Raw genomic sequence first — 144,179 nt, 5'->3', positions numbered from 1 at the left:
TTCGTCTTCTTCTTGGAGTCGGAGCACTTGCAGTGCTATCAGGTCCCCCAGGGCCAACATCGCGAGTCCTGCCGGTAGCATTTCGGTGTGGTTGTGGGAGGAGACTGGCTGTGCAATTTATGTGTTTTCAGGCTGTATGGCCTCCACCTGTGGTGATTGATTCCACCTGTGCAAACTGCTCTCCCCTTTGGCCGAGCACGTCCCGCGCACAACGCTGCAATTCGGGGAATTGTATCTTGCTATTGCAATCATGTATTTGTACCCGATGGCCGTGTAAGATTGGTTGATATGTTCATTCTGCTGTGGTCCCATTGTTTCACATACTATCTGTGCAGTCGCGAACAGACTTGTGAGGGGTCAGTGGAACGTAGTACTCGAGTAACGGTGGGCCCTCATGCATCACTGTACCGAGTTGCAACGACGGGCGGGGCGTCCCATTCGTGGGTGAAGGCAGTTGCCATTTTCACACACAGCCGCACTCGATGGAATAATTAGTGATTTCAAACGGCCACAGATGCCTTTTCGACGTGATGTTGCAAATGAGGAATTCGAAGGGCGGCGCTTTCGGTTTCCAGCTAGCGGCGAGGAGATGCCCACAGGTCTGACTGCAAATATAACGTTCTATTGTTCTATGTCCTTGAGACAGGGCCCATGGCGAGGGAGCAATGATTGATATGAATAGTTTGGGATGCGCAATAGCTACGTGGGCGATGAGGCCGTCCGTTCCCAAATACATGTTACTTCACAACACTGGAATTACGGGCTGGGGCACTGTGGATTTAGCAGGCTGCATAACGCACAGACTCAATGGATGTTTCTAATGTTATGTGAGTAATTATTCAGGCATTTTGATCCCGGGATGAGGGAATGATGGATGGATGCATGGGCAGGTGATTTGATACAGAGTTTGCCATGTACAGGGCTTCTTGGGATCTATCCGCCTCCCCTACGCTATGTGATGCAGGGCTGCCATAGTGGGACCATCGTCCATCTGGCCTTGTTGAGCCCTCCCTGTCTCGAGGCGCCCTCAGACACTTGTGTCCATGCACGTTAACATTCCCATCTGATGGAATCTGTTTTGACAGACGCATGCACAGGTACACTCGTTTGTGATGGTGTTTGCACCTCGATATAGATGGTTATGAGTCGCAAGTGGTTTTGGGGTGGTGATGATCCTTTTGAGTGGGCTAGCATGCATATGGCTGTGGATTTCGTGTGATCATTGAAGTGAGTTGTTGGAATGTAGTTCTGATGGCCATTCTGTTCTTTTTCTTTTCTTTTGGTTGACAGGTATCTCCTCCCCTTTTGCCACTGCCATCTGTATGCCACTCCTGCAGATGGATTTTACTCCCGACACCTGCTGCTTCTTGTTAATCAGTGGAGCAGCATTACGATCTTATGGGACGATCGCCAATGGCCCACATGCCCTTACGCAGTACTGGTGGCTCGGAGCAACATTTCGGCCTTTCAGCTGGACTAGTGCCTCCCCATTGGGACGGCCCTGCGGTTCTGTGCGCTTCCATGTTGCCTTTTCGTACGTGAATGTGGCTCTGTGTACCATGGGGGAACAGGGCGACACACAGGTAGTGGCTGGTCATTTCTTGCGGAAGCAGCCCACAATGGTGATTAGTGTTTTGGAGTTCATGGCCTGATGGCTGTATGGGCTTGGTGATTTTGATGTGCATAAAATTTCTATTCTGATTTGGCCCGTGTAGCGTTTTTCTTTGCAAGTGATGTGGCATATGCCTATTTGGGGGGCGATGTATTGTGAGGAGATCTGCATTGGGTTCCAGCTTCGGGGTTTAGTTGCGTGGTACTGTGCTGTGCGCGTTTGCCTACGAAGCCCAGTGAGGTCAGGGATGGGGGCTGCCAATATGACAGTTTGAATGTTGTCATGCTCAGGGGCGGGGGATTGGGTTTTGTGTAACAGATGCCGGTCAGCCAGGTGGACTGGTGGAATGATGTGATTTTCGGAATATTGCTGGTCACAGGTGCCTGTGTTTGCGTGCGTTTCTTGGTGGGGGACTGTGGTCATGTCCATTGGGATGGCTTCTGTATTCGTGCCATCTGTGCCCTGCAGCTCCCATTGGCCCCTCTTGTGTTTCTTTTGTTCGTTGGCATGCATGGGTGACTTGTACATTTCAATGGTTGCATTGTGGCTTCATTGCACCTACGGGGAGTTGTACTTTGTGGGCAGGGAGCGGTGTACAGGCACTCAGTGGGGCCGTTTACGGTTGATTCGCGATGCCGTACTTCTCGCCATGGCGGAATGGTACATTACGCCATGCCTGATGGCGTTAGGTACATGTCCGCTAGGGTCGGAATTGGCGTACCGTTGCACCATGGTGGTGTTTGCGGTTTGGCATGGCGCGCGCGCGCGTACTTGGTGCAGTTAGCGTTGGCGTTCACTACGGTGTCGCTAATGGCTTCGTACTTTGCGGTGACGGGTCATAGTCGCACCGAGCGCTATTCGATGGCGGTATTGCATTTCCGCCATCGTTTTTCGATTTCCGCCAGGGTCGTAATGAGGGCCACTGTCTTATCTGCCAAGGTTGGGAGTCCCTGGAAGTGATTATTTTCCTATCATATTTAATAATAAAGCCTCACTTGTGAGTTTTCATAGTGTTGTTCAAACCCTGCAAAATAATGACCATTCTTACATTGCCCAACATAAAGTTGTTTCCCTCTTAGGTTTTCATGAAAACTTCTCGTATCTCCCTTAATGAATTTACTTCTTCTGGAGGGTCGGGGAGGTACTGGCTAGAGCTGAGTAGGACCTCATGTAGTATGGTGTTGGTGCACAGAGGAGTGGACAGGTGGAAAGGACGGGTCTGGAGAATGGGTGGTAAGGCTGGGTCTATTTTGAAATGCCAATGCATTCCAATCCCCTCCTTCTGCCACCAGGGGGCATTTTCCCTTTCCTCACCTTCCCCCAGAAACTCAATGTCTCCTGAGCTCGGGTTCTCTCAAGGCATGATTACTGCAACAGCCTCTTCCTCAGTCTGCCTCTCTCCTTCCTTCGCCCTCTTCAACTAATCCAGAATAGTACTGCAAGACTTATCCCTCGCCTCAGGCCCAGGGTATGCATCTCTCCAGCCCTAAAATCTCTCCACTGGCTCCCGTTGGTTTCAAGGATTAAATTCAAGACCCTTTGCATCATCCACAAGGCTTTCTGAGGTCTGGGACCTAGCTACATCCAACTCTCTCTCCCTAAATACCTCCCTGCTAGAGTTATTTGGTCCTCTAGCTCCAACTCTCTGCAGATCAGACATTTCTCCAAGGAGAGAGTGGGGGGTAGATCTCTCTCTTTGGCAGGGGCCTCCCTCTTGAACAGCCTCCCTGCCCCTCTCTGACTTGAGCCGGATCTCCTTACGCTCTGGAAGCTTCTCAAGACCTTCCTTTTCTCCTCCTCCTTCCCTCGCACCCTACCCTGCTAGTCTCCCCTTGCCACTGCAACTGGTTGGCTGTGTACCCTTATGAGTCTTACTGGGGTCAGGCCCTCCTTCGACCAGTCTTCCCTTGCACCCCTTCCTACCATCATTTGCACTCGGGCACCCTTCTCTGACTAGCCTCTAGGCCAGTCCACCCCTTTCCTCACACTTGACCCCTACAACTCTGGTTCCCCCCTGGTACCTGCCCTCCTGGGCACCCTTTAGCACTTGCCCAGCCCTGCCACCCCCCCTCCAGCACTTCTCCCTCTCCACCCTCCCCCATCCCTTCACTCTGTTCTACCCCCTCCCCCTGCACTTCCTGATACTGCACTTGCACGATCCGAATGTCACATGGCCGAGTAGGACCGTTATTGTTGTTTTTATCCTCTGGCCCCCTCCCACCCCCACTTGTGTCTTGTGGTGCCTGGAAACACTTATGCTGTATAGACACCATACAAATGTTCAATAAATCAATCAAATAAAATAAACATTGGATGGTGATGTGCTGGCAAATTTCAGGTGGAGGGGTCAACAGTGTTCATATCTGATGGGGTTGGGTTGGATGGAAGGTGCAATGCTGTTCCAATTGAATAGTGGTGTGGTGGGGAATGGGCCGAGGGTGTTCAAAACGGATGATGGGTTGCGGCAAGATAGCTCAAGGACAATGTCTTTGTCTTAGAAGCAGGACAAGGCAGCGCAAAACAGGTTTGAATCCCGAAGTTGGTATTAAGTGCATTATAAAAGAAGATTAATAATTATAGGTGATGGCAGGGATGAGGGCAATGCTGGGTGTGGATAGGGCAGCACTTAACTTATAATGTTGGGGCCAGCGCTGTTTGCAACTGCGCTCTTCCTCTCCATGTCATGATGCCAAAGAAACTCTATTATCAAAACGGTTCAGGGTCACAGGTAGGGATAGACACTTTTTTTTATACAAAAAGAAATCCAGTATATCGAACGGTGTCACTAAACACTTACCCCATCAAAAGTGGAGTCAATTATCACAAACACTTTATTTAAATCTAATACATTTCATAAAAACAATCATAAAAATGATCATAATACATAAAACATATATAATATATTAAAACCACACAAGTAAGAACACCATAAGTGAATAATGCTGTAGTCATTTCTTTAGGATCATACACTCTGATTGCTATGCCACACTACTAATGGCCTATTTCTTATTGGTGTAATGTAAACAACCCGACTTGTACAAGTTTCTGTCCTTCAGATACAATAATGTGGGACATTCTTCAGGGGAAATTGTCTTGTGCCGGAATTAATAATTCTTCTTTAGGGGAGAATCCTGTTAATCAAAAACAATGGACACCCTATTAGTATCTAGTAATCCAGTATTAGTCTTACTTTACATAAATAAAACCCTCATCCCTAAGAGGGTGAACAGCAGGTATGAATCTGACTACATACCTCTCATCCCATTGATCAATCTTGGGCCTGTTCTGTAATTCGCTGCAGATTCCCAATTTCTTAAGGAATTCATGCGTTTCCTTATTCTCTCCTTTCTAGGGTAATGAGTGACACGGGCAAAATTAGTGTACGGGCAAAATTAGTCTGAGGGGACTTTACACATACCCATTTCTATTCACTAACAATCAACATTATTATAGTCAAATTTACCTATCTCAATGCTGGTCTATAATGCAGTAAGGTAAGTACTCTCAGTCCTGTGTTAAATATTCCACAAAGGACTCTCCCATATCAGTGGTAAGTGGAAACTTTCCACCACCCCTTATGGGTTAGTAATCTGTAAAGAGACAAAATCCCTATTTAGTGACCTCTCATCTCCCCATATGTCATGGCATAATCACTCCCCAACATCAAAATGATGGAGGCCCTTTTCCTTACTTACTTCCAAATGTACCTTATTCCTGCCTCACTATTCCTGTGTCATCATCCTCATCTGGTGATTCGCATATGGCTTCGCGGGTCAGAAAGACTCTCTTTAAATACACGCTAGCGATATTGAAATTGCGCGAAATTCGCGGGTCACAACGTGACGTTGTGACGTCATCGCGCACAACGTGATGTCGTGACGTCATCGCGCACACACAGCACGTGACGACGTCACGGCGCCGCGAGCGTGCACATCCCGGCATGGAAAACCATACACTAAGGCACCACGTGCGAATTCCCAAACACACCGCCAAAAAAAGTACTAATCATCACGGCGTGTCCATTGCTCTCAGAAAATAAAGGGCAAAACCTTCAGTGCGAGTTTTTCCTTTTGGTTGGTATACATCCATTCAAGGGCTGATGTCAGTAATACATATATTGGACTCACATATCTTCTTTCGAAAAGATACAATGGACACCACTTAACAATTGGTGTCCACCGTCTCCCCATAAAGATCTGTGACATTACTCCCATTGACATATTATAGATTTACAACAGCAGTGTTTTTGCACAATCTAAACACAGGACAAAGCATCGATAAAGACAAATGTTTGGACAAGGATAAATGAACATAATCTTAACAAATGTTTTATTACTCACATGGGCATTACATAATATTGCACACCCTTTAGTATTACATTATTCAGAACGCAAGGGGTAACGCCAGGAAACATAACTACCCCGCACCATACGGAATCATCGGAACCAAACATCCTAGTCTTTCTCTACAAGGTCTAGTTATTAAGAACGTCGGAGCGGGGGGAACAAACAGAGAGTGACCAATGAATATGTGTAATTAATCGCCACACACCTCCTAGGCATTATGCCACTCCACTCCTTCGTTCAAACCCTTGATATGACTTTTGGACAGAAAAATGAGTTTTTGTTCTAGATGCAATAATTTTTTGTTGATAATCACCTGTGACCGACCTTTGATGTGTTTCAAAATACACCATTCAAAGTCATTATGTGGATGTTTCAATTCTATAAAGTGCTTGACCATAGGGGCCTGTTCCACCTTGTTTCTAATGCAGCTTTTATGCTCAATCATTCTAATTCTGCATTTTCTGTTAGTTTTACCAATGTACATTCGTTTGCATGGACATACAATCAAATAAATCACATTATTTGTGTTACAATTCGTGTGTTCATTGATGTTCCACATTCTATCCAGGCCTAAATCTACATTCACTGTTTCCTTTGTTTGGGTGCACATACAACAGTTTCCACAAGGGAAATGCCCCACTACTGGGGGGAGACCCCATAAGTTTGTTTGTTGCAAAGGTTTCTTTTTAATGCTCACGTCATTTCTCATTATCAGATTTCTTACAGTGGTGCTTTTTTTAAAGCTACAATGGGCCTACCTAATTCCTTGGCCATGATCTTATTCCAATTCCTTGTTACAATGCCCTTAATTTTATATGACAAATTACTGAATGTATTAACAAATACAAGGGGCGTCTCCTTTATCTTTCTTTCTCTCTGAATTTGTTGATCAAGGAGAGATTCTCGATTATTGTTGAACGCTCTCTTGGCTGCTTTTTTAACCAAGGGGGTGGGATAGCCTCGATGTACCAATTTAGTAATCAAATTATTCGCTCCATCCTCATATGATTCATTGGTGCTACTATTCTTTTTCAGTCGCAAAAATTGCCCAAAAGGGAGATTGTTCTTAACATGTTGGGCGTGATGACTTCTGAAGTGCAGCAATGCATTTTTGTCAGTGGCTTTGGTATACGGCCGGACCAATAAAAACCCGTTCTGATGGTATATACAAATATCTAAGTAGTTCACTTCCTTATTACTTACATTACTAGTAAACTTAAGGTATCTATTTTGTTGATTAAGCCACTGTAAAAAATGGTCCGTTTCCTCTTCATTCCCTTTCCAGATAATGAAAACGTCGTCTATATAACGCAACCAACATACGATATTGTTCTGAAAAGGATTGCGTTCATTATAGACCACCGTTTCCTCAAACATGTTAACATACAAATTGGCAACATCGGGGCCATGGCAAATCCCATAGCTGCCCCTTCAATCTGCTTGTAAAACTGTCCCATAAATTGGAAGAAATTTTGTGTCAGGGCCATCTCTGTGCATCATTTGATAAAAGAGGAGGATACTGGATTCTCATCATCTCTTTTCAATAAAGTCTCCTCTACTACCTCCAAAGTCGCCAACTGAGGTATGTTAGTGTATAATGCTTGTATATCTAAGCAAATAAGTAAGTTGGCCTCGGATTCAAAAATATTGCCCTCTATTCTGTTGATAGCGTCCTTGGTGTCCTTAATATAACTTTTCATAGTCGGAATGAAAGGTCTCAAATAAAAATCTGCAAATTTGGAAAGTGGTTCCAAGAGAGAACTCACCCCTGAGACAATATGTCTACCTGGCGGGTTCTCTAAGTTTTTATGTATTTTAGGTAATGTATAAAAAATGGGGACGCGGCCGTCCTCTCTAATCAGATATTCACCCTCTTGTTTGCTAATCATATGTTCATCCACAGCCTTTTGTACTTTATCTCGGATAATATTCAAAAGATCATTGCTGGGATCTTTGTCTATTTTTTGGTAATGGTGTTCATCTGATAATAATCTTTCCCATTCTCTAATGTAATCACTCCTGTTCAAGATTACAATAGCGCCTCCTTTATCGGCTTGGCGGATAATTATCTTATCATTGGCGCCCAAACTTTTCAAAATTTTTTGTTCTGCTATACTCAAATTAGAATGGTGAGGAATACCCTTAGTTTCTAATTTGGTCACCTCCTCCAAAACCTTTTTTTCAAAAACCTTTGATTTTACTGAATGTGCATTTGTAGGTGCACAGAAAATAGATGGATTTCTCAGGCCACTACAATTGTCTCCCTTATCAAAGGCATTAGCCGTAAAAAACTCTTTCAGGTGAACTTTCCGCATAAACTGATTGAATTCAATCCTGAACTCAAAAGGATTGCACATGCACTATATAACCAGATGAAAAATAACAAACAACTAAAGGTGAAATGTCCCATTTCGGTACTGCAAGTTGTAGGGAGAACTTTTGTATTGGTTCTTGGAGTTTAAAACATGCACACCTTTTAACGTTTTAAAAAAAAAACACTATTAGAAGAAAATATGCTCTCTTGGTTTTGTGTGTGTGTTGATTTTACAAAAGGCAAATGCCATTCGTCCTGTGCAATTTGTGTGGTTATGCCAAGCCAATTTAATGAAATGTGTATATTTCACCTTGATATGCTAATTTCTGGTGACGTCACAACCCATTGCGTTTGTTGATGAGTCCCCCCACTTTTATTTTTAGGACTTGACCCCTGCTAATCACCCTAAATCAGAGTATGGTTGGTATATGGCTTCATATATTTTACGGATAACTAACAATTCAAAGAATGTTCCTTACCCCAATAAGCAACTTTTATATAAATCAGTTTAAGTGAGAAATAAAGAAATGTTTACTGAAGGAAGATTTTGAAAGGGATTTGTTGCTATGTAACGGTACATTTTCTGAGTATAAATATTTGAACTGCTTTATAAGACACCACCTTACTTCTATCTTCTATAGGATTATGAGGATGCAACTGATGTTCTGAACCTTAAATAAAATGAAGAATCAGGATGTGAAAGATCAGGTTATGATCCACCAGCAAAGGAAGACTTGGGGCGCTCTGGAGGACACAAGGTGCCACCTGCTTCTTGATGCAACCCCTCGAGGCAGTCAATGTTGAGTCCCCCACATCTCCCACGGTCCTCACGATGCTGGTAAGAAATTCCAAGAGCACCCATCCCTCCTACATATTTCATGTGGGGCATAGATTGCTGATTTAGAAATATCTCTCACACACACACACAATTGCAAGGCAAACACAAGGAGGTGGGGAAGCATGAGTGAGAGAGGAGGAGCGGTTGGATGCGGACGGGTCAGAGTAAGACCACGAGCAGCGAGAGGTGGAGGAACAAAATCAGGTGTAGGAGCAGGTAACATTATTATTCTGTTTAAACTTCTAGGAATAGGAAAGGTTAATAACGTATCCTGTGTGTTAATCGAACACAAATCTTACCCAATAATTTTTGCATTCATAGATCAGAAATGCTGTCATTCAAAGAGTGGTCCCACGTGTTTGGGTCCCAGTCTTGGTGGGGGGTCCTTCTTCAAGGGAACATAGCATGGAAGGGAGAAATAACATGGGTTCTCTAATTTGAGGTTGATTTCAAATGCTCATGTATGAATGCGTCGAGCCCTGCAACCCCAAATAAAAGAGGGCATATCTCCAGTGTTCATGTTAGTGCCAAGATGAAGGGGGAACATTTGGAGGCATATCAAGAAAGTCCTGCTCACTATCAGAGAGGGGATTCAGTGTAGAGGTTGGCATCCAATAGAAATAAAGGCGATTAGATAGGTTGGAGTCTACTTCAACATTAATGCTACTGCACGCCTGTTCTCAAAACTGGAACATCAGGTGTGATGACATAAATGCATCCCCTGTAGGATTCAGAGCTGGCTTGAAATTCTGTGGTGGCCATGCACGCAGTTGCTGTATGCTCAAGAGTTTATTGATTGTATCCGTGCAGTACTGGATGTGATTCCCTGTGATTCTTGTGTGAAGAAAAGACATACTCCTGTTCCTCCGATTAAGTAACAGGAATGCTTTGCTACCTGACCCATCAAAGATAACCTTTTATACCATTGCTGATTCTGTTCCAAACTGACCAAATGTTTAACTAGAATGTGCCCAATCCCACCCAGAGGGTATTTGCAGATGCTAACAATGACTTGTTCATCCTCTACGTTGATGGATCCCAATAAGTATTTTATTTATTGGAACGCTGGGCGAGGCACAAATAATGCATGCTAAAACAGGGAACAACTGGAGCATAGGGGTACAGGGTGGAATCAGGTTTGCAGTGCCACCATGTCCAGTACATAGGGGTGCAATGGTGTGGGAGACACTCACATCTGCAATGCTATCAAGGACACTGGTGCCATGGGGATTCAACAGTCAATGTGGATGAGAAAGCTGGCAATGGTAGGCGAGGGCACAGGGTAGATGGCTAAAGGTGTTCATGTCAAGACATTCTGAGGATCACTAGCACTCATATGTGAAGGTGCTGAGCTGGGGAGCTTGGGATACTGGGGTAGAGGTATTGAGTAGCAGTTATTCCTCCTCAAGCTCTTAATCAACAATAGAGTGTAAATGAAAAGAAGGGCCCTTGAAACTATTCCCTGTCATTTCACTTTTGTTGCCAGCTCCCGGTGTTCCTTGTGTACAGGCTCTCTTCACAGACATGCATTGTTGCTTAAGAAGCGCAAATGCAACTTCTGGCCTCACAACTGAGAATACATACTCTGCATCCAGGAGCCTAAGGGGCAGGGGGTGCTCTGCAGATGTGAGGCTCTCATGCTGGTACCCCATAATCTTTGTTTTTCATTTGAAGGACATTCCTGCACTTCCTGCTCCTCTGCTCCGGCACAAAGGGGCACGTTCAGAACTCTCTCGTTCTCACCCTACGGTGTTGTTCGCTGGCGTATTGGGCAGCGGGTCATCACTTTGCACTTCTTTAAGCATGCATTCCATCGCTGAGATAGTATGCAGGTTGCTTTTGCCCTGGTCTCTGCTAAAACTCCATGGTGCCATTCAGTGGAAGAGCCTAATCCAATAAGATCACCAATACTGGTAGAGGCAGCAGATACTAAAGAAAACAAACTTGAAAGCATGTTAATGTCATGGACACTTGGAAATAAGTAGAACAAAAACACATTACAGCACATAATAATGTACTTGGATGCCAGACTCCACCAGCATCAATAGAAACAATTGCAACCTTGCAAATGTGAACAACACAACGTGCAGTCCTGTACTGCATCACACCCTTTCAAAGCCAATGGACAATGTAATGGTTTAAAATAGGAAGAGACAGAAAAGAGACACAATGCATATCACAGTAACGTACCCACGACAGCATTGTGGGATTTGTGAAGCGTCCTGCCTAGGAGGATAGTATAGTAGGCAGCTCAGGAACCAGCACTATATGAAAGGGATCTTTATTCCAGCAGCAGTTAAGAGAGAAATCAGCTCTCGAATCTGTCCCAATTAACACTTACAACCCTCCAGAGGCGTTGCTAGTGGACGGGGGGTGGGGGGCTCAGGGTGCTTTAGCCCCAGGTCTTTTGGTTGTAGCCCTGGATAGAAACTCAGAGACTACAACCAAAAGGGTAGCTAGCCCCGAGTCCTGACAGCCCCCGACATTAGCATAGCCCGGATCTTTTCCAGGCCTAGCAACACCCCTGCAACTCTCTATTACACACACCGCTGACTTCCCACACAGCAATACAACTCAGCAGCCAAGATACGACACACCTCATTCCTATGATTATGAAACAAAGTGTAAGCAAAGCTCCCAACAACAGAACACCAAATAACACCATACACACGAATTCTGAAAACATATACCAAATTGAAACATCGTATGGAGTCTCGCTTCACCACAAGTACATGCTTGTTCAACGTAATGCAAATCTCCACACCAGATAGCCAGAAGTAACCCACATGGATGACTGAAACAAATGTCTAACACTTATCCAAGAACAATAACCATGGCCCAGGATATCGTCAACCAACGATCACCAGCGACACAATCATTCGACAACCAATACACCACACCCAATCAATGGGCAACAAGCAAACACACAAGCCACATCTCCTTCAACACAAAAACACAAGAAAGAAGAAAATGACCAGAAAGAAAGTAGCAGCATAAGATTTCTGATTTAACACACAGGTGAACTGCACATGAACAGTCTCAAGTAAGGCATGCAAACATGTGTTAATTACATCCATTATACGGAGGAATGACAAGCAGGCATTATTACAGAATACGAATAGAAAACAACAGGCACCTCGACCCTGTAAACATGTGTACACTAAACCAAGCTCTATATATACCTTCCTAACACAGGAAAGACCGCGATATTATTATACTATGCACAATAGAAATAGTACACACTCCAGTAGGAACACTGTATGTAAATGCACTGGTGCAGAGATGACAAACAGAAGAAGAATCAATTACACATTACACAAATAAACACAGGATACACCATGAACTTGGGAGCAGGGACCACTCGCTCAGTAAAATGTGGCTGTGGCCCCCATTTGCATAAATCAAGAGATTTGTGCACATTCACACACACATCATGGGATTAATTCCCAGTATAAATCAGCACTCATGGCATATGTAAATCAGTTAAGCATCAAGTGTACCAAAAATAGATACATCACTCCAAGGAAAGGAGAAGACCAATTGCGTAGTATAGAAATAAACACTTGGTAATGTTTTACAAAATGAATACTGGTGCTCCCCTCTGAATGGCTTTACCTGTCTGTGCCTGTCTGGGCCGCCCACCTCTGCTACCAACAAGGACCCCACCTTGGAGATCAGTAATTAATCCCTTCTTTGGGATACTGCAAGCCCTAGGAAACTCCACAGGGAGGTGCAAAGCCCTCAAAGGGGAGCCAGGCTCAGAGCCGCAGGGCCTTTAAACAGCAAGGTTTACCATCTGAGTCGGTCACCCGTAGCTTGCAGGGCTAGGAATCATGCCACAAGCTTGACTAACAAAGAGTTTGTTGATGAAGAATTGGAAGCAAGACAAAGTCAAAAACTACCGGTGCAGGCTATTGACACTAAAAGAAATGTCCTGAAGTTGAACCAAGTTAAATGGATGATGTGCCCACTTGGTACCGATGCCAGCAAAGCCAGCTGATGGCAATGTTGCCTGAAAACACCTGCTCCTGCAGAATCCCACATGTAGGGCCCATTTATCTGAAGAAAAGCACTCCACAACATTGAAATTCAGTTTTTTTCTGATTAAATCATGTTGATAAGACTGTGGGGGAAAGGGTGCAGCAGTAACCGTGCAAACTTCCAGATCGGTAAGCTCTTTCTTTGACCATGCCCCACTCCATTCTTCTGTCCTGTCCACCCCCCGCAGGGGAAAGGGCACCGGAAATGCCGTGTTTAGCATCCCGCAGGGAGTTCGGCGGACGCAGGAGGAGGGGGATTCTCTTCTGGGCCAATTTAGGACTGGACACCGGATTGGATCAGCGTTTTGGGAAAGGAACAAACAATGGGAGACCAGATGAGAAGCTGCAAATGTAATATGAGCTCTGGCCCAAATAATTATCAGCAACATGATCCCTTCCCTTCCTGTAATTACAACTGTACCACCAAGGGGGAGGAGCAAGTAAAAACAAAGCAAAACATCCTGATAGTCAAGCGGAGGATTATGGACGGCACAACATACCCAAATCCTGAAAGTAGCGCAGAAAAGTGACCAATTCTAATCCCGACAAGAATCACAGAGGGGGGGTCTATTGTCTGATTCAAGAAATCACTCAATTCCTGGGAACTAACCATGTGGCCAGTGGAGGAAACTTCACGGGTATAAAGGAATGGCAACACCATGATGTGGATAACAGTACATGCAGCAGAGTGGCAGCTTGGAATCCAGAGAAAATTGCCCATGAAACCAGAGATAATGTGGCCACACAAAAGACTGAAGGCCCATTTCAGAGTCTCCTGTGTAAGTCTAGAGGCTATAATCTTGGGGCAGGGGGGACAGAGAGGGGTAAATGTCATGTGGCCATCCTAACCCCTCTAACCTTTAAGGAACAAAGCATCATCAAGATAACTACAACTAGCTTCGAGATTTTGGATATCCCCAATGTGGGCAAGTGCAACGTTGGGGTGGAGGGCGGCAATGGAGAAGCTGTAACTCTATTGGAGAAGATGCATTGAACTCAAATGTCTATAACCAAATTTGCCCAGTCACCATCTTCAACAACACAGCTCCCACTATCTTTGCATGGATATAAGCTGTACAGTACCCGAGTCTGCTTTAGAGCCGGCACTCATGGCTTAGAACTGCCTCATTGGCGAACCCTTAAATCTGTCTCTGTGTTGAGGGATATCACTAAGGAAAATCTCAACAAGTGACCTAAATATCCCGACACCTCTACAGGCGAAGGATAGCATGACTCTAATCGCAAGGGTCCGCAATTCTAATTCGAACTTGCTGGAACGAATATCCAGAACTGAATGGGGCCCCGGCGCCAATGGATTTACTGGAATTTGAATGTGCGGAGCCCAAACAATGTCCCGTTAAAGCCATTGCTCCCGTCATTAGCCCCTTCCATACAGGACGCAATCTTAAGAGGAATTGCCTGGGAAATTGCCTTCTGCTGAGCTCTATCCACTTAGGCACCCCTACACAGCCTGATCGACCTACCCAGCATTCCGCTGTCCCTGTTGTTGAGGGGGCATCCGCATCCTACAGATGCGAATGTAGTGCTATCTTGCTGGAACTTAGGGATGTAAAGAGGTTACCCAGGGTCATCATTGAGGGCCAGAGTAAAGGGGGGTTACTGGGGGAACTCTCATTGACACTGGAGGGTGCCACTGGGCCCAATCAAATATCTGCAGAGCCAGTTCCCTGTAATTCAGATACCCCCATAAGTATCATAATTCCGAGCATAATGTGGACCGGGTCTACTTGTGCAAGGAGAGACATTAGTCGCTCTAACCGGAACACGAACCCTCAGGTGCACTTTGCCCCAGCTGACTGCCTAATCCTGACCCCAAACTCACTGAATCCAGATGTGCAGCTGCCTATATTGAGAAGAGTAGAACAGGGACCTGAAGTTAAAACATTAAAAGACAAGTCAGTTTGTGGGGCCAGGTATATAGCTCAAAATCATGGCATATATCCTGTTTGCCCTAGAGCTGGCAGCGCAGGGCCCAAAGAGAGGTGTGAAATATCTGCACCAAGTCCCCAAATTATCCTCAAACATACAAGAACTTAGGCCCTGTTTAAGAAAAGCTTAAAATGGCTTCATACTGTACGGGGTTGCTTTTTTGTATCCAGGGGGGCCACCTCAAAATGTACTAGATTGCACTATCAGGGGGAGAGCTTCACAATTCCTTTTGGGTAGAATGTTGAGACCACAGAACAGCTTAGTTTATCCCGGGCATTAGCAGGAGAAGCTCCCCATTACTTAATAGTACCATTTTAATTAGTCCCTACCTTCACCACAACATTGTCTACTCGGTTGCAAAAAGGTCTGACAATGTTGTGCCATCTGGGGCAAACGAAGTACTGCTGGGGAACCAGCCCATGGGGAATTGCAATAGGACAGGGACATTTAAATTGCATGAGACTGGTGGACAATAACCATTGGTGGGTCTTTGGGGTAACTGCTTGTCTTGGGAGGATAGCTCAGGGGCAATGTGCTCGCCTTGGAAACAAGACGTCACGTAGCAACACAGCTTCGATCCCCGGGTCTACAAACCTCTGGTTATTAAGCGCATTATAAATAACATATCATATAATAACAAAGAATGGAGAATGTTTTGATTCTAACTCTTTTTCCCTGTTATGTTTTATTTGTTTGTCTCTATTTTGGTCTTTGTTTATGTAGTATGTACTTTCATGTCTTATGTCCAAATAAAGTCGACTGACTCACTAAAAAAAAAATATAATACCAAATAGAAAATTGCAGTGCATGAAAATAAAAACATGTTAGAAACATATACAGTGATTATGAAATGTGCAAACTAGTACTCTTGCAGAGAATACAAAACACTGAATATGCAATTAAATTATACAACTATAATGATGTTCAAAAATTCAATAAAGTATCTGGCCGATTCTCCCATAAAACACATAAATAGGAATAGCTTTACAATAAAATAAAATGTAGACTTATAAAAGGAATGTTTCAGATCACCCGAAACAGAAAGTGCGCATGCGTGTGGCGCAACTGTGCAGTAGTACAGCTTTGCTTATACCCAGACATACAACTATCTGGAGAAGATGTAATGCCCCTATGGTGTTGGAAAGTATGTAAACATTTCAGGGAATTATAATTAAATTCAATGTACTGTGAAATAACTATGGGAAAAAATGTAATTAATATTCAACCCTGCAGTGATCAAGCAAAAAGCATTATTTGCTGCGATAGCCTACTACAATATTTCACATAAGATCATGCAGATCCACCTCGGGAGGAAGATCACCCTACACATAGAACCAGCAAAACGAGTTAAATGAGAGTGAACGTAAAATATACCCGGGTGGGCTCTTTGTCAGTTTGGAGCTGAAGATGGCCGACTCTGCCACCCACTGCCTTATTAAGGATACATTATGGCTGTGCATCTTATGCAGCTAATGGTGTATGTTCCAAGTACAAAGCCTGTGCATCACTCAGTTGAAGGAATACATCAAATGTAAGGTAGCTTTGCTATACCTCACAGACAGGCCCATCATTTAGTGACCCACTGAGAAAATGTACAATGTAGATCCATAGTTTAGAGATCTGTAGTAGAAACATTGGACGTGTCCTCTCACAGCAGTGCGTTACATTCCGTGGAACATGTAGTGTCTCGCGTTCCACAGTGGGCGGTTCCACTATCGGTGAATGCCAGAACTTGGTCACTGTCCACTACATTTTACCCACTGACATTCTAAAGCACATCGACCCATACATGAGGAGGACCAACATTTCTGTCAGGCCAATCCACAGTATACCACTTCTCCCAGCACAGCAGCAAGCAGCCTTCAGACTACCAAAACAGCAGCCCTTGTTTCGCAACTACAGGAAATTCAGAACAGCAAATTGAGGATACTTAAATTCTGAGACCTTTTATTGCAGTATTATTGACTTGCAGTGTTGGAAACAAAAGAAAACTGGACAATATGCTTCAAGAAGCATACCCAGCGCAGCTCCTCTCCCTCTACACTGAGGACTAAAATTTCATTTGTAATATTTACTATTAGCACTGATGGCCGGCTCGCCCCGCCCCGCCGTCATCTTCCCCTCAACATCCTCCCTCTTTTTTTTCTTTTTTTCAAACCCTTCCCGTACCCCATTCACCTATTTTCGGGTGCGGCGGCATTCGCCACCTCAGCTGCACCTACTTCCTGGCTCCAGCTGGCCGCCATGGAAAGGGAAGAGGGGCTTCGTACGGAGCCCCTCTTCCCATTCCCGAGGCGGCCATCTCAGAAAAAGGATTTTCCTTCATTCAACGGGACACATGTGTCCCGTTGAATGAAGGAAAATCCTTTTTTTTCTTGGCACCCCGGCTACGCTTTGGCAACCCGAGGTGCTAATAGCCTTAAGCCCCCGTTCCAAGGGCTGTTGGTGATGGTGCTGTTGACTTTGCTATGAGGAGAATATGGCGTTAAGCACCCCTTCCAATGGCTGGAACAGGGATTGACGGCCCAGAGCCCTCATTATCCACCCTTTCTTCGCACAGGCCGATATCTTGGGCTGACGGGCCATTAACCCGTGTTCCAGCCATTGGAAGGGGGGCTTAACGCCATATTCTCCTCACAGCAAAGTCAACAGCACCATCACCAACAGCAACATACTACAATGCAGCATTCCCACAGAGCAGCATCCCGAGCCGAGACATTGCCCATGTGAAAGGACCACAAGGTTTTGCATGCCTGCCCCACTAGACTCATCGCTGGAGCTGCTACATGTACTCTGCATCCAGGCTTGAATGCTGACATCAGCGTAGCAGCTCATCATAGTTGCAGCCACTCGGCACAGGCACTGAAACTACCTCCACGCCTGTCTCATGACTATTTCCTCAGAAGCGATAAGCTCGCAGCATCAATACCCGTCACAGGAGCTACTGGAAGATTAGATGGTTTACAATCTTTGGGAGGAGGTGGGTATTATCTTGTGGCTGCATCCTTTACGGCAAGTCCAGACTATGCAGTTGTCTGTCATTACAAACAAGTGTGAGGAAGCAGGCACTCTATATTGTACTAAAGGAGTCTTTATTAAAGCAGCAATTACAGCTAAGTAGAAATGAGCAGTATACTCCCGTTAAGGTGTCAGGTTATTTAATGGAACTCAAACGCGCATTCACTAAATATAATGCATTGTGCATAGACTTTTCACCTCAATAATGTATACCTCGCAAAGCCACATGTTTAAGCAAATGTGCAAATCAAATGGTGTTCAAGTGTGCGCCCATATTATACAAAAATCAAATGTATTTTAAATGTGAAAGAAAGCCAAAACGATATTTTAAAATGCGATATACAGTATGTATATTGAATAAAATTACATTACCAACTGCTAATTTAAGAAAAATAACACAAAATAACAGCCTCATCACGTGTTGGGCAGTAGCCTATAAATGCAGTGGTAACCCTATTACCGACACATTTAAGGGATGCCACAATCACGAGTATGGCCACATTCACCTCCATCTCTGAGCTGGAGGTGACTGTACAGGCAGAGAGGGCATTTTCAGAGTTAATAGCGCCCCCATCCCCATTGGGTCTGATGGTCCCAATAGGAAATTGCAATTTACTGCCTTACCGCTACTCGTGATCCAGTGCTAATAGCGCTGGATATCGAGTAGTGGTAACGCTATTTGCGATGGCAGGATCCTGGTGCAATTACCGCTGGGATACTGCCAACCTCGTGATGAGGCGCTTAGCCTTGCTTTCTATGTGTACGTAGGACTTTTTCCGTGCTAGAAATCGTCATTATTGTGGTGTCTGATGTTTCATAGAAAGGTCCAATTCAACAGGAACGGATCTATTTCTTAGTAACACAATGAATCAAACTGCCAAGTACCCAGGTAGGCCTAAACTTTTAAACATGTGGCTCAGCCATAAACAAACAGCTGTGCATATTTGTTTAATGGCATGGCTACCAAGGAGCCTAAGCCAACCTGTAAGTTAATATTTAGCTTAGATGGAAGCCAACAATGCTCAGAAAAGGAAAAAAAGGTGACACTGCAATAAAATCACCATATCGACCACAACTTTGGAACGTTTTGTTTGATTTGAAAAGTGAAAACAGAGATTAATTCAGTGACACGCTCGCCATAAATACAAATACAGCTTATCAAGAATTATTAACAATGTATAATTTTCAATACCTTTTCAATATTACAAGTCTTTGGAATGAGAAGGATATCTGTGGAAGCAGAGGTTTTGTGCAATTTCAAATATCTGGACCCCAACAACGGTCCATAAAAAAGGTATATAGGAGAGATGTATCAAAGTCCTAATATGAGAACATATAGGCATACGTTCCATACTTGTCTGTGAAAGTGATTGGGTCTCTAACATCCGGTGGGGCAACTAAGCTCTCCTCTAATGCAAGTCATTACATACGCCATCAAATACAAAACGTCCTATTGGTTATACAAACTATACGGCTCTATATTACGTGTCCCTCTTCAATTGGTTTGCACTCTTGTTCCCCTCTGTACTATTCCACACGCTAGCAGCACGCACGCTGGCTTCTAGGTTCTGGTGGGCTGGTCAAAACCTTAGCTTCCTACCAATTAGCTTGCCATCTATCATCGCTCTTGCAGTCTGCCAGTCAATTGGCCCTTTGATCATTGGCCTTGGAAATGTTCCTTGTGACGGAGAATAGAGGGGAGTACAGGCATACTTGACTCTTGTTTTCAATACAGCTCAACCCAGTATCAATTTTCATCCAACCATGTGACTGCAGACCATGTTTCAGAGCTTTTCTGTATTTGAAATGCTACTCCTCACCTTAGATGGGAGTTTGTTCTTTTCACACATTCTGTAACTACTGCATGAACATTCAGGCTCACGGTAGCCTTGACTTACTGGTGCTGGGCCAACCGAGCCCCTCTTGAATTCACCTTCATGATTACGTTTTGATTTCTAACTGCGACACACTGAAAAAGCATTTTTATTTACTGGGTCCAGCTCTGCTAAAGTGCGTTGTGGAGTCATTCATAGTCCACATATTCCTATGCATATACGTTGGTATATCAATCTATTCACTACGTAGCTAGCCTTTAAGAATACTTTGTCTACTTGTGTTACTGCATCTGTACAATTGTAAAATGACTTGATGTTTTCGTCATCATTTCAGTGGCATGAGCATCTTCATTTCGGGCCCGAAATGTTGCTCATCTCTAACGCCTCCTCCTTGGATATCTATAGAATGTTTATGTTCTCTCGCCTCTGCATCTCTTCTGGGTGTGTCAGCCCTGCTTTGTATGACATCACCAATCTTCTCTCTTGCTCAGTTTTCACACTTCTTCTGGGATTTCATTCAGATGGCCATCATATTGTCATGCGTGCATATATGGCTTTCTCAATGGGTAACTTATTTCCAAGATTCTTCTCGGTATTGGTATTTTCACTGGTACTGCTCTTGTCTCACATTCTGGCCCCCAACATATAGGCAGCATGGGGGCGGACCTTTGAGTGGGGGTACTTGGCTTCACCTCTACAGGATCATTAGTGGGACAGTGGGAAACGCACATACAAAACCTGTGGTGTTGATGGGTTCAGGTCAGACGTGCCCAGTTCCTGGATGCCAGATCAGCTGTACCCAGTTCCTGAGTGTCAAATCTGCTTTCTATGAGTTTTCAGGGGAAACTTCGGAGTATGTTATCCATAAGGAAAAGCTCAAGGTCTGATAGACTGCAGATCCTTGGTCTTGTTAGCGGCTGATATGGGAGAGTGCAACAGGGATACATAGGAGAGCATGGTCATGGCTCGGTTACTGCTGATGTGATAAATGCTAGGCCTGTATTTGCCATCTGTGGGGGGTTTGTGTGTAGTGTAAGGTGGTAGGAGATCTTAGATGGGATTCACTAAGTGGAGAAAGATATGGGTAGGCCTTCTGCATTCCTACACCTGGGCATTTGCAGACAGGTTCCAACTCTCTCCCTTCCAGTGCCACCTCTCTCTCTCTCTCTTGCTCTTGCACTCTCTCTCAAGCATCTGAGAGTTGGTAGATAAAGGAAAGGGGTGGTCTGGAAACTCAGACATTATCATAACCTGATAAGGGAGGCAAGAAGTTAAGGTTCAGTGGAAGGGCAGCTTGAGATTTGAGGACCACAGTCACCCATATCACCTTCCTTAGTATGTTGGTCAGCCGGCTAGGAGATGCCTAAAACCTCTTTCTAACTTGTTCGGAGGCTGCACTCAGTAGCCTGCTGGGACTTTTGCCATCATGGCAGTACTAGGCGTATGTCAGGTGTTCATCAGGCATTAGTCAGGGAAGGGGCCAGAATCCCTGCTCATTTGATGCAGAGGTCTACCCTGCTGTCACCTCTAAACCCAACCTCTTCTCACACAGTCCAAAATGAAATCCTTCATCTAACTGCACCAACAGAAACAATTCACCATGTTTTGACGTGGTACCAGGACTTCAGTATTGGAGTAATGTTGCAAACCAGCAGAGGATTCTTCTTGATGAAAGAGGAGCAGAAAAGATGAAAGGTGGAGTGTGGATCCTTCAAATAAATGTGCAGCACCTTGGCCCGAACAACCTTTTGCAAAGTCAATAGTTTTGGTGTTTACTGCTGTTCTTTTTATTTTACCTTTATAGGTACTAGGGTGCAAGGAGGAGAGTCCAAGAGTCCAGAGTTTCAAGGGAGGATGTGAGTAGGGATGCATGAGTGCAAGAGAATGAGAAGGGGAATAGAGACAGGGAGGAAGACATTGAGAAAGGGTGCCATTGATGATGAGCAAAAGGAAATATGAGCAGGAAAGGGACAGAGTGGGAGGGAAAGAGAAAAAGTGAGGGTGTGAGAGGAAGGATGAGTGAAAAAGGAAGTGCTGCAAGAAAAGGTGAGAGTTGGACAACATGGAATGAGTGTGAAAGAGGAAATGTCTTCAAGGATGCCAATGTTGGAGGGAGAGTAGGGGCAGGAGGAGGAAGGGTGAGAAGAGATGGATAGTGACAGTGCAAGGTGTGGGAGTGTGGCAGTGAAAGGAGGGAGAGAGTGTGGCAGTGCAAGGAGAGAGAGAGTGTGATAGTGTAAGGAGAGAGAGAACATGACAGTGTAGAGAGAGCAAGAGTGCACTGAGAGACAGAGAGTCAGAGAATTACCGCACACGGAGACTGACAGCACAGAGAATGAGACAGCCCAGAGAGAGAGTGGCAGGGCACAGAGAAACACAGTGCAGAGAAAGAGTCACAGAACACAGAAAGAGAGTGACAGCACAGAGAGATGGAGGAAGTTATGGTGGAGAGAATGAGAGTGTAGAAGTGCAGAGAGAGAGTGAAAGAGACAACAGAGAGACAGTGACATTGCAGAGAGAGTGACTGAGTGACTGTGCAGAGAGAGAGACAGCGACTACACAAGGCCCTCCTCTACACATCCCTCTCATTCCATCCACATCGCCCTCCTCTGCCCTCAAGCAAAGAGTTGCTCCAAGGCTGGAGGACTCCACTCCCCTGCCCCTGGTGAAGCATCCCCTAACGCCAGCCTCCATGGCAAAGGCCAGCTCTGACAAGGACCCACAACACCACTCAAACCCAAGTCATCTGGTCCCAGGTACCCCTACACCCAATCCACTGTCCGCACCATGTGCCACCTCTAGCCCCCATGTTTGCACACATTGCCAATTTATCCAAGGGTTGCCCTTGATGTCAGAAATTCGGGGCCAACTAGGTGAACACTTTCGGCAATGCATGAAATGACCTTGCTATTACTGGATTGCAGCATGCAGAGGGGACCCATGAAGCTGATACTGACCATCAAAGCCAGCTTCCATCAGAGGAATGTGCTTCTGGATCCTGATGTGAGATGTCATTAATAGGCAGAGGATGCACGCCTCCCCATATTAATGACATCCCACATCAGGATCCGATTAAAAGGATCCACAGTTAATGCTCCTCATGTATTTCTGTCTTGGGTGACAGCCGTTTAAAAAGTCACTTAAAAATATAGAACAACAAGAGTGCTCAAGCTATGGTCGACCAACACAATAGGTGTGTCTTCTCATGTGAAAGAATAGTTTAGAAGTAGATGGATACTGAGAAATCCAGTACAGCATAACATAAACATTATACCTTTTAAGATATTGGAGTGTTGTAGTTATTCTTCACTAAGTGATAATCTCTGATTTAACATCCCCTGGTATACACAATCCCACCACACAATTCTGGGACAAGAAACAGGCTGTATTAGGAATAAATATTTCCTTTAATAACAGTAAAACCTATCAAAGATGGTCCCCTAACTTTATGCTAGGGATGTCATAAACATAGGTAGCTTGTCTACAGAAGACAACCAACGTGTCTATGAATTTCTCACTAAGGACCAAAGCACACACAGTCATTACAAAAATCTACTAATTATATTTGAGAATATCTAATTCAATTAGAACAACCTACTTTCTAACCAACACAATCTATTTCCATATTAAGATCACCATTTGTTGACCAGTGTGTTTAAATGCTTCGCAAAACATATTTTTAAATATAACTTTCTTTTCATAAATGGCAGATTTGAAAACATATTTTATTTTATCCAATATCACTAACAAGAATTGGCACTGGAGAATGATGCATAAATATCAACATAACAATTTTTCATTCCCAATGCATTATTCCCATGTAAATATGGTGCTGTGAATTCATATCATATGCATATAAAGGAAATACAAGCCAAGATGTGTGGTGTAGCAATCTACAGGATTGTCTTTAGGGAAGCTGTGTTATCAATTTAGAACACACAGAATATTAATTTATCTGCAATATCTATCCACCCACGATTATCACTGTCTGAAAGGACAACAAATATCCCCTAATTTTAATGAATAATTTGGTTGTATCTAATTCAGGTGCCTTGCACTTCAATACAATGGGCCTCATTACAAGTTTGCTGGTCCGTAAATAGCGGTGCTGGTCGCACCGTACCCGCACCCTATTCCGGACCAGCACACTACGGGTCACGATGCTGCAAATACTGTCACCGCAAGTGACACCAATGTTGCTACCATAGCCGGCAGCATAGTGAACGCAAACAGTGGATTGACCCATAGGCCATGCGTGAAACACCAGCATGGCGGCAGCATGGGAACATTCCGAGTTTCCCGACTTCATGGAAACACCGCCATATACATGGTGGTGGCAACATGATGACCACGCCATAAACACAGGTTTCATGGACCAGGCGTTAAACAGTGTCAGGTGCGCAGCAACAGGTGGCCAAAATCAGCCCAGCTTCACACCATGAGCATTGTGAATCTACAAAAGGACGACGCCCACACCAAACACGCCTTCCAACACAACCATGCTGGCAGCTGCAGTAGCAAACATGGAGCTGGAAGCCCTGAATGCAGGGATACAACATGTGAATGAGGTGGGGGCGAAGCAGAGAGGCAGAGGAGGTGGAGTAGGTGCAGGAAGAGAAGGAAGAACATGATGGCAATGCGCAACAACAAGGGCCACACCGTGGAACCTCACCCAGACACATATGCACACCCTGTACCAGCTAGACAGGGAGACCATTACCTCCATAGTCAATCTGATCCACAAAAACATTGTCAGCCTTATTAACATCCGGACTGCCATGCCCTGCTTGCTCAAGGTAGTGTTTGTGCTGCATTTCCTGGCTACCAGCACCTGCCAACACACTGTGGGTGAGCTGCACGGGTGATTCTAATCCTGTTTTTCCAAGGTCCTATTTCAGGTCATGAATGCCCTCCTGCGGCACATGTCAGACCACATTGCCCCACCCAGAACACTTGCCCAGGTGAATGCCACCAAAGTTGCATTCTGTGGCCTGGCAGGCATGCCCAATGTGATTGGTGGGTTGGACTGCACGCATGTGGAGCTGGTCGCCAGACATGCCATTGAGGCAGTCTACAGGAACAGGAAACTGTATCACTCTCTCAATGTGCAGATGGTGTGTGATTCACACCACCTCATCACCCACTGTTGCGCAAGATTTCCGGGGTCGACACATGATTCCATGGTGCTGAGGAATTCCACGCTGCCAGGGTAAATTGCACATCACAGCGGAGAGCAGACCTTGCTGTTGGGTGATATGATTCACCATTGCATATGCACTGTGGAATGGGTGGGGGTTATTACATTGTCACCAGTGCATGTGCGTAATGCAATGTCATACACACAAATTGCATGGCTGAGTGGAAGGCTATGACTCCCGTGTGGTACATGGGCAGATGGAGCACACCCCATCACAAATAGTGCACAGCTGCACAGGCACATCAAATGCACTAGTTATCAGAATGTATCTCACCAATGCCAAATACCCCTGCAATAACACAATGAACACAATCCCCACCGCGTGCATCACAGCCAAGTCAGACCAATGAAACCCACCTCCCCACCAGCTGTGTACCCCACAGCATGTAGCCAGTTCACCTGACTGTCAGAAGTGCACATATCCATATGCATGTGACATGGATGCAAACATATAGGTAGCACACATGAATGAATGGCTGAGATGAACATTGTACGACATGCAACCAGAACCAGAATTGGCACATGCAATGGGCAAAGTAGAAGATGTCGTAGGCATATGGGTAATGGGCAAGGTGGGTGTGAATATGCCATGGAAAAGTGCTTATAAACTACCCACCCACCTTGCATAGCAACCAAGGCTATTGCTTGCATTACATTAAGTTACCTGCCATCTCCTTCACAAACCAAACCCAAGAATGTTCCTTTACTGCGTATACATCCACATAAGTTAGTTTCACTCAATCAAAGATGACTTGCAACCACTCTTATGCTGCTTTTCCTAAAATCAAAAATGCAAGTATCACTGCACGCATGCAGCCATTTCATAATTAAATGGCAGCTAAAATTTGTGCATGTCAACAAACGAGTGCTCCAGTGACTTCTGCTGCCCTTAGAAACACATCAGCTATCACAAGTACTTGAATGCCATTCCTTTGCAAATATTACACCATGGGTCTCATTACGAGGTTGGCAGTAACCCGCAGGTGCGACCAGCGGGTTGTCGCCAACCCCAAAATAATGCTTCCGGCACCTGACTAGCCAGTGCCACCGGGACATTACAATGTAAGTCTGATGGGACTCTTTGGGAATGGGGACTCGGAAGCATCGGCATTGTCGCTGATGGTGCCGGTGCTCCCATGGCAACTATGCCTACTGTGCCCGCAGCACATGGCAGGGTCAGACCTGTCGGGCGCTGCGGCTATGGCATGACACTGACAACACACTGCCAACACAATTAATTGACTCCCCTTCTGTCCCTCCCATGCAGGTGATGCTGGATACCCCTTGATGCCATGGCTGATGACTCCCATCAGGCAACCACAGGACCAGCATGAGCAGAACTACAACTGTACTCACATCAGGACACAGTGCACAATAGAACAGACATTTGGGTTGTTGAAGGAAAGGATCCACTGCCTCAGCAGATTGGGGGGTGCACTCATGTACAGCCCCGTGAAGGTGGGGAAGATAGTGCTGGGCTGTTCCATTTTGCACAACATGTGCATCAGTTACAACATACCACTTCCACCAGACATGGACATGCACCCCGCAGAGGTGGAGGAGGAGAGTGACAGTGAGGATGAACTGCCATTGACACATCGTCGGGATGCAATGGATGGGCGTGATGCACACTATGCACTAATCAACCACTACTTCTGAGCACAGCACACACGCACATGGCCTAGGCCATCAACCACACTCTGCACTGTACACGGAATAAATCTCACTCTCACACTAAAAATTAATGTCCAGTCATGATTTCTATGCAACACCAAGTGTAATGAAAATAATGAAATGCAAAAACAGGCTAACAAACACCCTGCTCCCCAACTATCCCTCTTCACTCCACCTCCTCAACTATCCCCCCCAAAGCCCTTCCCCAACTATTCCTCCACACTGCCCCTCCCCAATTTGTGTCACGCATTGTCTCAGCCCACAACGCATCCATTGCACACGTTGGTCCTTGGCCTATTTACGAGCCCCCTTGCCACCTGGCCTGCCACTGTGTTGTTTGGATGACAGGCACATCGACCTCCTCCTTGGGCTGCCATGGATGGAACTGCTGGCCATGGAGCTTGTGGATGCTGTGTGCGTCGGGTCACTGGCCTGTCTATTCAGGGCCGCCTGAAGGGACATTGCCATGGACACTGCCATGGAGGGCATAATGCTGTGCCCGTCGCAGACACTGCTGGCCATCAGTACAATTGCAGATGTAGCATGTCCAAGGGCACGTGCAGTGTGATGCCCAGTGGCCTGCACACTTTCCCTCATCATCTGGGCCTCGGAACATAGGAGGCCTGCCTCCCCACGCATCAGGTGTGCCTCATGAAGGTGCTGCTGCACCAGGGAAGCTAAGGCCTCCTGCTGTTCCTCGATGCAGTGCAGATGGCCTTCCATGTCCCTGACAAGGTGGACGTTGTGGGCTGGTGCGGTTCATCGGGTTGAAATCAGGCTGCTCATAGCTGGTGTGGTCGGTGGTGTCCCCTGTGGTGTCTCCAGAATTGTCAGCAGCCTCCTCTGTGCTGGATTCATGTCCATGTGCATGTGCATGTGGCTGCTGTGGTGGGGTAGTGTCCTTCTGCCTGCTACTTGTCTTGCAGGCAATTGCGGCTCTGCCAGTGGTGCAGCCTGGATGCTTGATGCAGTGGTAGTTACCACTGCAGGTGGTGAAGCCTGGAGCTTGGGGCAGCAGTAGTTACCACTGCAGGTGGTGGATCCTGGATGCTTGGGGCAGCAGTAGTTACCACTGCAGGTGGTGCAGCCTGGATGCTTGGGGCAGTGGTAGTTACCATTGCAGGTGGTGCAACCACCTGGATGCTTGGGGCAGTGGTAGTTAAAACTGCAGGTGGTGCTGCCTGGGTTGGGGGGCCAGTTGTGGCAGTGGTTGCTGCAGTGTCCTGAGTGGTGGTGGTGGTCCATGAAGTATGGTGCCATTGTCGTCTGCTGCCCCTGGGGGTGCCTGATTGGCCTCCATCACCATCAGATGATGTGCCTTGTGGTGGTAGAAAGGCATGTTGTTATGGAACAGTGTAGATTGTGGGCGTGTTGTGGTTCTGATATGGCATGGTGTCCTGGCACTTGCTGGGGTACAGTGGTAGGAGGGTAGTCGGACTGTCAGATGTTGGGTTGGGGAGGGGGAGTTGGATAGGGCAAGGATGGACTTGATGGCTGACCCAGTTGCATGTCCAGTATATGCATTTGGGGACTTTGGCAGGCCTGGCAGAGACGATGGGGACACATGTCATTGCCATTGCGTGGGAAGGTGGTCATTTGTGGGTGGAGCTGAGGGTCAGCATTCCTGGGTTCTGGTGGCAGTGGCAGCACGGCAGGCACACATGCAGTACACAGTGGAAGGGTGATGTGTGTCTGTGTGGGGGTGGATGCTTGTACACTTGGCAGTACAGGGTGTATTGGACAGGCCGCTGTCCCCCTCCTTGTTGTCCCATCCATGCTGATCAATTGAGTGTAAATATGTTGCAACATGGTATGAATTAAAGCAAATAAATTATGCTGTCACTGCTGCACTTTTTGGAGATAGCTCAGGTGGAGTAATTCCGCCAGCTAACCAGCTCTTATTGTTCCTGTTAGTCCTGAGTACTTACAGTCTCAGGGTTCTGATAACTTCCTATTACTAATTATATCCTTTAGAGTACCCACTCTTATCTGAATAGTTAGTTCAAATTAGTATATGTATCAGCACCATTACTTTAAACAAATTACCATCACTCAAATCGCCTTAAATATGTATGCTCCCTACGTGTCATGGTTGCTACTTACACACCAAACATGGCTGCCTGGATGAGACGTACGCATCTGGCTCCAAAGTAGAGATCACGACGTACGACAAATGTAAATAGGAGCCTAGGCTACACGCGCGAGGCTCCTGTTACATTCAGTGCGGACAGAGACGCCGGTAAGCATTGGTCTTTCGCGCAGAACCTTTCGGACTTGTTAAGACCTGGGGGTATGCGCACGTGACCGTCTTGCCGAACCGAGGATTCATTACTTTCACTAATTAGGAATTTTAATTTCTGTCTCGCTCTTACTTTTTCTTGAGTCCGATGCCGGTTGTTATGGACAACTTTACCCACTGTTTTGGAATTGACCACAAGTAGTTTCACTTCGCAATTGCAGTCATATAGGTATGTAAACAGTACAATTAACTTATTAATCATATACTGTAAAATAGAATTCTAATTGTGTGTAACATTACATTTACCGCTTACAGTGGAGCCCTTAATTGAATAACATACAGCAGCATTGATACAACTACATAGGTAAGGAATTCTGTTATTCACCACTACCCTTGGGTAGAAAATTAGGCGCATTCCTAACATTATTTTTATATATTTATTTAGTGCCAGATCAAGATTCATACATTTCAAGGTAATTTGTGGAGTATCCTTATTTAGCAGTAAAACAAATTACATGGACACATGTGTGACCAGTTCTGAGATTGCAGGACAATTCTTATCGCTGCTTATTGTTTTATTCTTTTCCTTTTCTTTCCATGGATGGCACTTGCATGTATTTCTCAATCTACCACAATGACCATTGATCTTAATATCCTTTCATGGAATTGTAAAATAATGCCATGTCATGGTCTTGTCCTTTATTTTATTTTGCATGATTTATATTGGTCATTTGCATTTTTTGTTGGGCTATTATGTTGTCTTGAAAACACTACCCCTATGTCCTATCTGTGTTTTTGGATTGGTTGGTTAATTTATATTGTTTTTTCCAATTAATTATTGTCAAATATGCACATTGAACCCAATTAACTTTGCAGCCTTGGAAGAAGAGCATTGTAGCTCGAAACACGTGTCGGCTGTCTTGATATGAATTAAAAACAAGCTTAATTTAGCACTTTAAATTGTGTTTGTGTGCGCAGTTTATGGAAGCAAACCAACCCTCATCACATTCCTTTTCGTAGACATCCACAAATTGCTCCCATCTGCAGCCCCTAAACAAACCTACTTTTTTTGTCAGGGCGCCAAACCTCAACTGTCCTCTTCTGCCAAACCCTCTTGTTTAGGGTTGGGTTGTATACTTACAATTCTGAATCATACTTTCTCCCATACCTCCCAACAGGAACTTTTCCCATCAGTTAAATATGGATTTTCATATTTGCATGGTCAAACCGGGTCCAAGCATATGCAGTGAATTTGTGTGATGAAATATGTGGAAAGTATTACATTATATTATTTTATTATTGATAAATATCAAAATATCTTGTTTAGTCTCCTGGCATACAGAATAACCACACAATTTCAGAAAATATTTCCTTTTGGCACAAAGACATTGGCCCTCATTACGACCCTGGCGGAGTGGGTTACCGCCAGCGGTAATCGTGGCGGACCCGTCCGCCCTACTACGAGTTCCCGTAGCGCCATGGAGCCTTTCTCCGCCTGGTTTTACCGGGCGGAGAAATCCATGGCGCTAAGGGACCTCGTTGTTAATTACGCCACCGTACTTTACGGTGGCGTAATTAACGCCTTCGCCACTCCCATTATACCCTATGGGGCAAGAATGGGAATGGGGAAGGGCAAAATGGGGATTGGGGATTTACCACTCCGCCAAGGTCGGCATGGGGTGGAAAATCCGCCAACCCCCATGGCGCTATCGGCAGCTTTCCGCCGTGCTCCGCGGTGCATTTAGCACCGCGAATTCCGCCAGGGTCGTAATGAGGGCCATAGTGTTGTAGATTTATGTTGAACATTGTGTTTACATGCATCATATAATGCTAATTTGAAATAGTTAGAAGACCCTTTCAATGTAAATGTATATGTATGAGTTTATGTTGTTAATAAACTGACAAACATTTCTATTTACAATATTTTGAATATTGGAGTGCCTGCCTTGGCGGAACCTTCTAAACAAGTACACTTAAATACATGTAACACATGGTTGTGTTTTACTCACCTTACAGATAGCGGCACCATTACAAATATAATAAGTAAACATTGAAAGTCAGAAGAAAGCACAGCCAATGGGCGAATCATGACTAGTGGAGAGGGACAGAAGAGAGGTTCTCACATGATCAAGGTAAGGGGCAAGATAATCCATCTTGAATGTTGTTTTGGTCATTGATGAGGGAAGAGGGGGAGCAGGGGTGGGGGACCCAAGATGTTAAAGTCAACAATTGAGTGATCAGAGAGGGAAGGGGTCAATGGAGAGGTTAGAGTAAGAGAATGAAGTAGACAAAAGGTGAGGTCAAGAGAGTTCTCAGCAGATTGGGGAGGCTGCTCGTAGATGGAATAGACAAAGTGGTCAGATGTGAGTGAGTTAAGTTCAAGGTGGATGGCTGCAGAAGGCCTTTGAAGGTTAAAGTCCCCCAAATTGTTAAAGGGGATGTTGGTAGGAAGTGACTGGACAAGGCTATTGTCAGTGAAGGAGTTGAGATGACCAATGGGACAATAGGAGCCAGAACAGTGAGAGATCTAGACGTGAGGAATTCAATAGTGGCACATTCTAAGAACGAAAGAGTGATGGCAGAGGTGCCAGGAAACCAATGGCGAGGGGCTTATTGATAAGTAACCCTACTTCACCATCCTTCCCAACACGTCAAGGGACTAGGAAAAGTTAACAGAGCCATAATGGGAGATCCACATTACTGAAACAGCAAGACATGACAGTTGAGGGTGCAAAGAGTCAAAGGGATCGATGGGACAGAGGGTCTTTGATTTCCAGAGGCCAAGTAAAAGAGTGAGAGGAGGTTGGGGAGAGGAGCAGGTATTTTGCAGTAGGTAAAAGGGATTAATGAGTTTGGAAATCTTGGGAGGACAAGGGTCTTGGCTTTGGAGAGGTACAGGGGGAGCGGAGGAAGATGTGGGCGATGGAGAGTGAGTTAGATGTTATCCAGTTTGTGGCTGAAGTTTACAAAACTAAGGGAAAAGAAGTGTGAGTAAAAGGATGATTGAAGTGAAGTCTAGGTGCATAATGGAGGGTAGAGGAAATAGGTAATTGAAGATAGATAAGTAAGGGTGCGCCCCAATTGGGACAGGGTAGGTGGGTGATCAGAAAGGGAAGAGGAGAAATGTTGGCTGGAAAGGGCCTGGTATACGTTCTGAATTGGGCTAGAATGGGACTATAGAAGACCAAAAATCAAACTGTTAACAGGCAAAAACAGGGATGTTCCTTAAAGTAACAGCAGCTCCACCGTAAATGTAGAGTCAATGGGTCAAAATATCCTTTTGTGTGGAAGCAGCAGTCAGACAAAGTGTGACAACAGGAAAGACCTGGCATGAACAGGGTCATAGGACCTAGGCATCCCTCACAAGCCCAACAAGAGTGTTGCTCTGTGTTACGTTTGGCATAAACCTACAAAACACAAACTCACTCAAATATCTTGTGTGTGCACAGACACATAAACACACACAAAGACACAAACATACCTTACATTCAAACAAGCATGCGCACATGCATAAAATATAAAACTACTTTTTTTTTTTAACTTACCTTATCATTAGCAGCATGCCTAACAAGATTGGCAGGCTCTGGGATGGAACAAATTCAGCCAATAATGGCATGCCACAGAAGGACTTAACACAGGGAGCACACCAGTGTCAGGCTCACAACTTGTTGTTGTTGGATATTCAGGAACTACAAGACCAGTGTTCAGGGCTTTCCACACAGCATGCTCTGGAGAGTGGACCCCTATCATATTTTGTTTAAAAAAATCTCTAATGAGACAGTGGCTGTGTATTGCCACAGGACTCCAGGGAGCGCACTTGGCACACATAGGAGCTGCCATTGAAGGTGACTGTCTCTTTCTTTCCTGCCCCACTGTGGCTCTGCCAGTGCTGCAAATGCCCAAACTATCATATACTTATAAAGCCTTAATAATAATGCTCCACCATACCTCACGGACAGAATATGTAAAATAATGTCATCCAGACCGACGAGAACAGCCAACTCGAACTGCCTCCAAGTTCCACGATTCAGACTCTCGACTATAGGAGGACATAGCTTCCCAGTTAAGGTTGCGCAATTGTGAAACTCCCTACCTCCTGGCATTAGAGAACCCCAGACTTTTGCTAAATTCAGACAGAGTCTGACCAACTGGCTAAAAGAAAATGATAACTAATCACTCGGACTATCACCTCTTCTTGGCGCCTACCCTTCTGTTCTCTGAATCGCTTGCTATGTGCCTGCCTACTTGAACTGCTTTCCGGATGTATTGCGCTCACCCCATTACTATGCTACTTGACCATGTAATTTACACTGTACTGACTTAATTCTATGCTACTCGACCATTTAATTCATATTGTATATACCTGTATATTGTAGTATGTTTGAAGTTCTTGTATATTCCTTATGTATGTCATGTGCCTATGTACCCTGTAACTAAGCTGAACATATTCGTATCTTTTGCGCACTGATGCCCCTGGGTCTGGTGTGCATTATAAATAAATTAACTAAACTAAACCAAAAGCTTATAAATTGATAAATTGACACATACAGACATGCTACTACTACCTATATATTAGGCCACAAATATCCAAGCCTGGTAACCAATTAACCAATAGCCAAATTAACCCTCTGTTTTCAAGATATCAAAAACTATATATTACACAGCCAAAGTAGTGGCTGTGTAGTTATGGTTAAATTGCTAATCCCATAGGAAGAGCACTTTTTGGGTGGTTTATAACTTCGCTCCCTCTGGACGAATCCTCACCATACATTGCAAAAAGTATATGGCCCAAAATTTCTTTTTTTCCCATAGAGTGAATGGGGAAAAAACTTTGCGCACGCCTACAGCCCAAACCGCTGGACGGATTTTCTCCAAATTTGCGGCAAGAGCAGCGGGTTGGTCCCGAAAGCGTGCTTTTGTAAACTTGGTGAAAATCCATCCAGTAGTTTTTTTTTAAACGATCAAAAAGTAGGTCTAAAATAATTAGTGATATCTATGTCTGCTCCGCAGACACACTTCCCTGTTCGCTCTGCGGGCAGGACACCGATTGGCTAATCGGCTCGCGCCATGTCCATGGACACGCAACGTGTCCGCCGATTGGCAGAAGTGAGGTGTGATGTGCGTCAGATTGTTCCGATGCCCCCGTCATCTTGGATCTGCCGATAGTGCGGCGGGACGAATAGAGGCAAAATGCAGTTTTGGGGAGTGTTTTGGTGTGCAAGAGTGCTTGGGGAGGTTTGGGGAGTAAGAGATGGGTCTAATACTGTATTTGTTTAGGTGGCAGGTGCTACTGATGTATTCACCATGCCCGTGCTGTCCAGAATGTTCATAATTAGTGAAAATGAGGGGTGTCCTAAGGATAGTATTCCTGTCTGTGCTGTCCGCAGGCAAGTTGAAACTGTTCTAAGGACACAGGCAGTGTCAGCGGACATAAACATTGACCATATGCTGCAGTTAAAATGTTTGATTCTATGGGTGTGATATGCTGCGGTGGTTGTGGCCAGGGCCTAGAGTCTTGGGTGCATGGCTGAATGCCATGCACCCAAGACCGAAGTTATAAGCACCGAAGTTATAAGTCACCATGGGTGTGGTATGCTGCGGTGGTTGTGGGCAGGGCCTAGAGTCTGGCCGAAGGCCATGCACCCAAGACCGAAGTTATAAGTACTGAAGTTATAAGCCACCATGGGTGTGATATGCTGCGGTGGTTGTGGCCAAGACCGAAGTTATAAGCACTGAAGTTATAAGCCACCATGGGTGTGATATGCTGCGCTGGTTGTGGGAAGGACCTAGAGTCTTATTCTATTAGAATATACTTACTGTTTGATTTTTTGAGATTGGATATATTTTTTTCATGAGTTGGGTAACTGGAGCACATATTCTTTTTCAATTTCTGTGATAAAAGAAAAGAGCATGTTAGTGTATGTATTTTATAAAGACTTATTACATTGCATAATAGATCTTTCAGGTTTTTTTTGACCCTCATATTTAGTAGTTTACAAATCAGTGTACTGTGCAATTTTCTCAGTTTCTGTGTTTGTTTTTCAAATCATTGGGTCTGTGGGAAAAAAATCCATGTGGGATTAAAAATAAACTTTTTTTGTTATGCTACAGTCTATTTGTTTGTTTGTTTTCAGTTTTCACTTGTTGTTTCTGGCTAATGTTCTAATGTTCTATCTGTTGGCTTGTTGCAGATTTTTGGAGCACTTGGCGTATTCTGTCTATTTTTTGTTATAATTTAGTGGTGTTGATTTATCTGTTTGGTTGTTGCAAAATCTTGGGGAAGTTAGATACCTGTTGGCGTATTCTAACTGTTTATTTCTTGTTATAATTTAGTGGTATTGATTTATCTGTTTGGTGGTTATAGAATCTCGAGCAGTTAGATACCTGTTGGCGTATTCTAACAGTTTATAGTTTTTTAATTGAAGTTGTGTTAATGTTTAAGTACAGATTTTGGTTTTAAGAATATTAAATAAGCGTTTGTAAGATTTGCTGGTAATCTCTACTTTAGAGTAATGGTACTATCATTACATTCGAACCATCCACATTTCTTTTTTATATATGCAGTATAGTGACCTGCATTGGTTGTGGCTCCTGCATGGTAGATTATACCTATTGTTGTGAAGGTTTTCTTACCAAGTGATACTTGACCATGTTTGAATCCAGTCAACTTGCAGTTGTTTTTGGTACCATCTGCATTGTAACGTAGAAGCATTAGTATTACGTCTTTATTATCTGTTTGTATTAGTAAGGTGGAGTGATTATCTGAATTGCAGGTAGTACATAATCTACCATGGTTTGCATTTTGTACGAGTTGCTGAAATGGAATGAATTCACAATTAGGTATGCATACATACACAAAGCGCTCATTAGGGATTTGTTCCTGTGTCACATTGTTGCAGAGAGTGCATGTATGTTTCCACATGTATGAAATCCGGAAGATTTCATTTATAGGTATGGTTTTGTTTTACAGTACTTGTAGTAAGTACATTAGAAATTCTTGTGGATCTTCTTGTGAGTTTATAGTGAATTTCACCAATCCAGCACAGTAGGCCAATTCTTGTCTTATTCCATGAACACTATATGTGTTGTCAGGATTGTTTGTTGCGTTTCTATGAAGTACTAACATTTGCAAACACAATTGGTCTATACTGTATAAGTAAATGTTGTCAACAATTGGTGGCAACTGATATAGAATATTCATTGCTACATTTGTGTAGCAACTTACACCAGTTATATTTGAACATTTGAATGGACCAGATAGTTCTGTGTCCAAGTCATTTTGTCCGAGTGTGTGTTGCTTCTTTGAAGAAGTACCTGAGTTACTTTGAGTAATAGGTTCTTCTTTGGTTGTGGTAATTGATGAAGTATTAGCTCCTTTTATTCTCTTTGGAGGATTTGCAGTCAGATCCTGTTTCATTTCTGTTTGAATTAGTTTTCTTTTACAACATTTTCCTTTTTGTGGGACAGGATGGGCCTCAGTACGACCCAGGCGGTAATCTTCCGTCATTACCGCCATGGCGTAATGAGCATTTACGCCGTGGGCCGATGGCGTAAAGAGCGCCACATTACGACCCATCGCGCAAGAGCATTACGCCATGGCGGTAATGCAATTAACGCCATGGCGGAAAAGGCCCCTACCGGCATCGTAAAGCGAGCAAGGTGCACTTCCGCCACCGTAAGTAGCGGCCACCGTAATTAGCGCCCACCGTAAATATCGGCCACCGTAATTTGCGGCGGCCGTAAAAAGCAGAACCGGAAATAGCGTCATCGCGCCGGAACGGGAAACAGCACGTCGGCCATCTTTAAAAACACAATCCATTGCCATCCTACCGAACAACACCAGATCCAACCCTGACACCTGTCCCAACCAATCACCCACCCATCCAAGTACCCGAAAATGCCTAAAGTTGTAAAGAAGGCATGTGACCGCCAGCGCCAGGAGAGATTCAGCCGGGAGGAACTCTGCATGCTTGCGGAGACCCTGCAAGACAACGCAGGTGTCGTTTTCTCCCCGGAAATGACCAGGACAGCGATAGCGAAGAAGAAGCCCATCTGGGCCCTGGTGGCCGAGCGCGTCAGCGCGGTGGGGACCGTACCCCGCACCCCACAGCAGTGCAGGAAGCGCTGGGATGACCTACGCATACGGGTCAGAGCCGTCATCTCTGCAAACCGCAACCTTGCCCTGGGTACCGGTGGAGGGTCAGAATCCCCACTAAAACTCCAACCGTGGGAGGAGATCTGTGCAACCACGATTGGCATGGAATCCATTGAAGGCGTCGGAGGGATGGAAAGGGGAGCTCCGACATCAGGCGATGAAGGTAGGTGCCTCAAACAAGACATGCCATAGTCACTGCAGTCCATTCATGTGTAGCACAAGGTTGCCCTACAGTGCAAATGCAACACATTTCAACACTGCCCATAGCCACATGCGAGCACCACCCTGTATACACTGCTGGCACCCGCATACCTGCATCCACATTCCACACTAAAAGGAGACAACCTGCATGGCCCTGCCTGAAATCTGCCTCATCTACTGACCAGAATAATGTCAATCATTGTCATTCCAAAGTCCGCAGACCCATCAATAACGCCCTCCCTCCTTTGCTCCACCACAGGCACAGATTCACACCCCGAGGACCAGGACACCCCTGCGACGAAGAGAGCCAAGAAGGCCATCAATACCGTCCCCGCACCCTCAACCTCAGCTGCAGTGAGGCAGACCCCACAACAAGCAGGACCCACTGCAAGCATACCGGACGTCCCACCAGCAAGCACCCCTGTAGGCAGCAGGCCATCAGCAGCTGCTCCACCTCTACCGACATTGCCTGCCACAGAAGGCACCGGGTCAGCGGCCAGCAGCAACATCGGTGAGACAGCTGCAATAGCTGCATGTTCAGACTCAGACATGGAGCACGAGGTCAGAAGCCCCACTGACCTACTACATTCCCCCTGTTTCTCAGACGCCAGCCCCCATGAGGATCACACACAGGGGCACACAGAGGTAGAGGAGTGGCCTTCTACCCCATGCCCAGTCCTCACTCACAGGAGGGGAGCAGCCCCTCCATCACACCACCAGCACTGGCCATGGGCCAGCAGGGGCAGCAGTCCCTCGAGGACATCACAGAACGGCAGCAACAACTGTCCACGATGCTGACTGAGCATGCCGTGGAATGTGTGGGGGCTAGGGCAACCATTGAACAGGCCACGGAGACCCTAAGGGCCGAGGTAGCGCAGAGCACTGCCACCCTGAGGGATGCCATGCAGGCCATGTCCAGGGACATCTGAACTTGCCGGCTTGCGTCGTGCGCTCACTGAGCTCACCCACACCCTACAGGACGTGCATGCACGGGGGCAGGCAGGGACATCCTCCACTGCCAGTTCTGCACAGAGCAGCCCCGTGCGACGTTCCAGACGTAACCTGCGCTCCACAGCCAGGGGTGCCCCGGGGGCCAGGAGAGGGGGCTTGTAACAGCCTGTGGCCACTGTCACAGGCATCTGTTGACACCTACATGGGGTGTGTTGGGGTGTGCAGGGGGGAGGTGGGGGGGTGTGTTGGGGTGTGCAGGGGGAGGTGGGGGGGTGTGTTGGGGTGTGCAGGGGGAGGTGGGGGGGGTGTGTTGGGGTGTGCAGGGGGGAGGTGGGGGGTGTGTTGGGGTGTGCAGGGGGGAGGTGGGGGGGTGTGTTGGGGTGTGCAGGGGGGAGGTGGGGGGTGTGTTGGGGTGTGCAGGGGGGAGGTGGGGGGGTGTGTTGGGGTGTGCAGGGGGGAGGTGGGGGGGTGTGTTGGGGTGTGCAGGGGGGAGGTGGGAGGGGGTGTGTCACGACATTTCATAGTTTGAATACACTTTTTTCTTTCCGAAAAAGAAATGTGTGGACATTTTCATTGCGTATGTGTGCTTTATTGGTGTACAGTCCACAGTGTGCATGTCCCAGAGCCACACAGTGCCCCAAGTGCAGTCACCATGTGATACACACCAGCCGTGTGTGCTAGAAGCAGTGGTCGATGATACTTTGGCGCATTGCACGCCCCTCCTGTGCATCGCCTCCTCCATGGGGAGCCGCCCCATCTGCACCCTCCTTATCCTCATCGTCAGGTGGTTGCAGTTCTGCGTCAGGGGGCAGGGGCATATTCCGTCTGACGCACATATTGTGTAGCATGACACATGCCATGACGATCTTTGCCACCTTCTCATGGCCATACAGGAGTGCCCCACCAGACCTGCTGAGGCTTCGGAACCGTGCCTTCAATAGGCCGAATGTCTGCTCTATGACCACACGAGTACGTGTATGTGCACGGTTGAAGTCCTCCTCGTGCTGGTTCTGCGGGTTCCGGACTGGTGTAAGGAGCCACCTCTTCAGGGGATAGCCTGCATCACCTGTATGTAGGCGAGAATGTATGTGTCAGTCATGTTGTCTGATCAAGAACATGATGTTCCACCATGGCTTGCATCCAACTGTTACTTTGGCTCACTTCTACATGCACTAATTGATTCACACAATGCAACCAGTATATGCTCATGGCTCCCATGGCCTGTTTTGCATGCCATCACCCAATGTATGCAGAGGGGTTGTGTGCATTGTGAGTGCCCATCCTCTGTCTCCGTTCTCTGTGTTACTCACAGCCAGGTGGCGTATGCATCCCCCCCCCTTTCAGCCAGGTGGAGTATGCATCATCCCCCCCCCCTTTCAGCCAGGTGGAGTATGCATCACCCCCCCCCCCTTTCAGCCAGGTGGAGTATGCATCGGTACGTCATTCACCTGCCCACTTCCATGACATTGGACTCACCGAGTAGCCAGGATCTTGGCCCTGCATGTCGCTACATGTAGCGTGGTATTGTGGAGTTCCTCAGGACCATAGAATCATGGGTTGATCCGGGGAATCGGGCACAACAATGTGTGATGATCTTGTTGGATTCACAGACCATTTGCACGTTGATTGAGTGGAACTGTTTCCGGTTGTGGTACGGTACCTCCATGGCACGTGGAACCACCAATTCCACATGGGTGCAGTCGATGGCACCAATGCAACCGGGTATGCCGGCTAGTGCATGGAAACCCACTTTGGTGTTTGCAATCTCCTGGCCAGTCCGTGGTAATGAGATGTGGTCGTCTGTGTGCTTGAGGAGGGCATCGAGCACTTGGATGAGTGTTCGTGAGAATAATGGTTGTGAAATGCCATGCAGGTGCCCCACTGTGTGCTGGTAGGTGCCTGTGGCCAGGAAGCGGAGTACAGACACTACCTTCAGTAGGGGGGGGATGGCGGTTGGAGTTTCTATCATGCTGACGATGTCGTTGTGTGTCATGTCTACGATGGCGGTGATGGTGTCCCGGTCTAAACGGTACAGGGTGTGGATCTGCTCAGCAGTGAGGTTGAATGGATTGGCTCTGATGCGTGGGATTGGGGGCTGCCTGCGTGGTGGCACTGGCTGTGCTGGTGGGGCTTGCTGGGCCTACCTTGCCCTCCTTCTCCTCCTGCGTCTCCTCTGTGCTGCCTGTTGTTGTTGTTGCTGTTGTAGCACATGCATTGCTATCAGGTCCTCCAGCCCCAACATTGCTAGTCGTATTGGTATCATTGTGGAGTGTGACTGGGTGTGGGAAGGGGTGGAGTGTGCTGTTTTTGTACTTCCTGAGTCTGTATTGCCTTCACCTGTGCTGTTTCTGTGCACCTGTGGCAGCTGCATTCACTTAACATGGCCCTTTACGGTTGGTTGGCGATGGCGTTATTAGCACCATGGCGGTAAGGTACTTAACGGGCTGGGTGATGGCGTTAGGTGCATGTCCGCTTGGGTCGGCATTTGCGTACCTTTCCGCCATGGCGCTAAGTACGGTGTGGGCGGTCGCGTGCGTGCACCCTTAGCGCAGTTAGCGGCAGCGTTAACTACGATGCCACTAATGGCATCGTAGTTAACGGTCACGGGTCATGATCGGACCTGGCGGAAAACGATGGCGGTAACCATTTACCGCCATCGTTTTTCACTTAGCGCCAGGGTCGTAATGAGGCCCGATATGTTTTTAGATGGGGGTGTATAGTAAACGTAGTCTATTGTATTCTAAAATGCAAGGAATATCAGTGTTTACTTTACTTGCATCAAAGTTGATTAGAAATAGACCATCAAGTGTACGTAAGCGTGATAGTGCTACGTAGCTCATGCCTTCTTTAAAGACTATGCTACCCATATCTATCAATGCTTTGCCTAGGGTAAGACCTTGTGATTTATGAATGGTGACTGCACATGCTAGAGTTAGAGAAAATTGTTCTCTGCGTACATACATGTCTTTGAAGAGAAGGAATCAAGCTGTTGAGCGCCCTATCCTTTTTACTTCTGAAAGTTTGTCAAAGAGAATATTGACAAACTGAATGTTGTTGTCACGTGGGTAAGTTTGAAAGCCAACAACTGTACCCAGCACTCCATTAACTAGTCCTTGCTCCACGTCAAGGTTACGTTTAAGCATTACTCTACAGTTTAAGGATCATTTTAATATTTTCTCCAAACCAGCTGTGTTGGAGATAGAATTTTCTAAGGTATTTAGTCTTGTTGTGGCTTGTAAACACATGGGTAGTGTCATACCATGTACGTCCAGTTTGTCTGTGGAGCAAATTTCAATTATTGGTTGCATTTCTTTTTTCAACATTGTTTTATTGAATTTGGAACAGCTTGCAAGTGTTGGCATTAAGGACATACAATTGAAATGTGTGTGTGCTAATTGTTCCATAACATCAGACGCACATGAGATATGTACATAAAGTGCATGGATGTGCCGGGTTTTTAATATTGATTGTGCTTCTTGAGATAGTACACCAACTCTTATACTTTTAAAAATGTTCGCATAAGTGAGGTCTGCAGATTGGCATATGTTTTCTGTTAATTCTCTGTATTGGAAATGTTGCCAAAGGTTGACATTTCCTTTGCTGCCAACAGTTTTACGGCAGAGTTTGTGTCCTAAGGTTTTAAAAATAGGTTCACCTTTCACTGGTGTCAATTGAAGAAGATCTCCGAAAACAATAATGTGTTTTCCTCGAAAGAGCTCTTCGTAGTTTGTTTTAAGTACTTCTTGCAATCTGAGGTGAATCAAAGCCAACATTAGGTTGGAGACCATGCTCACTTCATCTATTAGTAGCATTTTCATTTGTTTTAACACTCTGCGTAGTTCCATTGCAGCTTCTGTAGAAAGTTTGTAATATTCTAATTTGTTTTGGTGCTCTACTGGAAGGAGTAGTAATCGTTGTAAAGTGACACTGCCTATGTTGTAGTTACAACAGCTGACAGTTTGTTGTTTGCCAATTGTTGAAGGAACTTGCTGATGATTTTGATTAAGAATGTTTTGCCTGAACCAGCTTCACAACTGACATATGGTAGTATAGGTTTGTAATTTTGGTAGGTACATTCTTTATTTTCATGTTGTTCACCATGTGCAATTTCTTGTGTTACTTCTTGAAAAATGGTGCGCTGCTCTTGTTCAGTTTTGATTGTAGTACAGTTAAGTCTTCTGTATCTTCTTCATAGTGACACATGGTGTTCTCTACTTCTGCCATAGCTAATTCTGCCTCATTTGCTATTAGTGGCTGTCCCAGTGGTTTTTGACTTCCTGTTACAGAAGGTCGACTACTATCGGGAGTGTCCTTATCTAGTTGGGCCTGGAGTTCTTCTTCGTGTTGCTGTTCATTGTGCAACATTGGTTTGTACTGCGTAAAGTTCATATCAGTGACAGTGCTTTCATTTGCTTTGAAAGCGTCTTCACAGTTTTCTAGTATCTCTTCCTCTTTTCTCCATGGTTTAAAAAGTTGTAGCAGGGATATGTAATATTGTTCTTTCAGTTGAGGAGTTTTTAATGACAATTTGATATGATTATTTAAGCTTCGTTTGGTAAGTTTCACTAAGCTGCCTTCACAATCTGTCACTCTATATCTACCTTTTTTTTCATCAGGTTTTATATTATTTTTGTATGTGAAGTTTTGGGCTATGTGGTATAGACACATGGTTTCCAAAGTGGTACTCCCGTACGGGTAGTATGTGTCTAGTAAATTGTTTTTCAAAATGTCTTGGCTGTTGGGATCATTTTTGGCTATTGTTTCTATGTTCCCATATGATTTGAGAACACTTTTTCTAGATTTAGCAGGACCAAGACTTAGCCATAGTATATTTTCAGATTTTCCATACAAAGAAGTACTGGTTAAACGATCTGCAGCTTCATAGGAGCCACATTGTCTATGAGAGAGCATTTTTATGTCTAAGCTGTACAATTTCTGAGATAATATTTTGTCTGATGATAGGTCATTCCAGAGGTCTTGAAGCTCTGTTTTTTCTGCTTTTGTTAAGTAAGATGGAATTTCAAAAGTGACATATTTTGCGATAAACTGTAAAACAGTGGAATCACTGTCTTGACCAAATGTAGGAGCATCTTTAATCCATAAAAGCATGTGGCTATGAGGTGCTCCTCTGGCTTGGTATTCTTTTCTCCAAAAGAAGTGTTGCACTTCTCCAAAGGGAGGAACAGTGTTATTACAAATAAAGTGTAGCATAGAAATGAAACGATGATGGAAATATCTTGAAACATTAACAGGATCTAGAGAGCAAAGTTCCCCAGATGTTAGTATATCTATGTTTGTTTTGTTTTTGTTTGATATGCGTAGGAAATCATGTAAATCTTCCCATGCATATTCTGCACAACTTAATTTAACAACCAAGTGGGTGCGCCAAGGTTTCTTATCATACAATTTACATCTCTGTGACGTCAGAACCAGTACTCTTTTGTACCATGCATGTTTGCTAACAGATTTGTAATGCTTGATTGTAAAACCTCATCTTTTTCTTGCACTTTTAGTATTAATTGCGTAGCTGACATATTTTGAAAGTGAGTTCCTGATTTCAATATGTGTGCAACTCCGCAACATAGAGTTGCTAGTTCACTTTCAAAGAGTAGGTGGAAAATGTATTCCACATTTTGTCTAATTCTGGGATCTTCAGAATACATTTGTAACGAGCGGTATTGTGATGCTGTTATCTGAGTGGGTCTATCATCGTACCTTCCTCCTTTGCCAGTAGGAAAGAATAGAGGAAAAGCACGTGCTTCTATACTTTTTTCCCATATGCTGAATGGCGATCCTTTGGTTTGTTGCATTTGGTACGTTTCTTTTTTTGTTTTTCTTATTTTGTTGACAATTCAACTTTACAAATATGTAAAATTAATCATTCAGTGATTACATAAAAATTATTTAACAACAAAGTTACAAATCACATATAAAAGTATAAATGAGCATTAAAACTGTTTACAAAATTTCAACATGATGAATCTTCAATCACTTTTAGAAAAGAATGAAAAAAGGGAAGAATGCAATTGAGAAACAATTTACTAGAGCGTTATTTCTGCTAATACTGCATGTCTGAATGGTTTTCATTTTGCAGAATTTATGTGCTTTCGCTCATAAGGGAAAGCAGCATCAAGAATATGAATAGTACGTTTTGGTACGTTTCTAGTGCATCATCTATGGTGTCATTAGAGTGTAATGGATGAATTGTATAATGGTCTTAAATATTGGATACTGTAGCAGGATCTAGAAGTTCATATTGACCAGTTTCTGGTGACTCTTGAATTATTTCAGTTGTTTCCCTTAAGTTTTCTTCAATATTTATTTCTTTGCAGTATTCATTATTGTCTTTTAGATATTGTAAGGCTTGTCTAACTTTATGTAAGTCTAAGAGTTGTTGCCAAATTGTTTTGTCTTTTGTTGGTACACCATTTACTAAGACAATGAACGATTGCTCTATTGGAGGTTGCACTCCCAGAGTGCGCACATTTTCTTTCAGCTCTAATGGTAAATAAACTACTTTGCCACGAATGCCTTACACCATTTCAGGGGGAGGTAATTTTGCTGTTTTTGGTTGAAGGCGTATTATTGCTTGAAATGGGTGCACTGTTTGAATTATGATGCTCTCATTGTTGCAGGGGTTTTGGTAGTGGGAATAATTCCAAGTTATTTGTGATAGCACGTGAAGGAGTTTAGTTTTTGTCATGTTTTGTAGTGCAGTAACTGCAAAGTATTAAGGGTCAATTATTTCGTATTTGTTTTCTGCTATAAGGTAGATAGCTAATTCAAACCATTTGGAATCTTCATTGTCTTCTATTTTGTATGTTACGTCTATAGTTTTTGTGTTACTTTTATAAAAAGTTCTGCATCAACACACACACACACACACACACACATGGTTTGGTACTTCAGCGGATGTACTTTTAAATTTTAGTATTTCATTTTGTATTTGTGTAGTAGAAGGTTGCTATGTGCAGAATTGTTGCTAGTCTGTTGTAAAGCTATTGCATTTTGTAAGTGGCTTTCACTTCTAAAATAGTTTCTCTGGATATGGTCGATTTCTTCGAGTAGGTCTTTCGGTGTACCATGTAGAAGAGTGTTATTTAAATTGGCTAGTGCTAAAGCATGACTTTTAGCATAGTAGAGTTTAGAGACTAGATTTCTTATAGTTGAATGATGTGTTGATATCATTTTGATATGATGTAAGGTGCTTTTGCAAATAGGTCCTGAAATGCAGGCTAATGAATGTCCTTGTAGTCCTGTGTATTTGCGCACTGGACAGGTATCCATAGTTTGCAGCACTTTCATTTTGATTTTGTCTTTGCCTTTCACATACTGATTGAGGAACTGGCGTAAAGATTTGAAAGATTTTTTGGGAATGTTACACATTAACATGCATGGCCATTTGTATACTGGACGTTCTAGTCCTGTCGAATGGAGAGGTAATTCTGAGTTTTCTGGGGATATTTTTGTAAGCAGTATTTCTTGTTCTATTATGGTATTATTCATTTTTTCATAACCTCGTCAACTGCTATGGATAGCAATTGTGTTTGTTTGGTTTTCTTTGTATGCTTCTTCATTAAAATATGGTTCTGTGCTCATGGTGTGACTAAATTCACCTCCACAGATATTTAAGAAGGGATTTTTGTTGACATTCCGTTTATTGAGAAGTTTTTTTTGTAACTTAGTAGTTAGTTTTGTTAGTGCTTTCATTCTGTTTAACACTAAAATGAATAACTTTCTTATCAGAAGGATTGCACTGTCTATTAAAGCTTCTAAGATTAATTTTCTACGGTAGGTTTGAAGGGTTGTGCATGATTTGTCTCCAGTTTTTATAAGATTCTGAAGGACTTTGTGGTGGGACATTTTTTCTAAAATACTTTTTTTTGGTATGGTTACTTGCTAGTATATCAAGATTTATAGGAGTAGTTTTAGCAGTAGTGGTAGCCGAATTCATGTTAAGCAATTTTTGTTTCGTTTTACATTTTGATAGAGGAGACAAAGTTTCTGTACTGGAAGCTTGTTTTGTTTCACTAAATGACTCTATTAGCTGTTTTGTTTGAACGTTTTGTAAAAACTCTGGTAGAGATGGATGCTTATTCTGGACACTTTTATTTTCATTTGCTCTATTTCTGCGTTGCTTTCTATGGACTTGCTTTTTATAGGCATTCTTTCGGGTCTGTTGAAAAAAAAAGAAGGTATGGGTTGGGCCGTTCTGCAATGTATGTGTGCTGTGTGCATGAGTGTCTGAGTATGATGGGAAAGATGTATGTGGTGGTGTGTGATTGTGCACTTGGCAGTTACAATTAGTTGGGAAGGCTATTGTTCTATTTGTGTTACTAAACTGCAGTTCAGATGAGAGTAGAAAGTGAGCTAGTGGTGAAGAGAAGCATTAATAGTAAATCTAATTTTACAAAATTAAAACAGTTCTTTGTTTTGTAGTACTAACATTCTAAGGGTTGATTATGTTATTTGTGTTCCAAATAAACGGGGATTTGCGTGCCATTCTGCCTGCTAATCTTTGTTTATTAAATGGGGATTTGTGGGCAGAATGGTTCAGAAATCGCTGTTTTTTTTGGTGCGCAAATTACATGAATGAACCCCAAAGTGTGTTTGAGGAACAGTAAGAATATTAAGGTTGTTTTGTACTTACTCTTTTTTTGTGCAATGAGCAGGTCTCTTCGGATATGTTGTTTGTAGTTCAGATGCTGCTGATTTTCAGGAGAGTGGTCCGCACTGCAATTGTAAAAGAAAGAAGTTAGTAATTTTGTGTGTTTATAGCACTGATGTTAATTTAGACGTTGATTTTTATGTTTTTGTGGTAGTATTCTTGTTTGATATCTGAACATAGTGTATGCATGCATTTCATTTGACTATGCGCAGCCTTTATATTTTATTTACAATATGTTAGTTCAACATGCTTTGCAAATGAGTAGAATTTTAAGTGCATGAAATTCACTTCGTTTTTTAAAGGTGTTTTGTAGATAGCAGACAGGTTTGGAAGTCACAGTTGATTATAGTAGATGGGAAAAATTTCAATAGGTTCATTTTATAGGTAGACATGCAACAATCGGGAGCACCTGAGAGGGAGATTTCACCACAGCAATCGGGAACATTTATTTTTCTCATAGGATTGCATTGGGATTAGCATTAATTTAGGTGGGAGACAGTAAAAAATAGTGTGATTTTTCAATGACAAATCGGGAGTCTCACGCCTAAATCGGGAGGGTTGGCATGTATGTATAGGTTATGCGGGAGACAGTAAAAAATTGTGCGATTTTTCAATGAAAAATCGGCAGTCTCGCGCTTAAGTCAGGAGGGTTGGCATGTATGTATAGGCTATGCAGGTTTAGTGGCATTACTCTGTTTATATGGATTCATAACTCTTGTACATGTACTGTGAATAAAATATGCATACCTGTAGTTTGTATTCATGCATGTTGATATGAATGCAGCTGTAAGTAGGAATCTTGGAGACTAGTAGAGTAGTTTTTGTAGTAGGTGCTTTCCAATGATATGAGACTTGTACTCAGAGTGATCAACAGTACATTTGAAGTGCGGAACTCTGATGATAGAGTTAGATGTAGAGGTCTTGGATGTGATAGGTGGATTATTGTGTGACCGCTTAGCTGTATCCAACGAGGGAATGGCACCGAGAGTGATGTAGAAAGGGTAGAATGGCTGGCTAAGAGTAACATGCCGCGCGGACACTGCGGATGTCCGCGGGTAGGGCGTGCCACATCCGGGGTTTTCCAGCAAATCCAGTATGGAAAGGGGACTGTAGGGATCAGCAAATCAGATGTTGACGTTGTGAATTTGTGTAGGAAGATGGCAGAGGTGGAGACAGTCAGGGTGTTGGTGCTCGGAGATATGTTTGTCCATGGTTTACAGCACTATGCTCAATGCAGGCATGTGGCAAACAATTTCAATATTAAAGGAGTGGAGGTGGTGTGGAGCGCTGTGCCTGATTGCAATGTAGAGGGAAGTCTGCAAGTTTGTGAAGATATGTGCAGGATGAACAGTCCCCATCTGGTAGTTTTGCATTATGGTGCTTTCCATTTGGGCTATGTCAGTGCACTTACTTTGTTGGCAGATTTTGAACAGTTGGTTCAAGCAGTAATGAACATCCTTCAAAATGTGAAAGTAATTTTTCTGGATTACTACCTAGGGCAATATGGGACAATAGTTCTGTTTTATGTCCTCCGCAAAACATTGCTAGGTGTGCAATTAATCGAGGCATGTGTGGTTTCATGCTTAGAGCTGGTATGTTTTTCTGTAATAATGAGAATATTGAATCGCGTAATGCTGTTTATTTTGAAGAAGATGGCATTTCTTTACCTTTTATGGGAACTGCAATGCTGTTTTGGAATGTAAGGGTTGCTTTGGAGAAGGTTATGTGGAGATTTTAGTTGTAAAGTAAGAAGAAGAAAACCCCCAAAAAATACAAAATAACAGGTGTCTGTCAGGCATCTGCAAAAACCCGCCAAAAAATGTCTCTTTTCAGAGCCCATCTCAAAGGGGAAATGGGACACACTATTTAAATGTACATTCACCACGCTCAGATTTTCAATATGTCCGCGGACATGGCGGTAGTCTGCGGACAGCGCGTATTACATACGGGGATTTTGGGGTGGAGAGGCATGCAAATTAGAATGAGCGGAGGTACGGATTGGTCAGTAAAGTTTACTGTGTGTGTTGTGTAAGGAGAGATTTTGTCAGAACGGCTTTTTCCTGAGAGAAGAACAGATAGCTATGGCTGTGTGTTTCCGAAAACAGATCATCTGGATTTTGGGAGACTCATGGATTCATTGGTTGGAGGTGCATGCAGAACGCTGTGGAGTAGCTGTAGATCTTGGATTTCCTCATGTGGAAGTGCACTGGCATGGAATGTGTGGAATGAAGTGGCTGGACTTGGTGTGTAAGACTGTGCTACTTTAGAGACAGAGCATCATCCAGACATAATTATAATTCATTGTGGAGGGAACAGTTTAGGACATGTGTCTGGAATTTCTTTGCAATTTGCAATGAAAGAAGGACTTGAGAAGTTCATGGACATGTTTCCAAATTCCCAAGTAATTTTTTCTCGTATTGCACAAAGACAAATGTGGCTGTGTTCTTCTTTATTTGGTCCACAAATGTAGAAAGTGAGGCGCAATGTCAATAAGGCTGTTTGTGACTTTCTAAGAGATGTTGGCATGTCCTCTTTTCACAATGGAAATATTACGTTTCGTAGCACATACATTTTTCGCAGAGATGGAGTACATCTTACTTATGCTGGCAATCAGATTTTTCTGAGAAATGTGCAAAATGCATTGCAACCTTTTTTGGAATTATAGTCATCTATTTTGCAGTAGATTGACGATTTCAAGTTTTTCAAACACACAAAAACACCACCAAAAGGCTCTTTTCAGAGCCACCACTTCCTACCAGAGAAAAGTGCATTGGTTTTGCTAGGGCAGCACACTAAAATTTTATATGTCCAAAGACTATCCGCGGACTTCCAAAAAATGCACAGGGCCCTGCACTGTTTATTTGTCACTTCTATTTTTAAACTGCAAAAGGCAGCTCTGAAAAGAGGCTTTTTTTTTATTCTAGTAGTTTTTTTTTTTTGGGATCTTACACACGACACACTAGGAAAGGAGGGGAAAGGAGGGTAAGGAAGGGACACCAACGACGGGGAATGAGAAAGGGCAGGTGGAGAGGAGAAGATGTAGGTTGGGCCTTATTTAGGTAGGTAGCAGGTCTTCTGGTGCTCCGTGACCGTAGTCTCGAAAGCACTTCAAAGACTCTCCCCCATGCAGAGTACTGCGTCGCAGTACATACACAATATTGTGACCCACGAAAGGTAAGGGTCAACAGCATTGCGGCAAATAGCCTGTGAAGCAGCTGGAGGGATGCGCTCTCCCACAGGACTATCTCTTGTGGTGAGAGGAGCGGAAACAGAGGATGCTGTGGAGGAACTCAACCTACTACGTTTATCACAAGGTACAACCTTGTGAATGTCCGCACTGTGGAACAACGTTAGGTGTTGCTGCATGGATGTCATACCAAAGCTGTACGACCCACGTCTCCCACGACTCAGCACCATTTTGCACTGGTTGCAGGTGACCTTGTTCGCACATGCTTTTGGTATGTTACCATGAACGGTAAACAACCGCCACACCCAAGACTCCTGGCGAGTGCTGGTAGTAGGGAGTTCCTCGACCTCATTCTTTTCATCCTCTTCATCTTCGTTCTCTACATCCTCACATCGTTCCCCTCTGCAGGCCCTTGGAGAGGTGGTGGTGGTGCAGGGTTTGGGGGTGGTGCTGAGGCAGATGTAGCAACAGCAGCCATGGATGCCATCAGGGTTGATGAGATAATCTCAGCAAGAGCAGCAAAGGCAGCAAAATTCAATCTGCAATAGCCAGAAGTACAATCAGGATCAGCTCTGGGGTGTGGCCTTTTATAGGGGTGGAGTGGTGCACTTCGCGAACAGATCGAACACCCAAAAAGGTTTAAAAAGTTACAAAAAGTATGTGGAAAGCCAGGGTCATTGTCTGGGACATGTGCAATGGTGAATTTTTACTGTAATTTGGATTGTCTGAATAAGTTCTTTTAAAATGTTGGGGAACCGGACAGTGTCCGCAAATTAGGACACACGCTCAGCGTGGGTGTGGTTACATGATGATGTTGGGAACACGTCCGCGAAGGGAATAGGGTGTCTGCAGAACACCAAATGCACAGGAACATTTGTGCGCATGCACGCGGGTGTTCTACGGACAGTGTTCGGGTCCTCAAACAAATTAAAAATGCGGCACAAGTGACACGGACAGTTACGGACAGGCGCGATGTTCGCAGGATTTACGGGTGTGGTGCGCATGTGCGTAGATGTTCTGCAGACTGTACCGACAGGTATAGTGTCCTTAGGATTCCTCCATTTTGTTCACTTACAGACATCTCGGACACCAGGTGTGTTCTAAGAACAGTTCCATCTTGGTTGCGAATGGTACGGACAGGTATAGTGTCCTTAGAACATCCCCATTTTGTTAATTTACGGACATCCCGGACACCGGGTGTGTTCTAGGAACAGTTCCATCTTGGCTGCGAATGGTACGGACAGGTGTAGTGTCCTTAGGACATCCCCATTTTGTTAATTACGGACAGCCCGGACAGGCACACTGTCTGTGGACATTCTAACTGCTTTTTAAAAAAAATAAGACACAAAGGATTGAATTAAAAGACACATATCATATTTTTTTTATTATATACAGATACACAATTTATGAAAGAGAGGGGGAAGCAGAAACCGATACAAATAGAGGGGAATTAGGGGTTTGGAGAGGATGGATGGGAGGGGATGAAGGGATGGAAGTTTCATCAAAACGTTTTTTTTGGTGTTAAGGGTTTGGGGATAGTTGACTGGGACATGGAGAGGGGGAACAGGTACATGTGGGACAATGGTATTTTATTTTTTCTTGTATGTGGTCCTCCACTAACTGTTTCAAAACATTAACATTTTCCTTGAGCTTCTCCATTTTCTGTTCCATCCGTTGCAGAGTCTTTTCCAATGTGTCTTTTGGTGCATTATTTTCAATGTTTGTATGGTATGTTAAAGATAGATATATATATATGTTAAGTACACATTAAGTAATGATTATTAATTTGGTTACACAGAGAAGTGTCTACCATTATTATCAATGTCTTCAGACATTTCCTCACATGGAAAATTCTACTCAAGCCATTCCAAAGTACTGCACATTTCTGTGTGAAGAACAAAAATATATTAATTGTAGTGTACCTAATACAAAAGGTTTAGACATATAAAAGAAAAATGAAGTTTACTCACTAGCTTCTGGTAAGTTGTATTCATACTATTGTGTAGGTCTACTGTTGCTTCTAGCTCTGCAGTTTCTGTGAGGTAATTATGTTGGAGGAATATCTTTTTTGTTTTGGTATATTCCATTTTACTACATATGGTATTTAAATGGATGGTTGATGTGTTAGACATATAGGTTTCACGGTTTATTTATTATTACATATAATGTGTTTATGTGCTGCTTTTTGAACTTGTGCAGTGTTTATATGGTATGATAGAACCATTTAAGATACCCCCTGAGTGTTTGGGTAGTGTTGATGTCGTCTGCGACCGCTCGCAGACATATGCACAGTCCGCGGACATCAAAATCACTAGCTGGAGGTTCAGTAGGTTCTTTATATGTATATAAAGTAAGGGAATCCTAGTAAACATCTATCAAATTCACACTATGAAAATGTATATTCAGTAAAATAACTTTGTTAAAAGGACGTTATGGTTAAGTTGCGCTACTAAACGCCTATGAAATTCAGTAAAAAAACTTTGTTAAAGGGACGTTATGGATAAATTGCACTACTAAAAACCTATGAAATTCAGTAAAAAATAACTTTATTAAAGGGACCTTATGGTTCCAAGTAAAACCGATAAACCCCTGAAATTCGCCAGTTATGGTAAGCTAAACAGCAGGATTGTACATTTGGTAAAGTACATTTATTTCACATGAAATGTATAGTGAATATTCAGCGATTTGCTATTGTCTCTGCTGTGGATCAGCAAAAGTTTATTTGGAGCCACGCGTTGTTCCTTTGCGGTAGATAGGCTGTTGGTTTATAATAAAAGCAGTAAATGGTCGCTCTGATAATCGGAAGGTTGCTCCAAAAGCGAGCCATTAGACCACCCTATTGGTTGGTATGTTGTTTGTAGCCGCTAGTACTGTGTAAGGGCATATTGGTCCTTGGCGATTGTCCCATAAAATGGTGAGGGTCATGAAGTTGCATATTTGGACCTGCACCTGGCAGTTGAAGACCCCATCCGCTGGAGTCTGTAAATCGTGACATAGGCAAAATGGGGCCGCATACCTGTTTTAAAAAACATAAATTAGTCTCACCAGCTGATCTTCATTAAAAATCATCATTTTATTTATTAGGGCGTGAAACTATTTGCTATCGAAGATAGTGCAACGGAGTATGTTAATAATAAAATAATAATATTTTCCCATTCATATAGCGCTAAGAACCGTGAGGTATCTAAGCGGTGCTTATTATTAACCACAGTGTGTGGTGCTCATTTATCGACCACGGAAGGATGAAAGGCTGAGTTTGGCCTTGCCAGGATTCGAACTTGCGTTAGCAAGCTGTGCACGGATGTCAAAGCGAGCGTTGTACTCGCTGTGCCATTTGACAGGCTACAGTGAAGTGGCACAGCGAGTAGAGCGCTTGACCGCTTATAGACCGGTTACATTATTTCTATTAACCCACCCTGTGTCGTCTGCCTTTTTCAGAGCCCTCTAAACAACAGGGGATCAATTCGGCGGTGATAGTGCGCGGTAGAAAATATTATGCCACTTTCAACGAACAAGTTCAACTTGAGCGGTCTTTAATGCTACGCTATTGTAATTATATTTGGTATAAAATAATCTAAAGGGTTACTTACAGTACAATTGCAATTTCCATTGTCTACGAGTGGAGCAGTCCCAGAATACGACTCCGCGTGTGCCAAAGATCTTTCGCATAGTGATATAATATATAAAAGTGGTTGCGTTTCATAAATTTCATCCTTATCTTCTCTTACGTTTTAGCAACACTCCTTAAAGAGAAGTCTTTCATCACAATCTCTGTCTGTCAAGGTCAAAACACAATACAACCTTATAGTCCGCTTCGTGAGCCTCTCCGGGGCCCGAGAAAAAAATGGAAGCAGCTGACCTTCACTGTGAACGAGCATAAATTCTTACTTTGCAACATTCTGTGTAAAGCCATCTGTGAGAAGTTGGTTTTTGCACGCCATGTTTGTATATTTTTTGCGTGATATTAAAAAAAGTTTGTTGAAAGGATGTTATGGTTTTAAGTACAGCCGAAAGACCCCTGAAAATCACAAGTTATGGTAAGCTATGAAAAATAACTCGCGCCACCACCGTGCACTGCTAAGACTAACATCCAGGACATCAAAGATGACATTGCAAATGTCATTGATGAAATCACTGATGACATCACATGTGTATGTACTTTTCATGGAATTTGTGTACTAGGGATTTTTATTATAATGTTGCGAAAAAAGTGTCAAGGATATTGCAATAAATATCATAACGTTATTAGTGCTTTGAACGATGCATTGATATAAATAGCATTGTATTATGGGATTCTATCTAGTATACTAAGCTACTAATGGAGAAACATAGCATTGTGTGCAGAGTACAAGATGAAAGTATAATATTTGTAATGGTAATATGTTGAATAATGAAATGATAATTGTCCTGAAATGTTCGAAAATTCACAAAATGGGGGTGTTCTGAGGACGTTATTCATATTGTGTGATTGCTTAGCTGTATGCAATGAGGGAATGGCACAGAGAGTAAAGTGGACGCCGTCCGCGGACACCGTGGCTGTTCGTGGACAGAGCGTGCTACATCCGGGTTTTTCCAGGAAATCCAACATGGAAAGAAGACTGTACGGATCAGCCAATCAGATGTCGAGGTTGTGGATTTGTGTTGAAAGAGACTGTGTGTGGTGAAGATGGCAGAAGTGGAGAAAGTCAGGGTGTTGGTCCTCGGAGATATGTCTGTGCATGGTTTACAACAGTACGCTGAATGCAGGCATGTTGCAAAGAACTTGATGTGAAAGGAGTGGAGGTGGTGTGGAGCACTGTGCCTGATTGCAATGTACAGGGAATTGTACAAGTTTGTGAGTATATGGCCACGATGAACAGTCCGCATGTGGTAGTTTTGCACTATGGTGCTTTCCATTTGGGCAACGTCAGTGCCCCTACTTTGTTGGCTGATTTGGAACGCTTGGTTCAAGCCGTAATGAAGATCCTTCCAAATGCAAAAGTAATTTTTTCTGGATTACTACCTAGGGCAATATGGGACAATAGTTCAGTTTTTTGTCCTCAGCAAAACATTGCTAGGTGTGTCATCAACTGAGGCATGTGTGCCTTCATGCTTAGAGCTGGTATGTTCTTCTGTAACAATGAGAATATTGATGCCAGTAATGCTGTTAATTTTAAAGAAGATGGCATTTCTTTATCTTTTACGGGAAATGCCTTTCTATTTTGGAATGTAAGGGTTGCTTTGGAGAAGGTTAAGATTTTAGGAGTAAAGTAAGAAAAAAAAACAAGAAAAAAAATACAAAATAACAGGTGTCTGTCAAGCATCTGTAAAAAAAAAAAAAAAAAAAAAAAAACGTCTCTTTTCAGAGCCAACTTCAAAGGGGAAATGGGGCACAATATTTAAATTTACATTCACCACGCTCAGATTTTCGACATGGCGGTAGTCCGCGGACATGAAAATCACTACGAGGGGGTTAGTATGTTCTATGTTACATGTATATGAAGTCAGGGATATTATGGTTAAGTTGTGCTACTAAAAACCTATGAAATTCAGTGAAAAAACTTTGATAAAGGGACGTTATGGTTAAGTTGCGTTACTAAAAAGCTATGAAATTCAGTAAAAAAAACTTTGTTAAAGGGACGTTATGGTTAAGTTGCGCTACTAAAAACCTATGAAATTCAGTGAAAAAACGTTGTTAAAGGGACGTTATGGTTCAAAGCAAAACCGAAAAACCCCTGAAATTCGGCAGTTATGGTAAGATAAGCAACCATAACTCGTGCCGCCACCGTGCACTGCTAACACTAACACCCAGGACATCAAAGATGACATCACAAATGTCATTGATGACATCACTGATGACATCACATGTGCATTTACTTTTCATGAAAAGTCTGTACAAGGGATTCTTAGTGTAATTTTAATAAAAAAAGTGTCAAAGATTATTGGAATAAATATCAAGTGCTAATCAGTGCATTAAGCTATGCATTGATATAAATAGCATTCTATTATTAACTTCAATCCAGTATACTAAGGTACTCATGTAGAAACACAGGCATTGTGTGCAGCATACATGATGGAGGTGCAATATTCATAAGCTTGCCATGTTGAATATTGAAATGATAACTGTTTTCATATAAGAGTTTTGCGTACAGTGAAACTTGTGATAAGTAGGTAATAAAAACCACTTACTACATAATTGCATTATTATACACAAATCACAAAGAGACAACACCACATACAAATATGAATATATACAAGGGAATTGAAGTAGGAAAAAGAAACAGCAATAGTAGCAGAAAGTGTTCATAACCTAACTTTTTTGGAGAGAAATGATTGCTCTGTTTCAAAGCTGCTACTTACCCTATCTATATATATCACATGATGTGTCTGTACCCTAAGGAAAATAGTGTGAGTACAACATATAAAAATATGAGCATATACAGGGAAAGTACAGTAATAAAAAAACATCAAAAGTATCAGAAAGTGCTGATAAATCTACTGATAATTTTAATGCACAAAAAGGATTGCTGTCTTTCAAGGTTGTGACTTCTCCTATGTATATGTTTCATATGATATGACTGGACCATAAGGGAATTAGTCTAAGAACATACTTGAAGGATAAGTCTACGAATATAGTAATTTACAATTTGTAGTTCCTGACTGTTACTGAAGAAAATCATGTGGCCTAGATATGTCAGGAAAGGAAAAAAAGGGAGAGCCAGCCACGTGATGTCATCAGTGATGTCATCTTTGATGTCCTGGGTGTTAGTGTTAGCAGTGCACGGTGGCGGCGCGAGTTATGGTTGCTTATCTTACCATAACTGCCGAATTTCAGGGGTTTTTCGGTTTTACTTTGAACCATAACGTCCCTTTAACTAAGTTTTTTCACTGAATTTCATAGGTTTTTAGTAGCGCAACTTAACCATAACGTCCCTTTAACAAAGTTTTTTTTTACTGAATATATATATATATATATATATATATATATATATATATATATATATATATATATATATGGAGAGAGAGAGAGAGAGAGAGAGAGATATTGCGGTAGCGTCCCTGCAGTTATGGTTAAATTGCTCAACCCATAGGAGGAGCATTTTTTGGACGGCTTATAACTTTGCTCCCCCTGGATGAATCTTTACCAAACTTTGCAAAAAAACATATATTGCCTGCTCCGAATTTTTTGGGCAAGATTGGTGACGTTTCGTCAAGTGGGGGAAAAGTTGTAGGGGGGTCCCAAATTTATTTTCATAGTCATAATGGAAAATACATTTGTGTACGCCTACAGTCCAAACCGCTGGACAGATTTTTACCAAATTTGTGGCAGGAGCAGCGGCTTGGTCCCGAAAGCGTGCTTTTGTAAATTTGGTGTAAATCTGTCCAGTAGTTTTTTTACAAGAGGCAAAATGTAGGTGTCAAAAATTAGTGATATCTTGCTCCGCCCCACTGACCCATTTCCCTGTTCGCTCTGCTGGCAGGGCTCTGATTGGTCTTGAAGTGGGAAAATGGAAGAACACACTTCCCCCATTCTCATCCAGACCCTGGCCTAGAGGATCACGGCCCAAGCACCCCCCACGAGAGGAGTTTGACCAGCTCACCTCCTTACCAGATGACAAGGTACCATGTATCCGTGGCCCACATGCACGAGGAGCATGTCCACTACTATGCCCTGGCCAAGCCGACGCCTGCGATATGGACCAGATCTACTAAAACAACAGCCACAAGTATCCACATTGTTAGAGATGCCATGACGACATAGCCAACAGACAAGAAAACATGTGCCACCATGCACACTGGTCACTCACACACCAGCCTACACGAAAAACATACTCAGTGCTATAACGTAGCGGAATGACACACTCACGGACATGCATCGTTGTTATTTTTCACATAGGCCTCCTACAGCACCGCAGAAATGCAAGATGCCTGAAGAGCTTGTGTATATGCTTGCAGGCACTTCATGCTACCCTGTCCTCATAGAGACGCCTTCGTATATATCCACTGCCACATGTGACACTCTGTCGCCCTACGGCACCCATGTGATGGATTATATACCACCTTCCAGAAACTAGGCCCCAGTACCCCCCAAATTAAGAGTCCCCAGGCCGGAGCCTCTAAGACAAAAACCCTCTCGAGACGAAAAGCAATGCACTGACCATGCAGAACGGGTCCCAGCGAGAGCCCACCACCAAGACCACAATGTTGCAACCCACATGCCAAGCTCACAGTACCAAAGTTACACATGCCGCCGCCAAGCGCCCCTCTGGGCCGAAAAACAAATCAAATGCTCATAATTGTGCTCCAGCTACGGTCTCTATACACGTGACCAAGCCAAACTGACAAGATGCCAAGCTCGCGAGACAGGAAGTCGCCAGGGACCCATGTCTGGGACGCAGGCTGCAACAACGATGCGACAAGTTGGACACCTACACCAATGGGAAAGGCGGGATCATCAGCCACTAGCAAAGACCTGTCAATTGTCCGTCACTAACACATAGTTGCACAATGTTGCCAACACCAGGTACCTTGCGGGATGAGAACAGTGATGGTCCCAGGCTTGGGGGCTCACGAGGGAACCAATCAGAGTATGAGGGGCTCCTCACTGACGCCATTTCAGTTAGCCAATCACCAAGGGTCCCCGTGTAACAAATTTATTGTAACAAGTGCTAGGGAACAACCCAAGTGTGCCACCTGACCTGTCCTTATCCACTAATATTCCTCCATCTGAGCATCTATACTAACCCTACCACTCGGGGAGCCAACCCGAAGTGGCGATAGGTTTTGTGATGTTTTTTTCCAGGTGACGAGAGTAGCGTGTCATACTACGATAAAAAGGGCCTGCGAGCCCCACTAAGAACGAGAGCGTCACCCCGGATGCATACGGATGGAGAACGATCCCTGCCATTACTATAATAAACAGCAGTAATTTTTTTGCTCTTGTGTGTGCCTCATACTCCTTTTGGGACGCGGGAGGAGTTGGGCCCTCCCCAGCCCCGGAGGTCTGTGGACGGCTCTGCCGGCCCCCGGGAGATCACCCCGACAAGTTGGAGGCACTGCTGAGATCTGTTTGAAGTCTACCTAACCACCCCAAGCGCTTAACTACCAGGCCTCCTGCACCCCCCTTTCGAGGACTACAGGACCATCGCTGAACTGCGAGAAGACCGGACAGTGAAATCCGGACATTGGTCCTCGGGAGCCGACTTGAAAAGTATCCCGCCCGCGGTTGGTGAGTGTCCAGACGTGGTCCACACGAGGGGCGATGGCAAGCTGCTTTTGAGGGGTGCCCGCGGTCGTGCTGCCCTGACTCACGAGGACTTGGTGAGTATGGCACATCCAACAAGCAACGTAATGTTGTGCGGGAGGAGGGAGGAGTTGTAAAGAGGGAGGAGGGTGGTTGCAACAGTGTGTGGAAATTGATTTTTACTGTTCCACAGCAATAGAGGTGTGAGGTGTAACGGAACAGGCGCGAGGACCGTCCCCTACAGCGTCACGGAGTGGATTGGGTGGGGCCTCAATCACCCACGTGTGATTGTTAGAGGGCACGGATTAGTTTAAGATCGCGGACACCTGTGTAAGAGGGGGGTGTGGCTTTCCTATGAGTTGACGTTATAGATCAATGAGTAGATGAGGTTCCCTGCTAAGTGAGTGTTAAAGCTCGTTAAGTAGATGATGTTTTCCCGCAGGGGGTAGCTAGGTTGTTTACCGAGTGCGGAAGAAAATTGGCTGGTTAAGCTCCTCTGGAGAGGGGGCGTATCGTCCGCGAGGCAACGCAGCGTTCCCAGACCGATTATATTAAGTAAATTGATTGTTGATTACCTTGCTCCAGACGAGGTGAGAAGACAGCTGTGGGGTTAATGGGGGATAACAGTTCGAGAAGGAGAGCGCATTTGTGAAGTTTTGAAACTTATAAGTACAGTGTGTTGTAGAAGTTGATGACGTCACCCATAGGGTTTGTATGGGACATCGCGATACACCCCGCGTCCATCTAGGGGTGGCCAGGGACAGAGGGTGCGAACGGGTAGGAGGCAAGGGGGAAAGGCAGCCGTGCACGGAGAACACCAGCCGCGCTCAGGAGGGGAGGTGCAAAGGGAAGAGAGGCTGCCACGCACAGAGAACGTTGGCTGCACTCAGACGGGGAAGGGCCACGGGGGAGAGGCGGCCGCGCACAGAGAACACCGGCAGCGCTCGACAATGGTTTGAGAAAGTTGAGGGTGTGGTTTGAGGGGAAAGAAGAGAAGGGGAGGAGGAGGAGTTACGTTGAAGGTGTGACAAGTACAAAAGGAAGAGGAAGGTGGGGCAGCCCAGAGGCACGCCGCACAGGGCACATCACCGCAGGGGGCTTTGTGTGCCACGGCCAAATGGGGCCGTAGTTATAAGTAATAATTGTACCATATAAAAGATTGCTTTCCTTTTCAGTGCACAGTAAAAGTCCCCATCTTACGGGGCTAGGTAAAAGGTTGACATTTGAAAAAGTAAAGATGTAATATGACCCTGTACTATGGATCGGGGGCAGGAACGGGGTGGAGGAACATGGGAAGCGCGTTAACCACTCCCCTTCAGCACATCTGTACGACATTGACACCACACAGGTAAAAAATTATTAAGTACAGTACAGTATTGAGTGGACTCAAGGAATGGACAACAAAGTAAGAGTACCGTGGCCGCCCAACGGCAGCTTCGATACGTATACGCAACATAGTTTGTTAACATACATTCACAATAACTATAAAGGGAAGAAATTAGCAAACCACTTAGAGGTTTTTGACCTCTGGAAGATGTTCCAGGGAACTAGACCTGGGGACACAGGTATGTACACAGTGCAGGGGGTAAAAAAGGAGAAGGGGATAAGGAAGGAAAATGAGGTAAAGGAAGAAAAAAAGAAAGGAGGGGGCGAGGATAATAAAAACAAAAATACGCACAGCACTGAAGAAAGTGAAGAAGAGGCGGTAGGATCATTTGCGGTAGCAGAGGCAAAGGTCAAACAAGAAGGGGCGGAAGGCGCACAAGTGGCTAAGGTGGTGAAGAAGGAGGAAGGGGGGCTGTACCCACTAACAGAACTTAGAGAAGCGGCAAGACAGCAATTAACAGCTGCTGAAGGATACTCCAACCCCGCATACAGTCCCCCACCATACACACCCCCGGATGATTGCCAAAAGAGGACAGGGGAGGTAGGTACGGTAGGTACGATAGATTCGGCAACTACGCAGGTAAGGAAGGGGGATGACAGGAGGCCATTGGGGAGGTTTGTAGACGTAGGGCCAGAGGAGTGGATAGCAGCGCAGGTGCTTTTGAAGCTCCGAGGAACATGATCAAAGGAAGAGGAGGACGCAGTGAAACTGGTAAATAAGGAAGAGAAGGAAAACACGCAGACAGGGTTAGAGGTAAGTGGAGAAAGAGAAGGGTGACTCTCACAAGAGGAGGAAGAGATACTGGAGGAAAGGTTGGCGGAATTGAGGAATGTGCGAAGCGCCTTGCTCAGGCAGTTTGAGGAAGAAACACGGAGGAGGCACAGTGAAAAGAAAGCACATAAGGAAGAGATTGCGAGAATGAAAGTGAAGGCGGAAGAACGGAAAAAGGAAGGAGAGCGCATTAGGGCAATAGCAGAAAGAATGGCATGCGCAGCACAAAGGGAGATGAGAAGAAAGGAGGAGGAGAGGGAAGAGAACGATAGGGAAATGGGAATGTGGAAAAAGAGGTTTATAGCTGAAAGCGCGTGGAAGTATGAAGAAGGGACGGTAATAGAAAGCATATTAAGAAGGGAAGGGGGAATAAAAGAGAGACAGGATGGTGAGGAGAGGATATTAGCAAAGGTAAGTGCAGAAGTATTGGAAGAAATAAAAAGGAAAAGAGAGGAAATAGGTGGTGAAATAGTGGAGAAGAAGGAAGGGGAGGGAAGAGATAGGAGGATGGAAAATGGAGCAAAGAAATACACGCGCAATGATAAGGAAATGGCATCAACACAGGTAGCTGTGGGTAAAGGAGGTGAGTACACAGATGAAGGTCTGATAAATTTAAAGACAGTGACAGTAGGGGGAAAACGCACAGAGTGGGAATCGACATTAGCTGATGGGTTTTGCAGTGAAGAAGAGGAGGATTTAAGCATAAATGGAAGAGATAGAAGTAGGGAGATTTAGACAAACTATACATAAGGCGCACTAATTGCGAGTCACCATGGGCATGCGAGAGAAGTGGAGGACCAAATGCAGAGGAAACAAAGAGCAGGGAGACAATAGGGAAAATGCCACGCCCACTAACACCCACACCCGCACAAACACCACGCCTACTGACGCCAACCCCCACGCACACCCCATATGTTGGCAGGCTTAAGGACCTCCCGGGACGCAGGCAGGAAGAGAGAGCAAGCATGCTCATGATAGGACCAGAAGGACACAAAAGGGGGAGGAGGGATATAGGGAGTGAAAGAGCAAACCCCTGTAACATTGACAGCACTGAAGAGCCACCAGACATGGAGGAAAATTATAAATATAGTGACATAACCACACACAGGAGGATGAGGGGAAAGGAGAGGGGGTACAATTTAATGCCACTACTAGAGAGGGGAGGAACGAGACCACAATACATCCCCTGGAAGCATGCAGACAAGGAAAATATAAAATACAGACTCACATCACTGAGTGCAGGAGCTGGAAAATCGATATATGAGATGGAAAAACACACTGCGGGGCAAACATTAGTGGTGGGAGATGTGAAGGGCCTCCTAATTTCCATACTGAGGGATGCTGCTGATGACATATGGAAGAGGGCGGGATTCCCCGGGGTGAAAATACATGACACAGCACATGATGGAGCACCATTTGCCAATTGCAGACATGCGCTTCAACAAGCATTGAGAGTACAATTTCCAGACACGTCAGACATAGGGGCAATTACATCACGAAATATGCGTGAGAATGAAGATCCTGTTGAATACATACAGGAGATTCAGGAGAAGTGGCGCTTGGAAACAAGGGAACCGTGGGACAAAACACTAGCAATTTTCTACCATATACTAATACAAGGACTCCCAGAGCAAGTACAGAGACAGTTAAAGAAGTTAGTGGGGATGGAAGCTAAAGGATGGCCAGAAATACAACTGACAATAGTACACTACTGCAGGATATGGCAGGAGGAAATGAAACAAAAGGAGGAGGATAGGAAGGCCGAGTAAGCAAAATTGGTCCAGAAGAAGTTATCGAAATATGCCATGGAGGGAGCACTGATAACAGCCGCCGCACAACCACAGGCAACGGTGACGCAAGACACTACACAACAAAAGGTAGCACCACCACAGCAAGCACAAGTAGTGACACAGCAAATGCTTCCTCCCCCGACATACACACAACAAATGGGGGGAAGGTATATGCAAATGGGAAACGGGTACTCAAACAACTACACAGGGAGGGGCAGGCAAATGAGAGGGAGAGGATATGGCCCACCCACCCACCAGCAAGGGGGAGGGTTCCGAGGTTACAATCAACAGGGACAGCAGGGGTATCAGGACTACATGGGGGGGCATGGGGGGACTTCAATGGCAAGCGCGGGAACCACCGACATGCAGGATATGGGGGAACAACAGGTTTACCAACAGCAGAGGATACAGCAACAACTACCACCACAACAAACACAAATGCCACAACAACAACAGCAGACACTGCTAACACAACAGCAGAAACAAACACACATGCAAACACACGCACAAACGCAGCAACAGCCAAACGTACAGCAGAAACAACAGGTCCAAACTGGCCAACAATTGGCACAAATACAAGACAATGCAATAACATCTACTGACACACCTGTAGCCCAGACACAGCTTGGAAGGGTGACAATACTGGGTCACAACCCATACACAGGAAATGGACAGTCACTATAACCACAATAGGACAGCCCACAGATGTCCTTGATGTGTCCCATCCTATCAGTAACACCTAACCCTGCGGAGGAACCACACATACAGGTGACAAAAATTCTCCTTCTTAGTTGACACAGGGGCCACTAGGTCACGTGTAAGAGAGGGGAAGTTTCAACTGTCAGGCAAAGCTATGAACACACAAGGATTCTCTGGGGCTCGAGGGTTGGTTCCTTTCACAGATAACATCTCCTTATCTGTAGGTGATCATGATATGTCACTACCGCTGCTATGCTAAAATAAAGTCACCAGTAAACATACTAGGTAGATACATTATGAGCAGATTGAACATGACTATCTCCTTCACTGACACAGGAATAATTTGCTCTACACCAGGCATAAGCATGCTCACAGCACGACAAATATTACAGGCCTATTGCGGCAAAACAGTAGCAAAAGCCGAACCAATAGATGGAGAACTGTTTCAATATGGGACAGACATGGCAATAGCATGGCTGCCAGGAATAGAAGGGAAGGTTTGGAGGAGGCCAGCAGCTTACCTTTTCAGACCCGAAACACCAACCAGTGAACGGGAAGGCACAAGGATATCACTGAGCATTGAGAGCATTGCGGCAACACAGGACTACATTGCGGTGCATGCCCAAGACAGGGAAGGGAGAGCATGGAGGACAGTTATAGCTCTGGCAGAGGGATGCCGACTAACACAAGTATCTGATGAGGAGCTCTTCTCAGATGATAATGGTGAGGGGGAGATGGTGTTTCAAATGAGCATCCACATCTGGGTGACGGTAACATACAGAGACGTAGCACAGAGGATGGCACTGGCACTAGAAGCAACAGCCGCTACAGTTGTGCTATTTTAGGAGGAGGATCTGGCAAAAGTACCTGCATCTGTATGGACCACCAGTCCATATGACGTGGGCTGCATCAAAAGCATTGGAGGTGTGAAAATAAAGTTGAAAAAAGGGGCCATACTGCCGAGAGTGAAGCAATACCCAGTATCAAAAGAGGCAGATGAAGGAATATATGAAACAATAACAGCACTAATAGAGAGAGGTATACTAGTACCATCATAGTCTCCATGCAACACTGCTGCGTATCCTGTGCGCAAGGCTAAGGGAGGGTCTTGACATTTCAGACAGGATCTAAGACCCCTCAACCACATTGTAGAGGCAGAATACCGTATAGCAGCTAACCCAGCCACTATACTATGTGGAATACCAACAGAGGCATCACGATTCACTGTGATTGACCTCAAAAAGGCATTTTTCTCAATAGCGCTACACCCTGACTCACAAGATTTGACAAGTTTCACATACCGCAACACAAAATGGAAACACACGAGGTTGCCCCAAGGGTATTGTGAGTCCCCATTCATATTTAACAGAGTGATACAAATGGACTTGGGAAACATTGAGATGGAGAGCACAGTGCTACAATATGTAGATGACATAATCATCTGCAGCACAACAGAAGAGAAGTGCAGGAGAGACTCTGTCAAGATGCTCACTGTGTTAGCAGAAAAAGGGTACAAGGTAGACAAGGAAAAGCTACAGTACTGCCAAGAACAAGTGCTCTACATAGGCCAGCTCATTTCACAAAATGGAAGAAACATTGCACCTCAATGGGCACAGGCCATAACAAACACACCGCAGCCACAGACAGTGAGAGAACTACAGCAGTTCTTGGGCCTATGTAATTATTGCAGGGCTTAAGTTTTTGATTACAGCTCATACACAGGATCACTACTTGAGGCACTAAAAGAAGCACAGAGAGGGGAAAAGAAATTGAGATGGACCACAGAAATGACAGAGGCATTTCAGGAATTAAAACATGCCATATCCACAACACCAGTACTAGCCACCCCAAATTATGAAGCACAATTTTTCATTTTTTCTCATTGCAGCGCAGCAGTGGTGAGAGCAGTACTGACACAAAAAACTAGCATGGGGCACAAACCAGTAGCATTTTACAGTGGGCACCTGGACCCTGTAATGTTAGGACACTTCCCATGCGAGCAGAGCCTGGCCGCCGCAGCCTTTGCAGTGGAAAAATCATCCGCAATAACAATGGGTTGCCCAACAACACTGTACATAGAGCATGACCTTTTTGCCATTCTGAACAAACCAAAATCAACACTGACCACTCAAAGGGCATCCGGGTATGAAGATATCTTGTCCAGACCTGAGTTAACAATTGTAAGGTCCAGCAACGTGAACCCGGCAAGGTTCATAGCAGAGGTAGTAGAAGATGGCAACTATGCTCATGACTGCACACAAGCTATTGACACATATTCAAGCACAAGAAATGTTGAGGAAAACGTCCTAGAGGGGGGAGAAATACTGTACATTGATGGGTCCTCAACAATTGACCAAAGTGATGGGGTCCGCAGAACAGGTGCAGCAGTGGTAAGTTAACAGAGAATTGGACATATGTCCCAGTGAAATGTGTCCAGCTACCACAACATTAGTGGCCCTAATTTTAGCACTAAAAGAAAGCAATGACAAAAGAGTAACTATATATTCTGACAGTGCATATGTCACATCAACTGTACATTCTGGGTTAATTAAGTGGCAGGGAAGAGGGTTCAGAAGGGCAGACGGCACCCCAGTGCAACATGCCCTACTGCTTGCTGAACTAATTGAAGTGATTAAAGAACCCAAAGAAGTGGCCTTGGTGAAGTGCCATGCCCATACAAACGGAGATGATCCCATTTCCAAAGGTAATGAAACAGCAGACGCACGTGCTAAACATGCTGCGTACTACGGGGAGATTTGGATCCCCCCCAGAAAAAGAAAAAAGATAAGGGGAGAGTGGGGGCAAGACAGATGCTGATGAAGGATGGGTACACTCATATCCGTGAGAATGAAATAATGGAGATACAGGCAGCAGCACCCATGGCAGAGAAAGAGCTCTGGGTCAAAAGGGGATGCACAATGTCCCCCACAGACACGTTATGGCGGCAAAACAATACAGGCAAAATAGTCATGCCCATGGACTTATTGAAAACAGCCCTGGCCCAACTACATCATCCCGCACACACAGGACAAGAGGTGATTGCAGCACGAATTAAGGAGGGATGGTTCTGTCCCGACCTAAATTCACACGTTGCAAATTTCATTAGTAATTGTCTCACTTGCCAACAGTTTACGTCCGGTCACGTGCTGCAAGTGATCAAAGGTATTATACCCCGGCCAGAAGGACCCTTCCTACATCTCCACATTGACTACGTTGACATGATCAACATATGTCAAGGGTACAGATACATGATTGTGGTAGTATGCCCATTTTCAAGGTGGATCGAAGCAGGTCCATGCTCCCATGCAGACGCCTTTAGAGCAGCAAAGTTCCTGGTGAGGGAGGTGTTCCCAAGGTGGGGGGTGTGTGAAGTATTGCAGTCAGACAATGTCCCACACTTCGCCAATGAAATGTTTCAGCACATAAGTGCTCTCCTTGGCATCAAGCACAAATTTGCATGTGTGGACCACCCACAGGCGAATGGCGTTTGTGAACGCCTCAACGGCCTCCTAAGAGAAGAAATAGCAAAAATTCAGCAATCTACCAAGAAAAGATGGCTTTATTGTCTCCCCTTAGCACTATTTGAGTTAAGTACAGCCCAGGGTCGGATCACCACCTCACACCCCACGAGGTGGTGACCGGACACCAAATGCACCTCCCACTGACACCACCATCAAGGGCCATAACAGATTGCCACTCTGGTCAAAGTGTTTTTGGTGATGAAATGTACGAATATATATCTTCCTTGATTACTAGTGTCACCTTTATCTCTCAACAGCTCGAGAGGACGTGGGGCGGGTCGAAGACCACCCAACAAGAAGACAAAACCATTAAAGTACAGGAGCAAGCAGCACAGTGGGCAGTAAGAGAGGGAGAATCACGTCCTCCTTCGCAATTTTAATAGAAAGTGGAATAGCCCAAGGTTCACTGGGCCCCACCAGGTCAGGAAAGTAACTACTAGAGCAGTGAAGCTCAGGGATAAACAGGTCTGGACTCACCTGCACAACATCAAGCCCTTCAAAGATCAGACCCGCCCTTGCATCGACGACAGGGCCAATGCAGCAGCAACAGCAACAAAAGACGACGGCGACACAGCCCCTGTCCCCTCCCAAACTCCAGACACCCCTAAAGACTCAAATGGACAATCACCCACAGCCCACCCCATGGTCACGAAGTCCCAGAGGAAACTAAACACTGCCCCGGCCAACCCCGCCCCTGCCACTACCTAATTAAAGGAAATTGCATAACAGTCATATTGCACCACACTTGTAGACACATGCTTGTTCTCTTTCTTTTTTTGTCTCGCACATGCAGGTACCGCGTATTACTGTTTACGTATAAAGGAAAGTGAAGTAACTAACGTTGCGTTTTGCCCAAAAGGTAAATGCTGCCCACAGACGACGACACACCTGAAGCACTGTCACACCAATTTGTATACGTTATAAAAAGACCAAAATATTTAAAGAAGAGAAAAATAGGTGTGTATTACAACACGTTCCTTCTGGCCATAGAGCACTCATTCCCACATCTCCACGAGCACTTACCAGCCTTAAGAGATAGGTCATTAAGATACGCGTGGGAACAGCTTGTCACTTGGGTATTAAACAATTACTTGATAGGGAGCGCTTGAATAAACAAAACTAACAAATTAATGCTTATTTTTCGAAATTTTCAGGCGGGCATCTATATAGTGAAATAATAAGCTGCAGAACCGCAGCAAAGGTAAGAGGAAAATGCTGGTGATATTAGCTATTGTATTAAAAATTATAGGTTTGTTGTTTATCACTGGTCTCTTTGCTGCCGCTGTCTGGCAGGCCCACTATGCTTCTTATGTCATGGCTGCACCTCCTACTAATGAACCCCCTACCACGGCTGCAACAGGTACGGTGTCAGGTGGTATGAGAAGAACAAGATTAAACGGGGGAGGATTAAACGCAGCACATATGTTGATAATAATGGGGTTGACACATATCTTACAGATTCCGCACACGTCTCAAACAACATGGGGAGCGAGATGATAACACTGACAAAACCAAATATAGCAAAAATAGACGAAGAAAACAACAAGTGTTTCAACTGATGGATAAAGACAGCCGGACTGGTGACCTGGTTAGAGAAGGACAAAGACCCGGTATCAATACTTCCACTAACTGCGCCAACACTATGTTATCAACACAACGGAGACGTCCATGTCGGAAGGAACAGCAACTGCAAAAGGATAGTGACCATAACTAAGGAGGGTGCCGGTACATCGGTTTTAATGGACCACTATTGTGCCTGTGGAGATAAGGCATACCACAGCTTGCCGCCATCTTGGAATGGACTATGCACAATGGTACACATAAATGTACCATCCCTAGTGGTACCACAGAAAGATGTCAATTTGGGGAACTTCCCTAAGATGGACGAAGGGAATAAAAGGAGGAAAAGATATGTGACGAATGGAGGAAGAAAAGAAAGTAACAACACAAACATATTGTTAAGAGTGAAAAGACAAGGAGAACCACTGACGGTAAACTACCTGTGGGGAAGATCAGAAACAGCTCTCAGTGACATTCCACCGGGACACAGACTGTTTAGCAGAGCGGCAATGTTCTTCTCATCAATAATACATCCAGGACTGCAGGCATATGCAAATGCAAAATGGCTCCAGATAACAAGATGAGAGCTAATGATGACAATAAACTCCACCGTCAACGGATTCAATGCAATAAAAGAAGAATTGAGGGCAGTACGAATGGAAGCACTACAGAATAGATATGTGCTGGACCTCCTTACTGCAATGGAAGGAGTTTGTGCAAAAATTGCACATTCATTCCTGCTAATGACGCAGACAACGGTGCACTTACTGAAGCAGTATCACAACTTGCCAAGATGCACGCCAAGATAGAAGAAGAAGCTAAAGGAGTGAAGAAAGATGGCAGCTGGTTTTCCTACTTGTGGTCGTGGATGCCACCATGGTTGTCAGATGGCCTTAAAATAATAACTGGGTGCATAATAATGGGTATGGCTGCCCTTTTAGGATTAAGGTTGTGGAGAGCTCGGACAGCACGGATGACTGATGAAATGATGGAAATGATCGGCATGCACGCCTTAATGACAGCAGAAGACGACAGACACACAAATATAATAATAAAGGAAAGGGAGAGATTGCGCAAGCAAATATTAGAAAATGACTCGCACCCGCCGTCTTTGAAGGTAGAAAACCCAAGGAACCCGAAGAGCTATGTTGGAAAGTGGGTCTCCTGCAAACCCAGGGTGGATGTGTGTATATGTACTGGTCATTTGAAGATCATGTGAACCAGTATGGACACTTAAGAGGAATAACAAAGGTATGGAGACCACACAGAGACAAGAGAGCGGATCATTTTGTGGTCGACAAGTCGACCAGAGAAGGGGCTGAAGTGGGAAAATGGGAGAACACACTTCCCCCATTCTCATCCAGACCCTGGCCTAGAGGATCACAGCCCAAGCACCCCCCGCGAGAGGAGTTTGATCCACTCACCTCCTTACCAGACGACAAGGTACCATGTGTTCGTGGCCCTTATGCACGAGGAGCATATCCGCTACCATGCCCTGGCCAAGCCGACGCCTGCGATATTGACCAGATCGACTAAAACAATAGCCACAAGTATCCACATCGTTAAAGATGCCATGACGACATAGCCAACAGACAAGAAAACACGTGCCACCATGCACACTGGTCACTCACACACCAACTTACATGAAGAACATACTAGGCTATGACGTAGCGGACTGACACACTCACGGACATGCATCGTTGTTATTTTTCACGTAGGCCTCCTACAGCACCGCAGAAACGCAAGATGCCTGAAGAGCTTGTGTATATGCTTGCAGACGCTTCATGCTACCCTGTCCTCATAGACATGCCTTCGTATATATCCACTGCTACTTGTGACACTCTGTCGCCCTACAGCACCCATGTGATGAATTATATACCACCTCCCAGAAACTAGGCCCGAGTAGGCCGCAAAGTAAGAGTCCCCAGGTCGGAGCCTCTAAGACAAAAACCCTCTCGAGACTAAAAGCAATGCGCCGACCATGCAGAACGGGTCCCAGTGGGAGCCCACCGCCAAGGCCACAATGTTGCAACCCACATGCCGAGCTCTCAGTACCAAGGTTACACCTGCCGCCGCCAAGCGCCCCTCTTGGCCAAAAAACAAATCAAATGCTCACAATTCTGCTCCAGCTACGGTCTCTACACACGTGACCAAGCCAAACTGACAAGATGCCAAGCTCATGAGACAGAAAGTCGCCAGGGTCCCACGTCTGGGACTCAGGCTGCAACAACGAAGCAACAAGTTGGACACCAACACCAATGGGAAAGGCGTGATCATCAGCCACTAGCAAAGACCTGTCCATTGTCCGTCACTAACACATAGTTGCACAATGTTGCCAACACCAGGTACCTTGCGGGATGGGAACAGCGATGGTCCCAGGCTTGGGGGCTCACGAGGGAACCAATCAGAGTATGAGGGGCTCCTCACTGACGCCATTTCAGTTAGCCAATCACCAAGGGTCCCCGTGTAACCAATTTATTGTAACAAGTGCTAGGGAACAACCCAAGTGTGCCACCTGACCCGTCCTTATCCACGAATATTCCTCAATATGAGCATCTATACTAACCCTACGACTCGGGGAGCCAACCCGAAGTGGCGATAAGTTTTGTGACGTTTTCTCCAGGTGACGCGAGTAGCACGTTATTCTATGGTAAAAAGGGCCTGCGAGCCCCACTAAGAACGAGAGCGTCTCCCTGGATGCATACGGACGGAGAACGATCCCTGCCGTTACTATAATAAAAAGCAGTAAATACTTTGCTCTTGTGTGTGCCTCATACTCCTTTTGCGACGCGGGAGGAGTTGGGGCCTCCCCAGCCCCAGAGGTCCGTGGACTGCTCTTCCGGCCCACGGGAGATCACCCCGACAGTCTGGAGGGCTGTGTGATGTCTGCGGGTAAGCGACGCACCCGCTGATTGGCTGGAGGAAAGCATTATGTGCGTCATATTTTTCTAAAACATGTTTTAGGGCATTTGGTGTTGGAAAGAGGGGCTAGGAAGGGTGAGGGAGTGAAAGATGGTTGATATGATGTATTTGTTGAAACCATCCATATTTCCTTTTAATGTATGCAGTATAGTGACCTGCACTGGTTGTGGCACCACTGTGGTAGATTATGGCTACTGTTGTGAAGGTTTTCTTGCCGAGCAATATTTGCCCGTATGTGAAGCTAATAAGCTTACAGTTGTTTTTGGTACCATCTGCGTTGTATCTTAGAAGTATTCCTATTACGTATTGGCTATTTGAGTTTATGTGTACGGTGGAACGATTGTCTGAATTGCAAACAGTACATAATATGCCATGATTTGCATCATGTACCAGCTGCTAAAATTGAATGGATTTACAATTAGGTATATGTACATAAACAAAGCGCTCACTAGGGACTTGCTCCGGTGCCATATGGCTGCAGAGAGTGCATGTATGTTTCCACATATAGATTTAATTTATAAGTATGTTTTTGGTTTCAAGCTCTTGCAGTAAGTACATTATAAATTCTTGTGGGTCTTATTGTGTTTATGGTGAATCTCACCACTGCCACACAGTAGTCCAATTCCTGCCTTATTCCTGACACACTGTAAGTGTTGTCAGGATTGTTTGTTGCAGATCTGTGAAGGAGTAGCATTTGCAAACACAACTGGTCTGTGCCGTTCAAGTAAATGATTTCAACAATTGGTGGCAATTGGAACATAATATTGATTGCTACATTTGCCTAGAAATTTACACCAGTTGTGTTGGAGAATTTGAATGGACCTGCCAGTTCTGTGTCTGAGTTATTTGCTGGAGCTCTACTTGTTTTTTTGGAAGACATACTTGTCTTTGTTTGTGCTGTTGAATGTGCATTTGCGTTTTCACCACATCCTTTTGTGGTTGTGGTAGTTTATGGAGTAGCAGATGTTTTAAATTTTTTGGGTGGTACTGTTGGGAGATCTCTTATAAGTTCTGTTTGCATTAATTTTCTTTTAACAAGTTTTTCTTTTTGAGGAACAGGATACATATCGAGTTGGGGTGTGTAGAGTGCACATAGTCTGTTGTACTTACGATGCAAGGAATGTCAGCCTTGCCTTTGTTTGCATCAAAATTGACTAGAAAAAGTCCTTCAAGTGTGCATAGCCATGATAGTGCTACATAACTCATACCTTCTTTAAAGACTATGCTGCCAATGTCAATCAATGCCTGGTCTAGGGTTAGACCTTGCGATTTATGAATAGTGACTGCATATGCAAGAGACAGAGAAACATGTTCTCTGTGCACATACATGTCTTTGAAAAGAAGGAATCGGGCTGTGCAGCGTCATATCCTTTTAACTTCTGAAAGTTTGTCAAATTGGATGTTGACAAACTAAATGTTGTTGTCGCATGGATATGTCTGGAAGCAAACCACTGTACCAAGAGTTAACTAAACCTTGCTCCACGTCAAAGTTCAGTTTTAGTATTATTCCACAGTTTAAACACAATGTTAATAGTTTCTCTAAACAATTTGTGTTGGAGATATAGTTTTGTAAGCTATTTAGTCGTGCTGTGGCTTGTTGACACATAGGCATTGTAATACTGTGCACTTGTAGTTTGTCTGCGGAGTTAATTTGTACTATTGGTTGCATTTCTTTTTTCAACATTGTTTCATTGAATTGTGCAGAGCTTGCTAGGGGTGGCATTAAGGACATACATTTCACATTTGTGTGTGCTAATTGTTCCATGACATCATCAGCAGATGTGTTATGTCCGTATAGCTCATTGATGAGTCTAGTATTTAAGATAGACTGTGCTTCCTTAGAAAGCACACCAACCCGAATGCTTTTAAAAATGTTAGCATAGGTGAGGTCTGCAGACTGATGCATGTTTTGAGCTAGTTCTCTGTATTGGAAAGGTTGCCAGAGATTTACATTTCCTATGCTGCTAAGTGTGTTACGGAAAAGTTTGTGTCCTAAGGTTTTCAAAATAGGTTCACCTTTCACTGGTGTTAATTGAAGAAGATCTCTGAAAACAATATCGTGTTTTCCTCCAACAAGTTCTTCGTAGTTTGTTTTAAGGACCTCTTGCAATCTGAGGTGAATCAAAGTCATCATTAGTTTGGAGACCATGCTCACCTCATCTATTAGGAGCATTTTCCTTTGTTTTTTTTAATTCTGCGTAGCTCCATATAAGCTTTGCTTGAAGGTTTGTAGTACTCTAAATTGTTTTGGTGTTCTACTGGAAGGAGCAGCAATCAGTGTAAAGTAACACCACCTATGTTGTAGGCAGCTATACCTGTGGGGGATGTTACAACAGCTGAAAGCTTGTTGTTTGTTAATTTTTGGAGGAATTTGCTGATGATTTGTATTAAGAATGTTTTGCCTGAACCAGCCTCACCACTTACAGGAGTACAGGTTTATAATTCTGACAGGTACAAGTTTTAGTTTTGTGTTGCACACCATGTTCAATTTCTTTAGTTACTTCCAGGAAAATGCCATGTTGTTCATCAGTGGGTTTTGATACCAGTAGAGCAAAGTGTTGTTCAGTTTGCTCATACTGACACATGGTGTTTTCTACTTCAGTCATGGCTAATTCTTTTTCATTTACTATGAGTAGTTCTCCAAGTGGCTCTCCGCTTCCTGTAACAGAAAATTGACTGCCCTCAGGAGTGTCTACGTTTCAGGAGTGTCTACATTTAGTTGTGATTGAACTTCTTCCTCCTGTTGGCGTTCATTGTCCAACATGTTTTTGTACTGCTTGAAATTCATATCTGTTATACTGCTTTCACTTGCATTGAACGCATTTTCATAGGAGTAATGGGTGTCTAGTAAATCTTCTTCTTTTCTCCATGGTTTAAAAAGTTGGAGTAGGGACATGTAGTAAAGTTCTCTATGTTGAGGAGATTTAAATGATAGCTTCATACGATTAATCAGGCTGGGTTTGGTAAGTTTAACCAGGCTGCCTTCACAACCTTTGACTATTTATTTACCTTGTTTCTCATCTGGTTTAATATTATTCTTGTATGAGAAATGTTGGGCTATGTGGTATAGGCACATGGTTTCCAAAGTAGAACTCCTGCTTGGGTAGTATGTGTTCAAAACATTATTTTTCAAAATGTCCTAGCTGTTGGGATTGTTTTTGGCTATACTTTCTATGTCTTGGTACGATTTGAACACTCTTTTTCTGGATTCAGCAGGACTAAGGCTTAGCCAGACTATTTTTTCAGATTTCCCATATAAGGCTTTGCCTGTTAAATGGTCTGCAGCTTCGTAGCAACCACCTTCTCTATGGGAGAGCATTTTTATGCCAAAGCTGTATAATTTTTGTGACAGTGTTTTTTATCAGATAATATGTCATCACAGAGGTATTTTAGCTCTGTTTTCCAAGCTTTAGGTAAGTAGGCTATGACATATTGTGCAACAGCAGGGGCATTATCTGCAATGTACTGCGCGTCTATGTTTGCATTCGACAAGAGGGCAATGATTGCAGTGTAATCATTGATGTACTTAGCCGCTTCATTTCTTTTAATGTAGCATGTGTTCATAGGTGATATGCCTTTCACACTGTGTCTAACAGAAGACATGAAGCTGTTTACTTGTCTTTTTTTCTGAAACCAGTCTAGGGAAACAAACGCATCACTTGGTGTAGCATTTGCCTTTGTTTTTATATCTGCGTCAAAAATACTTGCCAAATTAATGTGTTTGAAACCTCAAAATGTGTGCATGTAGCTCAATATGTGTGCTTTCTGAAGGAATTTTGCAAGTGACATATTTATGAATGAACTGCAAACCAGTGGTATCACTGTCCTTACAAAATTTAGAAGCTTCTTTTATCCACATAAGCATGTGTATGTGTGGTGCTCCTCTGGATTGATATTCTTTTCTCCAAAAGAAGTGTTGCACTTCTCAGAGGGGAGGAATTGTTTTATTACAGATGAAGTGCAGAATGCCAATAAAGCGGTGATGGAAGTACCTTGATACATTTACAGGGTTAAAAGAGCAGAGTTCTCTTCATGTTTTCATGTCTATTCCCTCTTTGTTTTAATTTGCTACGCGTAGGAAATTGTGCAAGTCTTTCCATGCATACTCTGCACAACTTAAAGTGACAAACCATGTGGGTGGGCCAAGGTTGCGTAGCATACACTGTACATCTGCGTGACATCGGAACCAGTATTCTTTCGTACCACACATGTTTGCCAAGAGATTTGTGATACTTGACTGCAAAACTTCATCTTTGTCTTGCACCTTTTTAAGTAGTTGCATAGCAGACATTTAAAAACAATTGGAACCTGTTTTCATTGTGTGTGCAACTCCATAACATAGAATTGCTAGTTCATTTTCAAACAGGAGGTGGAATATGTATTCAATGTTTTGTCTGAAATCTGGGGTCTTCAGAATACATTTGTAACAAGCGGTATTCTGATGCTATTATTTGTGTGCATCTTTCATCATACCTTCCCCCTTTTCCAGTAGGAAAGAGTAGAGGAAAGGCTTGTGCTTCTACACTTTTTCCCATTTGCTGATTGGAGATCCTTTGGCTTGCAACATTTGATATGTTTCAAGTGCATGCCTATGCTGTCTTGGGAGTGGAGTGGGTGAATTTTATAGTAGTCAAAAATATTGGATGCTATAATAGGATCGACAAGTTCAAATTGCCCAGTTGATGAGGAATCCTGAATTATTTTGGTGGTTTCTCTTAGGTTTTCTTCAATGTTTATTTCTTTGCAGTATTCATTGTTCTCCTTAAGATATTGTAGGGCTTCTCTAACTTTGTTTAAGTCTACTAGTTGCTGCCAAATTATTTTGTCTTTTGTAGGTACACCATTCACTAGGATAATCAAAGGTTGATCTATTGGCTGTTGCACTCCCAGAGTGTCTACATTTTCTTTAAGATCCAATGGCAAATAAAATACTTTGCCACAAATGCCTTTTACAAATTCAGAAGGGGGTAACTTGGCTGTTTTAGGTTGAATGTCTATTATAGCTTGAAATGGGTGTACTGTTTGGATTATAATGCTCTCATACAAATTTAGCTGTTGGAGTGGTTTTGGAAGTGAAAGTATTTCCAAGTTATTAGTGATAGCCCGTGAAGGCATTTGGTTATTATCAAGCTTTGTAGTGCAGTATGTGCAAGGTATTGAGGGGATAGTAATTTCGTATTTGTTTTCTGCTATAAGATAGAGAGATAATTTGAACCATTGGGATTCCTCATTGTCCCCTATTTTGTACGCTATATCTACAGTGTTGGTGCTTTTTGTATAAAAGGTTCTGCAACAACATACACATATTTGGTTTGGTACTTCAGCACCTGTGTTTTTAAACTTTGCTATTTCATTTTTGCAGGTGTGTATTAGATGGTTGGCATCGATGAGGTTGTTGCTACTCTTTTCTAAAGTTACTTGACTTTGTAAGTGTTCTTCACTTCCAAAATATTTGCTTTGGATGTGGTCTATTTCTTCCAGGAGTTCTTTGGGTGTGCCATGTAGGAGAATGTGATTTAAATGGTCCAGTTTTAAAGCAGGAGTTTTTGCATAGTACAGTCTCTGGACTAGATTCTGTATAGTGGAATTGTGTACTGCTAACATTTTGATGTGGTGGAAGGTGCTTCTGCAAGCAGGCCCGGAATTGCATGCTAATGAATGTCCTTGCACCCCTGTGTATTTGCGCACTGGACAGTAGGCCACAGTTTGCAACATTTACATTCTCATTTTCTCTTTTGCTTTGACATACTGATTGAGGAATTGGCATAATAATTTGAAGGATTGTTTTTGTACGTTACACATTGAGATGCACAGCCATTTGTAGACAGAACGGATTGGTTCGGTGCAATGGAGAGTCGATTGTAGTTTTGTTGGGGATGTTCTTTAAATGAGCGTTTCCTCTGCCATAATGGTGTTGACTACCATTTCATACCCCCAGCCACTGCTATGTACGGCAATTGGGTTTCTCTGCTCTTGTTTGTATGCCTCTTCATTGAAATATGGCTTTGTGCTGGTTGTGTGAATCCACTTACCTGCAGAGAAGTTTGCAAACGTATCTATGTTGATATTGTGCATGTTGTGAAGTACATTTTGTAGTTTACTAATTAATTTTGTTAGTGATTTCATTCTATTTAAAATTAATATAAACGATTTCCTTTTGAGGAGCATTGCACTGTCTAAGAGAGCTTCTAGGATTCTTTTTCTGAGGTAAGTTTTAATGGTTGAGCGTAGTTTCTCTGCTGTTTTTTATAAGGTTCTGAAGGATTCTATGGTGGAATTATTTTGTAACATTAACATTTTGGAATGCTTACCAGTGGCTACGTTAACATTGGTAGATGCAGTGTTAGCACTACTGGTAGTTGTATTCTTCTTGATACATTTCTTTTTAGTTTTACATTTTGGCAGAGGGGTTACACTTGTTCTACTGCTAGTTGATTCAGTTTTGCTCAGTAACTGCATTAGCTGGTTTGTTTGAACATTTTGTACAGACGCTGCTAGAGGTGGATGACTATTTTGTATGGTTTTATTTTTATCTGCTCTATGTTTGCGTTGTTTTCTATGGAGTTGCTTTTTGGTAGGCATTCTCTTTTGCCTGTTGGAGAAGAAAGGAAAGTGTTGGTTTCAAAGTTGTGCAATCTATGTGTGTGCACTGTGCATGAGTGTTTGAATTTCTGGGTAGGTATAAATAGAGGGGTTTGTGATTGTGCAATGGGCTGTTACTGCTGGTTGGGAAGGTTCTAGTGGTATCTGTGTGTGTTGATGTGTGAAAGGTCTGCTCCAGTGTGTATGACAGTGTACTGTGCATGAATAAGTAAAGCCATTATGATGTTTTCTAAAAACTAGTGGGTGTTACGATACTGGTGTTGAGATAAGAATACAAGGTGTGGACCTGCTGAGGTCTAATGAGTAAGAGTCCAGCAAATGCTGTTGGGTTTACGGAGAATGTTGTTTACTGCAATTGCAAAAGAAGGAAGTTAGTGGTTATGCATGTTAATGGCACAATAATTGCACTAGGAGAACAATTTATTTTATATTGTCAGAGGATTTGTTGGGAGGAAAAGTTAGTAACAGTGCATGTGATTACGAAAATGGTTGTAACACTGCTGTTGATGCAGACAGGTTGCCACTAGATTCCTAACTCTTGCTTTGCAGCCAGCTTCCCAGGGTCACTAGAATAGCTGATGGGAGGATAGCTCAGTGGCAAGGTGGTTGCCTTGGAAACAAGACGACACAGAGCCACACATGTTCTATCCCCGGGTCCGTGCTTAGAAACTTCTGGGTATTAAGCGCTTATAAATAACCAATCATATAATTACTGGTGATATTCGCCTGGAATGTGAGGTGTTGGAAAATGTTAGTATGTGTGTGCAATTGTAAAGCACTGTATAGGAATGGGGACTTGGGCACATCAGCATTGTTGCTATGGGGGCCAGTGGTGCAATGATAAGTATGCCCTGCGGGGCTGCATTTTTTCAAGTGTGTGAGTTGTTGTTGCGCTAACTAAATTGGAAATGGAGTTGCGGAAGTCCTAGTAGGGTGAGAAAAAGGCAGAAGCCCAGAAAGATGTACAGATTACGAAAGAAGAATGTGAGTGTGTGGAATTGTATTAACTTTTCCACACAGCAAAGCTTGTTACATGAGTGTCATTGGTGTATGTTGCAGAAATGATTTTCTGTTGCTTTCATTTATTTATTACAATTTACAGATAGGACTGTTGGCAATGGACATATGCATTTGTTTCCTTTCCTTGAAATGGTGCTGGAATGAGTAGTTGTAAATGCAGTGCATTTTGTGAATTGTGGAATCTATGTACTTGCATGCTTTGGTAACATACATGCAGTTTCCATTTTGTGTGTGCATTCTGGGCATTTTACAGCAGGTGGGAGAAGTGATTGTAAAAGTGACAGAAGAAAAGAAGAAAATAACAGTTTGCACATTACAATGGGTGATATGGGCAAGCATGCATGTGGTAGTAATATATTGAAGTTTACATAGGATCTGGCAGTTGAACTTCCTGTGCAAATGTTCTGAAAGTGTTTTTCTTTTTTTTACCACAGAGAGTGCTGCTAAAATTGCAATATGTGGTTTGCAACTGTTATGCAAGTGGGAATTAAAAGAAGATGTTGAAAGCACACAGCATTGTAAGTGATTGAGTTAGATGTAGAGTTCTTGGCTGTGATTGGTGGATGGGTATGTGACTGCTTTACAGTAGCCAATGAGGGAGTGCTGCAAAGAGTGAAGTGGAAAGGGAATAAGAGCTGCCCCTGTGTTACGGGACCAGCGGACAGCGCTGTAGTCCGCAGATGGCAAGTGCCACATCAAGGTTGTTTCAGCATGCCTGGCATGAAAATGGGACTGTGTGGCTTAGCCAATCAGGTGTTCAGGTTGTGCTTTATATAAAGAAAGGGTAATAGTTTTTTTCATTGTTGTTTTGGTTGTATAGTGAAGATGGCTGATGTTGGAGAGATCCAGAGACTTAGTGTATGGATGGTGGGAGATTCCTTTGTGTGTGATCTGGAGAGGTATGCAGAGGGAAGTGGCATTTCTGCAAATCTTGGATTTGAGAGAGTGGAGGCTTGTGGTGCGGTGTACCAGTCCGCACTTTGCAAGAAGTGCTTGCACTTTGTAGAGATACAGAACATTTCAGTACACCTGATGCTGTAGTGGTGGACTGTAGAGGGGAGGGCATTTGGGTTACATCAGTGCTACAAGTCTGCTCAGTGTATTGAAGGACTTGGTGAAGGAACGGATGCTGCTTTTTCTCAGTGCAAAGGTGGATTACTCACACATACCACCTAGAGCAGTATGGGACAACCCCAATGTGTTCTATCCTCAGCAAGATATAGGAAGGTGTCTTGTAAACAGAGGCATGTCTGCATTTTGGGGTATTGCTGGGATGTTTTCTTTTCGGAATGAGAACATTAATTCTTGGAGTGCAGACTTTTTTCAATGCATATGGCATTTCTTTGTCGAAAATTGGAAATGCCATTTTCCTTTACAATGTAAGGGATGCTTTGAAGCAGTTCATGTACGAAAGTAAGGAGGAAAAGAATAGAAAACCCCCCAAAAAAATAAAACTAGAGGTGTTTGTTTACAAGCACCTTTACAAAACAAATGCTCTTTTCAGAGCCACCACTACAGAGGAAATCTCCTACCCTGGGTTAAGTTTGTGCCCCCCCTTCAATTGGTTTGTATATCTGCAGACACCAAGGTAGTTCGCAGAGTGCACATGCCAAACCCGGAGCTTTTGAGGATGTGTCATGATCTCTGCTTCCAAAAGGTCAGGGTTTTCCCAACTCCCTTGGAAGCAGATCCATAACCCAGGTTCCGAGTGCCAACCAGTCCCAATTGGGACCTTTTGGACCCAGTCCTGGCGCCAGTGGCACCAGGCTCATAAATATGCCCAGTCCCAGCGCTGGAAGCGCCGGGCTCATAATGCTTGGGTGGACTTACCTGCAGCAGACCATGCTGCTTACTTGCCTGCCAGTTGAGCCTCTGATCCTCTTCTGTTTGGAACTACTTTTCCTGTTGGGTGGGGCAGGAGCCACTCCCTAGATTCAGAACACTGGAACTCTTCTGGAAAGCAGGAACTCTTTTCTTACCTAGGCGTGGCTGTGGAAGGAGACACCTAAGCACTACAGGAGGCTATTTAAACCACACCCGATGGATGAATCTTGCTTTGCGTTATTCTGCATCCTCTGCAGCAGAACGCTCATCGTGTCTTCTGCATCTGATCCTGGGCCTAAGGAAAAAGGCTTACCATCCTGAATCCAGTCTTCAGCAACACCTATAAAGACAAGAAAGAACAGGTTAGCATTACGGTCTTCAGTGACAGCTCTTCACTTACCTGGTCCATCGGCTGTCACCAGCGCCTCGCGCTGCATTCCGGCATCTGAAAGACAAAGGCTTACCTACTCTTCGTGCGCGCCGGAGGTCTTCACACTGCATTCCGGCATCTGAAAGACAAAAGCTTACCAACTCTTCGCACGCTCCGGAGGCCTTCGGCGCTGCATCCCGCATCTGAAAGACAAAACAAGGTGCGTTTAAAGACATTGGGGAACTTTAATACTCACGTGCCATTACTCCTTTCCACATCTAACCCAGTGGGTATTCCGGCACCCTGCAGCCGCTCCGAACTTGTACCTGCAAAATAAAAAGACAGTTAGAGCGCATCGTGAAGCAGGCAACAAGCGCTTACTTACGTGCTTCCAGGCGCTTCTATTCATCACACGGGCTCCATCTTCAACTCACTTCAGCCCGTCATCTGCCATCGCCGGAACCCTGCAAAACAAGAGACATCATTACTAAAGACTTTAAAGACATTAGAATTACTCGAAACTTACCGTTCGTGCAGTAAACGACGGACAGCAGTCCTCTGAAGTCAAGAGGCCTGCTCCTCTTATCCAGTGAAGAAACTGGTTACAGCACCCTGCCCCGAGGCAGATGGAGAGCACAGCGTTCACTTACCTAAGGTGAGAGCGTTAACCTTTGGGGTTCTACAGGAGAAGAGAAAGGGAAGAAGAGAGAGACATTCAATAACCCAGTTCCTTAATCCCATATTTTCTATCTGCAGACATCTTACCCTTCGAGTCAGACATACAGCGCACAGAGGTCCAGCCCAAAGAGCCAGCCGTGTGTTACACATCACCTTTGAAGATACGGTATACGCCCAGTCAAGACCGGCGCCTCTACGGGAATCAGGTGAGCGTTACAGAACGCAAAGACTACCACAAAACTCCCGTCCAGGCGCTATGGAAACCTCGGATACCGACCAGCTAGCCCAGTTACTTGGGGAACTAAGGGCAGAAGTGCATGCAGCCCGTCAGGAAACGAACGCTCTAAGAAGGGAACTGATTATTTCCAAGGAGCGAACAGATGATCTCGCTAGACAATTGCTACAGTCACAAGCCGGACAGACCCCGTTACCCGCATCTGGGGGAAATCTTCCTTCTACATCCTCTATGAATCCAGTGCAGATCAAGCTACCTGGGAATGTACCTCTGGCTCCGCCCGAACGATTTTCTGGTGACCCAAAGAGGTTTGCAGTATTTATCAATCAGTGCCGGTTGCATTTCTTATGCCGGCCAGCAGCCTTTCCAACTGATCAAGCTTAAGTAGCTTTCGTGCTTTCGTATCTTAGTGGCAATGCGGCAGACTGGTCGATCCCTCTAGTAAATCAAGATGATCCGGTCCTCCATGATTTTCAAGCTTTTCAGCTCAGTATGGAAAAACTGTTCGCAAGACATTCACAGGGGCAGGCCTTGGACAATGAGCTTCTTTCGTTGCGACAAGGTAATCAAGACCTTTTGGCTTATATTGCGTCTTTCAACAGACTGATAGTGGAAACTCAATGGCCTGAGGACAAAAGGATTACGCTGTTTTATAGAGGTCTACGTGGAGAGCTCAAAGATGTGTTAGCCCAAGTAGTGAATCCCTCACAAGATTGTTCGGACTATATAGACTTAGTCGTTCAAATAGATCACAGACTGCAGAACAGGAAGGCCGATCGTTCCAAGTTTGATGCTCGAGTATTTTCCAAACCGCCAACTCCTTCCAAAGGAGTAGACTCCGGGGAACCCATGCAAATAGGGGGTCTGAAAGGTCCTCTAACACAAAAGGAGCGGGAAAGGAGAAAACAGTTGCAATTATGCCTCTATTGTGGAAACTCAGGGCACTTTCTTCGAGACTGTCCGGTGAAACCTGCCAAGAAGGCAGTAGGAGCTGCAGTTACCAAAGTTACAAACTCTGAGCAGGGAAACGACCTCGCCTGACAAGAATAGAGGTCCTCTTGCCGAGCGTGAAAACCAGTTCCGTGACCTCGCATTTCGTGATACCTATGGTCCTCATTAGCCCTGATAATCCGGATCGATTACATGCAATTGAAGCTTACGTCGACAGCGGTGCCATCGGCAATTATGTGGATCATGAAATGGTTTTGAGGATGAATCTAACTCTTTGTCCCAAGGCTGTAAAGGACGTCATTACTACGGTGGATGGTACGGAGATAGCCTCCGGGCCAGTAACGCATACCACTCAAGAGGTGACGCTAGTAAGTCAAGATGGACACCATGAGAAGATCGTGTTCGATGTGATCAAGGCCCCTCAGTTTCAGATTATTCTAGGAATACCTTGGTTAGAGAAACACAATCCTCTGATCGATTGGCGAGCAAGAACGGTCCAGTTTCCAGAATGTGTCTCTACTTGTCACCCTCCACCTGGTGTTGCACTGGCAGCAATTTCTTCAGAGACTCCCCAGTTACCTCCCGAATACCTAGAATACCAAGATGTTTTCCGGAAGGATCAGGCTAACTCTCTACCTCCTCATAGGTCTTATGACTGCCAGATAGACCTGATACCTGGATCTACTCCTCCTTGTAGTAGAATTTATGCCCTCACCGAGCCTGAGAACCTTCACCTTCGACAATACCTGGATCAATACCTGGCAAATGGGTTTATTCGTCCTTCCAAGTCCCCTGCTTCTTCAGCTTTGTTCTTCGTTCCAAAAAAGGAAGGAGACCTTAGAACTTGTATAGATTATCGCTCCCTGAACCAGATCACCGTTAAGAATAGATATCCGTTACCTTTGATCCCTGAACTCCTGGACCAAGTCAGAAAAGCATGCATATATACAAAGCTGGATCTTAGAGGAGCTTACCACTTGGTACGAGTAAAAGAGGGCGATGAATGGAAGACGGCCTTCCGCACCAAGTATGGGCTATTTGAATATCAGGTCATGCCCTTCGGACTTTGCAATGCCCCGGCCGCCTTTCAATATTTTATGAACGATGTCCTCAGAGAGCTCATAGATGTGTGTGTTGTTGTTTACATTGACGACATCCTCGTTTATTCTTCATCGGAATCTGAACATCGGAAACACGTGAAAATGGTCCTCGAAAGATTGCGTCAACACAAACTTTTCGCTAAGTTGGAAAAATGTGTTTTCAACGTGACTGAAGTTGAATTCTTGGGATTCATATTATCACCTGGCGGAGTGCGTATGGATTCAAAGAAGGTCGATGCAGTTCTCAAATGGCCATCACCATCCTCCGTAAAAGGTGTGCAAAGCATGTTAGGCTTCGCTAACTTTTACCGCAGGTTTATCCCCGAATTCTCTCGAATAGTCCAGCCCATCACTGCCTTGTTAAAGAAAAACAAACGTTTTGAATGGTCTACCGAGGCGGAACAAGCTTTCCAGGATTTGAAGACTAAATTTATCTCTGCACCAATCTTAAAACACCCTCGCCCCGAACTCCCCTACATCGTGGAAACTGATGCTTCAAGCCTTGCCATGGGGGCAGTTCTATCACAAAAGGACCCGGTAACCAATCAGTTGCATCCCGTGGCATTTTGGTCCCGCAAATTCTCGCCTCCTGAAATCAATTACACGATTACTGACAAGGAACTTCTGGCTATCAAGTCTGCCTTTAAGGCTTGGCGGCATTATCTGCTGGGGGCCCGACACACCGTTACTGTGATTACGGATCACCGAAACCTGCAATATTTGAAAACCGCAAAAGCCCAATCCTCTAGACAACTCCGTTGGGCATTATTCTTTGCCGAGTTTGACTTCATAATTACCTATCGACCTGGTACAAAGAACGGTAAAGCTGATGCCCTTTCTCGGATGGGAGTGGAAGAACACTTGATCAACCCTAAACCTGTACCAATCATTCCCGAACAAAGAATTCTGGGTGTAATCGCCACAGAATCCATAGAGGAAGTTAAGGATAAAGCCAGGCAACTTGTAACTCCAGCAGACATACAGAATTGGCATCTGCAGGGAAAGGACTTTGCAGCAAAGGACAACTTATTGTATTTCCAAGAACGATTATACCTACCCAGCACAGATTTACAGAAAAAAGTAATCTCTTGTTATCACGATTCTTTAATGGAAGGACATCCCGGTATGGCCAAGACCTCAGAAAAGATCAAGCGCTACTTCTGGTGGCCGTCTTGGAAAAAAGATATCAGAGACTTTATAATGTCCTGTGGAGTATGCGCCCAAAACAAGAGTCAAAAGGAAAGACCAGCAGGCCTCTTACGCCCTATTGACATCCCACCTCGCCCTTGGCATACGCTTTCTATGGACTTCATCACCGATCTACCTCCATGCTCCGGATACAATACGATTCTAGTAATCGTGGACTTATTCTCCAAGATGGCGCATTTCATTCCGCTCAAAGGCTTGCCAACAGCAGCAACTCTGGCCCGAGAATTTCTCGAAAACATCGTCCGACTGCACGGTTTTCCTTCGGTTCTAATTTCGGATCGAGGTAGTCAATTTATTTCTCATTTTTGGCGAAGTTGCTGTCGGTCGGCTCAAATTGATGTGAGACTATCGACCAGTCACCACCCTCAGAACGACGGACAAACCGAGAGGACCAATCAAACTCTGGAACAGTATTTACGCTGCATGCTGCAACAAACTGAAAAAACTTGGAAAGACATCCTTTAGATAGCCGAATATGCCTACAATAACTCTGTCCTTTCGGGAACTGGGAAAACCCCGTTTTTTCTTTTGTACGGCAGTCACCCTCGAACCTCGGAGTTGGATCCCCTCCAAGATCTTGAAACACCAGCAGTAGACTACCTGCATTCTACAATCACCCAAGCCTTTAAGGAAGCTGTTTCTCACCTTCAAAGGGCTAAAGAACAATACAAGAAAGGAGCAGATCAACATCGGAAGGAAGCCCCTCAATATCAAGTAGGGGATCAAGTCTGGTTATCCACCAAATATCTACCTCTAAAAGGGCCACGCACATTCAACCCAAGATACCTTGGTCCCTATTCCATCACTACCATAGTAAACCCAGTAGCGGTCAAGTTGGACTTGCCCCCGCACATGAAGATACATCCGGTCTTCCACGTCTCTCTATTAAAACCCGTGCAACCTCAAACCCGACTAACTAAATCTCCAAAACCTATCCTAGTTGATGGAGAACTCGAGTTTGAAGTCAAAAGCATTCTGGACTCCAGGATCTCCAAATCTAAACTATTTTACCTAATTGACTGGAAAGGCTACGGCCCCCAAGAGAGATCCTGGGAACCTGCTGAATATGTCCACGCTCCTCGCCTAATCAAAAGATTTCACCGAACATTTCCTGACAAGCCAAAACCCCCGGAGAAGCCCGGTTTGGGAGGGGCCTTGAGGGGGGGTACTGTCATGATCTCTGCTTCCAAAAGGTCAGGGTTTTCCCAACTCCCTTGGAAGCAGATCCATAATCCAGGTTCCGAGTGCCAACCAGTCCCAATTGGGACCTTTTGGACCCAGTCCTGGCGCCAGTGGCACCAGGCTCATAAATATGCCCAGTCCCAGCGCTGGAAGCGCCGGGCTCATAATGCTTGGGTGGACTTACCTGCAGCAGACCATGCTGCTTACTTGCCTGCCAGTTGAGCCTCTGATCCTCTTCTGTTTGGAACTACTTTTCCTGTTGGGTGGGGCAGGAGCCACTCCCTAGATTCAGAACACTGGAACTCTTCTGGAAAGCAGGAACTCTTTTCTTACCTAGGCGTGGCTGTGGAAGGAGACACCTAAGCACTACAGGAGGCTATTTAAACCACACCCGATGGATGAATCTTGCTTTGCGTTATTCTGCATCCTCTGCAGCAGAACGCTCATCGTGTCTTCTGCATCTGATCCTGGGCCTAAGGAAAAAGGCTTACCATCCTGAATCCAGTCTTCAGCAACACCTATAAAGACAAGAAAGAACAGGTTAGCATTACGGTCTTCAGTGACAGCTCTTCACTTACCTGGTCCATCGGCTGTCACCAACGCCTCGCGCTGCATTCCGGCATCTGAAAGACAAAGGCTTACCTACTCTTCGTGCGCTCCGGAGGTCTTCACACTGCATTCCAGCATCTGAAAGACAAAAGCTTACCAACTCTTCGCACGCTCCGGAGGCCTTCGGCGCTGCATCCCGCATCTGAAAGACAAAACAAGGTGCGTTTAAAGACATTGGGGAACTTTAATACTCACGTGCCATTACTCCTTTCCACATCTAACCCAGTGGGTATTCCGGCACCCTGCAGCCGCTCCGAACTTGTACCTGCAAAATAAAAAGACAGTTAGAGCGCATCGTGAAGCAGGCAACAAGCGCTTACTTACGTGCTTCCAGGCGCTTCTATTCATCACACGGGCTCCATCTTCAACTCACTTCAGCCCGTCATCCGCCATCGCCGGAACCCCGCAAAACAAGAGACATCATTACTAAAGACTTTAAAGACATTAGAATTACTCGAAACTTACCGTTCGTGCAGTAAACGACGGACAGCAGTCCTCTGAAGTCAAGAGGCCTGCTCCCCTTATCCAGTGAAGAAACTGGTTACAGCACCCTGCCCCGAGGCAGATGGAGAGCACAGCGTTCACTTACCTAAGGTGAGAGCGTTAACCTTTGGGGTTCTACAGGAGAAGAGAAAGGGAAGAAGAGAGACACATTCAATAACCCAGTTCCTTAATCCCATATTTTCTATCTGCAGACATCTTACCCTTCGAGTCAGACATACAGCGCACAGAGGTCCAGCCCAAAGAGCCAGCCGTGTGTTACACATCACCTTTGAAGATACGGTATACGCCCAGTCAAAACCGGCGCCTCTACGGGAATCAGGTGAGCGTTACAGGATGGTAGGATTGAAATGGGACTGTGGAGGCCAGGGGATTGGCCAATAAGGTTTCCAGGGTGTGGCCTGGAAGGAGAAACTGTGGCAGAAGATCACGTTTGCTGAGAGGAGTACAGATGGCTATGGCTATGGCTGTGTCTTTAGGGAGGCAGAGTGTGTGGATTTTGGGGGACTCATAGATCCATTGATTGCAGGTGTATGCAGAGCACTGTGGAGTGACTGTACATTTTGGATTTGATCCACTCTTCTTCATTTTGTCTGCAAATATAGAAAGCGAGGCACAATGTCAACAATGCTGTTTGTGCATTTTGCAAGATGTTGGCATGTCGTCCTTCCACAATGAAAACATTACATTTTGTAGCACCAATATTTTAATTAGAGATGGAGTGCATCTTACTGAGGCTGGCAATTAGCTGTTTTTGTGAAATATCCAACATGCTTTGCAGCCCTTTTTGCAACAATAGCAAGGATATTTGCAGTAGGTGTTGTCCACGTCAAACCTTTAAAAACCAAAAAACAACGCAAAAAGGCTCTTTTCAGAGCCACCACTTTCTCCTGCAAAAGAGTGCAACTTTTTGATGGTGCCGCCAGCTACATTTTGTAGATGCCTGCGGGCCACTGCGCTGTTTGCGGACTTCACAAACAGCAGATGGGCCTGCACAAATTCTTTTGGTACTTCTATTTTTGAACTGTAAAAGGTGTCTCTGAAAAGAGCTGATTTTTTGTTTTTGTTGTTTTATAAGTTTTTTTGTTATTTTTATACAGGACACACAAGGAAGGGGAGGGAGAGTAGGGAAGGGGCACCAACCACAGGGAAGAAGGGGCAGGTGGAGAGGGGAAGAGGTTGGGTGGACCTTTGGTAGGTGGCAGTGTTTCTCATGCTCTTGAACCGTACCCTTAAAAGCACTCCCGAATTGCTCCCCCCTGCAGAGTAGTGTGTTGTAGTACATACACAATACAGTCACCTTCAAAAATTGTGTATGGTCTGTGAGGACTGCTTAGGGATCCGCTGCCCCACAGATGTGTCTCTTGTGGTGACAGGAGCAGATGCGGAAGATGTGGCAGAGGAGGTCAACCTGCTACCTTGTTTGAAGTGGACAACCCTCCGATCTGCTGCCTTTTGTTTCAACTTTAGGTGGCGTCGCATGGAGGTGGTCCCGTAGTTGTACAGCCCAGGCTTGCCACGACTGAGTACCAACTTGCACTCTTTGCAGAGAACATTGGACGCACATGCCTTGGATACCTCCTCAACGGTGGTAAAAATCCTCCACACCCAAGACTCATTTTGCCAGCTGGTAGTGGAGACTTCGACTGTCTCATCCTCTTCTTCTTGATCACCCTCTACACCACCATGCCTGTTCCGCTTCCCAGGCCCTGGAATTTGTGGTGGTGGGGGTGATGCTGAGTAGCCAGCAGCAGCCATTGTTGCCATTTGGATTAGCACACCAAAAGTAAAGTGGCACAGCACCAAAAGTAGCACAGCACAAAAGAAATTGCAGCAAGGAGCCAAAAGGAGTTCAAGCAAGGAGCAAGAAGCAATTGCAGCAAGCAGCAATGTGGAGCAGTGCTCTGTCCTGGTCAGCGAAAACAGAATGAGGCGCGGCAGTGGGGTGTGGCCTTTTATAGGTGTGCAGGGGAGCGCTTCGCGGACTGTCACGCACTTTCTGATCACTTCACACCCCAGGCTGTGCTCAAAAAGTGTGTAGATCAAGTAGGGTATGGTCTGGGACCTCTGCTAGGGTGAAGTGTTAGCTCGAACCACCTTGGATTGGCTAAAAAAGCACTACTTTTTTTATTGTTCAGAGGCCCGAACAGTGTTTGCGAATAAGGAGTGACGCTCAGCTTGGGTGCGGTCACATGGTGATGTTACAATTGTTCTCGAAGGGGACGGCTGTCCGTAGGACACCTATTGGGCGGGATTCCATGTCCGCATGTGCCTAGGTGTCCTATGGATAGGGTTGGGATCCCCAAACTGATTAAAAGTGTGACACACTTGCAACGGACATTTCCAAACAGGCGCAGTGTTCGTAGGATATAGGGGGCGAGATACGCATGCGCACAGGTTTCCATAGCACATGGTTGGGCTCCCTGAACTAACTGAAGTGTGTCACAACTTTGAAGACATGCCGGACAGTTGCGGTGTCCGCAGGACATAGGGGGATGAGATGTGTATGTCTCCATGTGTCGTTAGGACAGGGACGGGCTCCTTATGCTAATTAAAGTATATCACTACTTTGCGGACATGCCGGACAGGTGCGATGTTCGTAGGACACAGGGGATGAGGTGCACATGCGCCCAGGTGTCTGTAGGATAGGGGTGGGTTTACAGAACTAATTAGAAGTACGTTACAACTTTGCGTACATGTACGGACAAGGGCGCTGTCCTATGGACACCTCCATTTTGATTGTGGATAGCCCGGACAGGCGCAGTGCCCTGAGGACACCTCCATTTTGATTATGGATGGCCGCTGTATGACCGGGGATAACCTTGAATAGGACTGGCATGTGCCGATTGGTCTTTTCTCTACTGCTGCTTGTCATCCTTTTTGTGTTTTGATTTTCCATGTAGCAAATGTATTTGTTAGGTTGCACTTTGATGGCCTGATGGCTGAATAAAGTTATTGATGATGATGTTTACAGACACTGTTCGTGGAGTGTAAACAGGGCTTTTTAAAAAATGTAAAAAACATACACACAGCAACAGTATACACATAGAAATGTATTTACACACACACATATTAAGAAAGGGATGGGATAGCGGAAATAGAAACATATGCAGGGGAATCGGGGTTTGGCTCAGGCGACTTATCAGGGGAAGAAGGGATTTAGGTCTCATCGTAACGTCTTTGACTGGAGGGAATTTGTGGGGGTGGTTGGCCTGGACAGGAGCAAGGGGTACATATTGTCCATTATATGCCTTTGTACAAGTAGTTTTAAGTCTGTAAAACTGTTGTTTAATTTGTCCATTTTTGCCCCCAGACTTATTAGTTCATTACCCACACTGTTAGTTTGGGTCTGTATGGTCGCATCCGCTTGTAGAGGAGCTGGTGCTTCTGGAATATTCTGTTCATTTGTAGTATGTACTGTTAAAGTAAAAACATGTTTAGTTACATGTGATGGAATGTGCATTAATTTGGTACTAGGAGAGTGAACCACACATAAAATGTGCAGACAATGGAAGCAGTCTGTGTGCTAAAATGAGTAGCTTCCAACACTAAAATTTGACAAATTACTATTTCACAAAATTGCCAATCCAATACCAAATCGTTTTTTCTGCATTATTTTTACTGAATGTTATGTAGCATAATACAAGAGCAAATCCGCTCACTCTTTCCACACACCACCATCTCCCCAACCCACTCCTCACCCTTTCTCCACCCCATATTTCCTGACACATACACCCTCGACATGTTCCAGGAAAAGTTCAGATTAAGAATTGTGGTAAAAATGACTGCAGTGAACATTGATTAGTTAGGAGACTGGGTACCCTGTAATGATAACATTCAATTATTATTTAAAACATGAATAGAATAACATTTAGAAAAATAGGAGATCTTTTGTGGGGAAGATCACACCCAAAGCAGCTGGTGCAGATTGCTTTCCAGGCAAGTGTTCGAAATTATGGTCCACCAACAATCGACGTTTTGCAATGACCCTTACATTTTTGAGAGTGTGCATGTGCAGTCACTATGGACTCTGTTGGATGTCAAAGTGATAGGTACTGGAAAAGGGCAGACGGTAGCTTGTGTGTGAAAGAATTTGGTGGCTAAACAATGGTAGAGCATGTTGATGATACGGCCGTTTGGAGAGAGAGGAAAGATGAAACATGTTCAAATATTGCAAAGAAGTCCAGTAGAAAGTTATTGAGCACCACCTAGACTGGCAAACATTTCGGTATAGAGTGTGGAGAGTGAGGTATGACAGAACAATTGCACTGAAATACTTACACTGCATAGGTTTTGCCTCTAGGTGGTGCTTTAGTACAACCAATAGTTTTGGTGCATAGTAAGGGTTACACATGCTGTTTTATAGGTGGTATATTACCACACCATGAACTTAGGCTCATAGTTGCACACCATGTAGTAATCAGGAATCTTCAACCTTTGAATCTCCAGATGCTTTGGACTACAACTCCCAGATGCCCAAGCTGGAATAGCCAATGGTGAAGGATCAGAGGAACTGTAGTTCGAAACATCTGGAGAGCCACAGGTTGCAGAGCCAGAGTTAGTCTTTATAGGTTTGGCTCAGACGTAGTGCTTTAACCCCTCCATTACGTTCGAGTCAGGGGTGGCACTTTACCACGACATGGTAAAGGTAGAGTTTTACATGTTCATAAAGTTTGGCTCTTTGGTGGTGTTTTAGTGCCAAACAGAGGTAGTCGTGGATGCAAAGCCTTCCAGAATGTGGGTGACATTGGGGGAGCGCAGGGGTATTGCATTACTATCCTGTGGTGGTGCCTTAAGTAAAGTGCACACAAGCCACATTCTCTGTCTCTCTACATGGAATCTGGGAGAGGGCATGGACATAGGGACTGATTCATAGAATTGTTTGCACACTGAAAAGTGACTTTGCACACTTTTCAGTGCACAAAGCTCCATTCACCAAGTCATGGATCGGTCTTGGGGTGACGTTTCTTGACTTTGCTCTGGTCCGTCACAATGTTGTGTGCAGTCGAGTGCTTTCCGTGACACCCTGCGTTATGTAAGGGACGGGCCTGTACAAAGAAATGAATAGGGGGCGGAACATGCATTTTCCCCATACCCCCAGCAAAATGAAGAAGAACAAGGAATGATGTGGGCGTGTTGAGGGATGTGCCATGCAAAGAAATCAGATGCCCAGACAAGCGCAAACATAATCAAATTCCTAGATTTCAACACGCAATGTCACATTGGGAAAACGCACACGCAACCCACAAGATCTTACCGCCACATGATAGGAGACACAAAGTACAATGCACAAAGGGACCAATGCATATAAAGCAAGCAATGCACACCAATTAAACGTCGCTCAGCCAGGATGAACGCAGGTATACTGAGAGCCATCATACATGCCATAGAAGGAGGAGGAGGAGGATGGTGAGGGACAAGACTTTCTGACCATGTACTATGCTCTTTGGGCTGCCAGACGACCCAGTGTATGCAAGGTATAGGTTCCCACTCATCCTAGACCTGGTCAGGGAGTAAGATCTTGCATCACCCACCATGTGATCCCATACCCTCACACCACTGGAGAAGGTGCTGAAAGCCTTACATTTCATTGCCACATGCTCTTTTCAGAACACCACTGCCATTGCTGGGGGTATCTCGCAGGGCACGCAATCCAGGTGTCTACACCAGGTATTGGGCTGCATCACATCATGTGCGTGTGTGTGTCTGTAAGCACATATGCATGCCATGCACAGTGCAGGCAAGGCAGATAGTGTTCCAGCAATTCTATGCCATAGCCCACTTCACAAGTATGCTTGGAGCCATTGACTGCACACATGTCGCTCTACAGTCCCCCCGATTGACAGAGCACATTTACCTCAACTGGAAGAATTGGCATTCAATCAATGTCCAGGTCCTCTGCAATGCAATCGGGGTCATCATGCAAGTCAATGCCAATTTCCCTGGAAGCACACATGACAGCTTAATTTACCGACAGTCACCAATGTACCGGGCCCTGGCATTGGGAAACTTCGGAAACACCTGGCTCATCGGTGAGTACCAACTGTTATGCACATGTATGCATTCACGTGACACACTTAAGCACAGACCATGACAGTCAATGAGAACAACAACCATTTACACATTTTCAGGGGACAGTGCCTACTTACTCTCACCGTTCCTCCTTATACCATTCTGGAATCCTGCCAATCCAGCAGAGGTAAAGTACAAAGCAGCAAACATAGCCACTCGGGGCATAGTGTAGCGCACATTTGGGGTGCTCAAGTCATGTTTTTGCTACCTTGACCACTCTGGCAGTGAATTGCTATATGCCCTACCAGTATTATGCCGAATCATTTTGGAAGCTTGTGTACTGCACTATGCCACCACATGGCGTGGCATACCAGTAGAGATGCAGGAGGGACATCACCCTCAGCCACAGGCACCACCCATGCCATTAGTCAGCCAAAGAGCACCGGGAGAGGCTGCACGCAAACAGCTTGTGCAATCGTACTTCACATGACGGCGAGACCGACCTTAAGAACGCGGGCGTGCTACGGACACTGGATAATAGAAGCCAAGAATTATGAGGCATGCACAGACCAACATACCTCGAACACTATTGACAATGGACACCGGTGAGGATGGTAGATAGCCACGTACCCGGATTAACGTTGTGCAGATCAGCAACAAGGAATTTCCTTAGAAAACGTGAATCTGACAGAGCTGCCCCATAGATCAAGAAATTGTGGTCTACAGACGAGACCCCCGAACGTAAGACGTGTAAAAGGGAACAGAATATTGCCTACTAACACAGTTTTGGATGTTGTATTTTTCCACTCAATATATGTGTGGAGTTGACAATCAGTATTTTATGAATATACAGTGACATAGGAAGGCATTGTAGACGTCAAGTCTACTTTAAATAAATTGAAGTTGGTTCCCCTGAGGAAGTCCACAAAGATTAGTGTGAGCTTTTATGAGATGGACGAAACATGTTGGGTCTAGGACACTGTAAAGCAAACAGTGTGGTTCATTTTCATTAGGTTGAGTATTTATCCCCTGCAAGCAGAGGAAGGGGTGTCGTCTCTTTGATTTTGTGAATTCCAGCAAGGCACCCTAGAAGAGAGGAGCAGTCTGGTTCTGCTAACCAACGCACAACTTTATTTTGCACTTTCTTGTATTTTGCACACAGTTATTGTACTGTAAGGTTTTTTTTGATAATACATCACTGTTGGTTTTTAGATTTGTATAGGAAGGGTGTTTTTATGAATAATTGTATGTAATTTTTACACAAAGGGTAGTTTTAGGAAAAGATTTTTAGAATTTATCTTGTTGTAAAATGTCATTTTAACTCTTGTTTTTTTTGGTGATGGATTTTGAAAATAATTATCAATAAAGTGAATGTTTAAAGATAACATTTCAGACTCAGGACCTATTTGGTACATGAACTAAGCTGTCAATTTGTGGAAGAGGTGAGAGATAGACACTCGGATTCCCTAGTGGTAGATTGTTGCTTGGAAGTATTAGGGCCGAATCCTGGTGTCTCTAAATTGGCCCCCCTGCCTTTCTTGGTTTAGTTTGTTTACTGCACAATGTCACCGCATGGTGTGGCATACCAGTAGAGATGCAGGAGGGACATCGCCCTCAGCCACAGGCACCACCCATGCCCTTAGTCGGCCAAAGGGCACAGGGAGAGGATGCACGCAATCAGCTTTTGCAATCGTACTTCACATGAATACCAGCCCCCGTGGAGCACAAACAGTGAAGCTACATCCCTGGTGCCATTCAATGATGATTTGGGGCCAATTCACTGTGCCCAAAACAACACCCTGGGAATGTGTGTCTGGGAGAGGCAAAATGTGTGTGTACATAGTCATAAAATCAACCTCAACAACTGACACATTCATAGTAAGTGGAAACAACAGTATACATGTTGCTCACACCAAAGCACACAACAAAATCAATACAATCCCTTACCACTTGCACATGCCCCACAACAAGTACTGTGCACACAGACCCCCAACAACACATACATGACAATGCAAGTAAGAAGGCACAGCACAAAAAGTAACCAGTAACTAACACATGTGAGGACTGCCCTGGCCACCCTATGCTATGCGTGTCGCACAACAATATACAGGGGGACTAGCCACCCCATTGCCTGACAATAATTTTGTACATAATACACATCTACATAGTCATATGAACTGAGACAATAACAAGCCCACTCCAAGAAAGATGCACATTTCAACTCACATTGTTCCCATTGCGAGCCTGCCCCAGCTGTACGCAGGAATGTACCCATGCTCCACTACGTAGATGTCCAAACTAGCGTACACTGCAGAGGTGTTGCTTGCAGGCATCAATAACAGCAACCATTTACCCTTGCAGAATGTCTCATTAGAGAAAGAAAGCACAATCTCAGAACAGGTAACACATCCATGCACTCAATGACCTTGAACCCTGTGCCCTTGGGATGCCATATAGCTACTGCAAGCAATGACTCACTGGCCTACTATTGCCATGTCTCCCCTGCACCCATTCAGCCAGACCTGCTCACCTCATGCCAACACAATGAAAAACACCCCACACAGTGACGCCATCAGAGCCTGGAATATACAGGGACCAATGAGTTTGGAACTGAGGAGAGGGTTGAGATGCAATGAGCAGCTGTAAACATGTATCTAAATAGCTGCTGGGTACCATGCATAGAATGTGTTGCCATGGCAAATATCAACACCAGGCCTATGACATGTGCCTGGTGTCTGGGGGCAGAACCTCCACCCTATTGTGGTTGGACAAACAGGGCAATCCCCACATGGCCTGCCATGTCGTGCTGGTTGTGGAATTATCTGGGTGGTGCAACCCCAGATAGAGCTGAAGCACCAGGAGTGGACTGACAGCATAGGTAGACACGCCATGAAAGGTGAGTGAATGGGACACTGTGTGGCAGGCATGAGAAATTAAAAAAATGTAAGCAATGACTTGCCAGCCTCCCAACCCCAAGTGTCCCTGCACCCAGACAGCTGGACCTGCTCATCACAGACCAATTCAATGAAAAACACCCCACACAGTGACAGTCTCTCTCCCTCCAATGGCACCACAACCCCTGGCTCCCTGATTGACATGCAAAAACTGCAAGCAGTGACCCACCAGCCTCCCAACCCCATGAGGCCCTGCACCCATGCAGTAGGACCTGTTCACCTCAGGGCAATGCAATGAAAAACACTGCACATAGTGGTATACTCCCACCAATGACACAACCTGTGCCCACCTGAGTGCCTTCAACTTAACTGCACAATGTACCCAACTGTCTTGCATTCACACCATTTCACCTGAAATAACATTCAGAGAGAGAGAAAGAGAGAAAGAGAGAGAAAGAGAGAGAGAGAGAGAGAGAGGTATTGTGAAGCAAGGAGGAGTCTGGCTGGTTGGGAGATGAGGTGAGAGATGGGGCTATTACAGTGGGTGACGGCAGAGAGAAGGGGGTGAAGAGAGGAAGAAAGAGACAGAGAAGACAGCCCGGGCAAAGAGCCTGGAAGGCACATCAGTAGAGAAATAGCACAGGTTGGGGGTGAAGAAGTACAATAAGAGGTGAGGGTGAAGGGCAGACTGGGAAACAAAGGCCACCATTGAAAGGGTAATCCCCAGATTCTCATCACAAAAACAACATGCACAACACACCTTGGCATATAAACCAGAAAGAAACCCATGTTTGCAACATCCAAGTAAATAGGTCCCTTCAACCACAACTCCAGACTATGCACCACCCACCAACCCCCCTTGTTGGACACCACAGTTAATGGACAGGAAATAACTCCCCAGCAGTTGCCTTCCCATCCATCAGATCAAACACCCTGGATGAGACAGAAGTCACATATAAACGCACTTTACCAATGCACACAGACACAAAATGGTTGAACATACATCACACATCTTGACTTTGAGCACTGTGAGCTGTACGTCATGGACGTGTGGCATTCACGGACATGCGTGGTCAATGACAACTACTCAGCATGCACATTTAGTCCTGTCGGGAAGAGGTCCTCAAGCGTCTATGCACAGACATTGTTGCTCAGTGATGTCCAACTGCTAGCAGGGCAATGTATTGGAAGGATGTGCAGAAATACAACATGTATTACACTTCGTGAATCATAATTGTCTGGACAAAACACATGCAAGACACTGTGAATGTGACGGTCACATGTGTGTTGCATGCAATTGACAAACATACAAGGTGCCCCATTTCATGGTCTATGTGCTGGTAGGCATTTCCTGGGTAGCAGACCTCAAGACAGACATGTGTGGACCCAGGAGGGTGAGACCCAGACACCTGACTCTGAGTGCACAGCTGGAGAAAAATACATGCATACTCATGGATCCAACAATGGAGTGCACATGGAGAACACTGACATTGAGATGCTCTGAATACACACAACCTCTGGCCTGCCCCCGCCGCAAACCATTGTGGGGTACATTGACCTACTTGGCAGAATTCCCATCCATGATCAAGCTGCCCTTCAGCAGTAAACAGCAAAATGGCTGCGCTGACTCCTTGGAGCACCATTGCATCAAAACTGTGTTTTGCAGCTACAAAAGGATGGCTGCACCACCTTGCCAAACACCTATTAGGCGAGTTGGAAAAGGGAGCACACCGAGAAAGGGCCCAGTGTGTGTTCTTGTGTGCACCAAAAGAAGTGAATTGAAAAGCAGAGCTGCTCTGCTGCTTGCTTCCAATTGAAAAGGGCATATTTTACATGAAACAGGATGCTGCCCTGACGCTCTTTTCATCTGCTCATCATCACACTACTTTTATCAGTGAGACCCTGCCATGCCCACCCATATCCAGATTGTGCTCCAGCAGAAGAGATCCTTATCCCTGAATGACAGGCCATTTCAGGCCAAATCTGAGAAATCAAAAGAAGCTTACTTTCAGCCACACGGGAAAACGCTTGACTTTTGAGTTACAAAATGTCAAAAATCAATGCTGCAAAAGAGACCCTGGCTTTCTCGGTCTATGTCAATTTCAGTGGATCTGTATCTTAAACAGATTGCTGCAAAAGAGAAACTGATTGGGGTTGCAGAAAAATGTGGGAAATTCAGATGGAACCTTTTTAAACGAACATGCCAGCAGGCTTCATTACGTGTTTATATGTACTTTTGCAAATAAGAAAAATACCTGTTTTAAAAGTGTATGTTGGATAAGGCCCTGTCCTGCCCTAGCAATGTGAAGGGGTTTGTGCTGGGAAACACATATGGGATGTTTTATTCCACAAGCTTGCTTCTGATGCAAATCAAAATAAAATAAAATCAAGAAATAATGGCATTGGCTACACTGAGGAAATCTGCCCAAACATGTTTTTCTGCCATGGCTCAAGGGACATTTGGCTGACAACAGGAGTGGTCTAAACCCAGAAAGAAGGAGCCACAATAGATTCTAGGACAAATACATGTTAATCGCTACCTTTGGAAAACTTTGAATGGGCCAGAAGGCCGCATATCACAGGCTCATCAGACTTTTGTCTGTGATCCAGGCTGAGACAATAGATTCTGGGACACCTTCCTGTGAAGTGGGGAATAAACATTAAATCAATCTGGGAAACCCCCATGGCCACCCTGGACTGAATTGACAGTTGGTGGTAGCTGTGTTATGCTCACCTGGTCTCTGCAGAGGCGTTTTCTTCCCTTAGATGGAAATGCAGCCTCAATGAAGCTGTGAGACGCGAGACGCGGCCAGATGGAAGAGAATGCTACCGCAATGTTCATCAGCAGGTAAGTGATGGTTTAAGGAAAGCGCAAAGTATGGTGAAGCGCAACCTTAAACTGTTTTTTTTCTTTGTCTAACCTTGTCTTCTGTTTTTCCTTGCAGGCGCTGCTGTTGACGATAGAGCATGTCATGCTGCGGTGCCAAGATTTCGGTTTTCCGGAAAGTGTAAAGATGAATACTTGGTTCGCCGAAGAGATGTACAGGTAAGAACATCTTCCCCCAGTTGGTAAGTATGCTGTCAGGAAGCAAGATGTCCTCAGGCGATGGTGAGCGTTATGCTGCTCGCAAGTGCAGAATAACTCGAAGCATCTGTCTTGAGGATCGGGGCAGCTTATATAGCTGAGATCGTGGGCACTCCCATTAGGGCCGGCTTACCAGCCACACCCTGGCATTCCTAGAGAGTGAGCACATGCAAAGGCAATCCATTAGCAGCCACACCCAAGAATAAACTTGGGGCTGCATAATGGATGGAATGTTCAAGGTTAATGCATCCTGCTTAATGGATGGAATGTTCAAGGTTAATGCATCTGAAATGATATGTCCTTAATAAAAGCTTTTTGGAGTTAAATGGATGTTCTTGTTTACTTTTGTTCATGAGCCTGGTGCCAAAGGCGCCACGACAGTGTCCACCCAGGTCTCCTGTGCATGCGAACCCCGCATGCCTGTGCCCCTGACTTTATGACCATGACAGCACTCCCCTTCAAGGCCCCTCTCAATTGTGGTTTTCCTTCAAGTCCTGGTTTGGTGGGATTATTGTGATGGAACTGTCTGATTAAAGGCGGAGCATGGACGTGTTGACTAGGTTCCCAAGTTCGGGCTTGATGTCCGTAACCTTTTCAATCAATTAGGTAATACAATTTTGATCAAATCACCTTGGAGTCCAGGATGGATTTGACTTCATATTCTGGTTCTCCATCTATTACTTCCGGCTCTGGCAGAGAACTAAGCCGTGTATTGGATTTCATTGGTTTGAGGAGAGAGACATGAAATACGGGGTTCATTTTCATGTGAGAGGGTAACTCCAATTTCATGGCGACAGGATTGATTATGGACTTTATAGTATAGGGGCCTAGGTATCTTGGGCGGAAAGCTCATGGCCCCTTCAGGGGAATATATTTGGATGCTAACCACACCTTTATTCCAATCTGATAGGCGGGATCTTCCTTCCGGTGTTGATCAGCAAACAGTTTTTGTCTTTCCTTAGCTTTGGTCAGATGCTCTGTCACCTCCTTAAGAACCTGAGTGATGGTTTTATGTAAGTTTTTTATGGTTGGCATTTCCAGGGTATCGGGTGGATCAAATACTGATGTCCTCGGATGTCTTCCGTGCACAGTGTAGAATGGAGTTTGCCCTGTGCTTACGTGAACTGAGTTGTTGTATGCATACTCAGATATCCAGAGTATATTTTTCCAAGAATCCTCAGACTGTTGCAACATACACCTGAGATATTGCTCTAAAGTTTGGTTGGTTCATTCAGTTTGCCCATCAGTTTGAGGGTGATGGCCTGTGGACAACCGGAGACCGATTTTGGCAATCATACAACACTTTCTCCAAAAGGCAGAAACAAACTGTGTTCCACGATCAGGTACTAATATTGATGGAAATCCATGCAATCAAACAATTTGCTCTAGAAACACAGAAGTGAGAGTTGACACAGTTGGGAGTCCCTTCAGAGGGATGAAATGGGCCATTTTGGAGAATAAATCCACAACGACTAATATGGTGTTGTATCCATTACAGGGTGGAAGATCCGTGATGAAGTCCATCGACAGGGTATGCCAAGGTGCTGGCGGTACTGTTAGGGGATGTAGTAAGCCAGCAGGGTTCTGTTTCTGAGACTTGTGTTGTGCACAGACACCACAGGTTTCAATAAATTGGGCAATGTTTTTTCACCAGGTTGGCCACCAGTAGTTTTGTTTTACCTTAGCCTGAGTTTTGGCTATTCCTGGGTGTCCTTCCACTCATGAATCGTGGTGATTTGTGATGATTTGCTTTTGCAGTTCTTGGTCTTGGACATATAATCGTCCTTGGAAATATGGTAGATTGTCTTTGATGGTGTGCTGGTCACCTTTTAACAGCCATTCCTGTTGTGTTGATTGATCCATCAGGGATTGCAAACTGGTTCTTTGGTCATCCACACACGTGGTGGCAGCTATTCTGATTTGAATCCTTTCCTCAGGAATTATGGCCACACGGTCGGATGCTGTAAAAGCCTCTTTTTCTTCACTCATGCGTGATAGGGCATCTGCTTTCCCATTGCATACTCCAGGTCTATAAGTGATAATAAAATGGTATTCCTCTAAAAAGAGAGAAGTTGACGCGAGGATTGTGCTTTAGCGGTTTTCAAGTATTGCAAGTTACGGTGGTCCGTGATGACAGTGACCGTATATCTCGCCCCAAGAAGGTAATGTCTCCAGGCCTTGAATGCTGCTTTAATCGCCAGTAATTCCTTATCTGTGATTGTGTAGTTCAACTCGGGGGCTGAAAATTTGCGGGACCAGAATGTGACGGGGTGTAGTTGTCCTGTTTCAGGGTCTCGTTGTGACAATACTGCTCCCATGGCTATTTTTGAAGCAACTGTCTCAACTATGTAAGGTATGCCTGGTCGTGGTTGTCGAAGGACTGGTGCTGTAGTGATTGCTAGTTTCAACTTCTGGAAGGCTTCTCAGCTTCTGTCGATCAATGGAACTTTTGATTTTTCTTTAACAAGGAGGTAATTGGATGTACAATTTGTGAAAGCCCAGGTATAAACTGAAGGTAAAAGTTGGCGAATCCGAGCACGCTTTGCACTCCTTTTGTGGATGTTGGGGAAGGCCATTGGAGGATTGCATCCACCTTTCATGTATCCACATGTACGCCATGTGGTGTGAGCAGGAAACCGAGAAACTCGACCTCGGTTACATGGAAAAAACAATTTTCCAACTTGGCATAGAATTGGTATTGTTGAAGCTTCTCTAAGACTGCCCGGACATGGCCTACATGTTCTTCCATGGAATTTGAGGAGATAAGAATGTTGTCAATGTAAACAAGAGCGCAAACGTCCAGTAGTTCACAGAGTACATCATTCATAAAGAATTGGAACGCCGCAGGGGCATTGCATAGCCCGAAGGGCATGACCTGGTATTCAAAGAGGCTGTACTCCGTGCGGAAGGCCGTTTTCCACTTGTCTCCCTCTTTTACTCTTACAAGATGGTATGCTCCTCTTAAATACAGTTTTGTGTAGATTTGAGCATGTTTCACTTGGTCTAGGAGCACTGGTATAAGTGGTAAAGGATATCGATTTTTTACTGTGATCTGATTCATGGCTCTATAGTCGATGCAAGCTCTTAAGTCCCCCTCCTTTTTAGGCATGAAGGATAAGGGTGACTAGGCAGGTGACTTGGATGGGCGAATGAAACCGTTCACGAGGTACTGATCCAGGTAAGTTCTAACATGCAGATTTTCCTGTTCTGTCAGAGCGTAAATTCGGCTGCAAGGGAACTGGGCTCCAGTTACAAGATCTATTTGATCGTTGGTATCTGCCCCCGAGTAGAATACATAAAATGAACCCTGCGTACCCTCCAGAATGCTGCCGTCAGTGCGGGGAAAGAGGTGACTTGCTTCACATGTGGTGGTCGTGTCCTAGGATAAAAGTGTACTGGAAAGAAATACTGAGCCTTATCAGAGACATAACGGGCGCAGACCTACCATGGTCCCCGAAAATCATCCTGTTAGGGGCAGTGGCAGATGGAATATATGCAGCCTCAGGGAATAAAGCAGCCCTCATTACCCACCTACTGTCTGCAGCAAGGATGACAGTGGCTCAACGATGGAAGACAGTGGAAGGCCCCACTGCCCCATGGTGGTGGGTGAAAGTGTGGGGAGTTATGGCGATGGAGAACATTTGTGCAACAAAATCAGGGACGTATTTAAAGTTTTTGGCCGTATGGGACCCACTTCAAGACTATGTTGGGGAGAGGGAGGCTCAATTCTTTAAACCTAGGATTCTAAAGAACATCCATATTAGATAAGGACAGCAGAAGTTACGGAGGAGGGCAGGACACATGGAACGGTTTTGGTTATGCTCTTGGTGCTGTTTGGTAAGGACAATAATACGGCAGGGGTGTGGGTGGGGGGGCAAGGATGGGGGGAAGTTGGGGAACAGTTTGAAGGCTATGTTAGTCGCTTTGACAGAGTTCAAGCATGTTGAATAGAGTTTATTTGGGATTTAATAACTGCAACATAAGATGTAACGATCAATCTTTGTCTTAAATTGAAAACGTAAATAAAGTTGATAAAAAAAAGATCTATTTGACAATCGTAGGGTCTGTGCGGGGGCAGAACGTTGGCTTGCTCTTTTTTGAAGACATACTGGTAATCTTGGTATTAAACCGGTAAGGAGCTGATGAGGGCCAACACGATTCCTTTCTTCGGTTTCAGATTGGTGTCATCTTTTTTGTAACATGTGTCGGCACAATCATGAGGAAATGTCAGAACTCGTTTTCACCAGTCGATCCTAGGATTGTGGGTCTCCAGCCAGGGCATTCCCAATATCATCTGGAACTGAGGAGCACCGATGAGATCGAAAGTAATGTCCTCTTGATGCCCGTCCTGACACAGAAGCTTGACTTTCTCTGTGTATTGTGTCACCGGGCTGGATGATAGCTGAGAACCATCCACAGCAGTGATGTTTTCCGATTTCTGCTTCTGTCGGAGAGGAAGGCCTATTCGGGGAGCCAAATCTTGGTCAATGTACTTACCCACAGCTCCACAATCAATATATGCCTCCAACGCATGTATTTGTGATGGTTGCTTGTGATTCACCAAAATCATTGGAAGGACAAGATGTGAGGTCTGTACGGATTCCTTTTTCATGCTCGACAAGCGGACCCCTACACTTGCCGGGCATTGGCGTTTCCCGAGTTCTGTTCTTCTTCTTCATCAGTTTTGTCTGTTGCCCCAACTGTTTTCTTGGGTGGTTTTACCGGGCAATCACGGAGGAAGTGACCTGCTTGTCCACAATATAAGCAAAGCTGTTGTTGTCTTCTTTTTTCCCTTTATGCTTTGTTAAGGGGACTTCGTAATCCACCAATTTGCATTGGCTCAGATTGTTCATGTGGTTTAGTCTGATTCTCACGAGGTCGTACGTAAACTGACCGCCCGTCTGATGTAGTTCGATCCATTTTCCGATTCTGCAACCTATGATCGAGTTGCACCGTCAGGTCTATGTAGTCCGCACACCTCCCCAGGGGATTCACCACTTGCGCCAACACATCCTTAAGTTCTCCACGTAACCCTCGGTAAAAGAGTGTAGTCCTCTTCTCTTCTGGCCAGTTGGTCTGGGCTATTAGACAACTGAAGGTTGCAATATAGGCTAATATGTCAATCTGGAAAAATGAATACCCTTCATTTGAATGATAGACGTAACTTGATGGCCGTGGGCCAACCGTCTTATGCACCGAATTATAGAAATATAAACTGCTATGCTTGACCAACTAGCGGCCATTTTAAATGTAGCAAGAATCGCCATTTTGCTTGTTAACCATTGCTCATTGCTTTCTGTCTAAAAACTGCTTTGCAGCTTGCAATTCTTGCGGATTCTGCTTACTCTGCTCAACTGTTAACATTGTTGTCTGAATATGAAAGGACAAGGTCATGGGACTGAAGAATTTGTTGAAACTCCTCATGAATAGTCCAGAGAGGAATGCCCACGCTCCCTCTCTGTAGCCTTGGGAGGGAGCTGCAGGGCATTTAATCACTTCACAGCTGCCAGCCAGTCTCGTACGATGGTAGAATATGTTAGAATAATACAGCTAAAGGCTTGAATTATGCTTTTCTTATTGCCCCCTTCGCAAAACCCTTTAGAACGTGTCGGCTCCCAGGACACGAATAGTACCTCATAGATAGCAAAGCTTGGAATGTGGCTCTTCCCCCGTGTGCAGCTTGATTCCAAGAACAGAACCACTGTGTTCTGTTCAACAACTAAAAGATGCCTCCGCACTTTCTAATTGCACATTGTTACTAGAATAGACATCGAAAATGTTATAATCATCATACTCGTCGGATATGTCCATCGTCATCCCGAGTTCAAAGGAACTTAATAAAGAGGGGTGTTGAACATGACTTTGCTGATTGTATGATATGCATTTTGTATATATGTAACTGATGTACGTAATTCGCTCTCTTGCGTCCCTCGAGGTCTAGGAAACTCACGTCGCGGGGCGTGAGATCAGAATTGGCCAATTGATACTATCTTTTGCTTGCAATAAACCCTAGCATTGGGAATTTGAACTTTGTGTCTGGCGCATCTTTTCGTGTATGGTTATTGCCTTGTTTCCATAGCACGAGGGACCCCTATGGGCCCCTTTCAAATAGATCTTGACTCCCTTGTCTGAGTGACAACAACTCGTTGTCCAGAGCTTGTCCTTGAGTATGACGGGCAAACAATTTCTCCATCTCATGTTGGAAATTCCCAAAGTCCCGGAGTAAAGGGTCATCTTGATTTACCAAAGGTATTCACCAGTCTGCCGCACTACCTCCTAAATATGGGAGTACAAACGACACTTTGGCTTGGTCATTAGGAAAGGCTCCTGGTCTGCACAAGAAATGAAGGCGACATTGGTTCATAAATACAGCAAACTTGTTTGGGTCGCTGATGAAGCGTTCGGGAGGGGCTAGAGGCACTGCTCTTGGAAGAACCACCTGAACCGGTGTTGATTGTTGTGGTGTGGAAGAATGAGAAGAATGGATCACTCCTGGCAGTGGAACCTGTCCTGCTTGTGCTTGTAGCATTTTTCTTGCCAATTTGTCAGTTCATTCTCAAGTTACAATAAGATCCCTCCGTAATGCATTGGTTTCCTGTCTTGAAGCAGATACTTCAGCCCGTAATTCCCCTAGTAATATGGCTAACGGATCTGTTTCTGAAGTTTCCATAACGCCCGGACAGAGAGTATTAGAGGCTTTGCGTTCTGTTATGCTCACCTAGTCTCTGGAGAGGCGTTGGGGCATGGTTGCAGCCCTCCCTGAACATGAATCACCCCCTTCAGGCCTCTCCCTCAGTAGAAAAGCTGTGAGTGGTGGTACGTGGTGATACTGCTCCTGTGAATTATGGAAGATAAGCTCTCCGTCCTGCTACTTCTGGCAGGGTGCGTCAAATGGGATCTAGTTCCTTCACTGATCCCTGATAAGGATTAATCCAGTCCAGCTGTGACTGCGCTTCTCCTTATGATTGGTAAGTCTTTCCTGAGCTCTTGTAATGCTGTTTGTTCTGTTTAATGTCTTCATATGTTGCTCCTATTTATGCCCGAAATAATGTCTCTCTTCTGTTTTCTTCCCTTTGATGGAAATGCGGCCTCAATACAGCTGTGAGATGCGAGACGCGGCCAGATGGAAGATGGATGCTACCGTAATGTTCGACAGCAGGTAAGTGATGGATTAAGGAAAGCACGAAGTATGGCGAAGCGCAACCTTAAACTGACTGTTCTTTTATGTCTAACCTGGTCTTCTGTTTTTCCTTGCAGGCGCTTCTATCTACGATGGAGCGTGTCGTGCTGCAGCGCCAACATGAAGATTACGGCGTTCCGGAAAGTGTAAAGATGAATACTTGGTTCGCCGGAGAGATGTACAGGTAAGAACAGCTTCCCCTAGTTGGTAAGTATGCTGGCAGGAAGCAGGATGTCCAGGAAGCAGGATCTTTAAGTCTGACCTCAGGGGACGGTGAGAGTTACGCTGCTTGCAAGTGCAGAATAACACAAAGTGTCTGTATTGAGGATCGGGGCAGCTTATATAGCTGAGATTGTGGGAACGCCCATTAGGGCCGGCTTACCAGCCACACCCTGCCACTCCTAGAGAGTGAGCACGTGCAAAGGCAATCCATTAGCAGCCACACCCAAGAATACACTTGGGGCTACTTAATGGATGGAATGTTCAAGGTTAATGCATCCTGCTTAATGGATGGAATGTTCAAGGTTAATGCATCTGAAGTGCTATGTCCAAAATAAAAGCTTTTTGGCGTTAAATGGATGTTCTTGTTTACTTTTGTTCATGAGCCTTGTGCCAAAGGCGCCAGAACAGTGTCCATGCAGGTCTCCTGTGCATGCAACCCCTGCATGCCTGACCCCCTGACTTCATGACCATGACAAGCTGAGAACAATAAATGGGCCGAGTTGAAGAACAAAGGCCAGCCCCATTTGGCTCAAGATACTATTTGATGAATAAACTTTTAAGACTGTTAATTCTATACCGGACAGTTCAGAAATGTAAAAGCTGTACAGTTTAATTGTGATTTCCGTGGATTTCAAACAAGATATCATGGCTGTCCATAGCATGTATGGGACACAAATGCCAGAAGAATGTGAATCATTGGGAAAGGACATATGATGGAAAGTTAAAAATTAATGGAAAGATTACTTATGTTAATCTATACAAATTTCTAAAGTTGTAGAATTTTAGGTCGAATATTTCTCACGAAAAATCATGAAAAATTATTAGACGCCAAAACAGAGTCCTACAAACGTGAGAATTGGACTGCCATGCTCTGCGTAAAATATCTTATCTGCCTATATAATTTGTTAAGATGCCACAACTGTAAAAATGTGCCCTTTGTGTCAAAACTGGGTTGGGGCAAAATTAACTGTAGGAGGTTCTGGACATAGTAAACCCACATCATAAAGCTGATGTCATATCTCTAAAAGTCCAATCAGCTGACAGGAAGGCGGTAACGATCACCCCTGTCCAATCCAGTTGATAAAGGCGTGCTTAATTTAAGCCTGCCCCACCATATAATCCTATGATGTCCCCAAGCCTTATAAATAAGGGAGCCTGACAAAACTCTGGAGACTCTCTTCTGAATTTTCCAGCGCCTGCGTATCCAGATATTCCACCTTCACTCTGCAGGATTCCAGACCCCAATGCCAGAAAAGGGATGGTTGACCCAGGCCTTCCTATCCAGGGAGAACCACCCTTCAGCACTAAAACCCATAACAAAATCCCACTAACTTCAGGGAGAAAGGGGAAAGGTGGCTGAGCCAGACTTGGGATTCTCCAGTGCCACCTGCTTGCCCTGCTTACCCGCTCCATCCAGCAGAGGCGTCGCTTTGCCGTGACCAGACCTTTGCCCAGCTGTCTTTTGCCAGGAGAGCCCGCTATCCAGTGACCAGAACCTTTTGAGCAAAGAATTTGGTTGGCTGTCCCAAATTCCAAACTCTAACGCTGATTGTGAGTATTTCCCCATCCCATAACAACACCTAGCATACCCCATCTTGACCACTTGGTCTTTGCCCTATTTTCTAAGTAATCCTATCCATACCCTTCTCTAAACTGTTCTATTTTCTGTGCACCCTGTCCTTGTTTTTCTAGTGTTAGCGCCATTCTTTCATTCACCCCATCTTGTAACTCCTTAGTAATATTTTAATAAAATAAAATAATTTTCCCTAAAGAAAAGGGGTACACTGCTTGAAGGGTTACAACTGCAGCGTAACTTTTATATTCACGGGGGGCGTTCCTCTTTTCTAGCCATTAAATCTCTTTTAAGTAAAACATTTCCTTTCCTTCCAACCAATTTTTAACTGCTTTATTTTCCTAAAATCGAACCTCATTCCACCTTGAAAATCTCATTCAATTCTTCAGCTATAGCCATCCTTTCACTTCTGTATTGTCCCTGTGATGTGCCTTTATCCCCCAGCCCAAAAACCACATTCCAATTCATAGTATTTCACCCGTTTTTCTGAAATATCGTTTTTGACATTTAAAACTGCAAACTAGAAAAAATGCAACTTTTCCATGTGTGATTTGACTGCACTGGGTTTTCAATTTCAACCTGCTTTGTGAACTGTATGCCTTTGGTGATACCTTAATTTATAGTTGCTAGTGATATGACATCCGTGAGACTGTGATAAAACATATGTACATCATTATTTAATTACACATATAATTAATTATTTGTTAAAACCCGAGTGTCATGTTAGGCCATTGCAAAGGGTTTTGCCTCTGATTTATGAGGGAAGGTTGGATTTCGATTCTGTTTGCTGCAACATATCCCTGACTACCCGCTGCTTCTTTCTATCCACTCAGAATTAGATTAATTGTGGGTTGAGCGAACATTGCAGGGGGAAACCGTAACTCTGGTGCTATCTATCCTAATTTAAAAAGTGTTCCTATTGATTTGTGCTTTGGATATGTTCTTGTAGAAGTTTATCCAAGTGTATTTCAGTGGTTTTCATTGTAATTATCACCCCATTGGTGATTGTTGCCCAATAAAAAAATGGTGTGATTTTCTTTGAAATTAAAATAAATAAATATTGTGTTACCACACACCGGCCTGGTACATGGTCCATTGTGACCTGGGGTGTTTGTAAAAGGGGGTGTGAGACAGGTCCCGTTTCGGCTCAATTCGAATTCATTGAAATTCAAGAAAAATCATTCCAATTGTGCGCTACATCTAAGGCTGGGGGCGAAGGTCCTGGTCCGGTCTTTGACACCCGGTTAGAATCCTTCACACCATCCCCCCGTATCCAGTCCATGTCCTTAGTGTAGACATAGCCATAAAATTCTGGGCTACTCATGAAAGATGGCCCATGCAACAAGCATATTCTTTCAGAACCCAGGGACAAGTACTGTACATGGGACATTGCAATTCTGAAGGCCAGCAGAAAGCATCAGTTAGCTGGAAAAATCCACAAATTCTTTCAAGCTAAAGGCATGACACACATTACGTGATACAAACTATGTATTTCATTTCCATGTCATGTCAATTCATGCATGTAAACTGTTCATAAATGTAACTTCATTGCTACATATGGCGCATACCTGAGAAGGTAAACTGTGATATCCTTGAGAAAGTGCTGTAGTGGATGCATTGGGGCATAGTAGTCATTCACCTCGCCATCAAGATACTCTCCATCCTCCCAGCATGACAACCACTGCCAGATGTCTTCTGAAGGTGATTCTGTGCCTTGATTAGGACTGCAGGGTCCATTGCGTCATTGTGCAGACCTTAGTCAATGTACAATCAATGACATAATATGTGTTTAGCAGTGATAAGTGTGCTGGTCAAATCTACACCCTCGTAGTCAACGCCTCCCAGTGCTGACCCAAAATGTGACAACACATATGACTGTTACTTTCTGGTGTGTCACACCAGTGCCGACCACAGGTCTACCAGCACCCTATGTGTGAATTCACGTCGGTGTGAGTCCCCTGCTGTTTGCCTGGTGCAATGAATAGGCAGTGTCAATTCACATGGTCTGTGATGACAGTGCCATTTACATGACAGTGTCATGTGACGCGTCAGACAATAACTGTCCTTGAGTTATTGAATGACAGTTAACAGTTGCTTTAAATGAAACAGTCATGCAAAGGGTATTGTCATCTCACACAATGTGAAGTTACACTTTACATTGTGTGTTGGCTGTACACTATATTTGCTGTGGCCTGGTGTGATCACACAACTTGATAGTCCCTTGGGCCAGCTCTATATTACTTGTACATACAATAGTGCACTGCAAACATTGACATATGCATCTACTACGAGTGTGCCATACCCTACCCATACTTAATCACATGAATCAAACACAGAATCATACTCATATTTGATACTCAACTGTGTTAAACCCCCTTACCACACCACCACAACATGGTGTTCACTAGCTGCAGGCCAGCACTAAGTAGAAATGGTAATGCCAACCCTGTCAGACAAAGCATGGTCCTGCTACTTTGTGCAGGATTCACTCCCGAGGCATGCTTGAGAAGTGAAGGCGGCAGTGGCTGTGCAAATGTGGACCCCATGCGACTGGTTTTGTCATTCATACAGCAAAAGCTCATTCACGGTCAGGCAATTGTACATAAGTGGAGCAATCATTTCCTTCATTCATACTTCCTGTATGGGTGATTTTTGTGGGGCATCAGTTCCTGTCTATGAGCAGCATCCAATAAAGAGGTGTCTTTATTGGTGACTGGGCATACTCAGAATGAGAACCATCACATCCTCATCGTCAATTCTCAGGGGCAACAGAGCCCTCATGCCACATCGAAGTGGGCGTTTTTGCTGCCATGTTATCCATATCCAATTAAATCCACATGTCTGGACAAGTATGTATATCTCAAGGACACAGACAGGGCAATTTTTGGGTGAGTGTCATCAACAGTGATGCGAGCAACAAGGCATGTGTCTGTCATGTATTCATTGATCACCACATACAGGCTTTTCATGTCAGACTGGTGATTTAAATGTAGAGCCCTATTACCATATTTGCAATTACAACATGCACACACATTACATGCAAAGCAGGCAGGTATACTCATTGGTGTTATTCATCCCTGTAACCTTTCTCATGGGTTGTTTACAGACAGTTTAATAGGAGAGTACCACACTGCTCACCATGGAATGATGACCCACCATCAGCTAATTTAACCTATGATTGATCTAGTGTCATCCCTTGCAATATACATGTTAAGGCGTTTCTGTCTAAAGCCTGCTACACAGGACAGTGGTCTGTGGGCACTCAGACCCCGGCAGGCTGGTCACACCACAGTGTGGCATTACAGGGAGCTGGGAAATGGATTATGACAAGGCATTCCATAAGAGCAGGTGACAGAACAAACATGCACCTCAGCAGCAACTGCTGTGTTTTAACATCATATATTGTATGCACTTGATGTACTATGCAAAGAGACTAGCCCCATTAGTGTGGTAATGTGGATGAGGTATTTATTTGCATGACACAGAGTTATGGCTTGAGGGTGATGTGTGCCTGTTGGGGAGGCAGGTCATGGGGTCTTGCTTTTGTGCACATTTTTGGATCATAAACACCCTGCATACAAGTACTGGCACACCTGTGAAGCCCATTAGACAGTGATGTGTTCTGTCACACAAAGATGTGCCACAAGTGGGAACCAGGCAGCCACCTTCCAGAATGCAGGCTTTGTGACAGAAGTATACACACTAGCAATCTTGCATTGGCCATGGATGGCTGACAACTGCAGCCAACTATACTACTACACATATATGGGTTGGTCAACCATAATGGTCCACACATACACTCAAATGCCACTCACCATATGTGTCCAAATCGGTCTCCAGGTCTCCCATGCCTTGCACCTGCTCACTTGCAACCTATTCAATTGGAGTCAGTTGCTCCTCCTCTGCTGCCCCCCTCCAGTGGCCTGTGAAGAGGCCAGGTTGTCACTCAGCTTCTGCTTGGTCCTTTGCACAAAACTTTTCATCCACTTCTGGAACTCTTTAGCAGTACGCCTCTTCACCCCACAGATGATGATGAGTCCCGTGATATGCCGCCATTGTGCCATTCAGTGTGCGGGAGTATGGGTGCTGGCCGCAAATGTGTACATCTCATCATTGTGATCCGTAACATAGTCTACGAGAATCTGAAGCTCCTCATCAGTGAAGCGCTTCTTTCTCTCTGGACCCTTATCCTGTGGTGGGTCTTGGGGTGGAGACTCTTCCTGCTATGCAGGGTGTCTCCTCTTGGACCTAGTGGCCCTTGGTGGTGCTGGTTCACCTGTCAGCCTCCGACCATGTTCACGTAGATGTGCCGGGTCACCTCTGGCCTGAGGCATACCACGTCATCCTGGGGCTGGTAAACATGTGTTTTCACCTTGTCCCCGTCATCTCCCTTTCCCTTTTGTGGCCTTCCCTCTCATGGTGCAGGCAAAAAGAATGGATGATAAGCACACCAATATATTGCTTAGAGAAAAATAAGAAAGGGAACTGTCTACCTGATGTAATACGTAGATGTGTGGTCCAGCAAGGCTCTGAGGCAACCCAAAACGTTAAAAAGTGGTATGTGATATGCAGTGGCACCCTAAAATCAGGAAATGTGTACATTATGCTCTAAAAGCTTCTGAAAGAAGAATAAAAGCAGTATGCAACATGCAGTGGCACTCCAAATGGAAGGAAATGGCGTGTGTTGCATCCCCAAATGCGTGTCTGCAATAAATGTGTCCATCTTTGTATCTTCACGAGTGATTTGCATTGCACATCTTAAATATCGCCATCACTACATGTAGGGGTGCTGCAGGCAGTGTGTAGCATGTAAGTAATGGGCTGAGGACCTTTCCTCTCATCGCCACACTGCCTTGTCATTAGATGCTACAGATCTGATTCCTCCTGCCTATGTGCCTTTTCTTTTGCCATCTCCAGCCCTGTATTATCTCCAAACTCCACCATCCGCTGCTGCCTATCGTTTGTGGGTGTCTGCTGCCCACCAGCACTGTCTTTGAGTGCCTGCTGTATCACCATTGCCTGTTTGGCTGTGGCTCAACTGTGAGGATCTGTGACCACTTCTACTGCCAATGATGGACGTACACCTCTCTGTAACTTCACCACCACCGCTCTACTGCACATCAAGTCCCGGCTGTCCCACACCTGCCCCGGGGGTTGCCATGTCTGGCTCATCCTACCCTACATCGAGAGGCACCCCCAAATCGAGGCAGAGGGCTGCTAACTTCACCCACAAAGAACTTGGCATCCTGCTGGATAAGGTCTTTATATACTCCGATGTCCTCTTCAACCAAGCAACACAGCTTGCGAATGGCTGACGTATGAAGATCTGGGAGGGCATCACTGCTGCCATCAAGCCACAGGGGGTGGCAGTCCAAACCATTGACACCGTCAAGAAGCACTGGGAGGACCAGAAGCAAGGGATCCAGGACAAGGCAAAGGCCGCCCTCGAAGCATGTGCCGCCTTGGAGGTGCACCATTCAGGCGGCCGTTGGTTGTCACCTCTTCAGCTCTGTGTCCTGGAGACATTCTACCCAGCAATCCACTCCTAGATCCTTCAGTGGAAGTCACGTCTGGAAGCTGCTGGTGAGTAGCCATGTTGTGCACTGCTCCCCATTGTGTTCTGCATAGGGATGTATGATTGCAGATTTTCACTCATATACACAGCACGTGTGTTCCACTGCTCTGCTCCTGTATGCACTCTCATGCCATTGCTGTGTGTATGTAATGCCAGTCATATGGTAATGTGGTCAGGCATGGGTGTGTGCAGTGACAGCTTGTGTGATTTAGTGCACTGCTGCACATGCAAATTGAGTTGATGATCACATGTGACCATATGGGTAAAGTGAACAGATTGGGATGTTGAGTGCATGTGAGGGACATACACGCACATGAACTCTATGGGTCACACATTATCTTTTGAACCTTGGTTCATCCACACTCACCAGCTGATAATGACACGTGTGTATGTCTGGAGTGGACATGTGGGAGCATCGTCCTCCCAGGGACTGCAGTGTGTACTGTCACACCAATGCATGAGTGACCAGAGATGATGTGCGATCATGACATTTATTTGTGCTGGGGGCAACACCATAGGTGCTTGCACCTCACCAATGGGTGTATTTACGTGTTGCATGCTTTCTGCTCAAACTCACATGTGTGCATGTTTGCAACATGTGATAGGATGTAGGAGTGCACAAGCAGGTGTCATGTGACATATTCACCCACTTGCATGGCTATGCTGTGCATGTTAAATCCATGGCTGTCAAATGTTACAGTCCCATGCATGACTCCTTGTTGTCGCCCTGTTTGTGTCCTTTCCTACAATGCATTTCTATGCAAGCAAGCATGGTGGAACTGAGACATGTGCCCAGGCGCATTTTCCAGGGACATGCCTGTATGTCCAACTTGGATTACTTTTGTCTTGGTGTAGTGACGTGTGCTGATTTGGTTATATGTGTATGTGAACACACGTTAATGTGCAGGGTGGACATGTTCATGTCCATGGTTGGGAATCATCTTTGTACCTACACTGTGTCTCACTGTTATTTCTGATTGCATGGGCGTGTATATATGTGGCAGTTGGTGGTTGACTCGTACTGAGTCCATGGTACCATTTCTACTGTGTATTTGACACAAGCATTGACAATGTTGACTGATGTCTATGTACTTTGTCCCCTTTTCCACAGTTGCTGCAGCGGGCAGAGAGGGCACTAGCAGTGCTGTGGAGCATCAGAGCAAGGACAGGGCCTCTAGACACAGGCGCAAACCACAGCCCTGCAAGCTTGAATCATCATGTTCAGAGGATGATGTGGCTGTGGCAACACCTACTCCATCAGGTGTGGTTTCTGGGGCTAAGTCTGAGGAGGTTGTTGTTGTGGGTGACTCTTCTGCAGTGGTGGGATAGGGTGATGCCACACAGGGGCTAACTAGGGAAGAGGGCTCTCTGGGCGATTCTGGGGCATACTGGGTGCATGTAGTGGAGGAGGCCATTGCAGGCCAGCACACAGGGTCAAAGGAAAATCAATGCTATACTAACCCCACAGTAATATAACCTCATGGTTATATGAAAGTATATGTGTACTCAATATTTGATAAAAAATACTGTTTTAATGTTGTTTTAGGAAACACTGAATACACTGAATAAATTGAATATATACATTGTGATGTAAGGAAAAAAGTGTATGGTTGAATACAGTGTCAAAATATAAACACAGTATTGAAAAATGTCAGTCTGAACCACTGATGTGGTTATAAGGGAGGGGTAACCAGTTTCCATCTGTTGTCTCATATTGTATGCAATCTTCCCACATTGAAACTGGTCCCCCCCACAACTAAATTTGGGAAGTAACCATTTGTACACTGCTGCCAACTTTGAGAGTGGCAGGGAGGCCATTGCAGAGGGAGGCACCTGCAGAGGAAAGAGATCTCCCACCCACTCTCTGCCTGGAGAACTGTCTGACTCTCAGGGAGTTGGAGGTAGCTGAGCGAAGGGCTCGAGACGGAAAGTATTTTAGAAGAGAGAGTTGGATGTAGTCTGGGCCCCGGCCCCAGAAAGCCTTGTGGATGATGTAGAGGATCTTGAATTTGATCCTAACAACCACCGGGAGCCAGTGGAGAGATTTCAGTGCTGGAAAGATACGGTGCCTGGGTTTGAGGCCAAGGATAAGTCGTGCAGTCCTGTTCTGGATTATTGCTGAGGGCGGAGAGTAGAGGAAGGCAGATTGAGAAAAAGGCTGTTACAATAGTCCAGCCTAGAGATAACCAGGGCTCTGGAGACAGTGAACGTCTGGGGGAAACAAGGTAAAGGAAGTATAACTCTGAGGAGGTGCAGCTGGTAGTGGTCCTTCTTGGCAAGGTCCGTGAGAAGGAGAGAATGGAATCAATATGACTCCAAAGTTTTTTGCCTCACAGGAAAGTGAAGGAAGAGGGCTCAAGGAGGGCGGCTAGAGTAAAAGAGGGAAAGTGGGAGCATGGGTCCCAATGAGAAGGATCTCCATCTTGGTGGCATTAAGCCAGAGATTGTTGGAGGCGCACCAATCCTGAATCGCGGATAGACAGCCAGAAATGAGAGAGAGAGGAGAGGAGGTTGAAGGGAGCCTGAAAGAGAGCTGATTGTCATCTGCATAACACGTAAAGTTAGAGGAGAAGGTAGATGCCAAAGGGGCCAAGTAGACATTGAAGAGCCAGGGAGACAGGTTGTTAAAACTGATATAATATTGTTTCGTCCTCATTGTATGTTGGCCTATGCCCAGTCGCTTTGCAAGGAAATCCGTATTTCAAGGTCGCAACCTTAAGTGAATCAAGCTTCCATTTTAGGTTAAAGCTGCCATTTTGATATATCTACCTAAAATGGCCGACCTGTGTTCTCTTGTTCTTGCTTTAACCTCTTCAACCTCTGTAGGAGAGTTAATGGCCAACCTGCCTGCAGGCTACATGTTAGGGTCATGTAGACCTTGTCCTTTGTTTACCTCGGGATCAGGGGATTACTTGAATCGGCGATGTTAACCTACAAGTATACAAGAACAAATAACGCTATCTAAACACGACATGCGAAACATCAGTTTGACCTGTATTAAAGCAATGTGTAAAGAGTGTAAAGTTAAACCCAGAGAATAATAGTGTTTGTTAGCAAATGTATTTAAAAGTAAACCGCGTGCACGAGATATGTAAATTAGGAACGAACCTGGCGCGACCCTAGCCCAGTACATGATTAACTTGTAGGGGGCTGGACATCGTTATAAAGAAACTTTATAAATACGCTGATGTCCAACTAGCAATTCCTGTTCACTGCTCACATTGAACCCTGCTGGTGGTCTCTGTGATGTATTGATGGCCAAATAGCTATTTGTGTACTTTGTTTTGTAAACTGTACAGAATTGCAATAAAGATTCTGGGAATCTTTACAAGCCTGTGTCGGTGTATTTCTCTTTGCATGGTGTAAAAGTCTTAATATTGTATTTTCTGATTCCACAAGTTAGTGCCCTGGTGAACACTACACGTGGAGAGAGAGGTGGTGGAGAGAAAGGACCCAAGTTGGACCTGGGAGGGTCAGTACAGGAGGAAGGGGGTCAATCACTCCAGGGCCTGTGATTCCTAGGCTCTCATGGAGTCGATTGATCAGGGTGGCATGATTGAACGTGTCAAAAGCATGGGAAAGGTCCAGGAGGATGAGTACAGAAGGAAGGATGTATCAAGATTTGAGAACAGATCTTCACAGGTGTTCGGGAGAGCAGTTTCTGTTCCTCTGGTTGCTCTGATGCCAGACTGATGGGCATGGAGACAACCAGCAGATTCGGTGTAAGCAGGGAGATGGGAAGCTTTTCCAGGAGTTTTCCCAGGAAAGGAGTGATAGAGATCAGGCGATAGTTTGCCAGACAGGTAGGGTCAGCAGAAGGCTTTTTAAACAGGGGGTGCACAAGGGAGTGCTTGAAGAGCGAGGGAAAGGATCCAGTGGTGAACGATTGCAGAAATCGGCCAAGGCTGGAGCGAGGGTGCCAATGTGGTCCTTGATGGTTCTGGAGGAGCAGGGGAGCACCTGTGTGGATGACACTTTCATAGATAAGACTTGTCTAGAAACATCGTCAGGTGTTATCAGAAAGAAAAAGGAGACAGGAGGAGGACAGGGAGAAGCGGCCAGCGGAGAACCGAGAGTGTATGTCCTGGGTTTTAGTGGTGAAATGAGAAGCCAGAACCATACAGAGGGCCGGGGAGGGAACAGGAGAGGTAGAGACTGCAGAAGGATTGGCCAGCTCCTTGCAGATTTTAAAGAGTTTGGCTTTGTTCTTAGAGGCTGCAGAAACGCGGGCTTGGATGTGGACTCTCTTCTTGGACCAGATGGAGTCTGAATTGCCTTTGGAGCAGGCGGCGGGCCACTTTGACAGAGGATGCGCTTGAAGCCCTCCACTTCCTCTCAGCCAACCTGCACTTGCGTGTCAGGGCGGGGAGGTTGGAGTCATACCAAGAGTTGAACTTGGAGGTAGGCTTCAGACTGATTTACATGACAGGGGCAAGGATGTCAAGAGCGTTGGAGATAGAAAGATGAAGATGAAGGTTAGAGAGGGCTGTGTCAAAGTGTGAGTCAGCCGCAGGAGTATAAGGAGAAGAAAAACTAGAGGCAAAGGCATCCACTGACACACGCTGCATAGGCCAAATGACCAAGAAGGTAGGTGGTAGTGCTGGGGTGGGCTTTGCCTGAGGGACAGCAAGTTTCAGGTGAGAGAAAATCTGAAGGTGGCCAGTCCAAGACAGAGGAGTGGTGAGAGGGTTAGAGAGGGGAGTATCTGAGGAGATGGCAACATCCAGGGTGTGTCTGGCATAGTATGTCAGACCAGAGGGAAGAATGGAAAGAGAAAGAGTGTCGCAGAAGTTGTGGAAGAGCCCATAGGAGGGATTATAAGCATCCAGGTGGACGTTGAGGTCTCTGAGGAGGAAAGGTTGAGAGCTGGAGGCAATGAGAGAGGAGAAGAGATCAGCCCACTCAGAAAGGAAGAGGGCAACCTTGTCTGGAGGCCTGTAGATGGTTGCCACATTCAGAGAGAGACCTGGAGATATAGAGAGCCTGCAGATCAGACATTGAAAGGAGGAGTAGGCCTGCGTAGGAATCACAGAAGCTGGGACCCACTCCAGGAAGATCAGAGCTACTCCACCTCCGGAGCGGTTGGTTCTGGGCTCAGAGAATATTGTAGCCATCAGGGAGGAGAGTGTTGAAACTCATGACAGAGCTTGCCATGATCCATGTCTCAGTGAGGGCGAGGACATCCAGGTCAAGTTCTTCGAGGAGGTGGCAGATGTCAGAGGAGTGTTTGACAGCAGAGCGAGAGTTGTGAGTAGTGACGTGGAGCATGCTGCCACATTTTAAAGTCTTTCCGAGGGAAGTGCCAGAGGGGTGGCAGAGGCAGGAGGTGGCAGAGGAGCCAGAAAGATGATAGGAGGAGTAGCAGGAAAAGGAAGGAAGTTGATAAGACATGGGAGACATGTCGAAAAGGAGAAGATTGGGCTACGGGCCCTAGCCAAGATGGTACAATTCAGACAGACATTAATGATGGTCTTGGAGGAGTGGAAGGAGGTCAAGAAGACCACCATTGATGGGAGGAAGAGATAGGAGAGAGAGCCAAGACCATATGGTGGGACCATAGTTCTGGTGTGGGAACGACAAAGAGGATGTCAGTGAGAGTCTGTCTGGAGGAAGCACTGATGTAGGTATCACCGATAGGGAGGCCTGGGTTTGGAGACCAGGATGTTCCTCTTGAACTTCTTCCTTCCAGACTTGGTGAGAGGAATAGGATAGGAGATAGAGGTGAGGTCTCTTTGTCCATGTGCACCTTTAGTTTTACTATGTTCTCAGAGTGCATGCGTCTAATGGATGAGATGCGGGTTGGGTCCTCAATGTGTGTGTCTAGTGGTTACTGTGATGTTGGCTGGGGGACATGTGGCATCCACACTCGGTGTACATGGGTGGCCTCTTGTTGATATGAGAAGGTGCTGTATTTTTCGTTATCATATTTCTGTCAGGTGTGCCATGCACATGTGTCACTTGCCTGGTTTAGTGCTTTGAAATACATGCAGGTTGTTCTTTTGGGTACATGGTGTCAATGTGTGTGCGTTAGTGCTATGGCATTTTGTGTGTGTACCCCATTGGTGAATGTTTTTGATTTGTGTTTGTTGATGTTTTGTATTTTATCAGTGTTTGACATGATATAATTCTTTGGATTGACATGGACATGTGCACATGCAGTTCACATGTTGAAATATGTCCATCAGATAGCTTGAGGTGGCAATAACTGTTTATCTGTCACCATTCCTTCTGCAGGGTCACTGTGTTTTCAGTGATGTTGTGTTTGTGTTGTTTGAGATAAGTTTTATGATGTGTGTATGGGTGTGCATACAGGGTTAGTTGTGTTGATGTGTGATGTATGTGTTTGTGCTCTCTCATTGAGGATGTATACTCACTTGTTCATGTGTTTTGCCACATGTTGCACTCAGTTTATTTGTGTGTTGTTTCTGGTGACATTTCATTCACCTCTGCACATTGGCTACTGGAGTTATGGTTTATGGTATGTTGTGTGAATTTCAGGTCCACTGATGTTTGGGGTTCCTTTAGCACCTGCTTGTCAATGTGGAAGTCCCAACACGTATTTCACTGTTGTGAGTATGTTTCATTGTATGCAAACCCACTTGTTCATGTGTTTTGCCACATGTTGCACTCTGTTTATTTGTGTGTTGTTTCTGGTGACATTTCATTCACTTCTGCACATTAGCTACTGGAGTTATGGTTTATTGTATGTTGTGCGAATTTCAGGTCCACTGATGTTTGGGTTTGCTTTGGCAGTTGCTTGTCAATGTGGAAGTGCTGGTACTTCTTTCACTTTTGTGGGTATTTTTCATTGTGTGTGTTCACTGCGTTTTATTGGGATGCATGGATCATGTGTGCACTCAATGCGAGATTGCTGAATCCTTCACATGGTACGGCCAACCACCCACCCACATCTGGAATGAACCACTACCTGCTCTAATGTCATGCATCACCTCTGCCACTGGAATGCAGATGAGTCCCATGATTCATGCTTCAGTGTAGCTCAAACACTTTTTATTGTCCGAGTCGCTCGCTCTCTATCATGCTTCACATCACCCCACAACTGGCCTGGACTATGCCACCCCTACCTACCTGTCTTCATTTGGTCGGGGTGGAATGCACCCAGCCATTCTTCATGATTAGGCATATTATATGATTTGTTGGACATCAGTCCTCAAGGGGCATTCACTTGCAGTGCTTTGAGGTCATTGCAATGGCACAAAGACAGTATTCTTATGCCACTTTGCATTGCAGTACCATGTCACATGTACATTGTGTGGTCACAGTGTAGGCGGTACGACAGTGTGCTATCCTGTTGATGTGCAGATGAGTGTGGTCCGACAGGAAGCATTGGTGTATGCTACAGGCAAGGATTTCACAGCAGTTGATCAATGTTGCAGGGTGATATGTGGCAGGTATACTTCATGGTGGAGGCAGGCCTGATGAGTTGTGGTTAGTTGAAGATCACAATTGGACTGGTAAGGGGGCAGACTAGCAGGGGGCTACCTGGGGGTAGTGGCAGAGGTCTGGGGTGCAAGGAGGGGGGGTGTACACTCAGGGGATGGCTCGGGGTAGTGCCAGAGGAAAGGGGAGTGTGGGAAGGGGGGTGTACTGTCAGGGGCATGCCTGGGGGTAGTGGCAGAAGTCAGGGGGCTGGTGGGTGGTGTTGGGATTTAAGGGGGCTGCCTGGTGGTAGTGGCAGAGGTCAGGTGTGTGTGGGGAAGGGGTGTACTGTCAGGGGCCTACCTGTGGGTTGTGGCAGTGGTCTGGGTTTGTAGGGAGGGGGTGTACTGTCGGGTGGATGCCTGGGTGTCGTGGCAGAGGTCTGGGGGGCTGATGGATGGTGTCGGGACTGGAGAGGGCTGCCTGGGGGTTGTGGAGGAGATCAAACAGGTGTGGGAGGGGGTGTACTGCTAGAGGGATGATTAGGGGTAGTGGCGGAGGTCAGGGTGTGGTGTGAGGGGGGTGTACTCTCTGGGGGTTGCGGCAGAGGTCAAGGGGGCTGGTGGATGGTGTTAGGACTTGAGAGGGCTGCTGTGACTTAGGGGTGTAGGCCAGCAGTTTGGGTGCCTTGAAAGTAGGGGTCACGGTCTGTATTTTTGCCGGGGTGTAGCCTTGACTTACTGGGTAATGGTCCACAGTTTTGCAAGGGTGCAGCCTTGACTTACGGGGGTTTGTGCGCAGTTTTGCCATTATCGCGCCTTAACTTACAGGGGGAACTTGTGCAGTTCCACTGGGGTGCAGCCTTCACTTATGGGGGGACTGCATGCTGTTTCGCAGTGGGTGCAGCCTTGAATTATGGGGAGGCCATGTGCATTTTCGCCAGGGTGCAGCCTTGATTTATGGGGGTTCTTGCGCAGCCTTGACTTACGAGGGGACCACGCACATTTTTGCCGGGGTGCAGTCTTGACTTACGGGGGTACCACACGTAGTTTCGCCGGAGTGGAGCCTTGAGTTATGGGGGTTCTTGTGCAGTTTCACCGGGGTGTAGCCTTGACTTTTGGGGGGAGGGGGGACTGTGCGCAGTTTCGCCAGTGTGCTGGATCGTGGGGAAAAGGTAGACGGAAAGGTAGGCGCAAAGGTTGTTATTTTGCTATGGTTTTTATTTGCGTGGGTCGTTTTGAGGGCGTTCCAAGCGCATCTCGGTTTTCAATGTTTGATTTATTGGGTCCTTACACTAAACTTCTGTGCATTCCATTGAACAACTTGAACATATATTTAGTGGAGGCTCGTGTGCGGCTGAGCCGAAAACAGGCCGAATGGTATCCTAAGCAGAGTGTGGGATCACCTCACTGAAAGGCGCACATCACATTGGTGATTAACTGGGAGATTGTCTCTAATTGACCCTGCTAGACACACGTTTAAACGTTTTCGATGGCATCGACACTTCAATTTATGAAACACGTAATTTCATGTAAACCACTTAGCCCCTTGCCTTCCTCCGATCGTGCCTCTCCCCGCGGCACTAACTGGTCTGTGCTTGTTTTTCGGAGGCATTTTCATGCCATTACACACAGAATATTGCTGCTGAGGGAGAATCGTGCCTTTTAATGGACGCAAATCGCACCCGTGGCACTTTGAATAGAGGAGTTGTCTCGTTTATACGAAGGAAATTCTGCGCCTTACAAGATGCTCAAATGTGCTTTTGTGATAATGCAAAGCGAGGCAGGTAATTCCGAAGTCAACAGCGTGATTAGTGTCGAGGTTCTCAGTGGTTTCGTTCTCGGGCCTCCGAGAGTGAAGCTAATAACTGATGGGATGGAGATTCTTATCTCCGTATATGAAAGCAAGTGAAAAGAAATTAGAAATTAAGTGCATAAACGATCATTTGTTGAGGCAATTTTAGCGTTTTGGAAACAGACATGGCTATACATATGCTGCTGGCTGCCCAGTATAATACAACATAGGAACTATATACAAGAAGTCGCATAGACTAGTTCTGAGCGTTGGGCCTGGTTTTCAAGGCAGAAAACGTCTCCCCGACCTCGGATTATGAAAAGAAAACATTTGCAGTCTTTAATTGGTAAAGTTATTTAGTTTCTTAAAACGTTGCCGAACCCTGGATTCGATGCACTTCACTATGATCAACGTTGATACACATAGAACGTCTGATCGTGGTAGCACAAGTATGCTCGTCCTTTTTGCATAGACTTGATTAAAACTCAGCAGTTAAGCGGTTAAGAAGCATTACTCAAAGCTCTTTTTTTAAAACAATAGCTGAAGAAAAAGCAGGGCTTGTCAAAATCTCTAGGTTCGACTTCTCGAGTGGTATTTTTATTTAGGTTTTTCTTAAAGGCTCAGAGGCAAAACAGTTGGAGTGGAAGTGCATGGCATGCAACATGGGAGGCACAGCCCGCAGGTGTGCATTGGCTATGTAGCCACCCATTCAACACCTGCGGCCATCTAATAGCTATTCGGATTCCTCCCAACTCCCCCATCTCTAATCAGACTACGCCCACATGGGAGTTCCTTTAAGTGATGTAAAGAGCACGCACCGTCTCAGGAGCAGCCCTGTCCAACAGAGATGTGGCTATTGTGAAGCATTCACTTCAGTGGTGGGTGTGAACATCTTGTTGATGAGTGCATTGCAGTTTTGCTGGAAAGTTGATGAATTAGCATTGTGGGTTTGGATACATATAGTGGTGATATATGTGCTGAGAAACAGTTGGAATAGAGGCGGCATTTGCACTGATCGCTAGAACATTGAAACCAGCGTAACATACTGCAAAGTAACTAACGCCAATCCGCCATTGGCACTGCCACAACGCTGACAGAACACTGGTGGTCCGACGTTGGAAAGTCACCTCTCCGGCGTACATGCATCTGTCAATGAGGAGCAGTAATTAAGCCACTAAATTGACGTAAATGGCGCCGGAAATGTACGCCACACAGTTGCGGAGGAAATTACATAAAAGCAATGGAGGAAGTCCAGCCTATCCACAAGATGGCAATTGTGGGGGCACACCTATCTTTAGTGGACATCCACCTGCAGGCACAGAGACGAAAGCAAGTAATATTGGGAAGGGCAGCACGAGAGGGAGCATCGGAAGACAGAGCAGAACCAGATGCCATGCAACAATAAATGGACAGTGAGTGCAGCACAGCAAACGCATACATAGGACAAAGTGCTAGGAAGGACATGGACAACATAGTGCATGCAACATTAGAATGGCAGGTATCATCTGCAAAGAACAGTACTCCCATCTCTGTGCAGCAGCAAGGGCTGCAGGGCCAGCATTGCATACAACCCGGGGAAATGGCAGAAATGGGGTGTGCATGAAAAGAATGTGATGAACATTGACATGCACACTAGCGAATTGAAACTGACACTCAACATTGTGCACCCTGCAGGGCACATCACAGATGGCGATGAAGACCACATTCATCTTCAAAACGCATGTCTCCAGGTTATGTCAGCACAGCACACACTCACCATATACAGACTCAACCAAAGGACCATCATGGACTTGCCAGATAGTATAGCTGCTGACCCAGTGGCACATATGAATCTTATCACATCCATTTATCGTACTCTGAAGGTGATGAGTGCACTGCATTTCTGTGTCAGTAGATCTTTCCAGACCTCTGTGGGACGTGTAGCTGGCATATTACTGCCAGCATTCAGTGGCACCCTCACCCAGGTGCTGGACAGTAGCATTGCATGTGCGGGGGGCACATCAAATTCCCAACATATGCCCCCACTATCGACAACATGAAGAAATCATTTTACAGTGTTGCAGTCCTACCCAACGATGCAGGTGTACTAAATGGGTTACATTTGCTGCCATACACCACAGGGCACCAGAACGAATGTATCGGAATAGAAAAGGTCTCCATAGCATCAACACCAAGGCTATGTGTGATGAAAACATGATATTCAGTCACATACATGCAAAGTTTTCTGGATCCACACATGACGCTATGGCAATTTAGAATCATAATGTGCCAGGAATGATGCATAGAAAGACCAACAGGAAGACATGGCTAATAGATAACATTTGAAGCACAAGCAGGGAATTAAGAACCGAATTGTGCTGTAAATAAGCATACCACAATCCAACATAACCATGTAAATGTGTCTCCCAATTAACCCTCAGGTGATGCTGCCTATCCATGCAGACCATGGCTACTGACACCTGTGCGCAATCCACAAAGTGCTGAAGACCTACACTACAATCAAGCACTCACAATGACATGCAATGTCATAGAACATGCATTTTCAGTATTGAAGATCTGATGGCGCTGCCTGAACAGTACCAGGGACAGTGGGCACACTCATGTATGCCCTTGGAAAGGTGAAACCATATGGTCCTTTTAATCAAGGTAAAAAATTCTACGGTGGAGTGGACAGAGAATAACTCTTGCATCCAATAATAAGACCGACTCAGGAAGTTGGCAAAATGTGTCTGTTATATTCTCAATTATCTAAACAACAGACATCAACGCGGACGTCGCCCTGCATAATCCTAAGTATACTTCCTATAAAGGATCAGATTGTATTTGGGTCTCTATAGTCAGGTGGGCCACTTATGCCCTCTCCAAGTGCAAGTCATCTTCAGTAGTTATTAGAAACACAATACACCATTGGTGCTTAGACTATATGGCCCTCTACAATTGGTTGGCATGCTTGTACCCTTCTGGAACATTTGATTCTCTAGCAGCATGTAAACTGGTACCCCAGGTGCTGGTGGGTGGACTTGACTGTACCTCCCCACCCAATTATCCAATCGTCTCTCATCACTCATGTCTTCTGCCATTCAGATTGTCTTTGAACTTGGCCTTGTAGTCGCTTTTCTGGGAATATAAGGGAGTGTGAGCACATTCTTATCAAGGTTCAGGTCCACATGCCCACTTCTATTTCCATCCTGAACTTACATGACTAGCGACCATGAAACAGCCCATTTTATAGCATTTAATTGTCTCGAATTAATAAACTTCGCACTCATGGTGTTCTCTCTTGGCAACTTTACAAGAAATGCCCCAGCGTCTCACATTCACTGTTCTTCAAAGACATATAACCAGTTTTGGCTGCCTTAGCCTATGACACCAGGCCTAACAGCCTTCCTTTGGTCCATCTTCAAGCTTCAGCTTATTTCTTTGCTGCAACACACACACACAGCTATCAATCCTCCTTTCTCCACGGGTTGAGCTTACTAAAGTTGTGACATGGAATATCCAGACTCTATATAAATATAGATATTGGTGGCACCACCTGCAGCCTATTCACTACATATAGCCAGCCTTTAGGATTACTGAGTTTTCTTGTGCTACAGCATCTGTACAGTTATAAAACGGCTTGCATTTTCTGTAGTGCTCCTCACACATTTAATCTTCATTCCACACATGAAAGTATTCTCGATTCTTTACTTCACCATCAGATTCCATAAAGTCTATGCCTTTTCATCTTTGGTCATCCTTCTCAGTGTCTCACGCTCAATTCTTGTGATGTCACCAGCCTCTCCTTTTCATATCTTCACACTTCTTCAGGGTTCTCCCTCAGGAGACTGTCATCTCTTCGGGGATACATCAAATATGGTTTTCTCAGTAGATACCTTGTCTCATAGTCTTTTATGTGTAATAGGCACCATTACTGGTGGTGCACATGTCGCAATTTCCGGCTTCCAACATATAGGCAAAATAGGGGCGTGATTTCCTGCAGAAGCATTCAGCTGCTCCTCTACACTCCCCCCTCTGGTTGATTTATCGACCACTCCTTCACCAGTCTCCACATTTTGATATCCTCTCTTGCAAAAATGCTTCTTTGGAGTCCAGATTTTCACTACTCTCTTCAGGGATCCTGCTGATTTTACATATTCATCGGCATTCCAGGTCATGTGGCAGCATCTTCCATTCGGATTACAGTAGATCCATCGTCCCACATACTTCTTATGATTTCTTGGATGCAGGAACTTCATTCCCTCAGGTACGAAGTTGCTGGCCTCTATATATTTTCAACTCCTTGGGTCTAAACCCTGACTCTACATCGATCACGATTTTCATTCCTACTGCCTTCTTTGATGTCTTCTTACATTGTGTGATTATTATGTTCACACAGAATCCAAACATTAGCATCACTAATACTGCTCCCAGGAGCTTAAAGATATTCGCCATCCATTGTGCAACCCATGAGAAGATAGATGCAAAGCATTTGTCATCTGCAATATCTTTTGACTCATCTTCCATTTTGTTGTGCAGCTCCGTCAGCAACATTATGGCCTCTATCACGGTCCCATTTTCGTCAGCAATCTCTGCTTTATCAGGACAGTCCATTCTCTTAGTTTCTGTTATGACCACTTCATCTGTCCTGCCCAAGGGTACGTGAGCAACTTGCAGGCTCATTTTCCATCTGTGTAGTCTTGATATAATCATCCTGGAATGGAAATTACTATTTCGATCTCCGTCGTAGAGTGGCACAATGTCCTTGGAACTGTCCTCGAGTCATGCATGCAGCAAGTTAAACAAGGCATCATACTCCGGTATTTCTCTGGAAATGAAGGTACGGGCAGTGCTCATGGCATAAGGCACAAGCGCGTAAACGTAGCAACCCTCCTTGGAAGTTCTCTCTCCCACCTTTTTCATGTGTTGATACCAGATGTTATTACCCAAGTGTGCTGTACTGTCTAAACATGTGTTAATCCCATTATCATCTTCCTCTGCATTTCTCCTCTGTCTTCCCATTAAAATGGTAGCAGCCCATGGAAACAACACTAAAGCAGTTCTGCTCTGGGCAGAAAACACTTGAGACCTTGACTCCTTCTTAATGGGCAAATCGTCATTAGTTCCTGGAGTGGGGAGAATAAAAGAGATCATAATAATAGAAACGATGAATCATAAGAAACAAAAGGACACAAAGCATAACTATGCATATGCATATTGGAAACCAACATATTAGTCCCCATCATTTGTGTCATTCTGGAATCTCTTGCGCTTGCTCATTTTCTGAAATAGTAACATTTTCAAGATTCCTCATTTTTGTTATGCTCAATTAAGGAAGGAAAAAACTACACCGGCAATTGTAGTATATTTGTTACTTGTAGTACCTGAACTACAATTGCTATAATCAGCCTCCTTATTAGAGGGCTATTTTTAGGATCCTGTAAAAACATGTGGCTATCCACATCTCTCCTAACCAAGGCAGGAGAAGCTCGAAGAATAAACACAAAAATAGCAAGCAGGATACGATGCACATTACTTTCGGGGAGAACCATAAACTCAGTCAAACAAATATTCAGTAACACACAAATCGGGGTACTGCTCACGCTTCTAATTATCATATTCAAACTCAAAATCTAGTTCAGACATACTTGCAATGCATCAACAACTTTCTAAAGTTCATTGTTAAAAGAATTCTGTGACCCAAGCAATAAGTTTGCATTCCTGCTAGAATATCGATAAGGTGTTTCCAGGGAGAGCCATAGTCAAAATGCAAATCTGCATTTATTGGTCAATCTGTTGGTTTATCTTCCTTCTTCTTTGTCATTGATCAAGTCTGTACATGCTGAAATTCTTCTTCTTGCCTTGCTTCTGTACCAATGGCTGGGGGTTGCTGCAGCCTCTCCGATGTAGAGCTTGCATTCATTCAGGTGAATCCAAGCTTGTCTGCCATGTACTTTTACTGCTGAGGGAGTAATGTCCTCCACCACATAAGGTCCACAAAATCTTGGCTAATGCCAATTCCCAGTGAGGTTTCTGATCAGCATACTGTCGCCAGCCAACAGTCTCGGTGCTGATATTAATTCTGAAGATCCGGTTGCTGAATGGTTTTCATCTGTGTTCTGAGACCGACCCCCCCCCTGACACTTGAGTTGATCTGAACTGACAGAGATACTAGCGGTCATACATGTCAAATATTTATTTAATTATACTTGAATAAAATATTCCTCCAGTCTTGTGTTGTGGATCCCTATGTAGTTTGGCTGCTCTTACATGTCTGACATTTCGCTATATTATGTCCAAACCTAATAATTCACAACTTCTTTTCCAGAGCATACATAAACTTGAGTTTTTCAGCCCAATCTTCATTAATTTGCAAAAACTCATCTTTTTTTCAATTCAATAAATCTAATTTATCAGATTTATAAATAAATCACAATTTTACTAAGACATTCATGTACACTTTCATGCTATTGTGGAGTTAACATTAGTGCAGGGTGGTTATTTCTGTATGGGCCACCACTTTCCTATGGTCAAAACAAGCCGGTCCAATAGCACAGCCAGTAGAGTGCTCGCTCTGACATCTGTGCAGAGCAAGCTGACGCAGGTTCGAATCCCGGCAGGACCAAACTCAGCCTTTCATCCTTCCGAGGTCGATAAATGAGCACCACAAACCAAGGGTAATAATGAGCAGCGCTCAGATACCTGAGGGTTTGTAGCGCTATATAAATGCTAAATAATTATTAAAACACTTGTTTTCAATAATACTTTTCACATTCAAATTCTGTTTCAGCCATTCACTCCCATTTCATACAATGCCCAACATGTTTTATTCCTCTTTCACTCCAATTAAGAGCAATTTATTGGGAATGTCAGCAGGGGAACTCTAATTACACTTCCATGTTATTTTAACATGTATTTGGTAAATGTATTGTATTGCTTCAATATTCTGCTTCTTTCATGTTCCCTATCTCATAGGGCGATATGATTGCTCCGTGACACTCTTCTGCTGGCTCTACTAGACTTTCTATTTTATCACCAACTGTTGTCGGTGTATTCTGTGTGGGTATCTACAAAGCTAGAGTCTAGCTATCAGTTAGCTCTGGCATTTCTTCCCATCTGGTTGTCACTTGTATTCTGTTTTTTGTAGACCTCCGGTACCCTTCTACTTCTTCTGTCACATTTTGACCAAGTCTCTGCTATTGGCTATCGGTGTATTCCCGGTTCGCGGTTAGTGCAAGCTCCAATTTCTAATGGCGTTCTCTTAATTCTGTAGCCCAGGAACTGTGGGTTTCCTCACATGAGAATACCGCAAATACATTGATAGCCAAGAGCGGAGACTCTGTTGAAACACGAAAGCAGAAGTAGAAGGGAATCAGAGGTCAACAAAAAAACAGAATACAAATGACAACCAGATGGGAAGAAGCTGTGTTGCTCCGCATCGTCTTGCTTCCAAGGGGAGCGTGTTGCCTGTAGTCTTGCACTTGCTGCAACTTCAAATTTGCCATTTGCTCTATTCCTCACTACAGCTGCACCAGAATGCCTTTCTCCACTTATTTGATCAATTTTCAAAGAACCATCAATAAAGAGAATTTCCCCTCCTGAAAATGCGTTCTCTTTTACGCGCGGTATGTCGTCATAAAACTCTATATAATTTGTGCAGTCATGCACGTGCTGGCCCTCTGCCACGGGTTTGACTCCAAAGGTGGCAGGGTTCACTATTTTCCATCTGACAATTTAAATCGCTTGATTTGATATTATTACTTCATATACAGAAGCTTACTGAGACGTCAATGTACTTTTGGGTTTCTCCAAAGTGGCAAACAAAGCATGATCCACAAAAAGCGTCATAGAACAACCCATTACAATACTTGTAGATTTCTCAATTGCGAACATGGCTGCTGCCAATGACTGTTTGAAAGGAAAATGCCCTTTCATAACAGGTCTTAAATCCCACTGTAATATGCCAAAGATGTGTACCCTCATTTAGTCCTCTGTGTAAGCACTGTTGTCATAACTGTCCCATTTGTATGTGAAAACAAGACAAACTCCTCAGCATCATTGGGAATTCCTAAAACAGGAGCTGTACAAATAGCTTTCTTCAATTCTTCAAACGCTCCCTCCATTTCCTCAGTCCATTCTATTTTCTCTTTATTCACCTGTACTTTCTTTAAAGCCTGCAAAAGGGGTCTTGTGTATGAACTATAGTCAAACACACAGGCTCTCACATAATTACATAATCCCAAGAACTGTTGCATCTGTCTCACTGTGTACCGTTTTGCAGTTTTCATGATCGCTTCAGCTCTTTCAGGTGTTACTCTCTTTCCCTCATGTGAGTTCAACTGGCCTATGTACAACATCTCTTCCTGGCAGTACTGTAACTTCTCTTTATCTACTTTGTATCCCTTGTCTGCTAGAATAGTCATTAACTGAATTGAGTATTGTCTGCACTCATCTTCTGTTGTGCTATGAATCAAAATGTCAACTATGTACGGTATCACAATGCTTTTAAAATCAATATTGCCTAGGTATGTTTCCGACGGATTTGACGGAACGTAAACAAAGTCAAATCTTGTGAGTCCTTATGTAACGGGATTGAGAAAAACGCATTCTTCAAATCAATAAAATATTGCGCTTCTACTGGTATACTGCATAGTATTGTCGCTGGATTGGGAATTAAATGAAACTCTGCCTCTACAATCTGGTTAATCAGTCTCATAGCTTGGATGAATCTCCACAACCCTCCCTTTTATTTTTTCACAGGGTACACTGTGGTATTGCACAATGACTCTGATGGTACCAGAATACCTTGCTTCATCAGTACTGAAATCGTCTCAAAAATGCCCTCATCTGCCTATCGAGACATAGCATGCTCGAAGTAAAATCGCTCCTGTTTCAGCTTTATTTTAACCTCCCCTACTCCTTTCAAAAAGCCTACATCATAAGGGCCTGTAGTCCATAAAGCGCCTGGTACTTTCTCCAAGTCTTCATAAAAAAATACTCGATGCTGCAGCATTATCGCCATTCGCCATGGGATCTCCATTTTCATCCAATATGTAATGCTCATTAAGAACACTACTTCATCATCTGATGGATCATCTCCAAACATGTCCTCAGTAACGTCAATCAATCTACACCCTTCCTCAATTGCAATCACTGTTCTCCATGGCCTATTCTCATCATCCGTTCGTTTGAGCATTGCCATTTCCCCTCGTACTATGGCTGCATCTAACTCTAGGGGATGGTCTGTTCCCCCTCTCCTTCCATAGGTATCTGTGGTCTAAGTAAGAATTCATCAGGTATCCTCATAGTCTTTCCCACTAAGCCAGGTAGCCATGTTAACAGAACGCTCATCCCATAAAAGAAAACTTTTGGTTCTATCGGCACACCTCGCAGAGCTATTTGCCTTGTAAATGGCAATATAAATATTGTCCACATTCATATAGTGTATCCTAGAGATGGGGCACACCATACCTTCGTCAGTAAAAGAAATATTCACGTTAAGTTTTGTCATTAAACTCTTCCCAAAATATTAACTGCTGTCTGTCATGAATACAACAATGGAACACAAATGTCACACTCTCTTACAGCAATTGGTAATTCATCAGTAAAAGGAACTCGACTTGTAGCTCCAGTGAATCCTTACACATTCCTCGCAATTCCCAACGTTGGATATTTTCCCTCTCGTATACATGAATGAGTTGCACCAGTGTCTACTAGAAATGAAAAAGATTTGCCTCCTATTGTCACATCAACCCTTGGTTCCTCTTGGGGGTCTGGTGTCAAAGATAGTACTGAACACATCAAGTCGCCCTGTGAGCTATCCTATTGTGGGTACATCCATACCCCTGTACCTGTGAAAGGATTTCCTCCTACCACAGTGGAGCCTCCTATTCTAGGTGTCAGTAATCATCCCATGTTTGCACACTGTCGTGTATCCATGGGGGCGTGTTGCAACTGCACTTGTGGTGGATTCATTTGCACTCGCTCTGGTTCTTGTGTGTGTTGCATTTGCGTTGCTTGTCTCTGATACACTGTCTGATCTTGAGCATACCCTTCCATAATTTGTGTTCTATATGGTGGAGGATAAGCTGTCCCCCCTCTGGAGAAATGCCCATTCTGTACATTCCCTTGGTACAGGGGCAGGCCGCCTAACTAGTCACCCTTGGTTGAATCCTTCTTGCACATTCTCATTCTCATTCTGTGCATTTTGAAACCCACCTTGATTATTGTTAGTCCCCGCTCCGGTAATCGATCACTGCCTGTAGATAGGCGACCTTGGAGACGAGACAGCCCCTGGTAACCTGACACCCCCTGAATTCTAAGATTCAGGCTTCCTCAAGGAGGGGCTCTTTTCTGCGATGTGCCGCTCTGCTGTTTCAACCTGAACAGGCAGAATTGCCAATCGCCTAAAAGAGCGGGGAGAACACACACCACCAACCAATGCTGCAAAGGAATACAAAGATGGTAAGAGGAGCCAAGGTATGAAGGAATGCAAGAAAACAATAGTACTAAGGAGTACCTAGGCGGGGTTTGAGGAGTGGAATCTGCTATAGGATTGACCTACAAAAGAAAATAAACTATTACCCTCTACGTCAATGTAATAAACCAGAGCATCCCAGAAATAAATGGGTAAGTAATTCAAACACAGACCTGAAGGGAGAACTGGCAGGAATTAATGAAGTCCAAATGGAGGGAAACAACGAAAGGATAAAATTTTAAAAAAAGGAAGGTTAGTACAGGGGAGTAACCCGGGCGGCACGAGGGACGCACTAGTGACGGGTTGGTGCATGTACCGGAAAGCGTCAATATGCACTTGGTGAGTAGTTCACTGTAGAATGTTGAAATCCCAAAGGATGTAGAAACCAAGTTCAAAAATAAAGGCTAACGGTGGAATCCAGTATGAACAGTTCATGATAATAGCAAGTGAAATGGCCTCAGGAACAAGAAAGAGACCGTGGACGAGTACCGAGGACAACCAATTACCTTAGTGGGCCGTAGAACCAGGAAGTCACTGAGGAAAAAGACAGGCAGTCCGTGAAGGAGTCCGGGTCAGTAAAGGAGCGGGTGTAACCAAAACCATTTGCACCCACTGCTTGCTGCATTCCTAACCCATTCTTTCTAAGCCAGTTTCGTTTCCTACATTTTCCTAGCCTCATCTTTCTTCTCGTTTTACTCCTTCAATAGCCGACAGTGATGCTTCTCTGTCAGGCCTAGCCAATTGCTGAGACATTATTATGTTAACTACTAGGGCATTTTCTGAGATGCTCTGTCCATCCTATGGACTTCATATAGTCTGCTGTGTTGTCATAACTGATTTACGTTAATGGTTGAACACTCGCCGCCTAGACACTGATATCTTGTTCCGTTAAGTAAACCTTCCCTCCATTGTCCTCGGCTTTGGACTCTCGTTCGAGACAGCTACCATTCAGCCTCTGCAGGTTTTTTCCTGAATCAAATGTATTTGTTTCAAATAGCATGCTTAGTTGCAAGGCCCTCTTAAAGCTACAGAACGTTGTTCTCTGCTGTACTTGTGCAGTTTTAAAATGGCAACTGCTGTCATGTTTTATTCAATGCAGGACACATTTGCTTGCTATCTGCCGATTTCCTGATGCCTGCCTGTCACAATATTTCCCTCCCTATGTGTACGCAGCAACCTTATCTACCTTCACTTCTCTGTCCTACTTATGTAGTGAGACCCTATCTTGTGTACACGCCCTCGTGTCACCTAATCTATTCTATTTTCTACTTTGTGACAGATGCATTTCCAGGAGAATTCAAAGTGCAGTTTCAAATGTGTCCTTTCTTATCTTATAACTTTGTTTCTTCTGAGGAAGGGTGTGGGGGCAGAGCTTGAACATGCTCGCTAGTCAATACATGCCCCACTACAATTGGAATGTTTGGCAGATAGGATAGCTTGCTTGTAGACTGCTACGTCCTCTTTGAAACAAAGCAAAGTATTAGGAGAGGGAGTTTCCACCAGGTGCTACCCACATGTGCCTGCCATGATACACTCTAACAAGGTGTGACACTAATACTTCTTGAGCCACTAGCCAACCTCTGCTCATCTCTCGACAGAGAGTCCTCATGTACCCAGCAGCCCTTTTTAATCCAGTTATCCTTTTCACTGGGGAGAGCATTTTCTAGAACATAAACTAGGTCTTACATTTTTCCATATAGGGTTTCTTCCGGGGCAGCTTTAACATGCAGAATATATGCATCAACCTCTTCGGAAGTGGCCAGCAGCGTGGCTGTTCTATCAGCAAAAATTATTCACACAACCAATTGGATCATCCAGGGAATTGTGCGCTGCACATTTAACAATTGCAATCCATTCGGGCAACATTATAGCATCTAACTGCGCTACCACATATTGACACATTTATATGGGTCTCAAATGATGGCATAGAATCTTCTATGCTTCCTGTGCTGTATAAAGTAATTGGCTACACCAAAAGCGTAACGCAAATCTGTAAAAATGTTAACCGATTGTTGAGTGACCAGCTGGCACGCCCAAGTGGGACTTCTACCTGGGCCTATGTCACTTGGGGTAGTTTTTAACTGTCCTGGAGCACATACTTTGTACCCTGTGCTCACCTGCCCACTTTGGTCTCTAAGACAAGACCCGTCAATGGAATGCTCAAGATCTGAATCTGGCAGCGGCACTTTGGAGAGATCTGTCCTACACATCACCAGGAAATCAGTGACTGGCACACAATCATTAGGGGTGGAATCATATGGCTCTACATCCTGTGAAGTAGGCAGTAGAGATGATGGGTTCAAAAGACAGCATCGGGTTAAGTTAATGTTTGTCAAATTCAGTAAAATAAACTCACATTTGCTTGCTCGAGACACAGACATTGCTGGGACTTTATTTTCAGCATTAAGGACACCACAGCATGTGGGAAGTCCACCACCAGAGGTGACCCTAATACATTTTTTCACTCTGCTATACCAGTAGCACAGCAGCAGACACTTTTTGTAAACAGGGTGGCTTACCAGCTGCTACCAGCTCCAACTCTTTGCTGTAGTAGGCTACATTTCAATTATGGATCAATTGCTTTTGTGTGAGGGCAGCTAGAGCAAAACAATTCCTCTCATGACAGTACAAAGTGAATCCCTTTTTATAATCAGGCAGACCCAGAATGGGTACTTCCGCCAGTCGAGGCAATTTTGGTAAATGCTTCTTCTGCCTCCGGTGTCAACTGCATGGGGTCCACAGTATTCAAATGGGTATATGCTTGAAGTGGTTTTATTATCTCTTCATATCCCATGATCCACTACCGGCAGTGACAAACTTTCCCCAAAAATGCTTGCATTTGTGTGGCTGTCTGAGGTTTAGGAATCTTATCAACAGTCTCATTCCGGGAGGAGGATATCAGCCGAAATCCTTCCATGATATCATGGCCTAACTAATGTACGGTACGAGCGCACAACTGGAGCTTTTTCTTGGATGCTTTGTGCCCCTTCTCTGCTAGCGCTGTCAATAGAACTTTAGAGTCGTCTTTTCAAGTCTCAAATGATGGTGAGGCAGATCAGTAAACCATCAACATACTGTACTAGCACCAATTTCCCTGGCAGCCAGGGGCGTAGGAGACCCATAAAATCTGGGGTGGGAGGGGGGGCAAGGGACACCTTGGGACTTTGCTTTTTTTATTCATGTATTTTGTTTTAGTCAAAGAACTCGACTTTTCACAAAATTAAAATAGCAGTATGTATTAAATCACATATATCATCACTGTATAAAACAAGAGAAAAGAAGAAAACAAAAGAAAATTAAGAAAAAGAAAAGCAGTTCAGAGAACAAAATCCTTCAATTTGGCATCTCACTTAAGAAGGCTCAGTTCACGTAAAAATGTTACCACTTACTAGGTCAAAAGGCTTTCATGGCCTGAGCTTAGCTCGTCCCAAAAAAGATTGGGTGTCCACCCACCATTCCTGGTGGAAGGATGGTTGGACGCCCCCTCCGCCAAAAGAAAATAATTGTGACAGAGTATTGAACACAAGCAGAGGAGGAAGACTTGCAAAGAGTTAAAACGTGTTGGATGCTGGATCGAGTGAATAGTGTGCTTTATATCATTTACGTCTATACAGTTTACATAATGGGTACAACCAGTGACCATGAGCTGGAGTTTCGTTTGACAAGTGAGACTAAACATATACATGACTTGTGCAATAACAACAAATAATTGCCAGCAACGATTAATACATTAAATGCTCAAATTTGGATTTTAGCGGCACCCCCAGTATCCATGCAAGTCTACATTGTACTTTTTCAGCTGCAGCACTCTGGGGGTGGATCAGAGAGCTATGGAAATGGCATGGACTCCGCCAAACAAACAGATCACGATTAAAATCAAGCTTCATTGTACAAATGCCCGATTATGCCAAACTCGTTCTGCATGCGCACAAGGATGCTGAAGGCTTGGATGTGGCAGATATCCCAGAACCGTAAATATCCTGCTGGTGAGGTGACCTCCAGGCCATAACTACTCTAATAATAGCCAGTACCAGAACTCAAGGGCAGCCAGTAATGGCTGCTTATCAGACAACCCTGCAAAGTTGTTGTTGATCAAACAATCTATTGCTAATTGGCACCAATTGACCTGGCTGAAACGGATATGCATTGGGCCCAGCACTGTGTCGAGGGGCACAAGTGTCTGTCTGGATAATGAGAGGATTATCACCAGGCGTGCATTTTATCTCTGCTGTAGCTGCATGCACACTGCTGAAGAAGCCCCGTGAGTTCGAAAAAACAAGGAAAATAGACGAATGTCCTTTATATTTCTGACTGTGGTGTTCTTTGTTATGTTCCCCACCAGACTAAGACCATGATGGCCGTACGGGTCCACGTGTATCGCTGTGTTCTAGTGATGAGTCTGCAACCTTTGCCTCTCCAGAGGTTTTCATCTACAACCCGTATCTGCACTAAACTGTGTAGCCTGTGGCGAGGTGGGAGCCGTAGTCTAAAGCCTCTGTGAATGAGAAGGTGAGAGCCCCCTGCTCAAGTAAGATCCACAGTAAAGCAGGGTCAGCCCTTATTGTAGTGGGGTATATATATCATTGCTAAAGACCCACAGCTCTGCGATGCACCCCCGAAAGAGATTATCCACGCACAAATCAAGGCACCTCAGTAGAGGAGGTGTACCTCTCCACACCTTTGCTCCTAGATGCTGGCTTAAGCCCTACCCCCCAGATAAGATCACCACCCACCCTTGTCCCATTGGAGAAAGCCCTTGGTGGGGTGCTTGTACATCAAGGTATGAGATTGAAAACTCCCAAGCAACAGCTCAGGAAAAGCAGCAACACTTACATGCGCCTAATCCCTGTAGATGACAGTGTGGGTGGCCGCATATTGACAAAGAAACATGAACAATAGATCCTAAGTATCATCAAAACCCTGGTATGTGCATTTGACCACTGTGGGCCCGTTCCCATCTCAGCAAAGCCTGTAAACCCACAAATGAATGTTCATACCAGCAACTGTGTGACCTGCTCCTTTGCACAGAGAAGGACCCAGGCTGCTGAGAGCGACACTGGGCTTCTTCTCTCATGGGTGGTGGCAGCACAGTGACAGACAGTGACACCTGATGAGACCTGAGACCGCATGCCCACGGCGGGGCATGCGAGGCTGCATGGGGCGGGCCCACACTGAGGAAGCAGCTCCTTATCTGTTTCAACTTCAATGCACCACATGTATTAACTGTATAAATATAATATTTATACAGTTAACACGTGCAGCACATTGAAGGATTTAATTAGAGGGACCAATGACTGCCATATTTAACACGCACGGTGCGTTGAAGTTGAAACAGACTGTTTCAACTTCAACGCCCCACGCATGTTAACTGTATAAATAGCATATTTATACAGTTAACTCGCGCGCGGGTTAAATATGATTCTCGCTGGTCCCTCTAATTAAATCCTCCCCCAACCCGATGGCGGCCCGGCCTGCACTGCACCTGGGGGGCCACTTTGACTTGACTTACCTTAGTGGTTGAGTAAGTGAGGTCTCTCTCAGGCCTCTAGGAGGTCGAGTCGGCGTCGCAGCAGCAGTCAGCCTCACACTTATCTCTCTCATGTTGTCAGTCTCTCAGGAGCACACGTCCCTGCATGGCTAGTGGCTTCTTCTGGAAGTTAAGGTGGAAGCTGAGGCTGCGCACTCTCAGGGGCACATACAGTATGTTCCCGGGCCTGTGCACGTGATGCTCCAAATGCGCAGGTGCAGGGGTGAGAGAGAGGGGGAACACATGAGCGATACCAATACCCACTGCTGCTGTCTGAGCTGCGTGCAAACTTCAGAGTCTGAAGTTTGCACGCATCACTGCACAGGCTGCAGACTCTACACGCTGCACAGAGACACACAAACTGGTGCAGAGACACACACACACTGGGGGAAATCGGGGGGGATAAGTGCCATTGTAGCCTGCCACTTAAAATTGTTGGGGGATTTGTCCACCCTGACCCCCGTGTCCTGAGCCCATGCTGGCAGCTGTACATAACCAAGATTTTTCTTTTTAGTTGCTGCAAAAAGAGGGTGGGGGACTCTGTATACCTCTGGAGCAATTAGGTCCAGGTGTGCTGGACTCCTCTATGTGATAATACAAATAAATACTGACTGTCTATATTTATGGGCAGTCTGAAAAAGGCTTAACAGAGATCAACTTTTGTGAAGTGAGTTGCCTCTGGTGAAATTCAAGACAATATGGCAGCCAGGTTTGGCACCACTGGGAAAGAATGTATCAGCACAGCATTGGCAGCCGTTAAATCTTGGACAAAATGATAAACCTCCTTTCCTGGTTTTTTCACTGTAAAGATCAGAGTATTACATGGACTGACTGTAGGGCCAATAATCCTTTTGTTTATGAGTGACTCAATGTCTTGTGTGATGTCTGCCTCCGATTCAGGTTTCAGGGGGTATTGGGGAGTGCCAGGCAACTTCTTTTGCTAGGATCTACCTTTATTTGTATTTGCTCAGCAATATCTATACAGTATACTTTATTCTGTTCTATCCAATCTATACAGACATTAGTCAGACTTGGCGGATAAGTATAAAGAGATGCAGTGCGCCACAACAGTATAGACCAGCCCCTACTCTTCTACTTCTGTGTTCCGAGTTGAAATTACTTTTGCCTTGGGTGCTTATCTTAGAAGAGCAAAGTGACGAAGAACAGCAGCATTTAGTGTCCCTGGGGAGTGAATGTATGGGCCTCCAAAATGGACTAGGTACAGCAATGTTTTACTGGCAAGTGTGTTTTTATGGGCAGGGGGGATGTTTACCAGCTTTATGATGTATTTCATTTATATAATACTCTTATTAAGGACTGAAATTTCACGATTGCTCAAATATAGTATGTCAAATTAATTGAGGCACTTTGTATGTTTCTGTTAATTTATGAATGTCTGTTTTTGTGAATCTTTTATGGCAGTTTCCACTGAAATAAAACATCTTTGAAGATGATGATGTATAGATCCCACTGCATTATCATGGGTGGCACCCAGAGAATCATGCACCAAATCAATTAAAACCTGCATATCATCTGACCATTTCCTATCCTCTTCCCCTTGATTTTCTCCCTGATCTCTCCTGAGACTTGCCATGACCGCTTCTGTATTGTACTAGGGCACACTCAAAACCACAGCATCCAGGCTGCAATATATGCTGCACCTCATTTTGTTTAACATATCTCTCCCTAGTAGAATTACAGGTGACGTGGGCTTAAGAGAAAGCCATGCTGGTATGTAATGGGCCCCCGTGTAACTGCAAGGGGTTCAGTAACCAGGTGGAAAATTGTAGTATTTGAGATGCCCACTGCCATAACTAGCTTTCTAGACAAGGGGATATGTGAAAACGCATTCATTCGCAACAAAGATCTATTTGCCCTAGTGTCCACTAAGCAAGTTGCCAGCTTCCCTTGCCTTCACATTGCACATACAGACTTTCCTAGTGTACCAGAATCATAGGAGCTTCCATAATCCCTTCCCCCCTTTGTTGTCAGAACCCCTTTGAGTCCCAGCTGGGTCCACCATTGTCCCTGGAATAAAAGGATTATCATTTGACTTCAGAAATTGAGAGGCAGGGTCTCTTGAGGAGTTGCGTACTTCTGAACCTGTCCATGCTGTTGTGGCATTTGTTTGTTCCTGAGTGCCATATTCGCTTGTGGGTATGGTCTCAGTGGTCTAAACAGACATAAATTCTTCCAATTATCATCCTTTCTACAATAGATGCAGGTTAAGGCTCAGCACTGGGGCTCTTGTGGCTGGCTGGGTCTGCCACCCACCCTGTCCCTGCTGATCCTGTGCCCCCTTTGCCCACTACTGATCGAACTCCCCCCATGGGAATTGCTGTTGTTGCTGTCCATAAATGCTGTACCTCTTGTCATATCTGATCCCCTTCCCCTGCCACTGTTCCCTGGTCTGTGCCCGCCGCCCTTTGTATATGGTTTGCAGTATTTTGCACTAATATTTGGAGCTGACCCTGTACTTGTCCCTGTAAGCCATGCATTTTCAGTGTCATGTGTTTTTTCTTAACAGTGTCCTTCTTCTGATCCTGGACCGCAATGGCTAGCAACCACCACCAGCTGCGCCAATGGCTTGGTCTGCCAACGTTTACACACATTTTTAAGCTATGCTTGGACTTTCGGTAACAGGCCAGAAACAACCGAGTTGGCTATGGCCTCCTGAACTGTCTCATCTTGCTTGTCAATACCAGAGTGTTGTGTAAACACCGCCTTTAATCTGTCTAAATAATCGGCAGGAGATTTGCCTTTATTCTGTTTGCAGTTTGATATCGTAACACAATTTATCTTTCTGGGGCATGTCCCTGTAACTGCTTTCACTTTTATTTCCCTTGCTTGCAAAAGGGTGTCTCCTGTGCCTGGATTGATGTCTTGCCAAGTCACTCATTCTGTCAACCTCTGCCTCACCTCTGGTGGCATTGTTATTCTCATAAATGGATTCATGTCTGCCCAGCATAGATTATAACACTGCATAACTGTCTGCAGTTCCTCCAAAAACTATTCGGGCTTCTATCTAATAGTAGGGAACTTCTTTGCCAATGTCCTGAGGACGCTGGATGTCCATTGGACATTTACCATGATAGGATTTGGCTGTTGTTGCTCTGCATCCTCATGGCCAGGCGGCACTTACCTGAGGGGATCTTGGAAAATCTGTAAATCTCTTCCATATACTGTACCCCCATCATCATCGATTGAGCATGAGAGAGGCACACCCATCGGTACTCATGGGCCCATTATAGGCCCCTGGCACTTGGTCCTGGGGCCACAGAGGCAACATATTGACAAGTGGTGCTTCTTTGTGCACCTAATTCTGTATCTCACTGGTGAAGAACTCAAGAATATCTTCCAGCATTTTGTTTTCCTGATCTTAGCGTTTGCTCCCTTCCTTGCCTTACTCTGCCCCCCCACCCCACCTCCTGAAGTATCTAGGGGCACAAGTGGACCGCACAATCCACACCCTTCGATTTCTTAAAAATGTTATTTGTCCGCTCGGTCATTCACTTCCCTCAGTCCCTTAATCTTACTGTCATTTCTCTTAGCAGTCGCTTCCGCCAGCCATGTGGCAGAAGCTCCCCACTGTACTGTTGATATCTTTGTCCCGTCTGCCTCCAAAGCCCTCCTAAGGTTTTCCATTTCATCCAAATTAAAGGTCCCTTCAATGGGAAATTGTGTATTCTTACTACGTTAAGTCAAAAAATGCGAGAGTCCCAAAAATCGCACGTAACACTACTGAATTGTTTAAATATATAGTGGGCGGGTGACCCCTTTAGGCATTACTCGCCTACTTCAATTGTTGCTTGGACATTTTCTCCTTTCCCTAGTTAATTTAACGTTCGCTTCAACACTTGCCCTGTTGCCCAGGTGCCACTGTCCAATGGTTGTTTGACTCCACTCCTTAGCGTTCCTGAGAGGAGATGGGCTTACTTTTAATAACCAGAGAGACCATGGAGTGCTCCTGACAGGGATAATGACTCTTGCCATACACATGGGTACAATTCACAGGGACTTAGAATATTCAAGCTGGAATCTATTCATATATTTGCTATACGCTTACCTTTTGACAATTCACATATGTTTTAATGTTGACTG

This window comes from Ambystoma mexicanum, chromosome 8, assembly GCF_040938575.1.
Source record: "Ambystoma mexicanum isolate Mex_15411 chromosome 8, UKY_AmexF1_1, whole genome shotgun sequence".
Lineage (NCBI taxonomy): Eukaryota > Metazoa > Chordata > Amphibia > Caudata > Ambystomatidae > Ambystoma > Ambystoma mexicanum.
The sequence above is the reverse complement of the archived record's forward strand: the minus strand, read 5'-3'. Positions refer to the sequence as shown.